We start from the raw sequence: 127,705 nt of genomic DNA, 5'->3' as shown, positions 1-127,705 counted from the left end.
CAAGGTATTTGCTAGATCGCCCACACTACCCGTAGCATTTACCACTGCTGGTATAATCACAGGTTTTAGTGAGGCAGGTGCTCCTCTGAGAAGCTGCCTTTTGATACTTGTCGTTACGGCTGCCGTGTCCGGACTGGATCCTGTAGTCAATGCATAAGCCATCCCCATCTGCCGCAGTGAATGAACACCCTCCTTCATTGTATGCCATTTTCTGAACGACAACACTGATTCGAAACCTTCATCACATGCTCTTGAAACTGCTGCACATAACCATTGATATAGCGTAGGTGCAATAGTATTTTGCCCATCAGGATCTCTGATATTTTGCAGCTGAGTGTATTCAAGTTGTACCAGATAAGCACTAGCTATAGGGCTTAATAATTTTTTTTCACTCATTAATATACGGATAGATGCAGCTCCACTATCCCAAGCTCACAAAAGCCATGCTAGTAAGCCTTCCCCGCTCTTCTGCTGATAGATCTCTGAAAATTCCCTTAACTCTTTCAGACTGTAGGTACACATGATCTGCACCCCCTCACCCGCTTGTTCCTGCTGCCTCTTCCTCTGTACGGGGGGCTGTGCTCCCACCACCTCCCTGCCTTCTAAAGCCAAATCAAACTCAACCTCGGAGTCTGAGAATTCACTCCAGATATTTCCATCCCATTCCTTGGGGTCCCACAAAGGTTTTGTGATGAGAGCATGAACTTGGGAAATCGAAATCTTACTCTTTCCGCATCTGTCCCTTTGTTTATTAGCAATATGCGCTACCAAGCACTCTACAGTACCTTGCAGCCTGTGGCACTGCTCTGCCTGAGTAGTAATCACTTCTTGCAGGATCGCCTCCACATCCCGGAAAGCCTGATTTCCTTTTCCGATTCTCTCACTTTACTCCGTAATGCGACAACTTCACGATCAAGAGCTCTAGGACCCGTAACCAATAACCACCGCAATCTCCCCGCAAACTGGCAAGAAGAGTCTGATGCCACTTTCCACGGCAACCCGCACATCACCGTTTCGATTGCCTGGGGAGTAACCGCCGCCCCATCATCCATCTCAGACCAGGCTTCTGGCAGAGCCCACGCAGCCAGGAAAGCGGCCACGGGGGCCCAGCGGTCAGTACTGGGCCACCCCAGAATACCGAGAGTCACTGTCATGGCCTCCTCAGGCCCTGACTCTTTTCCCAGCGAGGGCGTGGCTGCTGCTGGATCCTGCCAACTGCACAAAAACGTGTGAGCCAGCACAGGCAGGACACAGGGAATGACCACAAAACCACGGATGAAATGCAAAGAGAAAATTTAATTCTGTTACCTCGCCAACCGGGAGATCCCCCACGCAGCAGCCGGGCAGAGGCACACAAGAGGGGACGCAGGCTCCGCGGAGCTCAGGCCGTTCTAGAAGATGGCCAAACCTGCTCTTTTCCCTTGTTTATCATGGATTTGCACAAGGATAGCTTTCCACTCTGCTTTGATCTTTCCCACAGCAGGGCAGGAATCTCAAGCACGTCTGATAGGGTGCTTCTAAGACTTTCACAGGCCTCTGTTATCTAAACACAGAGGTTCTTCTTGTCAAACACACAAGGCTAAATAACAATTAGTGTGATATATGTGTTTTTCTACACCCCAGCTGCAAGTCACTGAAGCGTGTTTATAATCCTCCTTGCCAGCCTTCTGTTATTATTCCATATTGGTTGTTCATATATCACAACAAAAACATTTTGCCAACAGGAGGTAGGGAGGAGAGGAAAAAACTTGAGTACTCTGCAGACATGAAGGAAACAAATTGAATTTCACTTCCCAGTATCTTCTCAAAGTTATATACTGCTGAAAAGTGCAACTGAAGGCTAGCAGGAAAAACGTAGATATTTCCTCTTGTTTTCAGTGTTCCCAATTAGGCCCTATTTGACAAAATTTACTTTTCCGGGTAGCATCTCTCAGGACACCAAGTTCTTGAGAAATGCAAATCAAGATGTGCAGCTATTTATCTTACCAGTTTGTTCATAGAAAAGATGTTTAATACACGCTGACTTTTGTCCTAGGGCCACCTCTCTTCACAGATATTTAGAAGACCCAAACATTTGCAGGTGAAGAAAGCACAGTAAAATAGACTGTAGGCAACTGTCTTGCGAAGTGTGGGCTAACAGGGTGTCCTGGTTTGGGCACATGAGGTGTGTATCATCCAAAGAAGAAAAAGTCCGACAAACAAGAGTAACAACCAGAATGACTTTTGAGAAAGACAATTTTGGTTTATTGTCAAGATACCTTCTTCTCTCTTTTCTCATAAAGTATTTCAGATAACTTCTAACATGGATTAACAGTTTCTCTCCTAAGAGGTCACTACCATTTCCCAGACACTTGTGATAATTTGAGACAGAGCACGTTTGTGGCACGGAAAGTAATTTTTGAGATTCTTTGTTCCCAAAATCCAACCTGGGTCTGCAGAGGTTTTCACTTCATGCAAGAAACTCATCCCATGAATTAGATGACCAATTTGTTGCATAGTTAGTCCTGGGATTCAGAGCTGCACTTCAGAAAAAGCTTTTATTTTACACAAGCTTGCTTGCCTAGGGTTGTGCTTAACAGTCTAGAAATAAAGTAGTGCTGGTGATTTTTTAAACTCAGAGAAATAACTTGTCAACTGCTTTTCATGTCCCCACATACCACAATCTGCACTTCTGACAAATCTTGCAAAAAGCTGCATCAATAAATGGAGAAAAACAGTCTTATCAGTGTTCCATACTGGAATAAATAAAGGGCTACTCTCTTGAATATTACACTGAGGTACAACTTTTTCCTGTATACCGCATTGCAGAGACCTTTCTGTAGAATTTAAGTTTGGTTGATCCTGGATAACAGACTTGTGCCCTAGAAGATCGAGTGTGCTGTGGATGGGAATATGCCCCTATCACCTGGAATCACCAGTGGTTTGGTTTTGAATGTCATGCCCATGGCTTCCAAGTGGACATGAGCCACCCCAGAGCCACACATTGACTTCTGGGCGACTGCCCGACCTCTGCTCCCAGCCGCGTGCTCCCTCGTGTACACGTGTTTGTTGTCTTAAGAACTCCCTGCTGAAATGTACTTTTGCTTTGTATTAGGACTCTATAAAAAGGTAAATATATTAAAATCATTATCACTCCCTAGTTGTGACTGCTACATCATAACAAAATCCTGACTAAGGAGAGCAGGATGGGACAGTCTGTCAGACTCCACCAGGGCAGCTTCTTGAGTGGTGATGCTGCACTGGGCACTGAACGCTCCTGTCACCGTAATGCTCTTTCGCAGATTTTAAACTGGCCTAGAAATCAGTTTACTTTTTCCAAATGAAATTACTGATGAAGTTTCTAATACTCTTTTCACACCTGATTGCAGAAAAATGGACACAGAAATTCCTGCCTTCAAGAGCTTACAATGTATATTTGACTGACTTTTAACACAGACATTAGTTTACTACCGAGATGTACAAGAAGAACATGGGAGTTAAGCAGTTCTTAGATACTGCCACTGTGGGAACATTCTTCTTCAGATGGCAGATAGGACATTTTGTTCCCTATTCTTCTTCTTTGTTGCCAGATTTTATCTAATTGTTTTTGTAATTTATATCTCCCCCCCCGGCAATTAGTTTTTACCATCTAAAAAATAACTTATTTTTTACTGCTTTTTTGCAAGAGGCAGTGAATTTGCAGAAACTTCTGCAACCTATGTGTCCTGACAGATTTTTACTTTTTTATTGTACCTTCAGTAGCTAGAATTTCTGGTTTTATACCAAAGGCTAGTGAACAAACAGAGCAGCATACTACAGACAGAAGCAACTCATAAATTAGGATTGGGATCATGCTTTCTCTCTTCTGTATATACCTCCACACATACATTTGGATTTGCTATTAACAGACAATTTCCTACTAAAAATCAATGACATTTTGCATTAACCTTGTTGGGAGAAGAATTGATTTGCCCTTAAAAGGTTGCTTGCACGTTATGGGAAAGAATCTAACTGGAAAGAGCTAAATTTGCAACATAAAATGTACTCATTCTGCTGGGGAAGCACTATCAAGGCTTTTATCCAGACCTTCAGAATAACATATGACATGGCACTTCTTTATCAAACATCTCTATACTTTACTCTGTTGAGGGTTTATTAGTTCACACCAGTATGGCCAGACTCACAATCCAGTACTGAATACCTGCAAGATCTTATTGGTGCACTCTGATTAGAAGTAGGTTTCACCTCTTTAAACCAAGAAAATTATCACTTTTATGTTAGATTACTTTTCTAGTCTTAACCATGAAAAAACCTTCTGAAAGTTATTCAGAAAATAAAGTATACAGGAGGAACTCAGAAAGCTAATATATTGTCCTTTGCATATAATGTACTTTGAACATCATATAGCTAACATAATGTAATGAAGTTTTTAAATAAATAGATAAAATGATTACTCATTGCCACTGAAACTTTTTTAATGGTTTTGTTGTTAAGACCATCCTTTTAATCTTGTCTTATAGGAAAAAACAATGCATTGTTTTGAACCACTTAAATAAATGCACTGTAGCCACAGCTTTGTTGGAGCAGTGACTGCTGATAGAAATGGTTTTTCCAAAACTTTTTGGAATCAAAACCATACCTGACAAGGTATAGTTGCTTGCAGTATCCTGAAGAGATTATCCCTGTGCTGCATGCCCAAGTGTCCTCTCTTCAGCCCAAACACTGAAGGTTTAGCAAGTCCCCAGCATGCAGGTGTCTCCAGAGAACTGTAAGCCAGTCAGTGGGAATCACTGGACGCAGGGATGTTGGTAGAAATTTGGCAGGATCCACCTGAGCTTTAGTCTTCCTGATCCCATATTCTTACCAGATTTCAGACACAGCTTTTCTGGCACAGCTTTTTCCAAGCACAGCTTTTTTCAGGCACAGCTTTTTCCAAGAGTTGTGCTCCAGCCTGTAGCCACCTGCCAAGTGTTGCCTGACGTCTCCTAGAGCATCAATCGCTCCAGCCTATTACTGCTGCTCTAAGCTCAGAGAATTCTGCTCTTTTTCCTCTTCTATTTTTTTCCCCATGTTTGACTGACTTTGGCCTTCTATACGCTTAGAATTGCGAAGAAACACATAAGCTAAATCTTTTCTTTCCTCTTGCTGTGACTACCCCATTGGTCCTTTGCTGCCTTCTCTCTTCTGTACTTGCTGAAGCTACTTTTATCTTCACGAATCTGCATTAGCCTGCCTGCCTCATACCTTACTGTCCTTCTGTGCATTCGCTGTACTTTTCTTCTCAGTAATCTCCCTCCTCCACCTTTTCTGCCATTACTCTGTGCCTTCTTTCAGGCTGAGCCTTATGCAGGACCCAGCACCCCGTCACGGTTCCTCAAAACCCTGCATTCATCAAATCCACTTCTTTCCCAATTATTTTAACTGATTTCCAGTAACCTTCCAAACCTCCTTTCACCAAGCTATTGCTCCTTGCATAACCATCCTTCTTTTAAATTAAGATAATAAGTTCTCCTCTGTCCAGTACATAAACAGTGAAGGCTCATAAATGCCAAAGAACCTTATGGATGTAGTAATATAGTAACTGAAGGGCTCTAAGGGGGACTGAGGCTGTAAGTGGGAAGAACAAGCTTTGAACATGAACGAAGGAGGCATAGAATGAGTTAATACAGAGCAAAATTCAGAAGATTGAAGCTGAAAACCATTCCCAATAAAAGGAAAACTGGAAATTAATCTCACATCTAGCTTCAATGATTCTTGTTTTAGAGGCAAACTGTAAACCAACTGTAAACTCTGAACACACCCTGTGACAGTATGATTAAGCATCAGAATGACTGGAGTCTCCTTTTTCTCTTTAGCATGGCCAAAGCCTGCATATTTTTCGTCCTCTCCTACTGCTCTGGATGTCTTTAGCAGAGGTTTCCTAAACTTAACCCATACTTGTGACCATTGAAGCCAACATTGCAAACCCTCCCTATGGAGGAAGGTTATCATGGAAGAAAGGATCTTTGAAGTTGGATGCGCAACAGAAATTAAGTATGTACTTTTCCCAAGTAGCAAGTTGCACCAGGGGAGGTTTAAATTGGATATTAAGAAAAAGTTCTTCACGAAAAGGGTTGTGAAGCACTGGAACAGGCTGCCCAGGGAAGTGGTGCAGTCACCATCCCTGGAGGCGTTTAAAAGGCGTTTAGACGAGGTTCTTAGGGACATAGTTTAGTGCTAGAGTTGGTGAGGTTATGGTTGGACTCGATGATCCTGAGGGTCTTTTCCAACAGAAATGATTCTATGATTCTATGTTTTCCTTTGCATAATTATATACACACCAAAGTTGTTGCCAGTACAGAAAACACAGCCTAAAGGTGTCCTTTTCTGTAGTGGAAACTTGGGTCAAAGACTGCATTGCTGAAAAAACTGAGCTACTAACCAATTCTGCATGCTGCTACAGGAGATGGTGGCAGGGGGGAGATGACACAGTAACATCTCCATAAGAAAGTTACCTGAGTTGCCTAAATACCAATATAAGCTCTATTAAACATATTTCAGAACACGTATCTCACTACATCTTATACTGTGTAAAATGTAGTCATGTAGCAACATCAACAGGGCTACATAAACACTGCCTTCTGCACATTAGCCAAAACCTGAGCCTCAGCCCAAACTCACCTTACACCACAGGCGGGTTTTAGATGAGCATCAAGGCTCACTGTGGACACAGAAAAAATCCAGCCCCTGCTGCCTTTAAGTTTATCTCACCTACCTGCATTGACAAGATGGTGTGCATAGAAGCCAAGGCTTTCCAAAGCGTTCCCCATACAGCCCATAAAACTGAGGGGCACATCAGCTGGCCAGCGACAGGGACACGAGCTGGCCTGGCTTCCTCCTACAGGCGCTCCATGCAAAATGCTGCCGAGTCCTGCGGAAGTTGCAGGCCCCAGAACTGCAACTTTCTCCAATGCTTCAATTTTTCACATAGATGATTTCCCCATTGGTAAACAATAAAACAAAGCACAAATATTTTCCTGTCAGGGTGGTGGCATGAGGACTAGTTGGCCTTTACACACAGCTTTGAAAGGGAAAGGACCTGCTGTTCCATGTGATCAGCCCTGGGAGAGACACCAAAGCAAAACTCCCGAGATGTTCAGCAGCTGCAGAATGTTTTGCGCTCTCTCTTTGCAACAGTATGTAGTTCAGATCAATATTACTAATATCCGAAATTATCTACTTTATTCAATTAGGTTTTCATTTAATTTTTTAAAAATCCAATGGTTGCTTAAACATATTTAGCACACAAAAATGGTAAAGTTTGCTGTGCACCAGTCAATCCCACCTTTGCTGCAGTGAGTGCAGCTGGATTCACCTTCTCCCCTTTATTCCTCTTCTCACACATGCTGCTTATAATCTGGTTCTCCAAGAATTTTAGTTTTCTGGGACAGGTTGCAAGTAAGAGAGAAGTAGTAGAAACACTCACAAATGGCACTGGAAAAAGTTTAGGATTATTTCAATTTTGTTTAGTCTCAGCAATTGAGATGACAAAGTGGGATGGATATGTAAGTACCCTTTAGTTGTTTCTGAAGTGAATTAGTACATTTTTAATGAAAACTGGAGGTTAGTAGCTGGATGCATGGTTTATGGCATTCCGTGGGTTGCCATATGCTGCAGGACACATCTTTTGAAGGAGATTTTAATCAACTCAAAAGACAATATGGCAACTGGCAGCCTTTTTCTTTATTGAAGCAAAGTCACAGCATTTTCATCACTATTCCCCTCCTGTGACAGGAAGAGTTAAACAAAGGCCCCTGAAATTTACATTACTAACAAATAAAGGATTGAAGAAAGAGATTACAAGCATATTTCTCTAAAATAAATAATCTACAAAGAGTGCTTTTTCTTCTTAAAAGCAATCTAAAAATGTGTAAATCCTACGGTAGGGAGATCAAAAGATATTTTAACAACTTTCAATATTTACAAACAATACAAAAACTGCGCACGCCATCAAATGATGCAAAATTCTTCTTAAAAATTAAAAGCTTCATTCCTACTAAGAACCAAAAACTCCAGCCAATATTTCAGTTTTAATTAATGGTCTTCTTTACAATTGGAAAACCGTTAAATGTTTTTATTATCTGTAAAATATACAATAAAAATGAACCTCACTAAATTATTAAGGTTAAAAAAGAAGAGAAATACTGCAGGCAAATCAAAAAGGAAAGTAACTGTAACTTATTCTTTGGTAACCAAAAGTTAGCAAGTATCTGTATTTCAAGTGATGAAAAGTAATCATCTTCCCATTTTGACAAATGGAAGAAAGACTTCTGGCAAAACACAATTCCCAAGTTTCAATTTTGAAAGTCAGGCTCTACCTACAGCTCTGTAGTGCAAGTTCCCAAAGTCAAATTTTGCTTTCCAAGTCAGAAACGTTAACCCTTCCAAACTCCGGCAGTACTCTGCTTCGTTCCTGTCCCACTCTTCCGCTGTCTGCTCGCATCCTCTGCACACATCCGGTTGTTCCGGTTCGCTAAGGGGATACTCAAGGAAGCAATTCACTTGGAAAGGAGTGTTCCACCAAGCATACGTGTGTAGCTGCATAGCAGCTAATAGTGTGTTATAGAACTCAGCTCCCTTTTCCATGGCAATTACGTATTTCATTTTCCCTCAGGAAAATAAAAAAAAAGTACCTTGGACCAATTCATTACCTGGTGACCAAATTGTTTTAGCAGGACACGCTTCTTCAAACCCTGGGGCACACCCCAGTAATGAGCCATGTAACCCCAGGACCAACCCTACCACCTTCTCAGAGGTGATTGTGCCTCACTCAGCCTCTCTCTTCTTAACCAATGCACTACAACACAGCATCACCACATTGCTTTTGAAGTTTGTACCACAGGAGCCTTCCTGTTCCTCTTTCTCAGGCTTATTCCTCAATTTTGCTTGCACAATTGCAGTCTCAAGAAAAAAAGAAAAGCTTCACACCCCTACAGGCTCTGAGAAAACTCCCCCCCACAAGAAGACTTCTAAGGCTTTACACAAAAAAATGCAACTGTTAACTTCCTTTAAGCCACAGACCCCTCATTCAAAGCAAGTCCTCCCCACCCCAACCCCAACCATGCAGAACTATCATTGCTTTAGCATTTAAAGACACACATGCAGTTCATGGAATAAATGCTCAGCAAAGTAAACTTGTCCTGGTCTGGGCTTTCTTCTGGAATCTAGTCCTCTGTCATTTTCTAGACTAATCTCCAATGCCTTTTGTCACTGCCTTTTAACTTTCTTCAGCTGAAGGGCCTAGATACTTCCTTGAAATACCTGGTTGAGTCATTAAGTCTACACGGGTTGGATCCGAGGTCTCCCTGCAGCCTGCCTCCTCAGCATATGGAAAGTCATTCACGTCCATTTCATCACTGTTAAACATGTCAAGCTGCCCCTCTTGTTGCTCTTCCGAAGTCCTTCGGACCCTGCCCTCGGACTGTTCCACCGCTTCCCCATCTCCTTCGCTAATGACGGTCATGGGGCTGCTCTGGATGCGGTTGCGGACATTGTACTTGCTGCTGGCAGCAGAGGGGGGCGTTCGTGACCGGCCATAGCGAGTGCCAGAGAAGGACATGCTCCTGGGCATCAGGCCCTCGCTCTTGGCCCACTCTTCCTGGGCCCGCTTGCTCTTGCTGGGCGAGCAGCTGGCCGGGCTGTCGGGAAGGTCAGGGGAGCCATCTGTCTTTGGCCGGTGGAACCGCGGGTCCGTGTTCTTCAACATCTCTGCAGCGGACATGCGGGAACTGGTGTCGCCGCGGCTGCCTTTCTTCAGCAGCAGGGCTTTGAAGTTGTCGTTGCTGGTGCTGCTCTTGCGAACGCTTCTCTGAATGGATCCGGCTTGTTTGAGGGTAGCTAAGGTTGGGGAAGCACCGGTGGGAGTTACGGGGGGCGACGGAGAATGGTTGCGGGTACGGTCGTCTTCAGAATCTTTACGGCCAAGGACTTTCCTTTTGGATCTGAGTTTGAGGGGAAAAAAAAAAAGGACCAAGGGAAAAAATGAAACTTTTAACCTCTCCTAATTGAACTCAGCTTATGGGGATGACAATGCATTAAGCTAAAGCACAGAGAAGGATAAATGAAAAGTAATCTAAATCTAAAGCATGAGTAAGAACACCATCAAAACTGTACAGGCTCTAATGCAGGTATTGGAGGTATAAGCTAAGTTTATTGTTCTTTTTCTGTGAATCTGGAACAATGAAACCACTAAACCTGGCGACACTGATGTCCAAAACTCCTTAGTGAACTTAGTGAATAAGGTCTTCTGGAGTCAGTATTCAACTGCTAATACTAATGCATTATAAAGATTATATTAAGTGCTGTCTGTTAGTTTGGGGATTTGATTAAAAATATGTCATCTAGAGTATGTTGGGGTTTCTGGTTTCATTTGATGCTCTCTGGAGAATTAGAAGTGTAGCTTAGTGCACTTGCCTTTAGAAAAGTATATTGCAATGCACTGCTGCTGAAGTTAAGACAAAGTAATGTGGGCCACATGTAACCATTCTGGATGAAATGATTTGAAAAAAAAAAAAATCCCCTCCCCAATCCAAACATTAAATGAATAGTGAAAATTGAGTTTTCCAGTTTCTATTAAGATGCACAAAATTCACAGTTCTGTTGGTGCTCTGTTATTGCAACTCTTTGACTAAATGAAGGAGAGACCAACTTCCTGACATGAAAGTGATCTTTCCAAAGGAAAGCATGGCGTATTTTTAAATTTAAAGTGCAGGGCTAGCAACAACAACAACAACAAGAAATTAAGAAACAATCATGGGAACTGGGAATAAGTGGAAACTGGACTTCTATTGCCCCATTTTCACACTATCAGAAATCTTAAAGAAAGAAATGTATTACACGCCTGGTATCTGTAGCAAAGCTGTTTTGCTTCTTTGCCAGCTAAGCAAGAATTATTTCAAAAAGGTTGTACAAAGGCTAATTTTACATATGCTACTTTGGCAAAAGTTTAAAACAAGTCAGCAGACTTGTTACAAATACAAGATTATCATGCTGTAATTCCATATTAATTTTTATCGCGCATGTGTTCAATACAGACCACTCCCCTTGTAAAACAGGTTTCTACTTAATGTGGTCTTTAGCTGTACTTTCTTGAAGGCCTTGAGATTTTGCCAAGGCAAGCTCAAATGTCTTTATGCATTGTAGCCTACTGATAATAAAAAAAACAAGCAACAAACAGAAAACAAAGCAGCAGGATCTGTCAGCTGAGTAGGTGGCAGCAACAGACACTGCCGTAAACTCTGCCAAGACTTTGGAGTGATTCTGTCTCTCTTAAGTGGTGAAGTTTATGTAAATATCACTTATGACACCCCTCCCCAGCAGCTGTAACAGCTGCCATCTTCAGCTGCTGCTGCCTCCACCTGCCCTTCTGGAAGACAAATGTGATACCAACATCCATTCAGCCTGAGGGTGAATGGACATCAGAGACGGCGTAGGGATAAAACGACAGCTTCAGTAGTGGCAAACGTAAGAACCTTGTCTGGATTTAACTGTGTGTCAGTACCGTAGGCAGCAAGTAAAGCTGGTGCTTGGATCCTCTGTGAGTCTGTATGTGAGCACGTGTGCGCATTAGTTACAGCGAAACGACTTCCCTTCATTAGTGTTTTGGCTTCCTGTGGGTATCTATCTGCAATGCTGGGGTTGTACTGCTGCCAAAACCCAAATTAAATTCCAAATAAACAGAAAGCAAAATTCAATTGCAAAGATCTGCAGAGAAAGACTTAGCTATCCTGGCTTGAAGTAATGCAGTAGGACTGCGAATGCGGTGTGGAGCAGTCAGTTTGCTGTCAGCATCTAACCAGCTTTTCTCAGCATGTATGAATTATGGCAGAAACTTAAGAACCAAATTTGGTTTTGGTGGCTTTTCAGACAGAGACAGGGTACATATTCAAACAAATCTGTGACTTAAGGTTGTTCCTCCTGCCTTTAACGCACATACCACTAAATTTATTGTCTTACTCCAAAGCAACCATGTTCAAGGCGCCAATCACTGAAGTAATACCTTTTAGAAATAGGGGAGAGAGGGGGAATGGGAAACAAAACATTTTGTATTATTTAACAGCTAAGGAAGATAGTGGTTCAAGTCTAAAGCCAGCAAAAGCAAGGTCTTAATAACAAATGTGTCAAGCAGTTTTAACTATTAATGTGTCACATCCAGTTCCATTGTCCATTTCCCCATAAACTCCTGAATTACATGTAGGTGCACACACACAGAGATCCACTCTCCATCTGCATACATAACAGAGAAAGGCAACTGGCCAGAATATTTCATTCTAAAAACAGATTTGTCGCAGTCCCAGTGAGCATCATGCAACATGAATGCAACAACCATTTTTAGAAGAGCTCCTACAGGCCAAGTCCTAAGGGTAACCATAAATTACGAAAAGTCAGTATCACATATTTGTAATTTTTGTAACATCTGAAATAGAATAGTTTCGAAAATGAAAAAATAGCATTTGGATTCCAAGTGCTGCAGTCTCCCAGCCACATTCTCACAACAGGTTTTCCCATCCCTTAGTGCTCCTGATGCAGAACTCAGGCACAGCTGCGCAAACTGACTAAACACCTGGATAAACCTATATGGATGCTGTCAAGCACTTTCTGTGACCAGTTAAGAGATGAGGACCCTCTGAATTTTGAAGGAAAAGACAAAGCCACGAGATGGCACTACCACTACATTGGTTCTAGTCTAAAAGCAAGCTCAGTAGTTCAGAGAGTGGTAATGGTCTTCTGTGTGTACTGTTTAAATGGTGCACACGTTTCATACTGTGGTTTTAAGCTTTTGTTTTTTGTTTCTTTTTTTTTGTTTGTTTTTTTGACAACCTAACATGAACAGCACAAAAATCTAGTTGCCTATTCAGGATGATTTTGTTTTTAAGGGAAATGAATAATGTCAATAATAGAGCCATTATTGCACATTTCATTCATGAACCAGTTTGACACAAAACACCCGACCTCAGGCTGGATTATGGCAAACTATAATCCAGCGTTTGCCATATGTTTTGCCATATGACTGACATGTTGTGTTACTTGCCAGTTTCAGCCACGCTTGCCATGAAGCATTAGCGTTGAGCCTCTGTCCCAAACTGCACCATATAAGCAGCGAAGAGAGTAAAAAGAGATGGAGAAGAACGAGAATGAAAACAAAAAGATATACAGAAAAAGCAACAGTAGAGTTAATATGGCAGATTGAGAACAGTACAATAAATACTAGACGTAACTTGATATTTTAAGGGGCAGGATATTTATAATATCATCTACATTGACTTAATCTGGTAGCTTTTAGCTCAGAACGGGTTAAATATATTTTTTAAACAATAAAGCATAAGTTCTTTTCCTTATCTTTTTCATATAGAGCCTTAGTAAAAAGTTGCTAAATGTGTGCTTTCTGTTAAAGCAATGACTGTTATAATTGGGTGTTTTAGTAAAACAATGTTAAATTAATTTTTGAGAGAACTACCTGACCCGACAGTATGGGAAGGGCAATTTCAGCCATACCTGTGAATGGCTGCAAAAAGATCCTCAGTAGTCCTTGGTCTTGCTGGTGTTGCCACTCCGTCTGCCTCTTCCCCATAACTATTGCTCGGCAGGAATGAACTATTTGCTGTGTCCGATTCAAACACCTCCACTATGCAGAGAGAAGGAACAATACTGTCAGTTTGGCATGGGAACCTAACAGGCTTATAATCCTGAAACCAGCCCATGCTGCCACTAAGGCAAAGCATCTGAGAGATCAAGTGAGTGCACCCTTGTCTCTATCGTCATTTCAACACCACTTGCTCAGGAAACTGTGGTGCATGAAATGCCTGCGCTTGCACACACACAGAGGCAGGGAACAATGCTGAGAGAAAATCTGTATGGTTTCCACTAAAATGCAAAATCAAAATTAACAAAGGTAACCGTGTTTTCATAGTATGTTTTAATCCCAGCACAGTCAAACAAAGCATCATTATCTTTCCATGTCTGCAATAATGGGAAGTCAGAAAGGAATTCTAAGAAATCTCATAAATTATTAATCTGTTCCCTGTGAGTTTCTTTAGGCTTTTAGTTTTAACTATCACAAGAGGGTCTTTTCTCTGCAGAAGCCCACCTGAATGCTCGGATTGCTACCCTCACTCTCTAGCTTCTTTAAAATAGCTACTGCTGCATCTGAAGAGCAGTCAGAGAAAAGAGACTCACCACTTTCGTTCTCTTGAGATAGGTGCCCGTCAGCGTTACTGCCGCTGTCTTGGCTGCTGCCTGAACTGCTTCCTTCATCAAAAGCAGGCTGCTCCTCCTGCTTGGGTTCTTCTTGAACTGGTGATGCAGCAGGCTGCACCACAAAGGCATTAGCTCCCACTGTCTCAGAGAAGGTGAATCCGGCAGCTCCTCCCCCAGGAACCAGGCTGCCAGAGTCCATCTCGCTAGAACTGAGTCCATCTGTAAGACAATTTCTCGCCTCCTCACAGTGTGCAAGCACAGCGTCTCTCTTAGTTGGGCTTGATGTGCTTCTGGCAGTATCACTCGCTTCAGCTGTTTTTTCCACTCTGAGATCTAACTGTGGAGGTGGTACAACGAGGAACAGTTTGGGTTTCTTTGAAATAGGAGGTGGTTTCTTGCTTGGCAATACAACCTGAGTCTTGTTGGGAGATGCTGGTGACCCCTGAAGTGACATGCCAGAATGGAGGTCTTCGCTCTGCACTGAAGACTCAGGTGTGTCTTCAGCAGCTGTCCCCAATGAATTAGCTTCGGAAGGCTTGTTTAGACCTACAGCACTTGTAGGCTTTGGATCCCTGTCAAGTGCAGGTATGTTATCAGAGAGAATGAGCGGAGAACCCCGAGCCAGTGTCTGAACTGAATTTTTAAATGAAGTGCCTTGAGTTTTCATTTCCTCTTCACCTGAGCTGTTACTGAGTCTTAGCGAGAGAGATGGCTTTAGGGAAGTCTGTGATGCTGAATTCACAGTACTGTTTTCCTGAGAGATGGTTTCAGAAGCAGATTCAGGTGATGGTTCACCTTCTGTCACTTTTTTCACAGACCTCAGCTGCACCATTTGCAAAGCTTTGGTAGTTACTAAGGGCATCACAGGTCTCGATGCGTCTTGCTTGTTGAGCGGCTGTTTCACTGGAATGTAGCAAGACTCTTCCTGGTTACGTTTCTTAAAAGAATACTGTGGGTATATTGTTGCACCTTTTGTTAGTTTGGGATCAAGAGGTGGTGCTGGTGGTGGGACAGCTAAGGGAACAGCAGGAGGAGGAGGAACAGGGGAGGAGAACGAACTCATGGAGGCTGCTTGCGGAAACCATGGGACAGTCTGGGCAAAGCAAGAATTTACATCGGCTTCTGATGGAGGAGGGGGAAATGTAGGAGAGGCTGGCAATGGTGACAGATCCATGACTTCTGCTGGAGGAGGAGGAGGGGGAGGAGAAAGTCCAGGGCATTGTGGAGGAGGTGTTGGAAGAGGAGGTGGTGGAGGAGGTGAACCAGAATCCGGAGGAGAGCTCAGGGTGGGCTCCAATTTCTTCACACTTACACTCCCTTCAGTAGATGTATTTGAAGAAAGAGATGTGGAGGATGATGACATGGAGACTGAAGACAGGAGAGAAGATTTCCTTTCAGGCACTTTAGGCTTCAGCTTGGATTTCCCATTTCCTGATGATGCAGGTTTCAGAACTACAGGCACTGGAGTAAGCGCAGTGGGTGTATTGGACTGGCTGGAGTACCCACTTGATGGCGAGGTGACCCGGTGGGACTTCTCCGGAGAAGTGCTCTTTGGTTTGGCCAGTCCACTGGGCACTTGTGGCGCAGAAGCCCTTGAGCCATCACTGAAGTGGCTGATGCTGTAATCACTGAGAGCAGATGATGTACTGGCAGAATGGGTCACTGGGGATTTTACCTGGTCATCTCCCACCGCGGCATAGTCACTGTAGTAACCCCACTGGTCAGCATACTCCGACTTGATGCTACTTGTTTCGCTCTGAGAGGGAGTGACCGTGCAGATGGAGTAGAGGTTTGGAGCAGTGGTGGACATCATGCTGCTGCTGGCACTGACAGAGCTTTGGCTGCGGGAGCGCAGCACCCAGGGATCCTCATAATCGCTGCAGGGGCTCTGGGAAGGGGAGCTGCCATTTTTGCACTTGAGATTCAGCTGCAGGGAATGCTGGAGGGTGGCAATAAGGGTTTCATCAAGTACCTGTCCGTTGGACTGGGCTTTTTTCTTGGGCACCCTTCTGAGTGAGTCTGTTCTGGATGGTGGCAAAGGTGGCTTCTTTGCCTTTTTCAGAGAGATGTTTCTTGCAAGGGATTTGTCACCTTGACCTGACTGGTCATCCTGATGTTTCTTCTCCTTTCCTTCAAAGACATTTATCACGTTGTCTCTGGGGTTCCCAAAACCATTAGTACTATTGCATGGCATGTCTGACTTCAGTCCAGAGTCCATATGCATGGAACTGTAATAAACATCGTGGTCCACAGAATACAGAGAAGTAGAATCATCTCTGACTGAAGTCCTCTCCAGGCTGCTGCTGCTCAGGTTGCTACCGGGAGTGGCACAGTCTGGTGTGGTACAAACCGCCTTGTGTGAGGGAGTCTCACTGTTTTCTGCAGATTTGTACAGCCAGTGGTCCGTGCTGTTCACTGCTGCTTGTGCTCGCTCCCCCGAACAGCTGGATTCACTCCTACCATCGCTGTCCTGGGAAGGGTTTGGTAAAGCAAGATTGTTCCTACAGCTGTAGCTCATGCTCTGAGCCCCAGCCTCTGTGTTTCCAGGAGTGCTGAGAGAGACGGCAGAGTCACCAAGAGAAAGCATCATGACAGTATTAGATGGGATGGTATCTGAAGTCTGTGAGTGACGTGTGGAGCTGCTCTCGCTCCAGTTACCGCTCGATGAATGATGATCTTCTTTCCCACTGACTGCACTGCTGGCAACAGGATTGTCTCTTGGCTTTGGGTAGGCAGTGGAGCTGGTAATTTTGCTATCCAATGATCCAACACTCTGGGCAGTGTGAATAACGATAACTTCTGAGGAGGATGACAGTGTTGCGTTGGGTATGATGCTGGTTGAGTAGGTGGCATGAGGAGAGACCACGCATGCCGGGCTTGCGGACTTTTCGCCATCATAACTCCTCACCTCTTGAGACTTTGGCCTCGACATGGTCCCTGTCGTGGGATTATTCCTCAGATGCACAACACTATCATCCAGTTGCAATTTACTTATCTGGTGGGGTAAAGTGCCAGCGATGTCTTCTGCCTGCCTCGAGATGCTCTGTGTCTGCTCTAGGGACTGCAGAGACACTCTCGCGCCAGCCCGAGGCAAGCTGTGAAAACCCATGTCGCTGTTTTGGCGAGAAGGAAATATAACTGCAGCAGAATCACTCATCACTGACATGTTTCCAGATGAGCTGGAGAACTGAGACATCTGGGCAGCGATGCCTTGTCCCTTCTGCGCTCGTATTCTTCTCATTGAAGGGGGCACAACTTTCACGTCCTCCGTCTGGCAGCTGGTGTCCCTGGTTTCAGAGCGCTGCGCAGCGCCACGATAGCTGTCCAGTCTCCCTAGCGTGGAACAGTGATCCGGGACATACATCGAATGCCCTCGGAAATCACTTTGGCCAGGGCCAACTGCTGGAGTCAAAATAAAAGAATTATTCCTTGAAGCATAAATTCCCATTTATCTTCTTACTCATTTAAAAACAAAGAAACCCAGCAAACTGCTTGATCCCCATGCTCTTGAAGGTTACGCCTTTGGAAAAAGAATCTGCAACAATGGATTTTTGCACAGGCATTGTGTGTTTTCTGCATTTCTCTTCCCTTTTTCTTTATTACCAGGAACCTCCTGCTTACAGAATCGTCTGCGTTTCTGCTGCACATTCGACACGTGAAATCCTCTGTTTATGACATGGTAATAATTTCCATAGTAATCAGTTATGTCAGAAACCAAGTAGCACCGTTTGACTTCCAGTAGGCAAAGCAGCAGGAACAGACAAAAGCCTGAGATACGTGAAGTGTGTTCCCATGCTAATGCCTCATGCAATAAAGAAAAGGGGAAGGAAATCTGGAGACTAATGTGAATAATCATTTCTGCTTTTTAAAAGCGTTACACTTCAGAAAAAATATCTCAGGAGACACGGATAGCTCTCCAGGTCTTGCAATTCATCTGAAGGGAGGCTAACACAATGAAACATGCATTGTTTTACCACAAATAATACATATGCTATTAGAGCATTTACACATAGACATTACCCAGCACTGCAAAGAAAACTACTTACAACTACTTTCTATTTATCATAAAGGAAAAACTCCAAGAAATGGGGAGAAGAAACAGCTTATACTCATGGTTGTCTCATCCTCAGGACCACCAGGAAATAAAAAAGAACTGAACGTAATCATATACTGATATTAAAAAAAAAGTTGAGGACAATAGAAAAAACAGTTACAGTTCAAAATATAGTTATCACTGGGTCAGCAGAAAGGACTCTGGGGTTCTTTTAAATTTATGTTTTTATTGGTAGCTGCCTTTTAAAATCACAAACCAGAGCACTGCTTTAAAATTAGCCTGCGTAAGGCTGTTGCTTTTCAGTTCAGTTGCGTTACTGTATAAATAGCAGACACAAGAGGCGGGCGTGCTGCTGGAGACGCTCGTAAGGATGCTGCATGTGTCGCTGCTGGGGAAAATTGGTTATTTCAAGTCTCCGCCTTAAAGCTAGTCTCAGGAGCAATGAAGTAGCATTCCTGACAGGGCTGTTCTCCGTTCATATTTACTATATGGAACTGGATCAGGAGGATAGGTATTCTTATCATGCAGCTTTAAACACCACTTAAAGAACATTTAATTATCCTTATTCTTGGCAGGCAAAAGAGGCATTTAGGATAAGGAAAAGAGAGCTCTGAAAAGGCTACAGTGAAAGCAGCACACACAAAAAGATTGTTTACTTCTTTTCCCCAGGCACATAAGTAGTCTTTTAGCAGCTTGAAGCCTATTTAGCTTGCTTTGTGTAGATTCTCTTGCTCTGATGAAAACGTAGCCTCTTTCTGCCTCTGGTAGAGGTTTGCAGAAAAGCAAGATACTCGGATGCTGGCAAACATCTTGGATAATCTAATATGAGATACTGTCAGAACAGATGGACTACTGCAGCCAACCAAGAGAAGTATTTGCATATTCTGTATACAGTTATTAAGAACTGTACAGTAAGAAAGATAATTTCATTTTGCTTTCCATGCGTACTTTTTCTATAGAATCGGGTTAAGAGAGATAAAAACATCAAAGTAGAAATTATGAATGTTTCTGGAACCATGATATCACTGATAGCAACTGTTAGCCAATTAAAAAAAGCCGGTCATAAAAATCTGTGGACTAGGTTACATAAATAATGAAAGAGATGGGGTATTTTTCATGTTTCTACCACTTGGAAATACACACACACACCCCCAGCACATAGAAGACAGAGGATGGGGCTTGTGGAGAGTAAAGCTGTCAGCACTACAGTGAGTAACTAATACCATCACATACTGACCTGTGGCTGAGAGCGCCTCATTTCAGTATGCAATACATTGGTTTTCACAAAGGAAGCTAAATGCACTCCACAAGCAGCGTAATGCGCACGGACAGTTTATGCCTGTTTAAAACGTTACTGCTAGGGAAGGCAGACGGCAAAACAGGACAACACTGGACTTGTGAACCTCCTCCTTCGTCCTTCCAAACCCAGGAGTGTCAGAATGCATCACTGGGACATCCTGTTCATTGCAAATGCACAGCGATGCTTTAAAATGTCTGAAATACAAAATTAAACCCTGGCACTATATCTAAGCTTCTAAAAGAGAGAGGCCAAGGACCCTTCTTATGTCAATCCAAGCCAAGCTCTTTTCTGGCACGGGTGGCTGTACTGAAATGCCTTGGGGTGCAGCCTGTGCCCCATCCCTGGCAGCCCTGCCCAGCCGGATCCCGGGTGGCTGCTGGCCCAGGCCGTGGCGGTGCCGGAGCAGCAGGTTAACACCAGGGCAGAACCAATAACTGCCCTCAACGCTGTTGAGCATCAGTACTAACCCTGTGTTTGTTACTAGAAGAGATGTAGTTTAAGGTTCAGCCTGTTTTGCTCACAGAAACTGCTTAAGTTGATTCTACAGGACACTTTATTGCAGCCTTTCACTACTTAAAAGGACCGTATATGAAAGTGGGGGACAGACGTTTTAGAAGAGCGTTATGACAAGGGATATTGGTTTTAAACTAAAAGAGGGGAGCTTCAGGCTAGACATGAGGAAGAAATTTTTTACAATGAGGGTGGTGAAACACTGGCACAGATTGCCCAGAGAGGTGGTAGATGCCCCATCCCTGGACACATTCCAGGCCAGGCTGGACGGGGCTCTGAGCAACCTCATCTAGTTGAAGATGTCGCTGCTCATTGCAGGGGGTTGGACTAGATGACTGTTGAAGGTCCCTTCCAAACCAAACTATTCTAGGATTCTATGAACAGCAGTAAACCTTTATAACCTCAATACTGCAGGGATGCCCATCAGGGCAGGTCTTTGCACCAGCATGAGGCCGCTGGTAGTTAGAACAGTGCAGAGCCCAAATAAATACAGGGTTCACAGGGGGTAAGACAGCCCTGTCTCAGGAATATAAATTACAGGGCTACATCTTTCAGTCATTATATGGGATATGGTCAGAGAAGGGCTTTTTTACAGCTGTTGCTATTACAAGAATACAACTTTGAAGTTTTAAATATTTTTTTCTAGAAATGCAGCATATTCTGAAATTACTTCAGCTTTGTTTTTGGCGTTACATGTATGCACAATCTCATGCAAGGCCATAAGGATTTACTCGCCCTTTATAATACAGCAATTGCTCTTTTGACAGTTCAGTTTCCTGAAGAGGGAAACCAGAAATCTGCATGGAAAATAGTTAAAAAAAAAAAAACAAACAACCAAAGGAACATTTAGGATTCAGGTAATCTCTTAAAATGTTGAGGGTTTTAAGATTTTGGTGGAATTCAGAGGGAGGGAGTGATGAATATTGTGTCTGCAATTTCCAGGTACACTGTAAAACCCTCACTCGCTTCCAGAGTAATGCTAAAAGCAAGGGCTTTCAACAATTCTTAAAATCTAACTGCTTCTGTTGGTACTGCAGCTGGAAGATGAGCAATCCAATTCTAAGGGACAGCTCAGACCTTTAGTTGACCATTACACAGAAAATCCTATTGTCTCTCAAAAAACCTTCTAATTAAGTAACAGTCAGAAGTTACAAGATATTTCTGCAACATCAAAAATTCTGGAACTGAAACAGAGTTTTAAAGAATACCATCCACAAGTCCATCTAGTTGCAGGGGTGATGTCTGAGCAGACAGCAGCAAAAACTATTGCAGAACTGGACATCAGGTTACAGATGCTGAATGTTACGAAGTCAGAGGCAGCTGCAATTTGGTGGTATGATCTATGCAGCTGAAAGTAATTAATAATTATCTTGTCCGCATTTTATATAATCCTGTGTCCAGTAGCCCTGCGGCCAGTGCTATGTCCACCACAGGAGACCTGAATGTACACTTCTTCATTCTTTATTACCCTACTTCTTGCTATGCTGAAAATATCTCTCAGGGCAAATGCTCTTTCCTGATGCGTCCAGTGTAGATGCCAGCAGCAAGTAAAGAACACCTACCATCTGGAACAAGCGAAACACGCAACATATTTAACATCTCTTGCATGGAAGCACAGAGAAGAGGTTCAAACGCCTATCTTAGCTCCACACACTCTGTCCAAGACAGGCATATACAGGTTACACCAGTTTTCCCTGACTCTGGTCGTTACTGGTGTTGCTCATTAGAGACGACAGGGACTGAGACTGACTGCAAATTTGATGGAAAAAAGAAAGTTCCTGCATGTAATCCCTAGGGCCAGGTCCTAGCTACTAGAAGACCCCTTGTCTCACTGTGACTCTGGCTGATCTGGTGGCAACTTGCTGCAGAGAATCAGCAGAAAGGTCCCCTGCACTGACATGAGCAAAGAGAACTGAGGATTTGAGAGGATAAAAAGTATGTTGATATCACAAAGAACATGCTTGTTTCAACTAGTATATAGAAGTAATCTCTCTTCCCAAACCACTTCTGACTAATCATTTCTATTACAAGCACTTGTCTCTTGTGCCACAGGCACATTCCTAAGATTTGTTGCTTTCATCTTCTCACACCCTGCCCAGTAATCCTCATCCAAACCTGGTGACCTGGCCAAGTCACTGTGCAGGCACCACAACTTACAGTCTTACAAAAAACCTCAGAGATTCTTCATCTATTTTAGTCCAGTACTTAAAAAGCAAATTATTTTTAACAGACACTCAACAAGAAATGGACAAGTACATCAAGCTTATGGCAATATTAAGGAATTTTCACTGTGCTCCATGAAGCATTTGTAATCTCTCAGAGGGGACAAAATGAAGCAGAGAATCCTGCAATACTTCTCAGACCGACAGCTAAAAAACATCACAAACCCTTGGGTATATCACTGCCACCCTGCAAGGAAGAATTTTGATGAAAACAGAGGGAATTTAAATTTTCTCGATTTTGTTCATTTTGCTAACTGAACAGCCTCTGGTTAAGATTATATTCCTGGCATTGCTATCTTTCATTCTTGGATATGTGCGTGGCATTTTTTTAGGACCACTGGATATCTGGGACTCTTCTTACCTGTGGGACCTGTAACCTGAATGACTTCTAGTGTGCAAAGGACTAATTGGAAAAGAATATCAATGAAGAGGAGTCTTCAATAGAACAGCTGAGTTCCCAAATATCATAAGGACTTATGTGCACCCACGCTGCTGAGATGGAATGGTCTCCTCTAAGGCATGTCAAAGGTGAAGCTTCAACAGTCTCAAATGATACCTGAGACACTGGCTGGTAGCAACAGGGGGTCTGAGCTGTACCACAGGAAGGCAAATGAGTGACTGACCATTCAGATGTCAGTCATATCTATCCTGATGAACGACAGGAGGTCCTATAGGTGACAACTCATTGTGAGCTACTGAAAATGGGAGGCAGAGAAATAAGCTGAAGAAAAGCATCTGAGGTTATTCCGACCCTCTGAACTCTCTGGTTAGAAAGACAGAAAAAAAAGGTAGATGGGAGGGGAAAAAGAATCACAGAGCCACAAAGACCCTGAATTGCACCTTAAGGTGGAAAAAAAAAAAAAAGAAATAATTCAAGGAAAGTACATACAAAGCATGAAATTTGAATACTTTTTTTGAAAACCAAAAGAGGAGAGAAACTTTGTTTCATTAAAGAAAAGCAAAATGCCTGGCAGAAGAAGAAACTGAAAGGTAGAAAACCTGAAGATGTTTTCCTCTCCCCTGCTTTGCTGAGATATGTTTACTTCAAAGATAAACTGTGGTGGAACCGATACCCCACTCTGGAACTTGCTCCTCCTGCAAGAGAGGGAGGGAGTTCAGGTCACCAGAAGTTGTCCATCAGTGCCCTGGACTGCACCTGTGCAGAGCTCTGGAGAAACACTCACAACCAGGTATTTGGTACCCTCACAAAATTAAAGTTAGTCTGAGCCAGACCCTAGAGCACTGACACAGAGAAGGAACCATGGAAACATGAAGGCATTTTGCTGCCTTTATTTCATCTGAAGAGCTGGAATGTGTGAAGGAAGCTGAAGGTAACCAACAACCAAGACACGAGCAAGGCCTGCAACAGGTTCTCCCAGAATGCTGCTCACCTCTGCCAAACTTCTGTTTGGGAATCACAGTCTTGCCTGAGGGGAGAATACCAGTTTGCACATAAGGCACCATCTGAAGCTAGAAGTGATGGATAATGTCAACACAGAACAGAGAAACTGAGAGCACAAAAACTTGAAGGGAAACATCATCTCAAAGTTTCTTGTCTTGTCCTTTCTGCAGTTTTGATCTGACATTAGCTCCATTAAATACATATATAATATTTATGTTCTATAAGACAGTGAAAGTAATTCAGAGGTATGCAAATCTAATTTTTCCACTGCTGTGCTTGGCAGAGAGAGGAATGCTTTGCCTTCTCCTCTTACTTTGGTGTTGCTCTGCTGGATAGTACTGAAAAGCTCCTGCTATTCAGAAAATAACTGGAATCTCTAAACTGGGAGGCATCTCATATTCTTATTCTGTCTCAGAATCCCATCTATCCCATCACATTTTATTTAAGCAGCACTTTTTATGCAGAAGTTTCCAGGCTATGCAGAGAGACTGGTACATCGGGGGAAGACACCTGTGAAAACACAGCAGTATTATAACACTCAAAAGTAAGAATATTCGAAGATACTTTCTGCACAAGGCTTACTGGTGCAGGTAACGACTCCGTTCAATACGTTTGGCTAAATTCTGCAAGGGTACCATGGCTGCTGAGCTCAGGCCAATAATCAGTGCAGGCTTCTCTTCTGTTTGGTCCTTTTTGTTCCAAAGAAGCCAGGGGAGAACCCCAGCAGCTTGGCCCAGCAGAAGCTCTTCCAGGCTCTCTCGCAAGAAATGAAAATAGTTCAAGCTTGGTTGAAGCTTTGAGGTTCTCTCAAGTTTCTGCTTCCTTCTGAAGGATAAACAAGAGGTAACAAGAATCTGCTGTATGTGTTGGTTATTTAGCCTGCGCACAGCAACTTTGATGTACCAAGGGATTTTAATCTTTGTGTAAATATTGTAGCCATTCACAGCAATGCTTTAGGGGAGAAACAAAGAGATTTATTCAGCTGAAACCACAGGGAGAATGTCAATAGGCACAATGCAATTGCTTGATTTGGAGTTTAGTCCAGATCCTTGTTCCGATCAAATGAACTGTGGAATGTTTTAAAACAACTCGTTGTTTGTTTTGGGACAGTGTAAGAGAAATAGTCTACAGAAATATTTGGGGAGTGACAGAGGAGAAAAGGCAGAAAGTGAACTGAACAAGGATGGGGGAGACTTAATTTATTCCCAGCCTTGCCAGCGGCCTGGTGGGTGACTCCGGCAAAGTCACTTCACTGCGGCATGCCTGGCTTCCCCACCTATAAGATGAAGACACCGATAACTGTTCTCTTTTCAAGCGCACTTTGTTTCTAGTGATGGATAGCAACACGCTAACAGGATGGACGCTGCCATCGGAGAGCTTTCCTGGCTCACATTTTGCTGTCTGGCTGATATATAACGACCACGGAAGCAAGATGAAGCTCCTCAGGCAACTTCCACCGTAGGGCAGATGGCTGAAGCCCCACACGCCTGCCCGCTGTGGGCCAAGGAACCAGCCAGAGAGAGCTCTCACAGATATAATGCAGATATACTGCCAGCCCTGAAATTTCTGCAACTTAAAACAGGAGCCAAGGAAAACCTTCAAGCAGTGCAACATGAAGTGTGCTGAGCACAGAGATGAAAGACCAAAATCAAGGCCATAAAACCTGTCAACTTTAGCAAACAGATTGGCAATAGTCACAAGCTTCTTTTAAGATATTGATTGAAGATTTCTTTTTAAGATAGATGTCAACTGCATTCTCAGTTTTTTCCACCAGGTAAATTACAGCTCATGTTTTCAAGCATTAAACATGTCTGCAGTGGTCACAAATATAACCTTGAGCTTTTGGAAATGCTGCCAGCAGGAATCATTCTCCACACGTCCACCCAAGTACAGTTGTCACCTGTTTCAAAATCTACGTGCCTGAGAGAGCATCAGGACCCCAAAAAGTGACAAATTCTAGTGTGGCACAAAGTGTTCTGTTTCGCTCTGGTTTTCTCCACTATGTGCCCTTGAGGTGAGTCCTACATACATCAAAGATACCCTCTGTCAAAAACTATGACCTTGGTATACATATCATTTTCAGAATCATAGAATTACAGAATGTTAGGGATTGGAAGGGACCTCGAAAGATCATCTAGTCCAATCCCCCTGCCGGAGCAGGAACACCTAGATGAGGCTACACAGGAACGTGTCCAGGCGGGTTTTGAATGTCTCCAGAGTAGGAGACTCCACAACCCCCCGGGCAGCCTGTTCCACTGTTCTGTTACCCTCACTGAGAAGAAGTTTCTTCTCAAGTTTAAGTGGAACCTCTTATGTTCCAGTTTAAACCCATTACCTCTTGTCCTACCATTGTTTGTCACTGAGAAGAGCCTGCCTCCATCCTCATGACACTCACCCTTTGTATATTCGTAAACATTAATAAGGTCACCCCTCAGTCTCCTCTTCTCCAAACTAAAGAGACCCAGCTCCCTCAGTCTAGACTCAAGACCATTGTTAAGTGAAGTGCCCTGAAAATGACCAGTTTAAAGGATGTCCTGTATCAGTTTTGCATTGAAGCGGCACAAGGAGCAGAAGTCATTTCATCTCAGCTCTAGACAGAGCAAAGAGATGTAGTTTAAAATGGAAGAAGGGAATTAAAAAGGTATGCATCCTGAACAGATGAGAGAGGATGAGGGCTGTCCCCGCTGTTCCTCAAACCAGTTGTAAACATGGTATCTGAGGGATTAGCCTCAGAGACCTAAAGCAGGAGAAGGGAATCTTTTGATAAGAACAACTCAATATTAAGTTTTAATGTAGCTTTGTTTCCAGCTTTGATCTTTGTTTGGCTAGAACAAATCTATTTTATTCTATTTAACTCTCAAGCTTGTTTATAGTTGATTGCAAAGCTGACAAATGTGTTGTTCTCGCTCAGCAAATAACAAATTCAGATTTTGATCTCCAGGAGGACTCCAGGTCTGGAAAGAGTCTCCTGCCAGGTGGCATGGCCTACTATGGACAGTGAAGACGGAGGAAGGAAACCTCACTATAAGGAGTTCCCTACAGCAGGCACAAAACAGCATCCATCCCACAAGAAAAGATAGATAAAGGTACCTGACAGCTTTGGACAAATCTCAAAGCTGCAGTTCGAAATAAAACCATTACATGAGATCCAGAAGCAACAAAATTTAAAGCTGCCTAACTTTAGGTGTCCTAACAGGGTCAGGGCAATTGAATTATCTTTCTTGAGGTAGAAGATCCCCTTGGCAGGGCACTGTTTCATTATAGATGCTGAAGGAGCACAGTTCCACCCACAAACTGCTCTTCATGCACTTGTTCGTTTCTTGGCTTTGTCTACACCTGGCCCTCTAGCTCATTTCAAACCCATCCATCCAGACAAGCTACATATTTTTGATTCTGTTTCTGAAAAATCTAGACAAAGAACCAAGAACTGAAAACATAATTTAAAAAGGAAGGTAGTAAATGCAAGGTAGTCAAATTTACTGAAGCCATCAATATATCAGATGATTCCACATGTAAATCACCTAAAATTATGTTCTGCTAGACTACGTGAAAAGACATTCTTCCTGTACTGCAAAACAAACAGAGGGGGAGCATAATTTTATCTGTGAAATAATTGTTCAGGAAAAACTGAAACATCCCTTTTAAAAAATAAGTAAGAATGACCAGACTTAAATCAAAGAGTTCTACAAAAAGTGTCTGGTAAGTCTACCAAAATTTGCCATGCTTCAACAGCTTTGAATATCACGTGTGCTACTAACTGTGAAAGAGGACAGCCTGAGGTAGTGTAAATGTGACCAAGGATCCATTTTTCCTTTGCAGCATATGCAATAGCTGATGAGCTCATGTAAATTACTTCAAATCAAATAACACTGATACTTAAGGGGTTGCCAATCAGATTCAAACTAAACTGGAAAATATACAGGTTTTTCACTGCTGATGCAACTCTTGGCAGATTTGGGAAGGTATCCATGAATTGTTTTATTCCACTGAGTAATTATTTGCAAGCCAAAATGTGTGCCCACTTCAGTTTTGCTTCAGTGAACATCCTGGGGGAGCAGACGTAGACCAAATCTCCAGGAAAGCATTAAAGACCAGAAACCTTGTGTCCCTGCGGATTGAACTGTACCAGGACACCATTTTCCAAATACCCTGTTCCCTTCAACAGGTGGAAGCCAACAGATAAAAAGGTCCTAATTCCCCAATGTACAAGGTGGCAAGGAGGCACACACGTATTTGGAACTGTAATAGGCTATCAGACTGTATTGGTTTCATGAGCACTGGTAATGTTATTAGTCGAGTAATGACAAGCAGTGACAATGAACAGTGGATGGAATACAGTTCTGATGAGCCATACCTAGCTCCTTTTGTATGTTGTCAGGGATTCCTGTAATAGTCTTTCTCCTTTTGACTTTCTTCGGCCGTCTTACCACTGTGTCTGTGTAAATTAGAGACCGCCGAATGCTGGCTTGGCGGTCGAAATTCTCCCCTAATACATGGTAGAACAAGCAAAGCAACATTACTTCCAAGCACGCTGACATCATGCACTTTCTTCCACTAGTTTTGTTGTAGAAATGGAAAAAAAGGCATTAATAAATGATGTTAGCTTGTTCCTACAATGAAAGTTTGCACTGAAGAAAGATACTGCATATCGTCACAGTAAGGCTTTAGACACACATATCCACTACACAGTACTGCAGGTCTTAAAAGGAATTTTAGACTTCCCAAGCCCAGTTCAGATCTGGTGAGAGCAGCTCTAATTCCACAAGTGAAGAGAATCCTTACTTTAATTTGGCCCTTTTTGTTTGTCTTGGGTGGTTTTGTTGTTTTATTTTAAAGTAATGAGCTGCAGAAAAAGCAAATCTGTTCATGAAAATGAAAGATCACAATGGTTTATGCAGGAACAGACATTGCTATTGGCAACAGTTATTACAACATCTTTGCACAGCTCCATCATTAAATCACAAGACAGTTTTTTCATTTCAAGTTGCTTTGAACCTGTCAAATGCACCACATTTCTGATGGTGATCTTTTAACTTGAATACAAATAAGTACTATGGATCATGCAGAGATCAAACTCATCTTGTCGTCTCATAAATATTTCAGAGTGGAAGCTGTTTAAAATGGAAACTTTATAAATGATTATAAAAATATACAACAGCAAAAGCCAAAAAAATGTGTAAGTGCATGTTTCCAGACAAAGCCTTATAATGACCATGTGCTGTATCATAATGGGACCCAGAAGCACCACTATCATTAAGCAACTTTTCTTTAGGAATTCACTTTTGTTTAGAGGTTTATAATTTGGTCATTTTACTAGCAGCAAGATAAAACTGAGTTAATTCTCTGTCACTTCTAAAAATCTAACAACTACCCCCCATATCTCACAAGTAAGTTGCCTTTTTAGAAGTTAATGCATTTTAAAGCACTGCTTAATATCCCATTTAAAACTCGATATGCATGTAAGTTTTTTGCTTTGTACGCTTTTTTTTTTTGAAAATAGATGACCAAATTATTTACCTCTAAAAAGTGATTAATGCACAGTAACTAATACATCATAAATATTATCCCTGGCTGACTGCACATCAGTATGATGTGTGTCCTGCAAATAGCACAGAAAACCTCATTACCTCTGTAACAGGTAAAGATACAGTCATATATTAAAGTATAGCATGTGGACTTGTGAAAATGCAAGGAAAAAATGTAGCAGTTTCATTCACTGTCTTATAAGCATAAAGAGACTGACTCTTTTTGACCGAAGCCTTGTGCTGCCGTGAGCGGCACTTGTGCTAAGCAGAATCCTTCCTGCTACAAAAAAGTGCCAGTTTCACCCAAGTTTTGGAATGACTGAAGTCAGGGCAGATTAAGGGAGGAGGAAGCCCTTGGGATCTATAAAATTTAGAGCTATGGATCCCACCAGCTTAGTAGAATCCCTGAAACACTGAGACAGACTATCTACTGTTTGGAGCATCACCACTGTTAGAACATTAGGATCCTTATGGAGTCCTTCGGTAATCCTGCCATGGAGGATAGTAATAATAATTCTAGTCACATTCTAATAAATCCAAAGAATTTGAAGGAGAAAGTTTTGCATCTCTGAACGTATCTTTATCCATTCAAAGCCCAACAATTATGCCTGAGATGGTGACTTGCAAGGAAATTAAAATACAGCTTTAAATGCCCTGCAATAAAATGTAAATGGTAAGTGGAAGGTACAAACAAGGAAAGAGTCTTTTACATGAAGCCTCAGACAGCACAAACAGTGTGACCATGGGGAAATGTCACTGTGTCAGCTGACCCACAGTAACTTCTTCCCTTGAGCTACCTAAGAGCTAACTCAACCAATCCATCCTCCATGGCTTTTCATACACAAAGGCTTTTTCAAAGCCACTGTGCAAATTTAAGAATTTCAAAGTAGCAGCTTCAATGAATTCCAATAAGCAAAATCAGAACATCTCATTCTTTCTGTCCTCCTTCATTGTCACCTTTTTTTTTTCTTTTAATAAATATTGATGTTAACATTAAAACATATTTTGCAGATTTAAGGATACTTTTCTCCTTCTGTTACAGGTTTGTAACAAATCATTTAGGCATTCCTTATACATTTTACTCAGTTTTCCCTCATGCAGTTTACTCAGTTTCCTTGGATTCATTGAAAATATTTAAGTGTGTGCTTAAATCTCACTAGAGTCAGTCAAGGCAGACTCAAGCAAATGCTTAAATGTTTTGCAGGATCCAGCCTGGTGCTGATCACCTCCACCATCACCAGACTCCTCTATCTGGAAAGAAAGTTAGTTCCGGAAAACCCAGGAGAGCAGACACCATTATACATCTTTTAAACCCCAGGATATATGAAAGCAAAGACCGGCCACCACTGAAAATTCAGCCCAACCCCTTCCAGGCCAGAATAAGCTCAGCCCAGGCACCCCCTAAGACTGAATCTGCTTCCAAATCTGGATGTTTAGTCAGCAGCTTGTCAGCCTAATGCAATGCCCCTGCACCTTCAGGCTACCCAACAGATTTTTACTACGACTGTATTAGTTGCAATCTGTTCACTGAAGAGCCCTGAAAGCTGAACTCATGGAGCACTTATTGCACAGCCACGTGAGAGGCCATTGTAGCCAAATCATTACTAATGCACTGCTGAAAACGCTGGCAATCGCCAGCAGCCTCTTCAGAGGTTAACCTTTTATTTAATGCCAGGAGCAATAAAATGGAAGTTTTTCGACCTCACTTCTGGGAGAGTGAGAAAAAGAGCAAGCGAAGGAACAAGCCAAATCAAAACAAAAACCATCAATGGTTTGTTCCATGGTACGTTGAACAAACAGCACAGAATTTTTCATCGTTTTTTCCTGCCTTGTGCAGCAACATAAGGAGCTTCACAAAATAAAATCACTGGGCGTGTGGGAGGGCAGAGGAGGGGAGCAGATCGTGACTTTTTAAAGAGGAACAAGGACAGCAGCTTCTTTTGGTGTGTGGCTCCTAGTCTGTTACTTTCACAGTAGCAATATAATTATTCCAAGGGAAAGGGAACGGTGGATCCCAGAGACTAGTGTGCCTACTGCAACAGCAGTTTTCCTTTACTGCCCTCCCTTTCTATCCCTGTTTGTAAGGGAATAAGTGCTCAACAGCACACTCCAGAAAGGTGAGGTGTAGTATGTCCATTTTTATCAGAAAAGCTGAGAAGGTTTCCTACATCAGTCAAAGTATTCTGGTTGAAGTCACACGTGTAATTTATGCAAACACGGTCATGCTCCCAGTGACACAGAATTAAATTTGTGAGGGTTATTTGATCTCTTTTACTTTATTTTGCTTTCCATCTGTTTACTTCCCCCATACACTTTCAGTACCCATGGTCATTAAATTGAACAGCAGATTACTCTTTAAGTACACCCTGTTACTGCTGTTGCAATATCTAAGCCCTGCTCAATCTTATCGGTTATGTCAGATTATCCATTGTTCCAATAACTCGGCTCTCTGCACCTGCATCCTACATTCCCTACATAATGCCAACTGGCCTAGTAACGTTTCAGCATTACACTTGTTTTCCTTCTATTAATTATCCAGACCTAGAGTGTTCCTCATTTTCTGTTGTTTTCACATTATTTATTTCAAACATTTTCTGCTGTTTATTTAAGGAAACATGTCTTGTTGATTTCTCAGAGCTCTTTGATGTTTGTCACAGAAGTGCGGCTCCTACACTATCTAAATACTATTAAATGGTGTTATTTAAAATACTAGTTTATAACAATACACGTGAAAAAATTATTGGTAGCCACACTGGGAAAGGGAACAACTAATTTACTTTCAAAACAAAACCAAATATTGCAAGCTATTGATTGTAAGAGGGAGCATGGAGCCAGAGAGCGCCATATGGCGTTTGAAATAAATTGGATATTGAATATCATCCTGGTTTTGGCAGGCAAACGGTCAGTTATTTTAATGAACTAATAACAGACAATCTCGATATTGTGCAGAAAAAGAAGGATTATTAAATTGAAGAGATAATTTGATCTTTTGCAGAAATTCTGTTTACACACAACAAAGTATCTATTCAGCATTCGGCTTTAACATAATTTAACTTCCACAAAGCGGGAGCTCTGCACCTGTAAAGCCAAAAAGCACTTTCAAAATGAAGTGTTAATACACGGTTCATAACACGAAAACATGGACTATTGTCACATAAGTGGAATGTCTTACCACAGATCTTGCTCAAAGATGTAGCCCCATTAACTTTTGCTGTTCTTACCCTACTCTCCTTGACACCTAAACCTCTTGTTGCTGATATAAATAAGACCCTGGAGTTCTTTTCCTTTAATTTTGTAACATTTAGTCTTGGGAATACTGAAGTCCCCGATTACCTCCCTTACATAAAACTCCTAGAAGAAAATCCTGGAATATCATTAGCATTGCATGAAACATGATTTTCCATTACATATCTTCAGTGCGGTCTATAGCAAAACACTGCTATTCATCTACCCTCTTCTTGTATTACATGAATGCCTAATGCCACTTCAAGTCAACATTGTAGACTGTCTTCACTAATGATAATTTCGAGGGATTCTGAGGTTTTCTCATTAAGTTAGAGATGGACTATTAAACACAAAACACTGTGCAATAAGTAATTCAAAATTCATGCATCAAATATATCAGTGTCAAAATACTATACAGCTGTGTAGAACCCCTTTTATCCCTTCCCTCCCTCATCAGTGTAATGCAATTACTGAAATTAAAAGCCTACCAGTCACATTAATAGGAACCACATCTGTTTGGACTGCCTGTGCTTGTTGTCGCATTTTCTCTTCTGGTGTTGGCAGTGGGAGTGACTTGGTCCAGTTGGTTTGGGTGTTGATATCCGATAACTCATTTGGAACTGGAGTTTTAGGCCTTTTGATGGTAATAAGCTTTTCTTCTTCTGGGGAAGAGACGGGACACTACAAACAGAAATACATGAAACAATGTAAGTTTACTACCTAAAAAAAAAAGGTATTACTAAGTTATTGCCCCTGCAGCCAGTACGATTGCTTGTGGAGCAAAATACACTCTCACCAATGTCACACTTTGACCTATATATTAAAAACAAAAACAACCACACCACAAACTACGCAAAACAAAACACCTGGATTGTATTTATCTAGGACATCTGACCAGTCTAAGGAATATAAACCAATAAGAAAGAAAAGAGTGGTCTTGAGCAGAGCAAAGGACAGTTACTAATTATCTTACACATTGATCTTATCCCTAGAGTGATTAACCCCTCCAGTGCCCTATTAGGAAGATGAGAACTGAGCACTGCTTTGCTCCAGCTGCACTAGGTTGCAAGGATGTGTAAGGTCTCAGCAAGAAGCCTATTACGAAGAGAGATTTTGGGAGAGCTCAGTAAAAGAACCAGCTGATGCACTCTACAAATCCATCAGCCACGGGTCAGTGGGGTAGCAAGAGTAACTTTCCTTTGGCCTTGGGACAAATTCATGCCACGGTCAAGGGGTTCATTTTGCCTAATTTTTAAGGATGAAGCAGTTAATGTACAGTAGTCATCGAATGATCATTTAAAAAGTCATTCCTTACCAAAGTGGCAGATTTCACCTCCATGGTGGGTGTGCCACTTAAAAAACAAAACAAAAAAACCCCAAACAATGAAACAAAAAACTTTCTGCACCAGCAAAGAGGTTGCAACAGCTTGTGCAAATCCTTCCACCAAAGTTACAAGACAAAATAGCCATTTACTTTCAGGGAGCAAATTTGTCTTCATTACAAGGTCTTCACTTGCATGCCAGTAATGGCATAGAAAGACATAACGCAGCTTTTTACTGATAGGACAGTACCAGTCCACAGCAAACCCTGAGGACAGGCAGGCTTGGGGCACACAGAAGACATCACTAGGGCTTCTATTAATAGCAGGTGGTCACAAGCTCCAGGCAAAACCAGGAGAAGCAGCTCTCTCTTCCCCACTCCTGCCAGCAAGGCACCCTGGAGAATCACAGAAGCAGGAGAGGAAGAAAGACCTGGAGGAAAACCAACCTCTGACTCTCAGGAAAAATGAAGGAAAGAAAAAAAAAGGAGAAGAAAAACAGGGAAGAAGAGCTGTGTAGAGGCTCCAGCATGAGCAGAGATTTCTCTGCAGCCTCGGGACTCCTGGGGTGTTTGCTTGGGCTGCCTGACACCATGGACCTCCCCCTGTGCCACCAGACCAGAGATACAGCCCTCTCCCCCTTTGGAAAGCAGACCACTACCCAAAATAGGGGCTGGCAGTACCAGTTCACCGATTCTCCCAGTAGTTGCTCCCTCACTGCTGTACACAGGCATGGAAAGAAACATCAGAGCTATTGTAACAGATGGATTTTTAAAATTATTATTATACGCTTTCAGTGTAAGCGATCTGTTTTCTCTTGAAGTTGAGTGCTGTACAAAAGACATGCCCAGACACTGTGCCGCAACCACTGTTTATCGTTTCTGATTTTAATTTTCTTCCTGTTACCATGAGGAGTTCCCACTGTTTATAAATAAATAACCATTTATTTATTCTGTTATGCTTTGGCTCTACATCCTTTAGGACAGGGCCCAACATTTTATTTAATAAAAATAAAAGCAACTTCCAGGCAAAATGTGAAACAATCTTCAGGTAATAATAATAAAAAAGAAATTCTGGCAACAAAATTATTACTAATATCATGCTGAGGTTTGGAAGCACACTTCTTTGAGGAAATAATCCATTTCTGTCAGTCTTACATTTCTTTAGCAGGGAGGCTGCGGAGGGGATAGATGCTGCTCTGTAGGAAATGGCTCAGTGCTGTGAAAGCCCCAGTGATTCTTTCAATGCAAGCTTCCTGAAGGATACCAATATTTTGTCAGTCCTGCATTGTTTTTAAAAGGCTCCAAAACCACTTCTATAAAAATTGTATTGGGTTTGCATGGCAAGGTTTTGGTAGTGGGGGGGAGGGGGTAGAGAGGTGGCTCCTCTGAGAAGCTGCCAGAGCTTCCCCCATGTCTGACAGAGCCAATGCCAGATGGCTCCAAGATGGACCCACCGCTGTCCAAGGCCAAGCCCATCAGCGATGGTGGTAGCGCCTCTGAGATAACACAGAAAAAGCCCGCACAACACCAGCTGCAGTCAGGAGAGAGGAGTGAGAATATGTGAGACAGACAACTGCAGACACCCAGGTCAGTGAAGAAGGAGGGCAGGAGGTGTTCCAGGTTCTGGAGCGGAGAGTTCTCTGCAGCCCGTGCACGGTGCAGCCATGGGGAGGCCAGCTGTCCTCTGGCAGCCCAGGGAGGTTCACGGTGGAGCAGAGATCTACCTGCAGACTGGAGAGGACCCCACACCAGAGCAGGTGAATGCCCAAAAGAGGCTGTGAACCCCCTGCTGGAGCAGGCTCCTGGCATGACCTGTGCCCCCATGGAGAGAGGAGCCCAGCATGGAGCAGGTTTTCTGGCTGGACTTAGGACCCCGTAGGGAAACCATGCTGAAGAACTGCAGCCTGTGCAAAGGACTCATGTTGGAGAAGTTCATGGAGGGACCCCACACTGGAGCAGGGAAGACTGTAAGGAGGAAGGAGCACCATAGACAACACGTGAGATGAGACTGCAACCCCCACTCCTTGTCCCCCTGCGCCACTCAGGGGGAGAAGGTGGAGAATTTAGGAGTGAAGTTGAGCTTGAGAAGAAGGGAGGGGTAGGGAAAAGATGTTTTAAGATTTGGTTTTATTACTCTAGCCTAATTTGGCTGACAATAAATGAAATTAATTTCCCCAAGTCAAGTCTCTTTTACTCATGACATTAATGACTGACAGATCTCCCTGTCCTTATCTTGATCCACGAGCCTTTCATTATATTTTCTCTCCTCTGTCCAGCCAAGGAAGGGGGCAACAGAGTGGCTTTTGTGGGTACCTGGCATCCAACCAGGGTCAACAAAAACATAATGTGAACATTTATCTTTTTATGGGTACATGTACATACACTGTTTATACAGATATACAGTGCATGCACACATACTTATACGCACCTATACACAAGCACCTTCCCACCACAAATCACTCGAATGTATAAAAACTTTCATTAACTTAAGCAATTTGGGAGAGAAGTACCACTGCAGAAGGCAAAGCTGCCTCTAGGCCATGCTTCCCCCCAATCAGGTTTAAAAACAGATGAGAGAAGAGAAAGGATTTGTAGGGACCATGACACAGGGGTGACAGCCCAGTGATACAGCAGGCACGTGTGTGTGCATTTAAAGGAGTAATCAGAGACTGAGGCAGAGAAACATCGTTTTCCCCCTTCTACAAAGAGCTTTTCTCTGCCTGAATCAAGGCACGCTTCAAGCCTAGTTTTGCAGTTTGTGTGGGGTGAGGATGAGCTCCAGTGACCTTGGGATACTCTGCTTGGTTGACACTGTCAACATCAATATCTGTCACATTCAGACTGTACGGCAGTGCCAGGTCTCAGCTGTCATAGAACAGTCACCAGGGGCTACTCCAATATGTCAAGTGACAGAGATATTGGTTACAAAGCCACCCTTCCTTTCCAGGGAAATTACCCAAACCAAACAGAACCCTTCTTCTGTTACAGTATATAAACAGACAGAAAAACTGAAGAACTGAAGCATTTATTAGAAGGGAATCCTAATTTTAAAAAAAAAAAAAAGTGAGGCAGCAATCACAAATTTTGCAGAATTAAAAGTTGACAAAACGAGGGACAAAGGGAGGAAAACAGATTGAAACGAATCAGCCCAGGGAGCATGTAACAAATGAAAAGCAACTGAAAACCCAATTGTGCAGTTGAGGTCAAAGCCCTGTGTCAGAGTGATTTTCTGCCATAGGACAGTGGTGTGGGCATCTACAAAATAATCCAGTAAAAGAGTTGCGGGCAGTTTTGAGTGTAGGAAGAAATGTTCACACTTCATCTGCAGGGACACTTTCTGTTGTTGCTGGATGACCATGACTGTCTCTTCTTATATTCTTTCTTCCAAAGTGCTCTCAATGATCGTGGTATGTTTACTTGGGTTTTTGATGTGAAGATACTTTTAAAGGGCATAACAAAGCCGTACACAGCTTTATTGCACACAGAGGAAGGAAGACAGCAGGTCATCTTTCAGCTTTCTTCACACAGAAATTATGTCTAATTGGGATGAAAATAGGAATATACATTTTTTTAGCAAACATTCCCAGATTTACAAAACAACAATGAATTTCTGCTGTATAACAGGAATGTCTTCTCAAGTATGGTCTGTTGTATAAGAGACAGAACTGCACTAGGCAGTACTTAGAGATTATGTTATCTGCTAAGCAAGGCAGACCATAAACACTATGTTTATAATGGAATAGAAAGCACTGCATTTTTAAAGCATCTCTGTTTCATAATAACTTTATTGCTAGACCTAAATGGCCAAATTTCTGTGCAACGGGATGTTAGACTCATCTCCTCGGGAAAATTTGCTGGAATTCGTCCTTTTTAAGGGACCCGGGAAGAGGGAAAGATGGGATGTGAAATCAACACCCTTGGACCTTGCAGTGTTTCCATGAAAATGCATTAGGGGGGGACAACGCATGAACTTTCAAATGGGAGTTGAAATGAGGATCCAGGAAAGAAATGGCCTATAAATACACTATAGACAAGCTATATGGCTTAAGAAGCCAGAGCCTTGCTGTTGCCTTGTTGACATATTGTCCCCCAGCCTACTTAGTTGCTGAGATACAACAAAAGGGTTTCACTATCTCAGCACATTCATATTATTTGAGAGGTCTCAGATGACAAGTGAGTATATGCTGTGTATCTTGCCACACGCCCTGCCTAAATACCCTGTTCATTCTTATTCTTTTTATATTCCAGGGGTTTATACTACAATGTTTGAAAAAATACAGGACCTCCAGAAGGAAAGTTCAATCCATACACATTTTACCTTTCAGCAAATGAACTTCAACCTTCTTGTCATGTCTTTCACCTCATGGCCTATTGCAATCATATCTAAAATTGTAATTTCTCCAGAAAATAAAATTGAGGAAAAAAAAAAAAAAAAATCAGCATTGTGGACAGGAACCATACCAGTTCAGCTGTCTATTACTATTTGTCAAGATCCTATTTCTTCTCCAGCCTTTTACTAGGTTGGATGGCCCCACATGCCCTTTTACCCAATGCAAAGGAATCAAGACAAATAATAACAGAGAAAAACAAACAAACAAAACCCTCCCAAACTTTTAGCTTCTTGTCTTGATCAACTGAGAATGCCACTTTATGTGCCTGCTTCAACCTGCGGGGTTTCATACTGTGCTATGGGACACTGTCACATTGCAAATTTACATAAGATTACACTCAAGTCGAATTATTAATGTCTTGTTCTATTTGGTGCCCTCCAGACCAAGGTCCCCAAGTCTAGTTCCCCATTTTTTCACAGCGTATTCCCTTTTTATTACTTCTACACAGAGACCTTCAGTTGCATTAGCCTACTTTGTTATCCTACTAAATCCTTCACTTCATAGCCTTCACTGTCTCAGTAAGGAAGGGATTATTTTTTTTTGTTGTTGACAGAAATTACTGAACATCAAGCAAGTTATCACCTTAATCAGTGCTGCAGAAATGTTCCTTACTTGTTCCTCTACTCTGTTGCAATGGGATTAAAAATATGAGAAGAGCCGCACTCCATCAGATCAGAGCTTTAAAAGGCTACCTGGTATCTGCTTTATGATAAAGGCCCATCAATGACATACAGGTGAAATTAAATCAGAGGATGCATACAGTGGATACCTTCCCCTGAATATTTTCTCAGCACTGGATGGAGTCCTCATCCTGCCAAGATTTTACCCAGTTGCTTTCTGAACTCATGTAAAATTTCAGCATCCACAATTCTTGCAGGAATTGCACAGTGTGAGTATGTGGTGAGTGAAGAATTACCCTCATTTGTTTGGTCAAGTTGTTTCTATACTCACTTCCTCATGCTTTGACATTTTATGCTTTGACCTGCTGTTTCAACCCAGTAAACTGAGCAGCATTTTCAAAAAAAAGCGAAGCAGTATAAACTACATGCGCTGCTGGCAAGAGCAGCCCCATGCAGCCGCAGCAGAGGGGCAGGGAGGCCAGCTGAGGGCACCACCACCCAGCAAGACCTCTAGTTCTGCCAGAGCCTCAAGGATCTCAGCGTTCCCACCCCCACACGGGAATGCCCAATTTACTCAGACCCTCTTAACACTGAGCAGAATTTTGAATTAGGCCTCCTCAAGTCAATACAGTTAACGCATTTGTTTCCATTTAAGATACTGAACAGTCTCTTGCAGGTATTGAAGGGACAAGTAAGAATTTGGCTGAGTACAGTGGCAAAACCATACTTTTTTTTTTTACTCATGAATAAACAAAAGAAATGTTTTTGCACCTGAGGCTTAACAGACTGTCTCAAGGCAAAGTTCATAAACCAAATGACAGCACCTGGGGAAAAATACCATGACTTTTTGCCATACAAACATTTTTACAGATGAAATAAAGACATGATATAGTGCATGCCTGAGAGCCAGTACTCTCTGTAACTCACATTCATAATTAAAAAAAAAAAGTTACTCCAAATTAGTAAAGTGTGTTCTTGGCTAATTAAAACCCAATGAAGCATCCAATTAAATAAAAGACATTTTTCATTGGAGGAGGTGTTTCAAAGAATGCTAATGTTAATAGACAAAAAGCATAATGAGGAAAAATAAAAGAAACAAACCTGGCGTGACATTCCTCTGTTGAGTAGGTGTTTTTTTTTTCCTTTGTTTTTTTTAACCAGAAAACAGAAGCAGATAATGACTGAAGGCTAAGAGCAGGATAAGTTTGCACATATGCTAAATGCTACAAGTAACATCAAGCTGCAGACAGGGCAGCTGGATGGTCCCACTCGTGGGCAAGGTACCTTGTTGCTCCAGGGAACCAAGTTACAGCAGGCGCTAATGCAAGACTGAGAGATGCAGTCTAACAGACTAGACTGTTGAGCGAGACAAAAAGAAACAAAGAGAATGAGTGATAAAAAAGGAAAGAAAAAAGAATGAAAAACACACAGAAGACAAATACATTTAATATACACAACGTACACGTTTCAGAATATAAGGGGAAGCAAAGTTTGAAAATGACATCTCAATATATCTTTGAGCAATACTGAAGGACAGGAATAGCTCCCAAGATGTACAACCAACAGGGGTACGTAATAGACAAGCAAGGAGGACGGTGGTCACAGTACTGAAGTGTAAAATCCAGATAAACCAATTTAATCTCCAACAAACTCAATTAGGATCAGTACTACAGTGGAGCTTGGTCTGTGCTCCGTTAATGTAACCTGTAAGAATCAATGTTAAGAGTTAAAGGGTGGTTCCAAAAACTTCATATCAACTACTACTCAGAGACCTCAGCTTTCTGTGTTTTCTAATTTTGTTTACTTGTTTCTGAGTTGATCTAACTTGCCTCCTTCTTCCTAGCAGTTTTCCTTCAGAACAGCAAATGTTCTTCGTACCTCAGACATTTCCTAAGGCTCATGCTGAACCATGTGTTTTGTGGTATGAATAACACCCACCGGTGACAGACACCTCCAGAAAACATGAGAACGTTTGTGGAGGTCTCCTCTCGCCATCACCTACCCATGGCTTCACATCGCCTTGGTGTAGACAGACAAGTGGACTATCTGGCTACTTTTTTTTTAAAGCAGATTAAAAAGAGCAGGGAAAGATGGTTTCCTTTGTGAAATCACCATGCAGCAAAACATTGTTTTTCTGCAAGTTGGCGATTATGCCAACTTGGAAGCAAATTTCCGAAGAGTAAATAGCTATTCATCCATCTATCATTATTCTGCTCTTCTCAAGTTTCAACTACTAAGTACTGCACGTACAGAATTTAAATGTTGGGTTTTTTTCTTTGAATAGACAACAAAGCTACAAAGCTTTCATCTGGTAGTGAGGAGTTCACGTTTTTAATCACGGGATTTTGGTGACCCCAGTTCCATACTGTCACTGAAGAATTCTTCTGACAGCTGAAATATGACTTGCTCAAGGCATAAGATTTATTAGAATTACTCAGCACTTTATCAGTGGGATTATAATTCAAGTTCAGAGATCTGTTGTGGTAAGTGTTCATCTAAAAAAGAGTAAAATTTTAGGTCACTACAAAAAAAAACAATTAAACAAATATGCTGGTCAAATGACCCCACAAAACACTAAGTTGTATAACATGAAGGGAGAACCACACTACCTTATACAAGGGATTAAGGTCTTTCTAAGCTGCAAATAAGAGTGGCAGGGTTAAGGTTAATGTTTTGAGATAATCAGTAACATCCAAGACTGTCAATTTGACAACTATCTTTCTCCACAGCTCTGAATCATCCTTTCAGCTAAAAACACTTAAAGGAAACTATTCCGATTTGAAATGGGAGTGCTATTCTATACTTGAAGCATAATTAATTGCATTATTTTTTTTCAGAATACATAGTAATTTTAAGTAACATCTTATAGTAACACTCCAGAAAAAACATAACCAAGATAAGAATGACAGGCCTAAGACCTCTAAGAGGCCTCACCCATGCTTATATGCTCTAATTCAAATTGTTAAAAAAAGAAGTGTATTTATATTTATTAAATGTTACATTAGTTTCACATGTGCAGATGGTTGTCTGCTGCACAGCACTGGCTAAGACAAGTTGATAACATATATGTATGCATATATATGCAGTACACTAATAGCAAAAAACAACGTGTTAATACTTTCCCCAGTGGAAATCATAATTCCACTGATTTCAGTAGGGTTTTGCAAATTATCATTGTAATGCATTCCACAGTATGAATGTGCTTTACATTATCTGCTCACTGTCAGTACACACCACACACAGCTAAACAAGATGCTCTAATGTTCTGTGCCAATACATGGATAATGTAATCACCACCTGGATGAGAGCCTGTACATACTGCACAACACCTTTTATTATGTGATTTAAAGCCACAGAGTACAGAACTGAAAACACTGTACCCTCTGAAGTGAGTTCTTGGGATTTGCACACTTTGTATAGAGACAGAGTTTTTGGTCCATGCTACAGAAGCACATTAGTAATTATTAAAAGAAATCAGACTGCGTCACAATCAAGGATATCCTCTCACTCTCTAAGTAACCATTTGTGGCAAAGTATTCTGGAGTAGCTGTCTTGAAAATCCCAGGAGCTCCAGCATCTCAGGTTTGGACATCTTGCTGCCCACCAGCACTAATGTCTTAGCCCACAGCAATGAAGTCGGCCACAAATTCTCCTTCAGAGCTCACAGGCACAACAGCGTGAGGAGAGGGCAGGGGAACAAAATTTCTTTTGTTCTTTAGAACATTAATGCAACTTACTAGTTCTTTAATTGAAACGTATATAAATTGATGTATATAACAATACGTCCTCACAGCTTTCTTAGGACTTGTGCTCAACTGTCCCTTTGCTTTATTTGTTTAATTAATTTCTAGATTCTAAGCTAAGCATACATGAAGTTGAGATGTAGGCATGTAAACAGGAAAACCATGAAGCAAACTGAAAGAAAGCTGAGAGTGGGTTATCTTTTATTCTTCTGGATGCCTCTATGCAAACAGTTGTGATGCACTGGGACAAAGCCTCTACCTAATGAAACTGCATAACTGCCTGTATTAGCAATTCAAAGTGTGCACAGGTAGCTGTTACAATGGGAGTACGCTGATGGCTGGGTAACAGCTCTTCATGCTACTAGAATGTAAACATTTAACAGACTCAGAACAGCTACCCTTGCTTAGGGTCTTGCCTCCTGAACATTAAGTAACTCCTCCTGGCTTTCACACCTTTATTGTGCCAGTGGGACTTTATATAAATGCATGGGTAGAACTGGGATTTTTAAGAGACTGTGGAAGTCAGATTATCTAACATCCCTGTAATTCAAAGGAATATGCATCCTTATGATCTTCTAAAAACCCTACCTTACTTGAACAATGTTATGACAGGCCATTAAACCACACCAGGCATGTACCCTTTAAAGCACTCTGCCCCCCTACCATTACCTTTTGTTCAATTTCTTCATAATCATCCTGGTAACTTCCAGAGACTGCGCTGGAGGACGAGGAGAAGGTGGGGCCCTGTGAGTAATATTGTGAGCTCCGGTAGCCATCCCGCCGCAGCTTGTCACACTCTGCCGAAAGACAGAGAAAAGAGAAGATTAATTCATGACAAGAGCCATTACTGTTTACACTTCATGTACAATGGCACTTACAAAAAATACAGAATATTTTACCATGCATTAGCACCGTCTATCCAAAGACCAGAACTCAAAAGTGCATTCCTCATATTTGTATCTATACTTCCTCCTCCTTCACATATATCATATACATATGCCCACACATAGCGTGTATATACACATGGCTTTTATCTGTCGCAGGGGATGGCAAGAGCTTTGGAAAGAAGGGGAATATTATTTATTTATTTATTTATTTATTTGAGTGAGGCCTGGCTCAGTGTCTTGACAGATGGCAGCATCTTGCAGGATGGGAAATGGAAGCATGTGAGTAACACCAGGGGTCTCATTTGCCAGGCCGGTAGACATCCATTATGTGCCTTACACATGAAACGATGAAGTTGCTCGCAACTCAAGCACCATCTGCTATATAACTTTGGCACTGACCACTTGTCCTGTCTTCCTGCCTGTGGAAGAGACCATTTATTGTCGTTTCGGAGAGAGGAATGCAAACCCTGGGCATCTCAAAATATCATGTCACTGCAGAGCATGTGAGGCTTAATACTGAGGAGTATTCAAAGTTCAGAAGGAATTCAGAGAAAACATGCACCCTCACTCACAATGGCCAAAATCCCAGTCAGTATCGCATCCCCTCCACCCAAGTTTTCCACAATCATCTTCCCGCCTCCTAATTGATATTCAGTGTGATTGTGCTACAGAACAACAGACGCCAGAGCATAAGGAAAAATTAAATGTTCAAAATGCAGCAACCAGACCCATCAGAGCCCAGTCAAACTGTTAACGTTACATTTCCAGAGAAAGATATCTGAATCTGTGGAAAGATGAGGAAAGCAAAACTAAAATTAAGTGTTTTGTACATTTCTCTCTAAAGAACTGAAGTTTCTGCACAATACACAGGCATTATCATGACAGAAAGCACTTTTTTTCATCACTTATTGGAGAAAGTTTTTCTGTGATTGTATTATGTCTCGTTATCTTGATGTCTTTAATACCCCTTAAAATGGAGAACATGTAATGTTTATATTGAGGGCAAGGTTTTAGAGAGGCTTTTGCCTGGCACATGGTTAAGTGGAGTTACAACTTGCAACTCCAGCGTTAAGTTTCCTCTGCTATAGGCAGATGACCCTGAGACTGAGGCCTGGAGGGTTAACTGACCTAGAGCTCTGTGAGGATTTAATCAGTGTGGACTCCCCTGTATCTGCACATGCACATGGAGAACGCAAGCTCACAGTGTGACAACTCGCCATTTCCATCAGAGCCAGACATACGTCCTGGCCTACCATATGTTTCTATACTGGGTCAAAAAAGGGCAGTATGGTGCGAACCTGTCACTTCTGTCTCAGTTCAAAGACCAAGGGTGCTGCGGTGGGTTTGGAGATCCACACCAATTGCTATACCTCAGGAACAGAGGGTCGACAACCCCATTTACCTGTTTTGCACCTCTGAGCATGCGGGCACTGCACACATCTGGCAAACAGCTGCTGCATTTTAGGAGATGGGAGGGGGGGAGTGGTGAAAAATGACTGCCAGCAACCACAGTGAAACAACTTCCTCCACCACCCTTCCAAATCCAGCACTGCATCCAGCCAGATCAAGCACGTAACACTCAAAAACGTGAACACGCTGATGGGCTGTTTATTGGTTTGAGCTACAAATCAGCAGCGATAAGCAGGCTGAAGCGCAAGGACTTGCATCGACTTGTGGCGTGGGTTAACACACAAAGTTGTCAACTTAGACACTACAAGTTTTAGCTGCAGATCAGTGCTAATCACCACAAACAAACACAAATACAACATAAAGGGTACATAGGATTATTCTTGAGATAAGGACCAGGGTCCTGGCTGTCCATTTCTGTGACTGCTGGACATCAGATACCACAGCACACCCCAAAGGTGACAGGCTCTTATGGACCATGATAGATGCACCCTTTGATATTAACTGCTTGATCTTATTTATTCTCCTAACCAAGGAGATGAATAATGCACTTCATGAAGTGCAGAAGAGCTCCAAAAACTTAAGAACATCAACACTGAAAGTCTCAAGTCCCCTGCAAGTTCAACAAGTGGACTGACAATAAAAAAAATGGCAGTTTATCAAGCTTACAACCTCTGTTTGTCCACAAGACACGATCCATGTAACACCGGAAGCTATTGCAGGATAAGCCAGTTCTAGTTATTAAAAATCTTCTGTTTTAAGAATATGACAATACATTAGTGCTAGCTGAGACGGGGACACACATACTTTTGGGAGGACACAGCGGAAGGGCTGCCATTACCCACATTACCCAACATACAAAACCTTGTACAGCCTTTCCATATTTCTGCCTAAGAACAGCCAGGGCAAACCCCAGGAGACCACATCAAGCGGGACACAAACACCTGTTCCTGAGGATGGCCCTGCTAGTTCAATTCTGCAGCACATGCAGACCAAGCTCATGGTCATAATCTTGCATTTTTCTGATCTGAACCGTGCAAGAATACTATTGTGCTCCAGAAGAACCGGTTTTGTTTACACCAAAACTGGCTGTTTGCCTGGGAGGACCAGGATGTTGGCACTGCCTTGGGCCGCACTGGGTCATGCCATGGCATAAATGCTGGAAATACCTCCCCTTCATCCCGCAACTGCTGCTGGGGCTGAGTGCACTGGGGTGCTGCTCGTCATCATTTGCTGCCCTGCAAGTGCTTTCCTGGCTAGGTAAAACCAGACATTAGTCCTTGTCTTAATTCTATGCTAGAGATACAATGAATTTCAAAACCTCTTCTGTATCATAAATGTTTCTCTATAAATGACTGGAGTCAGATCACATTAGAATATGATTTATCCCCACTCCTGTGGTAAAAGTTAAAACTTTCCTAGAGAAGGAAATTTTGCCTGAGGTTGAGTTTTGCTGTTCACAGGGTCGTTTTAGTTAAGCATGAAGAAAGCGCGTTGGAAATGTGGTCAAAGAACTTTTAACAACCCCCTCATCATTTCCACAGTTATTAGAGCAGGGCAGATATGATGTTTCAGGAGATGCACGACACAAAAATATGTGTAAAAGTTGTCAATGTCTGATACCATTACGTGCAGGAGGGTGCCAAATACCCAACCACTCACATGTCTGCTCAGCATTTCATGACCACAGGATTAGTTAAATCCTGGCATCAGAGAGAAGCGTGTTGGGGATGTGTTTCTCACTGACAGCAGGTGAGGACATCACTCTTCTCTGCTTGCTTCCCTCCCACTAAATGAGCAGAGGAACACACAGGTATCAGCAGCACCCCGCCAAGAGCGAGGGTTCAACTCAGCCAGCTGCGATTCTGCACCAGAGTTTTGAGCCACAAGCACTGAATTCAGCACTGCTGTGATGAACTCTTACAGCCCCTGTGACAGGCAGTCGGGCCAAGAGTATGAAAATACCCCCGAGGCCTCTCAGCCTAGATCTCCTCTTCATTTTATACAAGGAACTCACACGTAATTGCTTTTGACCCTGAGCTGGCAACACACAGTAGCAAGTCTCACATGATTTACCGCTTTTCCAACAACTTGAAACCATATTCTTACATGATAATTTGAGCACCAAATCACCCGACTGAACAGAAGGCACAGCGCTGATACCTCAGTAATTCGTCTGACATGGTATTACTGCAGAAAACCAGGATTAACATTTACCTTGTCTGGGTTTGCTGGGAGAGGACTGGGTGCATTGGCTCCTTCCCTCAAACCAACTTTAGTACCTGCAGAGCTTCCTAACACCAAACCTAGCTGCAGTATACTGAAAGATCATATGAAGGAAAGTGCATCACTCCACCAGCAGAACTGGTCAGAAGGAGACGGATTCATGGTCATTTTCAGAAGTTTTCCATCTTTTTTTTTTTTTTTTGTTAATGGTAAGTGAATTGCGTAAGACCAGGTGTCATTTTTCATGGGCTTCTTCATAAACCTGTTCTTTTACCTGCTGGGGTCGGGGAGCCCCATACTGACCTCTCTAGAGGAAGAAAGGCTCCAGGTGCTGAGTGATTTTCAGGGCTGGATCCCACCTGAGCCTGGGATGTGTCCCCAAGGTGCGGCCCCAGCAGCACCTCAGAGCCACAGCTTTCTGCCACGGCTCTGGACCAGCCCTCCACGCCTCAGCCTGAACCTGCAGCCATCACTCACTAAATTAGCCCTAACGAGATTACTCGTATAAGTAAACACTGCTCACGTGACTAGTGCAGGATCAAGCCTTAAGCTCTGTAGCTGTCCACATCCACACGTACACCCTCAGACACACTCTCACAAGCATGTATTAAAGAGTTTAATATTTAAAAAATCCACTTTTCTGCATTTCTAAGAATTTATTAGTAACCAGTAAAGACCCTGGCTGAAGAATTAAACTACCATGATATTCACAAGTATAAACTTAGAAACTTGGCATCAAGGTTATTCAGACATCTAAATAGATGAGACTATTTGCTTGGCATGACTAGCCAGCCCACCCAGTGGGTCAAGCAATAAAAGACAGAAAGATAATGTCCCTGAAACATCTAAATTTGCCTTGTATCTAAGAACAGCACCTGAAACTTGAGACCACTTGCTAAAACCTGAAGAGAAAATGCCAGTCGGACTAGAAGCAGCTTCCCAGAGGAGCAGATGTGCTGCCCAAAGTCACCGAAACAGAACCTCCCTGGTGCAGAGGGAGAAAGGGGAAAGACCAGCACACACTTCTCTTCCCTCTGCACCATCCCCTGTTGTCTCCTCATCAGCAAGAAGGGACAAGCAACAAGCTGACAGCTGCATCTGCATGCTTGAAAAATTATCTCCGCTAAAGTCAGGGTGACTTCTTGGCAGAGCCTTTCATGTTGTAACTTGTATTTTGTAGAGTGGGAATTTTTCTTCTTCCTTTTTTTTTTGGTACTAGGGAAAAGCTATTAACTGCAACAGTCAGCTAAACTGTCAACCACAGAAATAACTATGCTGACTAGTATATTAAAACACATTCATCCATTCACTGCACATATCACTGTATCACTTGAAAACTACTCCCTGGGGTCAGAATTTTTTAATTTTTTCTTTTTTTAATCTTTAAAGATTACAGCCACTGCCCTTTTCTGCAAATACCCACAAACCATTTTCTTCCCTAGGTCACAATTACAAACACTAGCTTAGAAGTAGTTTTTCCAAATTTCACCTAAAGCCAGACAGACTGTAGTACAATATATATTTGTCTTGTGAAAGCAAACTTTTAAAAATTACCTATTACTTTATAGGTCACAGTGCTCTTTAACAATCGCTATATATATCACTGTTTCTTGTTTTAGAAGAACCTTCTGTTTCAAAACTGAAAAATAACTGCATATCATTTTGATTTACTACATGCACATTTTGAATTTGTTTTTCCAGTTGAGCTGAGACAACTAAGACCTTGTAGGCTGGTGACAGACAGGCACGGGTGTCATAAGACCTGGATTCCCCACCCAGCATTGCTGCATCCAAGCAAATCACTTCAGGTTAGATCCGGTCAAGAACTTTACACCTACAGACAGGCAAGACACCATCTAAATTTCACATATGTGTCTCCTAAATTAATTGTCCAATTGGGTATCTACACTCTGCCTGCAGCAGACAGGTATATAGTGAGGCACCTGCAGGTAAAGCCAACTAATGGGGAATCTGAGGAGCCTTAACTCTCCTCCTTGACCTGTGAGTAACAACCAGCTCCAGGTCCAATGCTGCAGGCATCCCCCTCACGAGAGGCAGAATGTAACAGGTATTTCAACATCTCTTCTTCCAAGGATTATGTGTTTTTTATCCAACAGTTGCTTAAAATAAAGTACTGGAAGTTAAGGAAGTATTTTTCTTGTATATAGGAATTAACATTCTTCAAGGATGGGGTGAGCACAGGCTAAACCTCCAACTTTCTAGCAGCGTGCTCTAAACACTAAGCAAAAAAGTTCCCACCTGAAATGTTAACAGCCACGGGTAGGTTTTGTGTGGGACTGGTCACACTAGTGTGGACTGAGATGCTCTGATGACATCTCCCAAATTGGGACCTCTCCAAGGGCATGGCTACCTCTCCGCCTGCTTGCAGTGCTGTAGGAAGGTGTAGTTAAGACCACCGTAACTCTGGACTACACGGTTAACTGGGGAACTTCAGGGAGGTAACTTTTCAAGATGAAGAGCTTGTTGAGAATGATTATGCCTAGGACCATAATTAAAACAGATGCCCTAGTTCAAAGGTCTCTTTGGTTAGTAAAGCTAAATGAAACTACTGCCTTTCGCTCTGTGCCTCTTTATGAATCCCTCATTTGTAAACTGGGGATAAGAATGCACAGCTCTCTTTGTGTGGATGAAATAACCTGTATAAAAGCAGAGCTGTACAAAGCCAATCTTGTTTGCGACAAATATTTCATGCTAAATATGACTTTAAAAAAAAGCAGCTCAATTTAATTCCAACGCAGCAGCTATTTTTGTCCCTGGATCTAAATATGAGGTAGATAGCTTGCCTCTACCACTCTATATTCCTCCAAAAATTCATGCAGCTTGGATCAAATCCCATTTCCCTTAAACGTATAAATCCCCATATCATCTGCAGAACTTGACTATCACAGGGAACGCTTCTATATCAAAGCTTTAAAATATGTTGTAAAGCCACAGCAATGATGCACTTGTGTAACAACTGAACTGTAACCAATGCTGACTGCAAAGCAAGTTCATGAACTTCAGCTGTGATATATCCGCTGCGCTGTTTTGTTCAGACTCAGGTTTTAATGGGCCAAAAATTGCAACAGATGTACCACGGCAGCCCAGCTGAAAAAACTTCTGCTTAACAGCTCAATATAGATGCTTTGACTAATACCAGCCTTTGCCAATCCAGCTACCTTCCCTATTATTTCCCTCTCTTCCCCCTAAATGCAATTTTATACTGCTATTTCTAGGTCTTTATTTTTATCAATACATATAGAAAAATGTAAGATGAGACTGGAGACAGTGAACGCTGGTACCCAACACACTTCTTCCACAAACAAGTGCCATATGAAATGGCAAGTTTTTGCCCACCAGCAAAACCTAATCATTTACTGCAAGGCCTTCCTATCTGATGAGTAACAAGAAAGGTCTATCAGACTCTTAAAACACTATTATGTGTGTTTCCTCTCTTGAATAAGCAGCCAATCCCAGCCACACAGATGCTCATGGAGTTTCCCAGAAACAAAGATGTCTTGGGCTCCACAGGATGAAGGTAACCCTAAACAGAGGGTTGTCCCACTCAGTGATGGAGAAGTCTGTTGAATGGACACTTCAAAGAAATCTTACTGAAAGTGACCCAAAGTATTTCACAGAATCACAGAATGTTAGACATTGGAAGGGACCTCAAAAGATCATCCAGTTCAATCCCCATGCCGGAGCAGGAACACTTAGATGAGGTTACACAGGAATGTATCCAAGTGGCTTTTGAATGTCTCCAGAGTAGGAGACTCCACACGCCCCCTGGGCAGCCTGTTCCAGTGTTCTGTTACCCTCACTGAGAAGAAGTTTCTTCCCAAATTTAAGTGGAACCTCTTGTGTTCCAGTTTGAATCCATTACCCCTTGTTCTATCATTGGTTGTCACCGAGAAGAGCCTGGCTTCATCCTCATGACACTCACCCTTTATATATGTGTAAACATTAATAAGGTCACCCCTCAGTCTCCTCTTCTCCAAACTAAAGAGACCCAGCTCCCTCAGCCTTTCCTCATAAGGGAGGTGCTCCACTCCCTTAATCATCTTTGTTGCTCTGCGCTGGACTCTCTCCAGCAGTTCCCTGTCCTTCTTGAACTGAGGGGCCAAGAACTGGACATAATATTCCAGATGTGGTCTCACCAGGGCGGAGTAGAGGGGGAGGAGAACTTCTCTGGACCTACTAACCACCCCCCTTCTAATACACCCCAGGATGCCACTGGTCTTCCTGGCCACAAGGGCACAATGCTGGCTCATGGTCATCCTGCTGTCCACCAGGACCCCCAGGTCCCTTTCCTCTACGCTGCTCTCTAACAGGTCATTCCCCAACCTATACTTATTCTGTCAGGTCTGTTTGCTTCGAAGTATTAGCACTCTCTGTCTCCTTGGGAAGGGTGTCCTGATGTGGTAACTGGATGCCCAGCTGGACTGGGAAGCCCACCTTTCCAGGTCAGATTCTCCAAGATGCTTCAGGGCTCAGCTGTACAGATGCTTGCACAAGGATGAGGCAAGAAAAAGCAACGTTGAAGTAAAGCAAGTTTGCAGTTAGACTTATTTTTAAGGGTCCAAATCAGAGAGAAGTCTTTAAGAAGGATCCAAACTAAAAGGAACTCTGAAATGCAAAAATACCTTTAACAGGGTTAAGTCAATGCAAACACATTGATCATTCCTTTCTTTCTTTTCTTGAAGCTTTTAAAAAACATTTAATCCCACCCTTAATTCCCCAGGTAATCTGGATTATTTAGCTATACAGAAAACCTTTTTAATGGCACCAAAATGCAAGAGCCATTACAAATTATATTTGTTAACAAGCTGTCACTGGGGAGTGCTCAAAATAATTAACACTGTTTGTCTTGAATTAATTTAAATTTCTGCAAGAGTGCTATACGACTACATTTAGTGGTGACAAGATGTCTTAAATTTAACGGTTTCTTTGCTTCCTTTTGCATGTTTGATGCTGGCATCAAAAGAATTCTCCCTGCTTTTTCTCTAGTGTTTTTATGGATATTTGTTGTTTCTTAGACAACTGAACACAGCTAATATAAAAATATGAAGGGTGTACTTATTGATTTTTCTCCTAGGACACTTAATATTAAACTCAAAGCTATCTAAAATGCTGCAAACAAGCATGTATAACACCACAATTGAAGAGAGGAAGGAGGAAGAAAAGCAAAAAGGGAAACAACCAAAGGTCTGATATTCTTTGTGATGGAAATTGCTTCACCTGAAACAACTACAATGCAGACAGTAAGAGTTCAAATTTCTTCCCTCTGCTAAAGGAACAGGTCTGAAATGGGGTGAAGTTTGATAATTTTTCGGCTAAATCTTCCTGCTGATTCTGACTTGTATCATAAAACATTAAGAACACATTCATCTAGTTTAAGAAAAAAATAAGTACCATTAGTATTATTTTGAAACAAATTTTCACCTTCTTTTAACCTTTTCAGCTGGAACTGCTTTCACTTATCACCTGTATCGTGCAATCAACCTACATATAACCACCATGTATGTTTTTACACTCAGCGCTACACTGTATAACTAAACCTAAAAATAGGGAACCAAAATGCTTCTGAGCATCTCAATTTTTCAGCACAAAAGCAGCTTTCAAACACATGCAGTGTAGACTCACGGTCAAATTCTGCTTAGTTTCACTAGAATATTTGCTTTTTAAAACTCCTTATTAGAAAGGGCAGTTGGAATATGGAACTTGTCCAAAACCATCAACAGATGCACTGCGAATTAATTCAGGAAGAGTAAAATGGGCAGGATACATGGGCAGAACCTCTGGTACTAACTTGACTATTGAAACTACAATAATGAGAAATAAGTTGATGTATATTTTCTGATTTTACAGCTCCAAGGCCTTTCCGGAACATATGGTCTACTCCTAGCCTTTAATGGTCTTTTGCTTCATTAAGGTTTCCAGTTGGTAGGGAGCTCACATCTTGACATCCCTCTGAACCTGAACCAGATCTATTGTTAATATGAAGCAGTTCCCCCCTATTTTGCAGCTCTTTAATGATACATAAGATTATTTTAAGTCCATAATCTTCTCAGCAGGATTACTGACTAGTGGGGCTGACCCTAATATTGCTCATCTGAACAGTGATCTGGCAGATGCAATGAGAAAACAAAGGCTAAACACGTACCTGTCTGGAGGGTCTTGCAGCAAGACATAATAGAGGCTTTATGAGTAACTACTTAAATCCGGTTTTATTTGACAATGCTAACCAGATGTCTTCTGGAAAACAAATCAAGTGTTTCAATCACTGCTGCTTAAATACATTCCTTGAATTTGGCCAACAAAGCTAAACAGAAGCTACAGTCAGCCAAATCCAGCTCTTCTGAAGATGAGATAATAACTGAATCATCGCAGACATTGGAACAATGAGCCCCATATTATGTACATAGCTTGAATCAACACAATAACCCTGGGGGAAAAGAGACACAAAGTACAGAGAGTTGTGCGGGAAGTCTCCGCAGCCCTAGTCTGAAAAGCAGGATGAAAGTCAGTGTATGGAGTGTTCCCACTGTTAACAGGTACACCTTCCTCAGTACGTATCTGACACCTTGTTATCCACCGGGAAGGTGTCCATATTACTTTAGGTTTTCCTTTTAGGACACTGGACCAACACCTCTGAACACACTGCTAATGGTGCAAACCTGTCCAGAAGGCAGATAGGCACGCTTAAGACATGCTCCAAGCAGTTAAGCAAAGCAACACTACAACAGTGCTGTTCCTTCTGCCCATCTTCATGCTTCATGCCTTATTCCTTGTCATTTTTAGATTACAGTACAGTTAGCAAAATGAGGATTAGTCTCAATTTACTTTTCTTATCCAAATATTTACATCATTGCTACTGCTGTTGTATCAGTGCTCCTGGCTGAAGACCAGAATACTTTAGGGACTTCTTCAGACAAAAGTCCTTTAAACATGACCACGCTGCAGAAAAAGAAAACAGATCTGCCAGCGCACTGTGTCAGGGACAGGGGCTGTTTTGTGGTGCTACCCTCTGGACTCTGGTTGAACATCAAACTCAAACTCTTGACTTCATGGACTGAAAAAGCTGCAGGAAACCCTGCAGTATGTGGCACTTGCCCCTTCAGCACAGATAATAGCCTGCCTTAAAAAAAAAACAACAATGCCACTCTGAACAACATTAAACTCACAGCTCTGCTTCTGTCCAGAGCAGACTCAGGGCTGCGCCAGCCACTCAGTAGCCATTGGCAATGTGAGACTAAACAAGTCAAGCAGCCCTTCAGCCTTGGAGCAGAGCACCCACTGCAAGGGGGCAGGATTGATTTGAGGATCCTGACACCATGCAGAGCCTGCTGCCCATCCACCACCTTCTTCACCCATTTCAACAACTCCCTGGGAAGAAACAGTGATGTGGAGCACAGGGTCATGCAAGACTCCTCCAGGGTCAATATTGTTTCCACCTGATGGTCTGTGTGCTGACAAACACCTTTTTTAAGGTGACTATGAAAACACACGGATGAGGCCACTGCAGACAGACTCTTGGGAAAGACCAGTCACAGCAGCTTGGCCCTGAGAGTAAGGAAACAGGCACCTTGGATGGAACATGTTTGACATCCAATGTGTCACCCTATCTGTCACCCCAAGGTCCCGTCTGCTTCCCCAAAGAATGGGAGAGTCTGTTTTACCCAGTGCAAACAAAACATGTAAAATAATGGGATCTACCACCACAACCAAAGAACTGCAGCATTTTGTAAACATTTAAGTCATATTGCAATGGTACCCTGACTCTGAAGTGCAGCTGAATTTGCTCTTCTGCTCAAGTCACCAGATTAAGCCACTGAGAGCTCTAATTTAAACTGTAGTAATGCAGCCGGGTTAAATGTGTTCAAGCCACTGATTTAGTCAATGACAGCTTCCAATTTTAATAAAAGTGATAAAGCCACTTCAGTGATATAAAAGTGATAAAGACACTTCAGGTCTACTGTGCATAACAAACTTCTTGGGTGTTTTATTTTCTAATTCAGATTACCTGAAAATATTGCTTTTTAAAACTGCAGGTGGCACTTAAGCACCTGCATGCCTAAAGAAGGATAAATAACTTTACCTCAGTGTCCTGGTTTTGGGGTTAATTTTCTTCCTAGTAGCTGGTACAGTGCTGTGTTTTGGATTTAGTATGAGAATAATGATGACAACACGCTGATGTTTTAGTTACTGCTAAGCAGTCAAGGACTGTTCAGCTTCTCATACTGGCCTGCCAATGAGAAGGTGGGGAGTGCATGAAAGGTTGGAAGGAGACACAGTTGGGACAGCTGACCAGAGGGATATTCCACACCATATGATGTCATGCTCAGTATAAAAACTGGGGGAAGAAGACGGAAGGGGGGGACATTCAGAGTGGTGGTGTTTGTGTTCTTAGGAGACTGTTACACATGATGGAGCCCGGCTTTCCTAGAGATGCTGAACACCTGCCTGCCCATGGGAAGCAGTGAATGAATCCCTTGTTTTGCTTTCCTTCTATGTGTGCTTTTTGCTTTACCTATTAAACTGCCTTTATCTCAGCCCATGAGTTTTCTCACTTCTGCTCTTCTGACTCCCCCATCCCACGGTGGTGGGCAGGAGTAAGCGAAAAGCTGTGTGGGGCTTAGTTGCCAGCTGGGGTTAAACCACAACACTCAGTTATGAACACATTTGAATGCAAGATATCACCATTTACACTTGAAAGTAACTTTGTAAAGGAAAAGCATAGTATTTTCCCTTGATTACAAAAGGGTAAAAATCTAGTTCATAGGTACAAAAATTTAAAAATCTCCCCATGCAACATCTACTATGATGCTATATCCACTTCCACAGTGCAATAAGCAGTGGACATTTTAATATATAATGTACAAAGTAAAATAATAATTGCGTAAAACATAAAGAAGAATCTCCTCCTCCTCCAAACACAACCCTGTTTCCCGTAAAGGCCCATAGAGCATGCAGAGATGGCCAGGCAGAGTATTTGTTTTCTCTCAAGACAGGTTAGATATCATACATTTTAATATATCTACCCCTAACGTTTTACTCTTAAATAAATTTAAGAATAAGCAGCGATAACAGCTTTTCTGCTCCTGAAGTGGTGCTTAAAAAGTTTATTCCAGACAAAAGACAAGCTTCCTATCTATTTCACTAGATATTTCTAGCTAGACCCATGCTGTCAAAAATTTGCTGAGCTGTTGAAATTGTACCAGAAAAAATAGGTTTGACTTTGCATTATCTTAAAAGCTAACCAGCATTTTTTCATCTGGTTAGTATTAAACGTGTGAAAACACCTTGTCAGAAAGGAATTACTTGGAATTACTTTGAAAGATTTTATACACTCAATACAGGTGGCTTAAATGACTATTGTGCTCTACATGTGAATTACTACTTGTTACCTACGTTTTATCCTTACTTTTCCATTCACTGGTGAGGGAATTAATGCAATAACAAATTAACAGTCTGCAATCAAGTTGCTATGTATCAGCAATGCCAGACCTCATAATCTGAACAAGAACACGGCTGGAAAACTTTCAAACGTGTTTCAAGGGTCTGCACTGTAGCTACTAGTTTAGTCCTCAGGACCACATTATCAGGTTCGAGGGGACCACTAAAGGTTCTCTCTTCCTTCCCAACCTCCTCTAAAGGTAGAATTAAATATACACAAACAACTTCCAAGCAGTGGTTTCTCTCATCTATTCTTAAAAATCTCCAATGACTTCATTGCCCCAAAAATTTATTTCAGCGCTTCAGTATCTTTACTGCAAGGAAGATTACCCTATTATCAAACCTAAGTATTTCGCCACTGCCGCACATGTGCACTACTTCATCTCCGACTTAACCACAAAGTAAAAATCAGTTTTGCTTTTGTACTACTCCCTTCCAGTTTCTGCAACACTTTCTGGAGAGCAGGGGGATCCATCCCACTGTTGCTTGCACAGAGTAGGATGCGCCTCGTCATCCAACATTGTTCGCTCCCCACCACCCAGGCAGCACATCAGGTCACATACAGCTGCTCCACTGCCCAACGCTTCAGCTCCACCAATGCATTTGAAACACCAAAAAGATGCCAAGATGAAAGTTTCATCATGGCGCGAAGAAACGCAGAACTAAAGCTTCCATGATAGCCCAGTGGTGTTTCTCACGAGACTGCTTTTCCTCAAGGTCTTCTATGCTGTAATCACGTAGCACCAAATTTACTTCCTACCCATTAAGAAGCTTTGGAAAACTCTGTCTTTTCTAAAGCAGCAGGTGGAAAAGCAGTTCATCAGTTGTAACAATTACGTCACAATTTCAACAGCATTTTTACACTGAACGAAACCCAGCTCTGGCTACAGAACTTTTAACTCAACCCTCCAAATGTGATCAGAAGGATCAGCGTCTTCCTCATTTCACAGAGCTGGTTGAAGCAACAGCAAAGTAAAACCAATAAAACTTCAGTCAGTGCATCTCTTACTACTCAGAGCCCCTACAGGCAAGAATAAAATTACTGGAAACAGTGTTAAATTAATGCTTGTTCGCTACTTGGGACAGATACAAGCCACAGCAAGGAGCTGTTTTAGAACTGCTCTTAGGGAATAAACATGGCCCAGGGAAAGAGCTTGAAATAAAATAAATAGATAAATAAATGAAGGAGCTGAGTTTTGTTGACTATGTCAGCAACCTGAGGTCTGGTGGAGGCATCACAGGTTCTTCTGTCTCTCGGTTACTACCCTGAAAGCATGAAACTGAAATTAATTTCACTACCAAGGAGTCCTACATCATGCACACAAACGGCTAACTGGTAAGTTGTAATAGTACTGGATAGGTTTTGTTTTATAAAGGGCAGCAGCTCCAGATAAAAATCCCAGCAGACTGAAGTAACTTCAGATGTGTAAGCTGAGGGAAGCAGCATGTATTACTTAGTTTCACACTAATATGTTAGATATCAATGTATTGAAATAGAAGATGAACTGCAGTAGATACATTTCTGATAAAACACAAGAAAATCAGAGCAGCATTTTGACCTGTGCAATTTTATTTTATAGTAGTCTCAAACAGCAGAAAAATAGAAGAATGAGTAGTTAATGTTTACAAAAAGCTAGCCACGAGCAGTATTCTTTTTAATCTGAAGCAGGTAAATGTTTTTTTCTTTTCTAAAGAACCAGTAAGTGTGCCTGCAAGGGAACAGTAAATATTTCAAGGCTAAAGGGCTGAACAAATGCATTAATCCAATAATAAGTATAGAGGACACCCAGGCTATCTGCTGAGCCATGCGTGAGCAAGTAACAGTGGCTGTCAAGACTCCCTATTAAATGATAACAAAAGGCACGTAGTAAGAGACAGTGAAAATCAATGAACTGGAGAAATGGCAAGAGAAATAAAATACAGCAGCCAAACAGTTCTCTATTCAGAGGTACGAAATGAAGTTTTCCTGCGCGTTTAAAAAGCCGAAATGTCATGTTAAACAAAAATTACAATGTTCTTTTAAATCAGTTTAACTCTGAAAGGTATCAAGTACCTGCATTTCCTGCTGGAACAAAAAGAGACCTGGAATGACTGGCTCTTTGCAGGGTAACCCCCTTTGTTAAACAGCCAATGTAAAGAAAAATCTAGGTTAACCTTTTCCAGAACACACACATTAAACGGTAATTTCAAACTTTGCTTCTGGCCTGGGGACAGATGTTCTGCAGTCCTCCCCACTGGCTGCCTGCTGCTGTACTCACCGCTGCACTAACATGACACAACGTGTCCCATGCCAGACTGTATGGGTGCACTCACAGTGAAGGTACTAAGGGTAAAAACTGGTCCTTCAAAATGCACTGCAGCCTTCTGCGAGAAAGCACTTCCACATTTCCCTTGTCTGCCCCCAGCACCTTTTCCGACCTCTCACAAGTAGCCATGTCCCTGGAAATGACACTATACAAACAACAAATCACCAAATGAAACACCTGTGTTGTGGTTCTTACACTAAAGTATAAATGGAATAACTCAGGAATTACTGAAGTTGAAGGTACCATTTTGGAAACACTCCAAAGACTAAATGGAAATGGCCAAAAGACACCAGGCTTTCCCCTTTTCCATTCTAGAGTGCTCTATACCAAGTAACAGATTTCCTTGTCTCTTGAGAGTGAAAACATTTTTCCCCATCTCTACTTTTGAATGGGTAAACCCCACTCAATGTTCCTAATGTGCTGCAGGCAGAAAAACAAACAAGTCTCTTCTGAAGTCTGCAATTCTGTTACATTTGCAAAGATTGTGGTAAAAACTACTGTCCCTTTGGAACACATCAGTGTCTGCAGCAACATCTTACCTCTCAGTACTGACTTGAGGTTCAACTTGGCTTGTCGGTGCAGGTCCTCCACACAAGGTGGCCTTGAGGAGGGCAGGAAGACATTTTCCTGCTGGTGCCACGGAGCAGTGTAGTGCACAGTCCATCTACTCTCTTCATCTAGGTTGGAAACAGCTGCAGAGAGAGACAATAATAAGAAAATTAAATGCTATTGTAGATAGCTGTATCATGAAACCCAACAGTTTGCCACTGCAGCCCCATCAAAGCGCTCTCTAGAACCCCACTTCTATGACAACTAAAAACTCCCCCCTCATTTCTACTCTAAATTTGTTCTCCTGTTCTCCTTTCTCTCTTATCATATTTATACCTCCTGTTGTATTTACTGTAAACTTGCAACCCTCTTTTCGCCCTTCTAGCTCCCAGTCTTCACAAAGGAGATCAGTTTCCTAGTCCCCTGATCCCACCAGGCACCCTGTGGTGCCAGAGAGCCTCCTCCTGCCCAAGGGTGACCCTGGGAATATGACAGTTGCCACGAGAGATTACGACAGGTAAAATATCGGGAAATAACTTTCTCCAACCTCGCCTGCTCAAACCAGGAACAAAAATTCCAGTGGAGCCAACAGTGGAGCTACTTTCCATTGCTGTGAGTGGAAAGTGTATTTAGACAACAGCAGCTCCCTAGTTAAACACTGCTCAGAGCACAACAGAACCAAAGAGAGATTGCTCTTGGCCACCTCTTCTCAGCCAATACACACGTGAAAATAAAATACTGACATTGCTCAAGTTCAAAGTTCCCTACAGACAGTCGAGTGATGAATCAGCCAAAGCACATATTGCTAAGATTTGTTTATCATTTATGCTTCCCCAGAGACAGCCATTACCTTTTGTTTAAAGTTTGTCATCAATAAAAACTTTTACAGTTGAATGGCCTTATCCCTCCACCCTATAATAATAGGAAAAGGGCAGCTGGGGGTCATATTTTATGATCCCCTAGGCGCCCCTTGTCCTTCAGCCAGCATACCATACATCCTTGCTTTTAGCTCTCCAAAGCAGGAAAAGCCGCTCCAGCTGTGCTGCCTCCCCAGCACCTGCCCTGCCCGCTGGCCCCGCAGCCAGCCCCGCATCTTCCCTCGCCCTCCTCGCTGCCCACAGCATCACTTTGTCAAGCTGGTCTGACGCCTCTGTGGTAGCAGAGGAGGTGTGTAAGCAAACTGAAGGCAACAGCCTTCTGTCACCTGAAAAATGACTCTTTCCCTAACACCATCGTGCATCTGCCAGGATCATTTTGGATGGAAATAATCAGTACTTGTAAAAAAAATTGAGCTATGCCTTTCACTTCAAAACATATCTACAGCCCAATGCTCAATGCCTGTTTTGTCCTAAAAGGACTTACGGTGCGGATGGGGGTGGATGGGGGTCCGTAACTGCCTTTCCCCTTTTTTTTTAAGATTATCATCAGATTTTGAAAAAGGCTTTTGAAGACTTTCAACTGGTCTTTTTTCATCTCTGAGGTGGTTTGGTCCTGCATCCCCCCCCTTCTCACAGACATATTGGCTGCAACATGGCAGACACGCATTCAGTCTGTGCCTGCTTTTCCTGTCCTTGCTAACTAGAGGTCAAAAATAAATCACTACAAACTGACAAGCCACCACCTACCTGGTTACAGCATCAATCATCCCGATATTATAGAAAAAGCCATAGGTATATTCAACGACCTGCCCGAAAAGCATCCCTCATCATCTCCTGGCTGAGCAGGTGGGCGGGGAGGGGGAGGAAGGCTGGAGGAGGAAGAGGAGGAGGGCAACACCAGCCTCCAGCACACCACCCGGCTGCAGTCTCGCCATAACAAAATTAAAGTTCAGAACAATGGCCATCAAAACCAGCTGACAGAAGTGTTGTGCCTATTGGAAAATGACTCTCTCCAGCGCCATTTGTCTATCTTCATGAATCAAATGGGGAGTCGTGAATTTCAAAGCCATGCTGAACGCAGAGCATCTTTTAAAAATACACCTTGGCTCAGAACAAGCCTTACAGCTACCAGCCCATAGCCAGACATGGCTCAGCAGCTGCACAAGCAGAGGTAGGTGTCTGACAGATGCTGGGAGGATGGCCCAGCACATGGCAGGACACCGTTGCCCCACTGCAGGTGACACCAGCACACTGAGCCATGTCACATCGAGAAGTTTGGCTCCTTCAAAACCTCTGAGACAAAGGACTTAAAAACCACCACAGTATCCCAAAGCAGAGGTCCTAGAACAGGAGTGTCAAACTCGTTTTCGCCGGGGGCCACATCAGCCTCGCGGTCGCCTTCAAAGGGCCGAATGTAATTTTAGGACTCTACAAATGGGGACTATATACATGTGGGAGTAGTTACACTTGACACCCCTGTCCTAGAACGCTTCATGAGGCTGCCTCCGCACATCAGAAAATATCCAACAGAGAACGAGATAAACTTAAAAGGAGCTGTCAGGAGAGCAGAAGGAAAGCCGAAGGGAGCTGCACTTTTCTTGCAGGACCCGCTGCCTCCCGAAACAACAACGAGCACGCACAACTACTTACTCTTTCTCTTGAAAAGTTTCATGAGAGATTTAAGCTTTGTGTTGATGAAAACCACCATTTTCAAGGTGTTGAATTGCGATCCTGAAGTTTAAATCCCATAAAAAGGAGGAGCTGCAGAAAGGTTACTGTCTTCCAGAGTTAGCCCGTTCTACACACCAAATTTTTCTTCTCCAGGCTTCTCCCCTCCGCCTTTCTTTCCTGAAATCACAACTTTAAATCTGCCTAGGTCTTCCTGATGCTCACAGTTCTTTAGTCTGAATTTCTCCTCCTCACACGTAACCTTGTGGACTGAAAACAGCCACTTTCAACAGCAAAATAGGAGGGGGGGGGGGGGAAGTTAATTGTTATTCACGTTCGCACGGGGCCAAAAATGAGGCTTTCTTGCTGCCCGTGCAAGTACTCAGTTCTTCTTCTCCTCCCTTCCTTCGCTCTCCCAAGTTCGGCTGCTCCAGGAAGCCCGAGTGTGCAGGTGATTCCCTCCTCCCATGGCTCCAGCGGCTGTGCCGGAGCGGAGGGCGCTGCCGGCACCTTCCCCGCCCTTTGCACCTCCCCGGTGCCCGCGGGAGGCGGGCGGGGGGCAGCCCCCGCAACCCCCCCTCCCCCGGCGCTGCCCTGCAGCCTGCTGCCAGTTGCAAATGAGAGTTGCATTTTCGTGCAAATCAGGATGCCCTGCTTTCCCACCGCTCCCACCCTTCCCCTTCCCCCTCCCCCCCCCCCCTTTTTGTTTTTAACCCTCTTGCTCCCCCTTTATTAAGGACCCCCGACGCAGCCTCCGCTCTGCATTGCTCTACCCTTCCAGATTCGCTGCTCCCCCCGTAGTCATTGCCATTGCCTGGGACATCAGCCCACTAATTTTACATATCGAATTTCATTCAGCAACACTCCTAATTTATTCTCATTAGCGTCATCTCAGACCAGATACATGGAAAACAAAATCGAGTTATTCCTGGCTAATAGAGAACCTGTTATTCATCAAATGAAACTTGTGCGTAGAGAGAGATTAAATAGCCCAGCTTTTTAAGATGTGCATTATATCCTCATGCCTTAAAAAAAATATATCTGTACAGAGGTCCACAGCCATCCTTCCTGCAGTTTTGCAGGATTTGATGCTAAGCATCAAATGAATGTGCTCAGCAGGGCATGCCCTTCACACAGTGTTCAGGCTCAAGAAGCAAGCCCTCCTTGACAAAGAAAGCTTAGAAAACCCCCTCGGGTTAACAATGAAAAGGATTTTTTCCTCAGGAAAAAAAAGACATGCCAGCAGCAGGGGGTTCAGACTGACCCCAAAGCTGCAGCAGGACCCAGCCTCTGGAGAGCAGCATGGAAAACACGGGTGCTCCACAGGAACTTCAAGTTTCATCAAGCGCCCCAGTCTCAGCACCACATAGAACCGACCACAAACAAAGTGCCTCCATCATTGTCTGAACACCCTGTTATCAGCGTTTCATCAATATTTGCCAAACCCAGAGATTTTAGAATTATGATATGGGTTTGACACAAAATTTGCCATTAGCAGCAGGTCTCTGGTCCAAGAGACTTTTTGACTTGCTCAAGGGACAGAAAACCATGGTGCCGTGGCAGCAATGGCAGGGAAGACACCTCTACTTTTACACTAATTTCCATCAAGCACCTTACGCACAAAGTAAACCTGGCATCCAACTCTGCTAACAAGGTAACTATTTAGTGGTTTTGTCGTTGCTTTTTTTTGTTTTGTGGTTTGTTTTTTTTTTTTAATCACATACACAATAATACCCCTGTTCAGAATTTGCTATCACCCATACATCATTAAAACCACTTGCTGCACACAGTCTGGAGGTGAGTGCAGAATGACTCCACTTCTAAGTCCAGCAGCGCTGCGATCTGAGAGCAAACCCAGAAGGTGGTAACTCCTTCTTTAGTGTGGTGGTGATCTTTTTGAGGACATAGCAAGTGGCTCCCTAAGTGCGGAGGGAAGCTACTGTGCAATTGCACAGGGGAAGGTGACAGTCTGAAGCTAGCATGTGAGGGAGACTGGGCTACTGGAAGCGAGACAGATTGCAGTCTGCAAGCCCTGGGAAGCAAGACTTTGTTCCCTTTTCATGGCCAAGCCCCTGTCTATCAACATGATCTTGGGTACTTTGGTCGGCTCAGGGAACCCCTCCCTGTTCCACCTGGGCTGCAATGTGTGCCAAGTCCAGTGCTGCTCTTTGTTATGGGATCCTCAGCTTACCCTGAAGCATTTCTCCTGACTCAGTTCTTGATCACTGTCCTCAAGCCTTGATCTCCAGTATGGAGGCAGCTATTCAAACCCAGTAACAAACAATGCATAAAGTGATATCTGCCTTTCATCCTCACCCCTCTTCGCTTCCACCTTCCCTCAGGTCATGCTGATAGAGGTCGAACATCAAAAATGGCTACTCAGTCTCTCAGACTCTGCATTAGGTCAAAAACAACCAAACACTCTTCCCACTTGAGACAAATCCATTGGCTTCCATGAAATCCAGCTTGCTGTCTCAATCCAGCTTTTTTAAAGGGCTTTTCCTGTCACAAGAAACTGTCACAATTGTCTCCTAACAGAAGTTCTCTTAGAGCTGAAAGCATGAAAGTGTGCTTCTCCACAGCCTGCCTCTCTACATTGAGAAGGAGAAGATGGGGCAGTTTGAGAAAATTCATATTATAGTCACTATGCAAACAGATAAAGGCCTTCAGCCTCCAATGTTGCCAATCCAGCAGACAAACCCACAAAAAACCCCACCAAACAACAACAAAACCACCTAAAATTACCCTGATAGAAAAAAATTAAAAGTCTGTTAAAGCTCGATAAACCCAGCATGAACAGTAGGTGTGTACAGCATGATATCAGTTCTTTAAAAGCAAATGACTCAGAGATGGGTGGCGGACTAAGGAGACCTTGCTCTGTGGCACACTTCCTACTTGACCTGGAAAAGTTAATATTAACCCACTGTCTCCATTCCCACATCCTTACAAGTGGGGATCACACTCACCTGCCACTCCACAAAGACACTATCGCAAGGAATACAGAAAATATGGAGATTTTCAGCAAATGCTAATTCTCACTTTATGCTGGGTGGGATTGTTAACTTAGATTGCAAAATTTAGCCCAGAAGAAACTCCTTCCTAACTTTGAAGCAAATAAAATGAGACGCACAAGATGCAGTGCCAGTGTGCTCAAAATCATGAATGTATATCACACTCATTAGCAAAACTGTGCCACTTTTTAGTTCACACTATAATAGTTTTTAATCCTCGAGTGGTTAAACTGATTTTAATTTCTAGTAGAGGCCATGTACACCCAGAAGAGCAGTGAACAGGACTGGCTGCTTGTGCATGGCGTGCCTGCAGTGCTGCGGCCATTCATTCCTTCACTCCTCTCCCTGCTCTCTCCCCTCTTAGAGGGGCTTTCCAGCTGACCTGCTCCGCGACAGCCATCTGGGACAGCCACCCCTACACATTCACGGCAACATAAAACATCAGCGTCTATGAAACAATGTGGAAATATTCAGCTTCCAGGGAAATATTTCAAGCCAGACGCTGGGGGAGGGGGGTTGTCCTGCCCAGTCCCCATTCACAACCCAATGCCCTGAACCTTGCACCAGCACACAAGGTGCATTGAAGAAGTTGAGGCTTTATAAAAAGGCAAATGTTGCAAAGGGACATACTTGGGTTGTCCATAACCACAGCCAGAGCAGCTGCCCAGCAGCAGTCCCGATGGCAGCTGTCTGTCAGGGACACTAACAAATTGGTGAGAATCAACTGCTATCCTTCCTACTGCCGCTCATCAGCCTATGCACGCATGCTGTATGAAATTTAGAAAGTACTAAGTTTAAAAAAAACCAAACCCCAGAAAAAAACACAGGAAGTTAAAGCAATCCACTCCTCCTCCCTCCCACAAATGAAGAAAAATTTTACCACCTATTTTCATGAAGAAAAGGTAAACCCAACACACATATCAGGTTTATGAAATAAATGATGCATCAAACTACTAACATGTACCACCATCTCTAAACCTAAACTTTCAGCTGTAAGCCTTAGCAGCTTTATTCAAACAATGGAAGAATCCTCCATTAAACAACCGTATGGCATTGATGACATTTTAAGAAGAAGGAAGTAAAACAATAGCACTGAGCTGGGAACTGCACTGGAAGAGCTCTTCTGTTCATTAAGCAAAAGGGTAAGTAGAAATGTTAGCGAGCAGATGCACTAAAAACAATTAAATCAATGCCTTTGCTTTTTACGGCCATGTCAGTCACTCGCTCGAAATAAGTTTCCACTGCGGCACCACCCAGCCGCTCGCATGGGGACGCGTGGGGAAGGAGCTGTTGGAAGGCAGCTGTTTCCAGCATGTCTGCAGGACTGGGTCTGTGTAGGACATGCTCAGGATTACTCCCTGACACCCCCATAACCCAGCCATCAAGCAGCCATGGTATCTGGAGGAAAGCAACCCTGAGACTGACCCCCGAGCAGCCCTCCTCAGGCTGTGCAGAGGCACCCAGGCATCTGCAGGGCAAGCCTGAACCCCGGGAGGGCTGTAAACCCCTTCTGCAGGCCACAAGGCTCCTGCCTGCCTCACAGCAACACCACCCTGCCCTGAAAGCTGCACTTCTAGGCAAGACTTCCGTCATTAAGAAACATCAAGCACCTGAGATAAGAATGTCTCAAGTGCTTTTAAAAGTCAGTGTCCAAGTTTTATGCCAGTTCTGGCCACCCTCAGCCCATGCTGTCAGACACTTGCTGGTGCTTAAATGGAGTCAAAGCCACCCCTGCAAACCACAGGAGTCAATAATTTATGTTCAGAAGGGATTTCTCCCTCCCTCCAGAGCCAGTCCTGGCTGGCCTTCTCCCCTCATCTTTCAGGAGAACAAAAGTGCTCCTCCACAAAGGCGGTCCCAGCCAGCACCCCAACCAGCTGCCCTCCCGTCTCCAGCCCGGCAGGCTCACAATGGCCTCTTTCAGGGCAACCTCGGCCTCGCTGAAGCACGATACTTCCCCAGCTACTGAGAAATTACAATTCATTAAACCTGGGATCAGGAGGAAGAGCAGGAGGAGACTGCACAGGGGAGAGGGAACAAAGGAGGAGAAGTGTTTTATCCCTAAGCCACCGCCACAAGAAGCCAAGAAGGACCCACACCCCAGCGAACGGGCAGGGGAACCCGAGCAGGGATTGCTTTAGGGGGGGTACCCCGGGAGCACTCTCCTTTACCCGGGCTCTAAGGGATTATGGATGGAGGCTCTGGGAAAGGGGCTGCCTGGTGGGGACAGGGGGAAGAGGGAGGAAGATGAGAAGGAGAAGCAGCACAACCTCAGCCAGAGAGGGCAGAAAAGCAGCAGACTGATTGATCTGATGATCCTATTTAGGTCAGAGCACAATAAAGCTAATTCATTCCTTTGACAATTCAAAACATCTTTCCACAGGATCCTCTATCATGCAAACACATCACCAGAGAGAAAAGGGAGCATTTGGGCAGGGCTGCCTGCAGACAAAGCAGCAGTTTCTTTTGGTTAGAGCATTTCCCCACACACTGCAACTGCAGGCAGAGGAATAGAAACATTTAATGAATGTGCAATTCTGTCTCATGGTTTTGTTTTAAATTGCAGGGCACAACCCTTTTTCCTTCAGCCATTCCTGAACCGCAGCTAAGGAAACCTCAGCTCCCAGAAGGGTACTTTTCTCTCTCCCTAGGAAGATCCTTTTAAAATTCCACCGGGATAGATTCTCATTTTAAATTCCAAATTCACCTCAATGCTCGTATGCTACAATTTATCCTGAAGAACTGATCAAAAATGGCTACAATAAATAAGTCTTTACAAAATCTCGACTCTTATTTGCCCTGATAATGCACCATAGAGAAGATGCTTCTCTTCTGAATTAGTGATGGAAAAAATACCAGGCAGACAAGTGTACATAAGTCTTTTCATTGATGCAGCCTGCAGTATTGGGAGTGAAACCAGCAACACCAGACTGAAAAAATGCCATTTCTGAACTTCTGTCCCCAACCGTCTCCCCATTCAGCCTGTAATTCCATCTTTGACAGCTGTGCACTTGTGGATCCACACTAATACCCAACAGACATCTTCCACTAATCTCAGTCTGCATTCTCCTTACAGATGTCCTGAAGGGGACACGCTATCCACTTATTTCACTTATTTAAAGGTCACAGAAAGAATCTTCATCTCCCCACCCCACATCGCTGTTTGGAATACTGTAATTTATATATGGATTATCCTGTTATAAGGAGTTGGCAGTTCTTCTTTTCTTCTTTCTGCTGACTGTCTTAATAAACTCAAGATGAGTCACATCTAAACTCAGACACATCCTCTCTTAAAATTAGGCCAGTATGTCCTCTAGTTTCTTAAGTACTTTTCAACCTATAAATGAAAAAAAATTAAGATCCTTGGAAAACACCAACCTCCATTGATTGTGTAACTGCTCACGCCAAACTCAAGCACCAAGTGTTTGCTGACTGTCTCACACAGCAACTTGAAATAACAGTTTTGTTTCTTAGTTAGAAACTCTAAAAAACTCCTCCTGAAAAGACTATTTGCACAACAGAACACTAAAATGGTAAGTAAAAGCTAAGGTTCACAAATAATAAATGGACTGGAGGAGTTGTGACTAAAGCCCTAATTTTTTTTACAAAACCTGAAAACCTGGGTACAAACTGCCCTGTTATTGTTATTAATGATAAACAAACAAGCAACCCAAACCTCACAACCTGCTGTGGTCATTAACCGCTCAATAGCTGTGTTTCTTTGGATCGCTAGCAAAACGCACCTAACAGTTTAAATGAGCTACTGTTAAAAAAGTGCCTCATGACCAAACATCCTCAGAAAACACCAGTGAGCCCATCAGCTGTCATGACTTTTAATATCGTGGGAATGGTTTCAATAAATAAGTATGTGGGGGCATTAAGCAAACAACAGGCATCACCATCTACTTCAAACCAGAAAAGGACAAAAAATGGAGAATCTCCCCTCCCCTCCCCTCCTCTCCAGTTTCCTTTTCCTTTTCCATTTCCTGTCAGAAAAGGAAAGAAGATCCCTACTTTTTTCTACAGGATCCCTACTACAGATACCTACAATTTTTCTTGCTGTAGAAAGAGTAGTTATTCCCTTCTGTGGCTGGAGAACTTCAGAAAACTGAACACGATGAAGTTGCAACACGACAAGAGGCTTACTATACACCATTTTAATGAAAGACACAGTATTTAATAGCAAAAATGTCTCTTTTGGTATCCTTGCTTTCCCCACTTAGCACAAAATATAAACTGCAGAAAAGTTCTTATTTTGTTGAAGGAATTGGAGTAAAAGTTGGAAAAGTTGGAGGAGGAGTATAAATTTAAAACTTGAGACAGTTGATGCTAGTTTCTCCCAGTACTTTCACTATTTATATGTGAAACCTTCCATCACACCCACTTCAGTTCCAAACAGATCACACACTCCATAGCCTGACATCACATCCCCAGAGTAACCTTCTTCCAGTGGTGAACTCTCACTTGAAGTCAACTGAATCATAGAATGGTTTGGGTTGGAAGGGACCTTAAAAGATCATCCATCTAGTTCCAAGCCCCCTGCCATGGGCAGGGACACCTTCCACTAGAACGGGTTGCTCAAAGCCCCATCCAACCCGGCCTTGAACACTCCCAGGGATGGGGCATCCACAGCTTCTCTGGGCAGCCTGTTCCAGTGCCTCACCACATACACAGTGAAGAATTTCTTCCTTATATCTAATTAAATTTACCTTCTTTCAGTTTAAAGCCATTACCACTTGTCCTGTCACTACATGCACTTGTAAAAAGTCCCTCTCCAGCTCAAAATGCAAGCATGCATCCACAATTTAGATCAACAGCAAGCACTAAAACTGCCAATGTATTTTTGAAAGAGCTCCTAAATATAACGCCTTGCCAATAGGAGATACACTGTGACTCAAAGATTTACAACACTTGATCAAAGAGTGGAGACACCACACAAAGAATACAGAGGCAATTATGCAGAGCCTAAAAATAAATTTCTGTGCAGAAATACCACAGGTTTTCCAGCCCAGAAAATAAGCTTGCAACGATCAACCATCCTGCCCAGCTCGGTCATTCCTGAAACATCTCAATAGCTGTTACTAAGACAACAGTAAGGCAAAGAAATATCAGTAGTTAACTACAACTAAGCAAACGACCCTGTCATCTCAAGATAGTTTGTAAAACTACTGTGTATCTCAGTGGCTGCATTTTTAAACTACACACAATGATCCAAATTCAACTTTGGGTTACAGATTTGTCCAGACAACTGCTAATTAATGGCAGCTTGTGCTATCGCAGAACTGGAATGGGACAGCACTTTACATAGCAAGTTATTGAGAGCAGAGGAGGAGCCCAATTTAAAGAGTCTGGAAGAGTCAGGTTGGAAACTCCTAGAGCAGGGAGGACCCCTGGAGTAGAAGATGTAATTTGAATGTAAAGAAGGAGGTTTGAGATTAATAACATGGTCAGTGTGAATAACATTTACACACTCAGGAAAACAAAACAATAAAACCACAGCTATATTTTTGAAAAAATATTCTGCATGAAAAGCCTCCTCTTTTTTCCCACCTTTATGGATAATGATACAAGCAGTTCCAGACTTTGGCATCCTTTAAGGACACTGCAATGCAGCACTAAACAAACTTCAATCCCAGTCCACTTGAGTTTGACAGAAGCATCGCCTAACAGGATCCCTGCTTTGCCACTATGCCAGGAATTGTCTAAATTGATGCACACCAAAACTCAATCTATATTTTTGTTTTTAAACCATGGCTGGTTTGAAGAATACAGTTGAAACTACAATCATCAACAGTATCTGACACATCCCACAATGTCTAATATTCTGTACAGAGCATACACTCAGCTCCAGGAATAAAGAAATTAAAACACTGTGTTCTTATAGGCTTTGAAAATATTTCTTTTCATGTCACAGAAATTAAGGTCTTGCTCCTCTTCAGATTTATTAAGCCTAGTAGGACAAGGTTAGCAACACGCACAAGAAAAAAAACGTGAGCTCACCTTCAGCTACTGGACATAAAAGAGGGTATTTTTCTCTGATGCCATTAATTATTTAACTTAACATTGCTACCACCATCTGCTTGGGGACCTGCTCACACCCACCAAACAGCAGCCCACTGTCCCTGGTCTAGCTCTGACATTGTGTTTGTGGCAAATGTCCGACAAACACAAGAAGGGCCAGGCTGATTAAAAATGGGTGCTGAGAACAACCATGAGGGATCATTCAGTCAGCAGAGGTGGCAAATTTGCTTTGGAGTTGCTATCCAGCTACAAGTTTAATTAGCCCTCCCAGGGTTCATGAAACTGCAGATACAAATGTGCTCCGCAGCCCTTCTGTGTAAAACTTCACTCTTCTTAAACTCCTTGTCAAAGCACCCAAAGGACAGCAGACAAAGAAATGAAAGCACTGAAAACAGAGGAAAAGTTGTCCTATGGTCACCACGGCTCAGGTCAGCAATGAGATGGATGTGGGGATGAGACCTTCAGGATGAGCAGCACGTGGCTGCTGACTCCTCTCAGAGCAGGTAGCTGAGCTCTCCCACAGAAAAGGCATCACACTTGGACAATTTGCCTTTCGGCCACAATATTTACAAGCTTTGCTCTCCTCTCCGGAAGCCTGGTCTCCAACAACACCTGCTCATGCTCAGCTGATGGGGACAAGCCCCCACTAGTAACCCAGGCAGCTGCCAGCACATCGAAAAACAGTTTCCAAACAAAAGCCAGGAGCTGCAGCCCAACAGCCACAAGCAAGGCTTAGGGGAATTCAGCTTTTAAATTAGTAATAGTCAGGCCGCAGCCTGCCTGCCTGCGCACAGAAGACATGGGGAGGCTCATTAAGTACCTTCTGCTGTGACTGGAGCAGCAGCACCGTGGGGTTTCACATTTATTCTCTTCCAATGACTCCAGGTCAGAACTGGTCGGCTCACAAGTCAGGCACTGTTGCTGTAACTGCTGTAGCGGCAGGCACTGCTTGCAATCCAAAATTCAAGCTGTGTCTTTCCAATAATGCATCATCCCTATAATCCAGGTCCCACTGCGGTGTATTACAGCACCAATTGAGACGTAATTGTGATGAGCTACTTAAAGCATTTCTCTGATGAAAAAAATCCAAGAAAACAACCCCTCTGCCCCAATTTCTGCTTTGACAAAAGAATGTCACGGTTACTGTTTTGCACCCCGCATGCTTAGAATAGATTAGATCCAATCTACTTTCCAACTGCTTATTGTATTTTAGCTGTGCAATCCTTGTGCCTACTTTTGTGCCTTCTAATAGTCTGAAACATGTATTTTAAATAATACGTTAAATAAAACAAAGGCTACGCCTCCTGGCCCTTTTTTTTTTCTCTAATAATCTATTTCTCCCAATCCCAGCTCTTCTGAGACATTTAGGAAATGCAAGCAAAATGCCATCTGTTGGCAATGAGAATAAGCTTTTAATGTTGAAATACTCACTTTAGAAAACCCAGGCAGGCAGATTTAATCGACTGACAAGACTGAGTTCTCTAAATCATTGCATATTCCAGGTCCAGTCCTCTGCTTCATATAATTAGACATATTTCCATTTGATCTGCCATTAACTCCTTGCTTCCTTTCTAAGAATGCAATGAGCTGCCTTTGGGTCTTCCTCCTGCCAAACCTGCCACCCCTTCATCAGCCTAAAAATTCCAGCACCAGGCTTTCACTCATCTTAAGAGGTGTGAAGGGAAGGAGAGAGGAAATATACTCAAGGCAGAGACCTTGGGTGGGGTTTTTTTGGTCTTGTTCCAGTCAGCATCCTTTGCACATATCATATCATATATCATATAATATCATTTGTCCCTGCAGAGGCTGCCCAGAGGCAGGAGACAGGCGCCCCACCTAAGGAGGTGCTCTGCTGACTGTAATAATGTCAGTCTGGGGGTGACATGAGAGAAGGTGCTCCCCTAACCTGCTGCCCATAAGAACCGCCCCACGGCTGCTGAGAGCAGCTGCTGCCTTCACATAGCAGGAAAATTAAAAAAAAAAGAAAAAAAGAACTTGAGGACAGCTTTCTAAAGTCTCAGGAAGAGCGTAATTCAACATCCTACACAGTAATCTCATGCTTGATACATGCAGCAGCCAGGCCACTACCATTTGCTGTAGGTATTTCACAGTAGCTAACCCACCTGTATCAAGGTTTTTATTTTTTTACTCTTAAGAAGCCCAGTTCTGCTCAAGACTTAAGACTGTTAGCTAAAAACACTACATACTTCCAGCAAAATTGCATAAAGTATAAAAATCACCAAGTTTTGTACTCCTTTTGGCTCTTCCAGCCTTACAATTCCAGGCAGCGCGGGTGCATCCTTTGGCACAGCACAAAAAGGAGCGGCCACGTGCCAGCCAGGCTGCCTTCTGCAAATTACCAAACTAATTCCGTACCCACTTGCACAGTAGTACTTTCACCAACACGCAGTCATCAAGCAAGACATAGTCCTTTCTAGACCAGGTCCTCTTACTTTTAAATACAATTATTTAGCATTGGGGAAAAAAAAACAAACAAAGCACAAATTCCTTCTAAAAATGGGGTCGCATCAGCAAGGTTCAGGCACTCTATTATTTTGAAATTTGTCCTCTGAAGACAGGACTCTGCCAGTTCATCTTCTCTTTTCCACCACTAAGTAGCCATCACTCCACTCCAGTATCTCCCATATGGTTAACATGAATGTGGCAATTAATATGCAATTAATAAAATGGTGTGATCAACTGCTTTTGTTCACAGCAGCAGCTGCTCTGCATGTTAGAGCATAATTAGGCAAATTAAGATGTACTGCTTTTGTTTGTGGATGAACTGACAGCATCACTCATGCTTAAATGTCACTAAGCCTATTGGCGTTTGGGATTATTTTAAACATGTCTTTTTTTATTAACACTACAAGGTATCAATAAGCCAGATTTATACACTGCCAGCTGCAATGCCAGGGAAGCACAAGTTTGCTTTACCTCCAGGACATTTGCACAAGCCAACCGACAGCTAAGGAGAGAAGTGATGTATTTAGAGAATGAGCATGCTTTTACTTAAAGTATCACAGTCCGTAGTATAGACAGAGTGGCTGTGGACTGGGGAAAAAAAAACAGAGTTGATCTAGAACTGTGTCCAAGCACAGGTTTGAAAATCTTAAGGATCAAGCAGTGTACGCAATTTTTGATGATCTGTCATCGGATGAGGGCAGGAAAACAATAAAGTTCTAGAAATCTGTTGTAATCTATCAGACTTCTAATACGATTTGCTTTAAAACATGTTAGTCTGGCCTATGCAGGAGCCATAAGGAGGAACAGTGTTTTCAGGGACAGTCCTGAGGTCTTCGGCAGCTGAGAGCAGGAGCAAAACCCCTGTGCCCGGGCAGGACACAGGACCAGGGTCTGCAGCACCAGGTCCAAGCACAGGCAGGACAGGGGGCCAGGGACTGCAACACCAGCTCCAAGCACAGCAAACCTACACAACCCAGACCCACTATCAGGCAGAGGCCCCGGGACGGGTGGCAGCAATGTCCCGCCAGCCTGGTCCCCCCCCGGTCTTGCTAGATGAGCTGCACCTGAGAGCCAGGACCCCTTTGCCTGTGTGGGGTCCCCAAACGGGAGCCCATGTCCCCTGCAGAGGCTGTATGATGTTTTCCAATTGTTCCTCCCCAGCAATACACTACACAGCCCATATTGCTCCTTCTGAGCACAACATGCCCACCATGTAAATGGCAACACACTGTTTTAACCATTGCATTACCAGCTACCATGGGATCTGCAAAAGCAGCACAGTAGGTGACCTACATTCAACTGTGGGCGAGCACACACCATATACAAAACACTGAACATGATACTTCATAAAACAAAGTATTTGTAAGGCAACACAACATCACGCCTTTCCAGGGGCTCGTTCTTGAAACTTCTGGCTTCCCAACAGTGTGAGAAAAACCAAGGGAAAGGACATCATGTGAGGAGTCATCAGCAGAGGAAAAATAAGGGAGCGGTGAGGAAGCCTTTGAAGATTTTCACATTTAGTAGCAGTTAACAAGACAAGTCACCAAGAGGATTTCTGCAGGAGGAGCACTGCAAACGTACCAAAGTCCGCAGAAGCCTTCTACCACCACAACCAGGCACAGGCACACAACCTGCCTCAGGAGATGGGTGCAAGTCGCCAATCTGCAGAGTCCTGAAAAACAGGCTCCAGAAGGGACAATACAAATATCTGCCTTGTTGATCAGAGAATTTGCTTCTCTACTTCCCTCAGCACAAGAAGATGCACTACAGCTATAAAACCTGGTTACCTTTTATCACTTCATCTCAAAGTGCTGGCCTGGAGGAGAGTGGGACACAGTAAGAAACATGGCATAGTAAAATGGATTTTGATAATGCTTCCATAATCCATTTCTGATTGCTAGTGTGACTCCATTAGCCAGGCTGATAAAGGCATCCCTTAAAATGCTTGTGCCCTTTCTGTGGAGTTTCACGTTCTCGTCATCGTGTTTCAGCTTTAATCTGATTTGAGTATAATTTTCTTATAGTACTCCAAACCAATTCTTGGCTACAGTGCACTAGATAAAGCAACTCCCGGTAAGATCTGCAAACATACTGTACCCACCATGCATAAATCTCAGGAGTTTTAATCCAATTATGCACTGAAGAGCCCACTCAGCCTACTGCTAACCACCATCCTCAACCACAAGCTTTGCAATCTCACCTGTTTCACATGTGGATTTGGCCTTTTGTTGTTCCACCTCCTTAATTACAGCAGATGCTCCCTGCTCCATTTGCCAAAAACACTACACAAAAGATGTCTCTGAACACTCTATTTTTTCAGACTCCTCTAGACACACTTGAGTGACATTAATGAGCTCTACACCAAAACCTCCCTGCCTCACCCTTGTGCTCCTGAGTGCCACACATGGCTTCTTGTCTGCTTGCATGTAGAGAGGAATGCACGAAACATCCAGCACCAGCATCTCCTTGCAACAGCAAGCACGATTTCACACTGAGCAGCGAGCAGCCAGGCTAGGAAGGAGTTTTCTTTTCAGCAAGACAACACAGCAAGGCCTTCACACTCACGATTCTCCTCTGAAGTGTTTTACAGCATCCCAACATTAGTCTCTTTTTACCTAGCCTATTCTGAGTTCTTCATCCCTCCCTTCATCCACAACGCTCTTGTGTCTGACTCTCAAAGGGCTTATGAACCATACGGCAACTGCACAGGACACCAAGAGATGGACCTTCCCATGCCTAGCCAGAAGACAACAGGCAGTGAGGGTTGTTCACTATGGTACACGCAGGGAACATGCAACAGGATGAGCTGAAAATGCAAGACACATACTGAAATGCCCAGCAGAAGACTAATTACTTATCTAGGACCTGAAGAAATTTTATACAAACGGACACGTTCCTTTGCAAGGTTTCAGTGGCTTGTTTTGGCCAAATGAACAAAACTTCCAAGAAGACTCAGGCATAAGATAAACCCTTGCTAGAAAAGGGGAATAAACTTTTTTTTTTCCCCCAAGCATATAATAAAAATTATATTCAAATTACTTTCCCTTTTGAAAACAAATCAGTTCCCAGCTTTATCTGATGCAATCCGATACGTCAGGTGTTATGGTACGAGCTGGATGCAGCAGATGAAGCCGGGAGCGAGGATGGCCCATCACTCGCATGAGGCTCTGTCAGCAGCCGTCCCGGCCATTCACCGCCACAGACTGAGCCCTTCTGTCACTCGAGGCACGAAGGGCCACAAAGGCTTGCTCAGTGCTCCGCACGGCCTGGGATCTGCAGAGATGGAACTCGATTCAGTCTTTGTTTCACACTGCTGAATCAGAAGGCAAAGGATGAATCTTCCCGAGTTGCAAGGATTCTGGCTTTTTTTTTTCTGTTGTTTTTTATAACATTCTTTAATTGGGAAATTTAAATCTCATTGTTATCAAAAGAGAAACCTGGAAAAAAATAGCCATAGCAAACACTGAACAATAAAATACCCAACTTGGTTCAGAACATCCCATTAATTTACAGATTTAGTTATTATTCTTTCTAATTTTATCTTTTTCACAAAACACGTATCGCACAGAAGGGTCTCAGCTTAACAGATAAGACAGAGCTGTTGTCCTTAGAAAGGGTAATGAATTAAATAGAAGAAAGCATTCTTTCATGAGCTAGCAGGCAACAAAACACTGAGAAAAAAATCCCAATAACTGAAGCTACTGTTTAACAAACATTAGAAGTAAGCTGACACTGCCGTTGGCTCCCACCGATATCTGTAAAAGAAAGAAAAAACCTCCAAAATCCTCATCAAAACTTTATCATCACAAAAAGCTGACAGACACCACAGTTTAGCCAGTTTAACAACATCCCACGTCTTTAAACTTTGCAAATTTGGTAAAATATTAAAAGGCGGTAGGAATCACAAGAAGCAGGCGATGCTCTAAGTTAGAGAAGGTGACGGACTCCCATGGCAGCAGTCGCTGCCAACTGGCTCCAATTTATCAGGTGCTTAAACCAAACCAGGCTCTTTGTATTTCTGCCAAAACTGCTCAGTAGAAGACCTCAGCTTAACTTCACTGCAGGAAAACCAACTACCAAACACTCAGCACCACCGGAGCTTATCTGTAATTGCAAATGAACACGTGATGGTCCCTCTGCCACTGTAATACCATTTTTCTTGCAGACAGGCAGGCTGTTAAAGGATGTATTGCTGAACTTTGGCTGATTTCAGTCCTACGCTGCCAATTTACAATCAACCTGGCAGTGAAGAACAGCAGAGAAACAGCATCACAGATGCTGAAATGAGGCTGAGCTGCTAATACAGAACCTCCGCTTCACAATATCCCTAATTAAAGTTTTATCAGAACAATTGCTACAGCTCAAAAAAAACTAAAACCCTAACATGGTAATTTGATTATCACAGCCACCACATCACACCACAAATATTGTAAATATTGAGTATTTTGCAGCAGAGATGCAGGAGTGCTGGGGACTCCTGCTGCAGACCACTGAGAGCCCCTCAGCAAGGATGCTCCCCCCAGCCTGCGAGAACGTTCAATAATGTGACTGTATTATGTTTTCAAACAAGCCTAACGCTACCGGGGGCATTTTTTACGGAGTACATCAGCACTGTGAAACCTCTCAAAGCGCAGTTCTCATGATGCTCGATAAGGACCCCAAAGGGAGGCCTTTTATCAGCAGAGATAAAGCTCAGCCAATAATCCCCTGCTGTGCTCTGCAGTTATCACTTGACCTGGTCCCAGAAAGCATTTCCACTCTTAAACACTTTTGTTCCTTAAAATAAACATTAACAGACTGTAAAAGCAATGCAGCCTATCTCAAAGAGAAATAGTACCTGTCCCACAAATAACACTTTTAACTGATGGCTTAATTACATTACCATTCTTGTGTTTCCAGGGACTGGAATGAGTAAGAAGGAAAGGGAAAGGGAGGCAGTGGGGCAGAGCTGGTGTCCCATGTGTACGGTGGTGGGACACCACCACTGAAGCACAAGTGGTTCTAGGAAAGGTCTGGGCAGAAAGCAGGTTAACTCGTTTTTGCCATTCACCGTTTCAAGGATTCAACATTAAATATTGAAACTTCAATGATTTGTAATTCAAAAAGAACAAATAAAATGCATGGGGTCATACCAGACATCAGTGAAAACTAACATAATGGAACCGACAATAAACTTGGTCTGAAACATGTAAAAGTTTATTGTTAAGGACCAGAAATGTATAAAAAGCTTCAGTAGATCACAAGTCAAGCAATTCAATTGCTTACACAAGTGCTGTATTATAAATCAAATTTACACACATGCACACAAATTTTAAAATATTAAACAGAATCACATAGTGCTCTCTTAGTTAGGAATATGCTGAAGCAACAATAAAAAATGAATGCACTTGAACAGGGAGGAGTAGATGCAGATGCTCCCACTGCGTATATAGGAATTGTATCACGCCATTCAGCCACGTGAAAGTTTCCCAGTTTCTTCTTTACACACGTATTTACATGACTTAAATTCAGAGGTTTTCATCCAAGAAAAAACTGGACAGTGCCTTGAAGTGACTCGGCTACTTAAAAACAAAAATAATCAACAAAAAATCCCTGTGTTTCAGTTTCCAAACTTTTTAAATGCAAAGATTTAAGATCATCAGCACGTATTTACTGTCTCTTTCTAATACCGTAGTAACATAAATAGTCTTTAAAGTACTGGTCCGTTTGCCATTCTTCTGTCCTTACCTCCTCAAAAGCTTTATAATTTAAATTCAAGTGCATTTTAGAAAGGGGGGCATAGAGGATGGACACCTTTCCCTGCAGACAGCACAGAGAAAGAGGCGGCAGGGGTTTCCAAGTGCCCTACCTGTGCTCCTCAGCCCTATTTCCACTCCCCAGAGAAAAAGCAGGTTCACACAGAACAGTGACTGCTCCCGATGACCTCTGAAAGTTATTGTCATGTCTTCGTAAGAACAAACTAACCTGTCACCCAGCAAGAGAGAGACAAAATCACCCCCCCTAGGTGGGCACAGAGGGGCCAAGTCCTCCTCCCTGAGAGCATCTCTGGAGCTGCTCCCTGACACCTCTGGGCAGCCACAAGCACCTGCAGAGTTTCCCCAGGTCCTGCAGTACAGAGGCTATAGAATTTTACATCAAGAAAGCATTTTCATTTTCCCCTCTGAATGAACCAGAATTGACCTGGTGCTCTAAAATACAAAAATTCAGCAGATGAGGTGGATTTTTCTTTCCCTGCATTTTAAGAAATTGCTTCCTCTTGAAAAAGGTCTGAAATACCCCTGTGGTAAATCACACTCCTCCTACAGGAAGGAACATCAAACAAAGCTTCCTTAGCACTAGATGGTAAACACTGCAGTACAGAAAACAGAAACACACTTGGTTTCACTAATCAGTGTTAGCACCGTGGGGCTAGACAGTGATTTTTCAATTGCTGGCAATAACTAGCTATTGTCAGATGATCAGCATGAGACTAATGAGGAAAAGAAAAATCAATACATTTACAAATATATTCATTTACTGTTTTTTTTTTTTTTTTTAAAGGCCTGGTGCAAGAGAGCCAGCCAGCTGGATTTTGCAGGATAAGCTTTCTTTGTCTTGTGAAATTTCTCCCCCATCGCCCTTAAATACACTTTTTTGACCAGCCATTCCACAAACAGCTGGGTGCCTTTGCTTAGGTGGTCAGAAAAAAAAGAAAGGCAAGCAATAAGGCTAAAACCAAAACAGCTGAACATTACCATTGTCTGTCCTGTGCTCTCCGTTTCCCATCTGTATTTGCCAGTGAAACTTGAAGCTATACAGATTAAAAAAGGAGAGAGTCATCACAATTCAGGAATTCTTTCTTCTCAGGTTCAGAGGGAAAATAACCTTAGACCTAGGGTTATTCAAGAGCAGATTTTTTTAAACAATAAGTACTCATCTACTGCATTAAACATCTTTGAGTCTGTTAAACCTCTTTCTTATTTTTCCTGGCCTTTTCATCCACTGATTGTTTCTATGGCTTTCAATTAGAGTGCCACGTCAAAAGCTTCACTCATCTAAAACAATCATTTTGCTGAAAAGAAGCATTATTGAACAGAAAGCAAGTGCTCAAGACCTCTTGAACATAGACGTATCACATGCACAACAGTGTCATCCTGTATCAGCTTAGCAGTCCCATCAGATACAATATTTATGGACAGTCTCCTGAAGTGGAAAAGTATTCTTTCCCTAAGAAAATTGTTCCCAATTCCTCCGTCCTCCAAAAGAATAAGTGAAATAAGAGTATTTTCGTTGTTTATAAATATGTTTTACTTATTTCCCCAATAATGACAACACGAAGCAAAATGACCAAAACAACTGATCTTACTTGGCCAGAATGAGTTGTCGTCTTTGCTCAGCAACTTTTTCTTGATGCGCCCGGGCAGCCTGGAGTGCGTGTTTCCCATTCTGCCGGAATACAGGGGGATAAGTTCCTCCTCGTCCTCCTCATCGTTGCAGCTGGGCTGCCACTTGCTCCTGCCGAGGCAGCCGACCATGGGGTCGGCGGGCAGGCAGTGCACATAGGCGATCATTGTGAGATGCTGCTCCCAAGGATGTCCCTGCTGTCCCCAATGGCCAGGCTGGAGCCGAAGGGAGTGGCCTGCTCATCACCCTTGAACGGACGCATTCAAGTAACTGCAGAGGAACAGATTTTCTCCTCCTCTGCAATTAGGCAAGCTAAGCTATTCCGTTATGCTGAGAACTGTTTCAAACATGATTCTGTTAGGTCTTCAAAAAAAGGAAAATTAAAAAAAAAAAAAAAATAAATAAATCAACCACCTGGTTAAGCAGCCCCAAGCAGGAAAATGGGGGCTGCAGAGGGTTGTGAAACCCAGTCATCTGCCACAGATTTCAGACTTCTCCCTTCCTGCTTCCACTCCAGTCTGGTGCTTCTCTTAAGCCTTATCCCAGATTATTCACCGCCCTCTGAACAACAGGTACTATGGCCACACGCAGATGGCCATATCCCAGAAGCTTATTTAAAGCTAACTTACCATAATCACTGTGACACTGATGGCAGGAATCTGCCAAGCACATTTACTTTCTTCTAGAGTGCAAAAGCAGTAAAGATATACAGACTCAAGAAAAGAGAGCCAAGTGTCATGATTTCACTACTTGGAAACACCCTTTTCAAAGTCAGAATCATAATGATCGTCAGCCTAAGGAAGGTACTGTCCAGGTTAGGCTACAACCAGATTGATGCTGAATACAAAGCACAAGAGTTATCAGTTTGCACTCGGTTTGTCCTGAATAAATATATAAATCCTCACAATGCCTCTTGAGGGTAGGCATTATTCCTATTTAAAGGCGAAGACCTAGTCTCAAAGGGATTTAGTAACCTGCCCACAGAGTGGAAAAGCCAGGATTAGAGTTGAGGTATTCTCAGTTCTTCAACCTCAACCTCAACCACAAGCCCTTAGTCCATGGCACCTCTCCCAAATACTGCACTACTAAGCAAGTTCCCATGCTGGTAACTGTGTTAACCCTCATCTCAGACCCCGTATGCTGTTCTTCTCTGGGATCCACGAAACATGTCCTTGCTGGGCTTTGGAACTGGCTGCAACAGCATAGCCCGATTGGGGCAGCAAGAAAAACAGCACATAGGAAACACACATCCTGTGTGAACAGCTGTCTTCAGCTTTTTAAACTTTTTAAAGTTTGCTTTTTACTTTATATTGTTTGAAAGGTAACATACTTGTTTTTAAAAATGAGAAAATATCAAAACATTAAAGTACAATAAAGGTCAATTCTTATTCTGCTTCCTTAAATCTTCTCCAGAAATGCTTCAGTCGCAACATATTCACTGTTCTCTATATAGGAGCACAACAGTGTCAGGTAAGCATTTATACATTTAGAAAAGGCTTTATCTGCTGTTTGGTTGATATCTAGCCTAAAACTCTGGACATAAAATATCACTGTTTAAAAAAAATAAGATCATATGGGATGCACACCTCCCGTTTCTCCCCACAGCACACACACATCCTGCTGCCTGGTGCTGCTGCATCAGCAGCCGCAGCCCCGAGCAGGCTGCACACACCAGCTGCCCGCAGGCACCGCACCAGGGCGGCATCGGCATTCAAACATGCAAAACACAAAGTACTACCTAGCATAAACTGTCTGAGACGCTGACTCAACACTGCTGGCAACGTGCAGAAAGTTAGGAAGAAACTGGCTTGGTTTTGTGTGTGGTTTTTTGTTTGGTTTTGTTTTTGTTCAGCATCCTGTTGGCTTAACACAGCAACCCAAGCAAATAGCTTTCACTACATAGTGTTTTATACACACCTCGCATGGCTGAATCTCAGAAAACTTGCAAATAGATGAAAATGGGCCTTAGAATGAAAAGTTACGTTGTGTAACTTTAATAAATAGGGATGAAACAAGCCCTGTCCCCAATTCTAGATTTTTTGATAATTTCAAGTATCTGCAAAAATACGGATGGAATTGGGAAAAGGTGCCAAAAACATGGGCACCTGGGCAATAGCTGTCGGCACCGCTGGCTCATAGAGGAGAAACTCATTGGCATAAACTGAAAGCTGGCAACTGGGTATTTCAAGCAAATACATAGTTTACAGAGCCAAGCACATTTACTCATCAGACTGTGAGAAAGACAAACTGTGATTAATGCCAGCCGAGTTCAACTCACTCATCAACCATGCTGATATTCTTGTGTCCATCAGAATAAATGAATGTCTAGACAGTCCTCCTGGGTGGGATGAAGCTCTGACAGTGCTGTCAGTGAACCAGTTCATAAGGAGGCACCATTAACACCTCCCTAAGGGGACAGTATCTCTTTTAACCACTTGTCTAGCCACTGAACCTGCCGTCTCACCCTTTGGATTCCTTGCAATTATTAGGGACCCAGGAAGATTCAGTCCCATAGATGTGATGCACAAAGCTTCTGAGCACCAACAGGCTATTGATAAAAGAGTGCACTGGGGTGTGTAGTTATTTCTCCCGCAGACAGGAACGGTATCTTTTAGCAGACAAGAATACAGCTGCATTTCTGTTACGCTTTTTATTTTAACAACTCAAAATCATGTTTTCAAATCTTATTTCAAAAGGGTATCAGCTGATGTTTGCATGCAGTCCTTGTATATCTCTATGCAATCACATTACTTGACATAAAAGTTAAGTGTAGATCTACACATCAAACCAGTATCATCAGGTAACATGCAGTGCAAACATAGGAGCAAGAAGGTAGGGTATACAGACAAAATGCAGTGTTCAGCAGATTCAGATGTTCCCAAACACTTAACAAGATGACACAGGATAACATGTTGGCCTGGAGTCCCCATGACATTTATCATGCCCTTCTCTAGGCTACAGACATACCCAATTAGCCGTGTTTCCAATGCGTACTCACGAAGGCTGATGCACAATAATGGGATCAAGGCCGAAATCCAGTTTAATAAGCATATTCACCATATGGTAGGCATTAATGTCCCTACAAATTTTTTACTTGAAGAATAAATCTGTTCTTCCCTGAAGCCTGGAAGACTTTGGTAACATATATGGTAAAGGATTTGGTGATGGTTATGGTCTCAGCTGTTAGCAAATGCAAAACCATAAAGAGTTAGGAAGAGGATGTACTATTTCATGTGATAAAGACATTGTGCACATTGCCTCTTCTTCTTCTAGTCTCCCACCAAAAATCCTATTAAAAGACACTATTATTTTATACTGTGTCTATATGGAGCAATAATCTAAGTTTGATAAGGACAAAAATTCAGCTGAAATCATACCACGAAAAGTTCTGATTAAATTTCACTTATCCTACTGCAGCTGTAGTGCTGTTTTATTATTAAAAATACACAAAAGTGAGGCTGTTCATTGTCCCCAGCCTTGAGCTATCATTTATATAAAGATTTATTCCTTTACTATTCTTTTTCACGCTTTTTAAAAATTGAACTATTAGTAATGCAGGTATGAATGTTCTGAGCAGACTGTTAAACATGCATATTCATCTTTATCAGCATATTTAATACTTGCAAAACCACCTCTTTACAGTCAGACTCAATTAGGGAGACCACGAATAATTAAGGAGAAAATGATTACATTATACTGGAAACAACATTTGGTCTAAAGGAAAAAGATCGTTAAGAGTTTGACAGACTCCCAAAACTGTGACTAACTCAGGAATTACAAGAAACAAAATTAAAAAAACCCAACCAACTAAAACATTAGCCCTTTCATTAGACAAGCATAAACGCTCCTGAGCTCTAAGAACAGCAATGATACCAATGACTTATCACACGTAGGAGTTTTAAAAGCACATAGGATATACCAAATGGGAACTCAGGGAATTTTGGAATCACAGAGTTTGGTCATGTCAGTTCTACTCTGTTATTAAGATAATCTTTATAAATATGCTCCACAAGAAATTGTATAATCAGTCTTTATGTACAACTAGTAGATCCTCTGGATAAAACTAAAATGGTGAAACACACAATGTAGTAAAGTAACAGCACTCTTATGAACACCACACGCAACAAAAATATCAAATGAAGTAATTTCTGATGCAAGCCCAACAGCCACATTGGAAATTAAAGAGAGATTGCAGAAATCCACAGGGATAAACTTTGCCCTAATTAGGCAGCGATTCTATTTTTAGCAGTGATGGGTTGATGTATTCTGGGATTTTTGGCTGATCAGCTGGAGGTTTTAAATTGTACTTAAATAGCTACTTTTAAAACAAACAAGAAAATAAATTACTTATACATTAAACATATTTCATCTGAGCCACATAGCATTAACTAAAGCCTTAAAATAACACTCTTGGACAGAAAGTACCCTCCCTTTACCCATGGACCACTTGCGACTCAGCAAGAATGCAGACACACCCCCCCAGCATCCTCAACACCCTCAGGAGCCGGCAATGGCCACAACCGACACGGTATGTCCCGCTCTTCTGGTCCACATCAGCACCTTCCCTCTTTCTTGTGCATCAATTTAGCGTGTCTGAAATCCTAACTCATGGTTCTTTAAACACGCATACAGCTGACAAAAGCTAAATAATTTCAAAACGAAGGGAAAACCACCCTCGAGGTATTGTAATTTGCTTTTTAACTCAATATGGATCTTTCAAACAGGAAGCGAGCAGGAGGCATCAGCTTTATGGCGTTTAAAGGAAGCCCAGCGTTTGAAGCTCCAGTACAATACCGGCAGACACCGGGGCGCAGGGGAGATGAAAGGGACCCGGGTGGGGTGGCAGGCACTGCTGCCAGGATGCACACAAAGCCTCATGATGTTCCAAAAATCTCTCCTCACGTGGCCATCTTCACATTCCCCAGCATTAGCTCTATCTCCCACTACTTCCACGGATATATTTTTATCATATGCGTGCAGCCACATAGCATTCATCAAGCTTTTAACTTTTTTTTTAAAGGACATAAGTAATAAGGAATGTGTGGCTAAAAGAGCTCAAATGGCATGACAGCTAAAAGCAGTCCAAGCAATCAAATACTCTTCATAAAAAGCTACAGCAAGTGTTGCTGGCAACTCTGGGCCTGACAAACTGGATGCAAACCCCCAAATGCAAAGGCATTTGGCTAATTTAATTCTTGGTGCCCGAACAGCCAACCCTAGCTGCAAAGGGTCGTCCCTAGGGAAACCTCAGTCCTCTGCCAGGACACTGAATCTGCAAACCCATTGATACAGCAGGCACCCATAAAACTTTAACACAACAAAAAACAACAAGAAAAAATTTGAAGTAAAAGGAAACTATAAGAATGTGAAGAATCATCTGGAACAGCCTCCCCACTGTCTCCCTGCTGCACCAACTCTAAATAAACCCATTATTCTCTCTTTTATATCTTAATTTCATTTTTCCTTTGCTGTTATGTAAAGCTCTCCATAATTATTTTTAATCCAGCAATAACTTTGACATATAGCACATATGTAAGGCACTAGAGGAGATAAACACACTTTGCATTACACTATTGACAGTCCCTGGGCACTTAAAAATACACTTCTGTGTTCTAATTATTCATCTGTACTTTCCATTAGGAAGCTTTTTAAGCGCAACAAGCAATGTCATATGTTTGATATTAACTCTTATTTCACTGCTTTGCAATATATCAATGACAAAGCAGATAAAGCCACCTGGATAAGCAGCAGGTAACTTGGAAAAGCCCTTCTGGGCCTGTCTGTTTTAGCTCTGTGGCCATACAAAAAGCAAGATGAAGTATTTTGTTTGGTGCATTCTGTGAACCAGACAGCCTTCAGGAAAAGGGGTGATGGACATTTGGGACAGAAGACAGGGCCCTTAGCAAGACAAACGCAGTTAGACAATTGTTCTAATGAGGAGCTATTGCTGCTGGTGGTAGAAACAGAAGCTATTTTTGTTGCTTTGCTCCAGCAGCTGGGTCCCACGCATCTGCTGATCCTTCTGAAAACATGGAGCAAAACACGATGCTGCCAAAAGCCGGGGGAGAAGGTTTCTAGTCTGGAGCCAGCACCAGTAACACCAGAACACCCACATGCTTGGAGAGCAAGGCAGTCACATCTCTGTCGGCTTATCTTACAACTCGCATTAAATGACAACCCAGAGTTGCGGTAGGATTACTTGTTTCAGGTCTGCTCATTAATCTTATTACCATGGTAACAGGAAGAGAAAGAAGTCGTTTCACCACTATTTCCTCTCACAGTTCGCTTATGGATTTAAAAGCCCAAAGAGGGAAGCACCTTTCCAACACAAAGCAGCAGCGACCTCACTGCGACCCAAGCAGCTCTCTGGAGGAGTCCACACGCAGTGAGATTCTCAACACAAAACCAAAGCAACTTACAGTACTCGACAAAAGCCACTGTCAGAAAGCAGCCTTCAGTCAGAAGGGTATGGCATTCTACTCCTCCTCCTCCCGGAGGAGATGCTCTGCTGAGGCTGCCTGTCACTCATGTCCACGGTCACCACTGTCAAAAACGCAGTGCCACCTCCTGGACACGCTTGTTCCCAGGAAGGCCTGCTTTGGCCAGGTGCATAATGGACGGCCAAGAGGCTTCCATGCTTAAATCAACAAAAAATATTAAAACAATTCAAATCCATATTGATAGAGTTTATGATTTTTAGTGGGCACTCCTAAAAAAGTTTCATTTTTACACAGAGCACTTCAATGAGTGCCCTATAAAACTCACTAACAGAGTGTCGTTTCACTGTAAAGGAAATCTGAGATGTTAGAATTTGAACTGATCTGTTGGCCACGCATTTTAGACAGAAACCACTAGGTAATACCCAGCCCAGCAAGGTCAAGACTTTCCACTTTGCAGGGCACAACATTCAACATTGAAGAGCATCATTCAGCCCCTACCAGACAGGGGCAATCCCTCACTCTTTTTTGGACCATAGAGCAGCAGTTAATACATTAAAAAGTAATGCAACAATATTTAAAAAAAAAAAAAAGAAAGAAGAAAGAGCAAGAATGACAAACCTAATTGTTATAAAAAGAAGAAATTCAACAGTTGTGCTTTCACTTTGTAGCCTGAAAGGGTCTTCCTTCCACGTATTTCAGCTGCACAGTAGTTCAGCTCAGGGATGCTCCTTTTGGCACGACCCTGGTCACCTCCATGCCCTGTGACACTGGTTTGCATTGCAGGATGAAGAACCTGACAACTACTCCAAGCTACAGATCCCTCTGCTGTTATGCTACTTACCAGTGTAAACACAGCTTCTCATAGTCATTGCTATGCGCTTAAGATAGTTCTAGTATTTTTAAATGCACAACCAATGAAAAAAAGTAACCTTGTCACACACTTCCACCAGCAGCCTAAGGAAAGGCTATACCTCAGCAAACAGAAGTAAGCGGAAAAAACTAAACCAATACTTTATATCAAGATCAGCACATTAACCTGAAGTGGTTCGGTAGAAAATTTTTAAGCTTAAGTGTCACATTTGCTAGAAAATCATATTTATGCAAGGTAAGCCAGTCAGCACTAACTTCTTAGGATTATGCATGAAGACAGCCCACCTACTTTATAACAGGTCACATAAAAGCTTTTCAAAAATAATAAGTACAAGCCTTACATTTACAGATCACAGCAGAGGAATGCATCAAATTCCATTACAACAAGTAATGACAAAAATACGCACCTATTGTCATGGACAAGATTAAGCTAATGAGGTGCAGCACAGGATAGTTCCAACTATGTGCACCTGGTTTGCGTGGGGAAGGGCACCTATCCACAGGGAGCTGCACAAATGATGGCTCCTGGTTGCCAGCAACTACAAAAACCTCATTGTGGTCTTGAATTCAACCGAGATGTGAAACTGGGACAACAAAAAGCAAACCTGACCAGCTAAGGGCATTCAGACAGTGGAAAGCTTTTCTCCAATTTAACACAAATCTCCCTGCAAATTAAGCCTTCAGGCAAGAGTGTCTGAGTGGTTGACCTTAATAATGAAGGGAGGAAAAACTTGGGTTTTCCTCATTACTTTAGCATTACGCTTTTTTATCCCACATAAGCGTGTTAAAGATGCAGCAATTTTATTAAGGCTAAAAGATGAACAAATAATCCAAGACTTTTGAACTGAGGTGTAGAAAGCGTGTTCCCCTCCTAAAAAGCAGGCTCTGCTGTTGCTGAAGATGCCTTTGCTTCAGCACCGCAAGTATTAGTCCTTGTCTTCATCACGGGATGTGGCTAAAATTCCCATTTTATCTTTCTGTTTCCAACAATTATTGATGGGTTTAAATTAAAACGAGGATGGATTAAAAATCAGAAACCAAAAGGGGCCAGGATGCCATGCTGTAAAGAGCAGATTTCCAACAGGTCTCTGGATTAGGAGGATTTACAGGCCAAGAAGGATGTTATAACAAGCAGCTTAATGTGAGACATGGTGGTATCTCATTATGTATGTAACTACAATGACTCACAGGAAAAGAACAAGCAAAAATTGAAGGGTGTCAAGAAGCCCCTGTGAGAGCAGGAAATCTCTAAAATAAAACTTCTAAGGAGACTGCAGCACACCCAGTGCTAGAAGAGGACACTGCTGCAGAACAAAACTAAGAGAAACTTCAGAAGCTGCAACTACATATTTAAAGGGATGATTCTTCTTGGTCTTCACAGGAGGACCAACAGAAGCACTTAACCATGGGATGACTACAACATACACACAGTACAAATGCAATCCTGTCCCCAAGATGCCACATAGCCCGATGGCCCTCTGTCACAAACTCCCCTTACCAGCTACAGAAATTTTGACTTAAGCTCTCCCCAAACTTATCAAGAACCATCTTAAAAACACTCCTTTGTCCACATTATCCTGTTTGGAAGTCTGCTCCACAACTTCCCTCCTCGGATGGTTTGGGACCTTTTAATGTCTGACTTCAATTAATTCACAATACACCCATAACCATTCATCTTGTGCCAATACTCTCCTTGGACTTCAACAGGTTTCCTCCCTCCTTGTGGTATTTACCTCCCAAGCTACCAGCTAGACTAAATAAACCATACTTTTGTAATCCCTCTGCATATGACCAGCAATTAAGTTTAAAATACTTTAAAGTCTGAAGGTCCAGATAAGTTACACAAGAGCTTCAAATGCCAGAAACATTTTCTGATTTCTTTTTTTTTAATATAGATAGAAAAAAAGTGGGAGGCTGTAGATGACTGGAGTCCAACAACACCGGGATACCATCAAAAAAAGATCCCTGGGCTAATTATAGACTGGTTTGCCAGCCATTAACTACAAGCAAGATCACAGCTGTGACAGGACTCTGAATAAAAGAATTAATAAAAATTCCATCTCTTAATAGCAGGCAATGTGTTTTCACAGAGAACAGGTCTTCCATTTGACAAAGGTTTATGGCACTTCCCCAAAAGTAACAACAGCCTTCTGCACAAATGCTGTTGGAGGAGGGAAAAGCCAATGTAGAAGAGTTACAAGCACAGACAGCACAAATCTGGTAATGCAATACTTAAACAATGTGAAATCATTACTATGCTTAAACCACTGCAAAACATATGAAGATATTTATAGGTTTCAAGTATGTGCATGCTGTTTCAAAGACCACTTCGACATGAAATTCTTTCAATGCTTATGAATCCAATCAGCTGTGGGTGCTACTTTTTTCATCTGTTTTAATATTCGCTAGCCTGCACGCTTCTGCTGTTTAAAATTAAGTGCTGGCTTCTTGTGGCAATTTGACATAAATTCACTGCCCCTACTACTGCTTTGCACAGCAATCACCATCTGCATTGTACTCCCAGCCCTCCAGACGATGGAAGTGGGTTAACAGATACTGTTTAAAAGCAAACATTAGCAGGTCAAGGAAAACAGCAGACGAACTTTCTACCTAAGATTCATTTACCAACAGGTCCTCTTCAGGATTGCAGTGCTGTGTGAACTGTGCAAACAGCTCCTGTTGCAATCTGCAGTAAAGAACTAGATGTGGCACAGAAAGGTAGAATGTGCATTAAATGCTCTTGTGAAAGTAAAATTAGAGTCTAAGGAAAAGCTGTGTGTTAATTATACAGTTGTGACAGTAGATGAGTCAATTTTCAGAGTCTTAAAGACTGAACACCACCACCTGAGTAAACTAATGGACTACAAGCATCAAGTATTTTTGTCTGTGTGTATTTATACTGGACTGTGTTTGAAAAGCACAAGCTGAATTCAAATATGGAAAGCTAGACACATACAGACGTCTTTCCTGACCTCCACATTTTCAGTCATCAGCTAAAGATTTACTGAAGGAGAGGTTCAGTAGTAACTGATTTCACAGCTGAATCTACATGACTTGCTTTGTCACCATGCCACTTGAGGACGAAAGCCCCACGTGCCCTGGGAAAGGCTGGCATACCTGCCAGGAGAGATTTTTATCTATTGCCTGATTATGCTCACCCTGCTTCACCCACTGCCATTGGCCTTCTTAAAAATTTAACGGAAAAAATAGGGCCCCACACCCTGTTCTATGACCAAAACCAGCAAAGCAAAACCACAGCAAACAATAGCCATTCATTTTGCAGGTTCTGTGCCTGTGCCATTTGGTGGCCTCCTCGGAAGCAGTCACATGAAACAGCTCCAAGGGGTGAAACAACATGCGTAACACAATGTGGTGAACAAACTGAACAAATGTACGTGCGGGCAATTTTTGAACTGCAGAAACAAGAGCTGGGGTACGTCACCCTCCCCGGTCGGTCGGCATGGCAGAAGCACCCTCTGGGGTCTCCATCTGCCCCTTCTGCTGCAAAGAGAGCCAAAGGCAAGTGGGGGAGGCAGTGCACGCATGGCCGTGGCTCTGCCACCCAGGTGCTCTGATGCTTTTGGAAATCACTTTGCTTTTGTATACAATACCCTCCTTCCATTATATTTCCTTCCAATGTGTTTAGATTGCAAATCCACACAAGCAGAAAGAGTGTGTTACTTGTTGCCCAAATACAATATTATGCAACAGGACCATAACCATAGGTGAAGCAGCTGAATGTTACTTATGATAAAATAATAGAAGTACATGGGAATGTTGGAACATTTTGGAGCATCTGGCTAACTCCAGCGACAATGCTATTGTCCAAACCTATAATCTTCCTTTCGTTGTGTTCAATTTCACCCCATACCTCCAGGAACAGCCAAAAGTGATTCCCATCCAGGGCCACCCAGCAGAGCGAGGCCTGTGCCAGGGGCTGTCAGCCATGCTCGGCCAAGGGCCTTCTCACCCCTGTGCCTCTCCTTCTTTTAGCATGAGCTCATAAACTTGTCATTTAACCAACAAAACCTTCAAACTTCAAGCAGTCTTAAACACTAAAATCTCTTTATTAAGTAAAAACTGATTTTTTCCCCATTGCATGTGAATGCAGGGTGTTTGAGAGAGCGAGTGACAGACCCCAGCTGCAGCCGAGATGAACCAGGCAGCCATTCCCTTGAGTGGGGATAGGAAAATCGGTGGCAAAAGAGACTGGAAAAAGCACAGCAGAAAGAGTAACACCATAAAACAGAGGAGAAATGAAGAAAAATAGCAGATCTCTTCTGAGAAGTAGACTTTTTTTAAAAAAATTCAGTCATATGCTTGATACTTGATTCTCATTTGTTTGTACTAATTCTGCATTTGTTCAAACTGCTTGTATATTTCGAAGAACTGCAGATAAGAAATGTCCCCAAACTTACACACCCTATTAAAATAATGTATATGACATAAAAAAAACAACTACAAAAAGAATGGGTATGACTCATGAGTCCCATTGTGATTACACACAACTCTGAGACAGAAATAAAAAAATTGAAATTAAGTCAGAGGAACAAATGCCACACAATCAATCTTAAGCTTTAACTAAACTTATTGAATTCTGCCAGGAATCTTCACTTTTACAGACTCCTTCATTTAGTTTACTATACATCCCTCATTTTGGCCTGCTGTTATATACACAGAAAAGTAACACTTTAAACAGAAAGAAAAAAAAAAGGTAACTTGTACAAATTTTTGCTTGCCCAGTTCAACTTGGAAATTGCATTTGTTTAAAGACATCAGAGAAAAATCTGTTTCTGATTTCAAACATTGGATATTTTATGAGAACATTGCCAAGAAAGGAATCTAAGGAATGTCCTCACACGCACAGAACACATGAGACAACTGGTGAGCAGCCCTGTGATCTTTTACAAAAAACAAATAAAAAAATCTGCATTTCTACCATGAAACCCTTCTCCAGGGAGCAAGCAGCACATGCCTGGGATTTTTCATGGATAGCTTCTATCATAACTTCTTGCTATTATTAGTATAAAAGACTTCCCTCTCAAATCCACAGCTGTAAGACAAGCAAGGGTGGAAAATACTTCCCGAGTGCAGGCAAGCAGCAAAAGCACATGCTCCCTTCACAGCGTTTCTTGGCACTATTCTCCTTCTACAAAAACTATGCAGGAAAGAGAAACTCCAGGCAAATATGACAGAAACATGAGCTCATTTTTCAGTACGTGCCAATGAACTGGCTCCTCACCCATAAGAACATGTATTTAAATCTTCTGTTTGTACCTCTTTCGTCCAAAACATCGCCTCTGCTGCAGGAACCCCATTTCGATCAAACACCCCTGCACCCCGTGTTTCACACAGTGGGGGTCACCTCAAGGGCCATGCAGAAGAACCGAGCACTGCCCAGTTCAGTCCGTACTCAAACCTGGGACTAATACACCTGATCAAGACTTTTTGCCAGATCAGACCAAGAACACACCACAGGAGATGGTGGCCAGAGTGGCATCTAAACTTCATCACTTCTTCCTGAGCCCTCACAGCTGAAAACAACCTGCATCTGAAAGGCAAAGGTGCTGTGCAGTTTCCGAGACACACAAATCCTCCTCCCTATAGAGACTACCATCAAGTTGGTGTAAGGACTAGTGTGTAACAACTTAACTCCTTTGCATGTTAAGGTTGACAAACAAACAAACAACAACAAAATCAATTATAATGCTCCAGCTTATTACTTCAGGATCATAATTTTCAGTGTATAATAACGTAATGCACAATAACTGTTGCTCCTCAAGGTAGGGAGAAGCCTACTACAAACAAACAAAACGGTGCAGAGCACAGTGACAGAGAAAACAGCATGTAAGTGCATGAAAACAGTAAAAAAATTCAAATATGACAATCAAAATATATTGCTACACAACAAATCTATCCACTGCTTTGAAGCATAAGCCCTAAAATGGGTCTTTATGTATTGTAACTAGCAACTTCTGTTTTTCAGAAATAAAACCTGAAAGTTTCAACACTTTTTTCCATACATTCAACTTAAGATTCATTAAAAAGCAAGTGTAATTCAATTTTATTATGCAATACAAAAATATTTTGGTTTTGTACAAACTCTTTTGCTGCACGTATCACATCTCTGAAAACTTTACACCTTTCTTAATTTTCCAGATGATCTAGATTCCAGAAGCCCCAGTCTTCTAAGCTGCCTTCTTACCCAACTCACTTGAAAACATTTTACCTATTATACTCTTCATTGAAACAACAACTTCTACCTTGTATCTTGAAGTTAATGATTTCAAAAAAATTTCATCTTTCATTGTTTCTAAATTCCAGTGATCTGTGAATTGAAAACCTCTTGTGCAGGTGAAAAATGTAAACAGTGTGTGTTTTTTGACTTGCACACAGGAACATTCAATTTATGATACACCACTGCATAGCAAATTGTGTTGTACAATTCATCAGTGTTTTCTCTAGAAACACTGGTTCACTACTCAGAAATCTGCAGGAAAGGAACATTTTTTATGCCTTTTTGAATTTATGGTTGGCAACCGTACCAAGATCCTTAGCGGAGACTTTGCATAAATAGATGTCATTAGTAGAATAAAAGCAGTCGATGTTTCGAATCAACCTGAAAATAAGAATATTCTGAGCAAGCATTTATAAGCACTTGAGTATTTAACTTAATTGCTATTCTCTTCTACGGAAGGTATGTTTTTTACAACTTCTAAGACCTTCCTTACAACAGCTCTCTGGTGTCACCTTTCAACAACTGCACTTCAGTAAGAAGAGTAGCAGTAACATCAACTGTTTATAAAAACAGAAATACGAATGTTCAATAAAAAAAGTTAGCTTTTTCTAGTCTTTCAGTTTCAGAATCACGTTCTTAAGAAGTCCAGTTAAAAAGATCGAATAAAAATATCTCTTTGACTATAAAACCTTATTGTCCCGGCGGCTCCGCACCACCTCTGAGTGAGAGAGCAGCCCGAGTTTCCACCAAGCACCTGCAACCCCGAAGCACCACCAATTCGCTGCCCCTCTCCGGGCGCCCCGTGACATCCCACCCAGTTAAGGTAAACCAACTTCTGGTGCAGCACCACCAGTAAAGATGCTCTACACAACAACCCACCCCAGAAGCTCCCGCGATGCGATGCAAAGCACCCCTTTGGAGGCTCCTCAGCCCCGCCGCGCACCCTGAGCCAGCCCGGCCTTTTGTCCTCCCCGCGGGATTCACGCCGGGCAGCGCTGTCCTGTTCGCAGGAACAAAAGGCACAACACATCCCTGCGCTCCCTCATCAACGCACTCAGCAGATTATTTTGTTTTTCTTTAAGGATTACATTTCAATTCTAAAAACCCCTCTTTCCACCAGCCGAAAAGATCCAGCCGGAAGCGGCCGCAGCGGCTTTTTTTCCCGGCGCGGCACCCTCACCTTTCAGGCAGAACATCCCGCAGCCGTCCCGGGCAGCGGCCAGGCGGGGCGTGGCGGTGCCTGCGGCCGCGGCAGCCCCGCGGGGCCCGGCCCAGCCGCTCCCCGGCCCGGCCCAGCCCGCGGAGCGGGGCCCGGCGCTGCCCCCACGGCCCCCGGGCCGCCCAATCCGCTGGGGTCTGGGGCGCAGCGCCGGCACCTCCCCATCGCTCACCTCCCCTCTCGGCCCAAAACACAAGGCGGGGAAATGAAATGCCACTTACAACGCGGACTGCCGGTCACCTTATGAGTGCCCCAGCTGTCCCCGGCCCGAAGGCAATTGTTTTAGCTCATCTGTCAGCATTTTCCACCGCTGTGGGTTCAGCTTATGGGCATCAGTTGGGCAGAGCTGGAGAAATACATCGCTTTAATCCCACTCAACTGTTCGTTATGAATTACTACCTCTGCTCTTTGTGATTTTTTTAAAAAAATCTTTTGTTCTCAAATATGTGCCTGCTCTCTCTCCAGAAAGTGCTTTGCTTGCACAGTTTTCTATTTCATCTATACACCTAGGCTTAATTAATAAAAATCTTTCAAGTGTATCTCAACAGTCAACCTAGAGACGGCTCATCTTTACCTGACTACTGGCTAGAGACAGAACAACCCTCCACCCAAATTTCTGTACAAAGAAAAGTAACAGTTGGGGAAATCTAAACAAGACATCAGACCATGCTGCACCTTAAATGACTTCTCATTTTAAGATGAAACTATAGTTTCTCAAGTTAGAGCCAGCATGTATTAGCATCTCAGTTCTGGGGGTACTAAATGTCCACAACACACCAGTCACTCTCCACAGTCCAGGGGGGAAAATGTGGGTTTTTTTCAATAGAATCATGTCTCCAGGGATGGGGCATCTACCAGCTCTCTGGGCAACTGTGCCAGTGTTTCACCACACTCACTGCAAAAAATTTCTTTGTCATGTCTAGCCTCCTTTAGTTTAAAACCATTACCCTTTGTCCTATTGCAACAGGACCAACTAAAAAGTCTGTCCCCATCTTTCTTATAAGCCTCCTTTAGATACTGAAAGGCAATAACAGGGTCTCTCCAGAGCCTTCTCTTCTCCAGGCTGAACAACCACAACTCCCTCAGCCTGTCCTCATAGCAGAGGTGTTCCAGCCCTCTGATCAACTTGGTGGCTTCCTCTGGGCCCTCTCCAACATGTCCATGTCTTCCCTGTACTGAGGGCTCCAGAGCTGGATGCAGGACTCCAGGTGGGCTCTCACCAGAGCGGAGTAGAGGGGCAGAATCCCCTCCCTTGACCTGCTGGCCATGCTGCTTTTGATGCAGCCTTCTGGGCTGTGAGCACACATTGCCAGCTCATGTCCAGCTTTTCATCCACGAAGAATAATAAATATTCCTTGCTGTGCAGCTAAAGACTGCTTTCCCAGCTCAACACCAGAGATTATGCTGCTAAAAAGATTTCTTACATACATCCTGTTTCAGCTGAGGAGGCCTTCAGGGACAGAAGTGCACAACCTTGTAAGCATTTTATTTTTATAAGGATCACAAAGAGCTACCACCAGCAATGTACTTACTGGGGACTTACTGGTCTAAATGCAGCTGTGTTTGTTGACTAACTTTTACAGGCCCTGGCCTTGTACAGCAAAGAAATACAAGAACCAGGGAGAAAGGTAAGGGTAAGGGTAACCTACCTTGCTGAATGACAAAGAATTGCAACTGTCTCCAAATGCATGAGATGTCCTAAAACCTCCATGTAAAGCCAAATTAAAATAAAGAACACACACAAGTGCATGTTATCTTGGGGTGGAGCTCCAGAAAAAAAAGGTCCAGATACCTTGCAAATGGAAGTTTAGACTCCAGATGAAGCAACACTGATGAGACGCTAAGTGCCATTAGCCATGCTTAGATCTTAAAGTATCACATTTCAAGTATCTGTCATCATGTAAGAAAAGTTACTTCATTTTAGAGTGGGCAAAGAGCAGGCTGCTGTGGCAGAAAAGTGGAGATATTATAGTGGAGTAGCTTAAAATCCAGAAACAGTGTTTATATAGTTTAGCCTGCCTTTTCTCTTTTAAATCCTGATAGAAAGGGTACAAGCTGTCCTTATGCTCTGAGAAGCAAAGGGCCCTCTCCCCTTAATTCCATTTTCTGGTGCTCCAGGCATGCACACGCTGTTTCCTCCCATAACTCTTCAGAGGGCTCCAGGAATAAACATTTCATGGAGGCAAAACAAACAAAAACATATTGTAGTTGGAGGAAGGTTACTTGGATACCAGAAGGATTTTAAGGTCCAATCTTGTTAAATCTACTCATTAATTACCTGGAAGGGGAAGTAAGCAGCGCATCAGTGACAGTCACCAGGGACGGAGAGCAGCTGCAAACACACCACTGGGGACTGAGAAACAGCAAGACAGATTCTAGGGGAATCACAAACACAAGTAGAAAAACACAAAAAGAGACAAAACCAGCAGTCAATTCTGCACATAGGCAGCAGGGAAAATGTCAATAAAACAAAGAAGAGGAAGCCAACTACGGAACAATAATATTGTCTGAGAAATTAGACACAGCTTAGAGGCAACACAGCATTAAAGTGCTGAAAAGTCAGAAATTGCTCTGGGCTGTAACACCAGCGACACGTACCACTCTGGGAGGGTCGGCGCCAATGTCCCTTCTTCAGGGGACACCCTCTGTCCTGTTTACTGGCTCCCTCTCCCACCCTCACCAGTAGAGCAGAGGAGCCTGAACGGCATCCCCACCTTCCTGATGCCCCTTGGGAAAGAGGGAATGCTAAAGTAAAATAAATAAAATAAAATAAAATAAAATAAAATAAAATAAAATAAAATAAAATAAAATAAAATAAAATAATTTCACACAGGGGAGCAGAATTACCAAACCCTGGATAGCCATGAGGCAGTCCAGCATCTATTTCCACCTCTTTTTTAGTGTGTCAAGACTCTGTGAGTGCCCCGAAGACACATGCACAGCTTTATAAGCAGCAAAACTAAGGAGTGCTGGTATCCCACCTCAAAGGTGGTGCAACTCGCTGCTCAGGAAGGCAGGAGGTCCAAGTGGTGTTCTTCTCTTGCCTGGTTATTTGCAGCAACTAGACAGGTGCCTGGACCCTCTCTTGCAGCTGTGACACTTTGCAGGATGTCACACCTGGTCCTGACTCCAAGACCCATCAGGGAACTGGTTCTCCAACTCTCTATGTCTCATTTTGCTGTCTGTGACAGCAAAGAACCAGGTTTCCCCATTGTAGTGGGGTGAACTCTATGGAAATAACATGGAAATATCTTCCAACAGTCAAATTGCAAAGTATATATATATATACATATATATATATATTACAAAGCAATATATGTCGAGATGCATACAAAGAGGCAGCTACAAGTGTGAAGTGGTGCCTCCAGGAACATATTCCCCCCACTTCTATCCCATCACGGGAGACGCAGAAGACATGATGGCAACCACCATTGCCACCTCTCATGGAGGTGCTGCTCCTACTGCCTGGATGCTCAGTAGACTGGCTCCATAGAGGAGATCACGACAGACATGGAGAATTATGCATGTATATCCATATTTAATAAGGACTGGCCATGGTCTTTTAAATAACAGCCAGGAATTTTGACACACCAGATCATGTCTTTCGTTGTTACTCTCAAGTCACTGAAATTTCTGACGGCTCTCTGAGAACAGCTAGAAGAAATACATCCGTATCATTTTTCCCTTGTTGAAAACGTAACATCACTAGTGGCATTTCTCTTAGCTGCCCTAACCTTGAAATGCAACCAGATGGAGGGAAATACATTTAGGAAAAAATATGTATATACTTGCACCATTTTTTGACACTAAAGATTGTATTATTAAAATGAGCATGGAAGAAAATGCAGCTGAGACCTGCCCAACTCACAGAAAAACTATGAGGGTTTAGGCTGTTTCTCTGTTGCTTCACAGCAAAATGCATCTTGATTTGCCTGCCAGCAAGCAGGACTGTTGGGACGTTAATTAAATCCTTTTCCATTGAGAACCAAAGCGATCTGCAGAGACGTATGTTTCTGATACCCTGGATGGGTGCCAACTATCAAAAGAGATTTTTTTTTCTCCAAGGCCTGAATCATTCTGACATGTTTCCCTTTCAAACTGTACATAAAACACATACACATTAAAAACAAAACAAAACACAACAACACCAACCCACCCTGAAAAGTATCCGAAGAAAACAGCTGGAGTAAAAAATAAAATTTTCAACTTGAAGTTTGTCACAACCCAACACGGTTTAGTCTGCAGTTGGCTCAAGCAGTAAGGAAAGCCAGACCCAGAGCCTACCAGGCACTGTGGTCCCACTGGTGATAAGAGGAGGGAGATAAAGAGAGGTCAGGTCAGCCCCAAGCGTATCTTTAAAGGAGCAGCATCGGCTCTGAAACTGAGCACCGGCTGGAAAGATATTAACCATTATTTTGATAAGGAAAACCAAATATTCTTGTAACTCCAAAACAAGAGAAAGTAGTTTGCTATTATCTCTTGCAGTTGATAGCATGCATTATACTACCCTTTCCTCTTGAGGAATTTATCACTGAGTAAGGTGGAGTTTCCTCATACAGTGAAGAAGGAAAGAAATATTTAAAAAAATATTATAGAAGATGAAATTCATTTGGGGAAGGTCACAGCAGACATAGTGAAACAAACAATTTACTCATATGATCAGGCTGGAAGTACATCCTTTAAAGCTGAATCCACCACGAATAACTAGAATAAGCCCCTGATTAATTCAAATACCTAAAATTGATAAATATTCACCATAGCAGGAGGTAAAAGGATGTGTCCTGTCTTGCAAAAAGTAATGCAGGTAGGTGAACTGTGGTGAATGGATCTTCTCAAATTATCAGTGAAACAACTAGTAATAGAGCTACTTACACACTCCCAGATTCGCAGTTACACGGCCTTGCTGTACCTTTCAAGACTGGCATGAGAAACAGAATTTTCCAAATATTCAAAGGTAGAAGAAAATTGAATTTTAAGCACTTTTAAGCAACAAGGATGAACAGAACCAATCTAAATATCAGAAAATGTTGCTTATAATTAAAACTGACTTCTAAAAACCTTCCAATGAAACCTCTGAAACCATTTGAAAGTGTCTTCCTAGAGAATTAAACATAAAGCACTGACCTGTTACTTGAAGAAGGGACATAGTTCCACTTTAGTCACATGTAAATTCAGGAGTCAAAGTAAAATCCTTTATTTATGTGCCTGGTTTTGGTTTTGTTTGTTTGTTTGTTTTTAATCAAAAGATGGTTTTCAGTGAGACAACTTTATTTCTATTCCTACTCCAGCTATAGCTATACTGAGGAGTTTTCAATTAGATACTACATGCAGCATTTGTGAAATTGTGTTATGGTTTCTGCCTATTACATACAAAATGTTCTCCTGCAATTAATCCACTAATGTCTGCAGGTGTAAAATGCTTGGCAATAAAATTGATAAAATAAATGGGTTTAGGAATAGGCTGTCTTCTGCCTTAAGTGAGGAAGAAAACAAATACAATGAAGTCATTAATTAGTTCACCTTATCTTTTGTTTGTCTTACTCTTCAGACAAAGGGCATAGAAAGGGCAAAATCTTTTTAAGAGCTGCAGCAGGTCAAGAAAGGAATCTGTAACCAACTTCTCCAAATTCATTCAGGAATTTCTTTGCAGAAGAAGCCAAACAAAGAGGGCATTCCTGGTTGTGCGGGGAGGACCGAAGTATATAGAGGCTTACCGCATGACAAGGAGAAAACTAATTATACCAAAATAGTGACTGACTGTCCTAAAACTAAAGAGAGATTAGGGCAGAAATTCTGAAGAAAAAGTCTGGAAAAACAACAGGCAATCCAGCAATTTCAGTCCACTGCTAAAAGACCTGCTCCTAAATTAAAATAAATAAATAAATAAATTGTTTTGCAAGGGTTGTGTGCCAAATTATCTTTGATTAATGGATGCAATAGGGCTTTATCAATAATGTTTACTGTTAAAACAAAAAAGCCTCTCATGGGCACTTTCAGTTGTCTAGTCACCTGTGCACCACTCCAGAAAAGGCTGCAGGTGTACCACAGGTTGACATGGGCTCACTTCTTCCGACTGACACCGTCAGTTTTTCACTAGCCCTGCTAAGAACAAGCCACTGAGGAATGTTCTGAGGCCGCCTTTGGGTAACCGGGAATATCAAAATCACAGGCGTCAGGAAGGACACCTGAATTACCCCGTTATCACCCTGGCATCCAAACACAACTGGACCGTTACACATCGTCCTAAAAGGAGGAGAAAAGAACTGGTTGTTTCCAGAAATATGCACAATTACAGAACATTGTCACCAAATACAGAATAACAGTCTTTTATCAAAACGCTCCTCAGTGCTGACACACATCAGACAGACACAAAGAAACAAATAGAAAAATCAGTTTGTCTTCTGAGCTAAGGGGTACAACCGTGCAGGCACATTGTCAGTACTAGCTGGGAGCCTTCTTCATTCACATCATCAAAATGCTTACTTAACGGACCAGAAATAAATACCGAAATACTGAGCTAAACCCAGCAGTACTTAAAGCAGTTCTCTTTTGATTTAAAGTGATGTGCCAAAATACACCCAAGTCCTTCAAAATAAATTACAAGAATTGGCACTTGGGCATTCGCTGTCCTTGGGTACCAAACTGAACCAGCACATCCATCTGTAACGGCATGCAGAGCAGGCTAAACCAGAGGTTTGTAGGTTATTACAGCTTCAGCCGTGTGTTGCAACGGGAAATATTCCTGAATCCATCTGTTCCAGCTCTTTCCTCACTACAAACCCAAGCCAGCCCCCAAGGCATCCTCTACCATCATCCCTGGGGAAGAAACGTGATTGCTTCTTCACTGAGGCTCCAGCATGCGTGTGTGAAGTGTCAGCACAGAGCAGGGACAACAAAATGAGTTATTTCTCATCTGACCTGATTAATTTAATAGATTTGCTGCCTTTCCCACAGTCCCACCTGAATCACAATCTGCCAGAGACAGTGGAGGAGCTACAGTCTCATCAGTGTTAGGTCCAGCTCCCCATTGTAGCCAGCGGCACCCCGGTGAGGGAGCTGAGTGCTGGGGGTCTCCTCCCTTTGCAAAAGCAGGTCAAGTTGGCTACAAGTCAAAAGTCTAATTTCATACCTGGTTCTGCCACTGCGTGTCACAGTGACCTCACTTTCATACAGAAATGAAAATGCCTTATTTATTATATGCATTACTCAAGGTTAATGAAATTCAGCTAATAACTCCTGGATGAAAGTTTCCATGTAAGTGCACAGTGCACTGTAATCAGTCACCCTTATTCATCATTTCTTTAGCAGTCTTGACTACAAGGGAGAAAAACAGATACAAAAGACTCCATGAAAATTACAAGCAAGTACAAACAAATTTCAGTTTCTAAAAGGCAACGGCCTCCACTATTCATTAGTTTCTATACCTATTTCAGACATTGAAATTAGGCATGGATGACAGAACTGAAATTAAGAGCTTAGTTTTTTTTCCGTAGGTCCATTTAATTAATATTGTCACCAGCGAGGTGCCTACAAGAGTGTAATTCAGAGTATTAAGCCAAATAGGTAAACCGTGAGCATCCGTGGTGCATTAGGAAGCAAACACCTGCATGTGCAAAATGAAACAAAGCCCCAGGGAAGTAAGAAAATTCACAAATGCAAGCAATCAAAAGGAAACAGAGGCAGCAGGTGGCAGGAGCGGCTGTGATGGGACCCAACCAAGGGGGACGTGCTGCCTGTAGCCAGGCGTGTGGTACCCGGGGGCAGGTGCCGTTCCTGGGGGATGCAGTGAGGAAGCCAAACCAGGTCTCCCTCCAGCAGCCGTACCATCAAACCTGACCTGCCAGCTGGCACACACAGCTTCTTGTATGAGGGTTAGTGGACATGGCCCACAGTTCATGTAAGAAGAGAGGAGTCACGCCTCTGCCTTTCCCCTCCCTTCCAATACACATGCACACAAATGCACGTGCACTTTTATGGACCTATGTTACCTTGGAGAAACTGTGATCGGGGAAAACTTCTATTTAACACCTCCGTGAGCTACTCTCAAGCAAACTGCAGCCCTCTGAATCCCTCTGCTTCAGTGTTTGATTTGACAACTTCTGAGCAGCTTTACCAAAAGCCGCCTATACACTTCATGCATCTTTTCGTTTTGAATGAATGGGCAAGTGATACACAAGATGCAAAGCTTTTAATTCACAGCTCCTAACTGCCTTCAGTACACTGCAAGTTCATGGAGACTCAATGTCCAGGGAGATAAAGTGCCAAGCAGAAGCTGCCATGCCATCCATAAGTGAAGCTCCAGAAGGAGCAGAGGGTGTACATATTAATTACCTTTCCTCAAGATGGAAAATAAACCAATATACATGATGAAAATACACCTTGTGTAGATACTATAAGCAGCTAAGACTTGTATTTTAACAGACCACTTTAGCTCAGGCTTTGGAAGAACAAGCTACACATAAGGTTACAATGGAGTTTCCATTTCCATTCCCCAGAAAAAAGAAAAATACAAGAAGGGGTTTTGAACTACAAGTGGGAAAGAGACGCTAGTAGATAAATTAATAGGTAAATGTCAGGAAAAAAACCAACCAACCAACCAAAACAGGTGGATGGGAAAACTAGAGTTTAATTTATTTATTTTTATTGAGACTCCACAGCTAAAAGACAAAAAGAAAATGTATTTCACAGTTTAATTTACAAACTGTAACTTCCACCCTTTTAAATAGTTTCAAATATTGTAATAGAAGTTAAATACACTCTTGGAAAATTAATTAACTTCAGTCATTAAACCACATTCTTAACCTTTAACTTCGCTTTCTTTTCATTTGTAATGGAGATTGGAGAAAAACAAGTAGCTGTAATATTTGCAACGTCCTGCCAGAGTGGTGAGCTATGACCACACCACAGACAAAGGTTCCCTCAGTTTTACGGGACAATTCACGAAACAGTTGGCTAACAACCTCAGGGAAACAGAAATTTTCCTGTATTCTTTTCCTTGATGAGCAGTGCGTAGGAAAGCACACAGAGCGCGTTGTTGCAGCTCAAAAAGTGCATACAATGTCTCGCTGGAAAGCATCCAGTCTGCTTTATAAAATACAACCAGCTAAGAGTAAAATGTGAAAGTCAGGAGACATCAGTTCTGACCCTCTACTGAGGGGGAAACAGTGGCCCCAAGTTTTCAGCCTAAGGATTAGCTGGACTCCGGAGGGAATAAGCAGTATCCTGGGAACAAGAAAAAGTATATAAAGTGTATAAAAGTATATAGAAGTGTCTACAACATGAAATATAACTTGAAACCATCCATAAAGGTCAAAACGATACCCTCTCAAGGAAAACCACAGCACGCTGTGCATTTCTTCATTGCTGCAAAGAAGCAAGCGAAGGACACACAGTTCTGTGAAGAGCACTGCTCCAGCTACAGTGCTAATCCAAACATCAAGTAAAGCTAAACTGCAAGACAAATTGGGCTGCAATGTCCTTGTAACTTTGGAAACACACCGTTGCATTTCCCAAGACTGTGGTCTCCTATAGCGACCAGTCAAGAAAACTTCCTGGAGCTACTCTGCAAGTGACATTCAAGGTGTGCTACAGAAGGTAGAAGCAGCCAGGGTCTCACTTCACAGCAGCTCACAGCTGCCCAGATGGAACCAGCATCTGCCTGGGGAGCAGGGTTCTCCAACACCAGGGGTTAACTTCTCCTTTGTCTAACAAAAGCACGAGTCTGGGACAGCAGCTCTAATACATTGATTCCCCACTGTAATCCTGTGCGCGTTTTCCCTTCACCTCCTTCATCACAGCAAAAAAATTCCACAATCCCCTGAAAGAATAAAACCCTTAAACACAGTAAACTTACATTAGTAAGAGGTTATGGCTCTTGGAGCAGACAGCATATAGACAGTGAAACCAGCCACAACTGTAAAAAAAAAAATCTACTTGGAAATGTCCTTTAGCACAGACAGCAATTCTCCAGTTGTGGCTTCCCAGAGAGGAACCCGCACACTGGGAGAGCAGCCGGCAAAGAGGGAAGGACTGCAGCAAATGTTTAAGGTCATAGCAAGTTATTTTATCTTCTATTTTCACCTGGAAGGAGGAAATTTAGCAAGGATTCTACAGAACAAATAGCAACGATGGCTGGATACTGGTTTTTTTTAAAATAAAGAAAAACTAGAGATCTGGGTTTGAACAAATAATTCTGTGATACATATGAACATTCCTTACTTAAACTTCGTTTCTGTAACTTAGCAATATTTGTTTGGAATACCCACTTTGAGATATGCATCTAAGGTAGTACTTACCAGAAGACATGGGAAAGAAGGCAAAGTTTTGATTAAATTTGCATTTATGTACAAGCATACAAAAGTTACTACTTCAAGTTGTAGTTAAATGCAGGATCCTCAACCGTCTCCAGCTGTTTTTTTGCCAGCATTAAAAGTTTCAATTGCCACAGTATATCATGAAAGTTTTACAGAACCCTCTGCTGTGCCACAATACAAACAAGCTAAGACAAACAGTACATGCCTCAGTAATTTCAGTAGTACCTCTGCTCCCAGCTGAGGACTGCCTCCATAAAAGCACAACATCCAACAGTTTCAACCACAAATGTTAAGATGCAAACTTGACCATATAGGCGACTTGTTATGAATGCATCTAACTATATCCCATTTTATCTTTGCATACAGAACCTACAACATGTCAAAGGAAAAGGTACGGCAAGACAGAAAAATCGCCTTTGTTATCAAATACTTCATTATTTTTTCCACTTAAATATTTATTTTTGTATGTGTGCTTATATATACGAAATTACGTGTCTATGAAACATTTATTTCTTTTTTAAAAAGTCTTCCACAAAAAGGTATATAAAACACAAAATATTTGTTTTGGAGTTATTCCAGTCTCTTACATACAAGCTTTTTGAGGTTTCCATAAATTATTGTTTATGGACTTGCCCAAAGCTTCAAGAATCCTTTTCACAGACACACACACTCCAACGCTCCAATCCATCACGTATTACTGCTTCTACAAATGCTAACAGCACCCTTGGGTTTATGGGCCCTTATCTCTGTAGTATCTGACATGAGTTTTCCACACCTTGAACACAAGAGTTTGTGCAAAAACATACGGGGAAAAAAAAAAAAAAAAAAGCCCTGTTAAATGATTCCACATTAGAATAGCAACAGCAAGTCTGGATTCAGTAATCTTGCTCATGGGGACTTACTAGTTCTTGGAATTCTTAACCTCTCATTACTACAAAAAACATGATTACTGCTCTGTCCCTGAAACCCCCTCATGAACTGTGTTCGTGTCTTAAAAAAAACTGGATTTAAAAATTCATCTGGACTTCAGAAAAAGACTGAGCTGATGCTACAGTTAGACTGCGTCGTACTTGCAAATTCCTACACTGAGTTTCTACAGGAAGCACTGAAACGACAAGCTCCTTGGTATTAAAAAAAAAAAAGGTCTTGAGTCCCGACTCTGCCTCTGGAATGTGAAGAAGTGTCATATGTTTAAACAGACCACAGGTAGTATAGGCATAGCTAAACAACATAATTTTTACTGATATAGTAAGGAAATACCAATATTGCTACTGTGACAGAATAAATTAATTGTTCAGTTTGTAGAGACTTAACCCCTTGGTAAGCATGATGTTATGCAGTGGGTGGTTAGGAAATTAATGGACAGCTTTGGTAAGAGTTGTCATCAAGATGTCACGATTATCTCTATCGGACTTGCCAGGAACACAGGAAAGGCTGAGCCCACAAGTAGTTACTTATTAATTTAAAGGACTTTAAGCATTAAAACAGAGTTTCATGTTTAGACTGTTTTTGCAAGGAAAAAATGGGCATTCCACACACTTTTATATTAAAGACCAAGACTTGGCCAGCAGACAGCAGAAAGCCAGTGGCTGCCACCTTTTGAACTGGTTTTGATCAGTCTTTAAAAGACCACAGTTATCTGAGAAACGAGGTTTCTCTGACTAATGACTCCAAATAAGTTTTCCAGGTAGTACAGCCTGCAGTAAAAAGCAGCCAAGGCTGTTGACTTTCTCTGGATGCAGAAAGGCTGGAAGGCGACCAAGTGAAATGGAAGCGGTGGGTACAAAAATTACAGCAATAAGTGGGGACAGCAGCTATGGGGAGAGGGGGAAAACCTCCTCCTCGGGTAGCAGCATCACTTGATGCATTGCCACCTGTGGCCAGACCTCACTGCTAATGGTGTTTCTCCAACAACTGGCCAGAAGGTCACTGTTGGAAGGAATTAACAGGAGAAAGGATGTCGCTAGCTCTGGAGAAACATCTTCCCTTTCTCTGCATCCCTGCCAGCCTGGTGGGGAGATCAGCAAGACCAGCTGTAAAGGCAGCACTGCTCAGAGCTGCTGTCACAAGCTCTCCTTTTCCAGCCCCCAAAACTGAAGGAAGAAAGGGAAGGGAAGGAGAAGAGGGGGAAGGGAAAGAAAAAAAGAGTAAGCAAAACTCAGCAAGATATTCTGATGTTGAAATGTGACTCATCTCCTTTTCTGCAAAGTCAAAGTAAATATGATGAGGTCTGTACCATAAACTGACTTGTGTTATCTCAATTCAAAGTTAACTTGCCATGTTATACTCATGGTAAACAACACAGGCCCACGCGGATCACTGTGACATATTTCCACGTGTCAGAAACCCTTCACAACACACACAAGCACCTTTGCTTCAGTTTCAAGTAATAACTCTGTCAGGTTTATTTTTTAAAGGAAAAAATGCTCTGAACTTCAGTCTGAAAACCCCTGGGCATCCCTTGGCAAAGGTGCCAGGGTGCCACTGCCCTGACACCCCGCGCTGAGCTGCATGGCGCACAGTCGGCTCCAGCGGCTCTGTCCGTAACAGACTGGATGAATCCAGATCGACTCTGGCCATGCTGGCCTGTCTTCTCCTCTTGGAGCTACCTCTGGGACCACCGGTGACAGAAAGAGAACAGAAAAAGGACATTCAGAGCGTGTGTAGGGAATAAAAAAATATATAATTTCACCCACACACACACTCCAGAATAAAGGAAACTTCTGAACTACAATTTCAGATCAAAGAAGCGAAACACGGGGGTTACAGTGTGCTCTCACTTCAAAAGTCCTTCAGCTGACTGGGGAGGAAGAGGGCTGAGCAAGAAATGTTTCAAACAACAAACTTTTATTTTACTATCAACATTTACCGTCTCCTTTAGTAACTGCTTTATCCAGTGTGAAGCCTCATCGGTGCAGCCAGTTCCAAAACGCTCTGCACTACTCTGTACCTTTTAAAAATGAAGAGTAAAGCAGCAGCCCCCAACTTGACTTGCACACAAACAGAGCTCAGCGATGCAAGACATCAGGGTGTGCCCTGAGTTTGTAGTTACCATTTACTTTTTGTTTTTCTTGTTCATTTTAAACGGGCAAAACCGACCAATCTCACTGCTCGCTACTGTTTGCGAGTTCCCGTTTGCAGCCAATGCAGATTAGCCACTTTGCTGCTGAAATACCACGCAACACATGCTGCCTGGTGCCTGTCACCTAGCAGCCTGGTGGGAATGCAACATGAGACGGGAAGAGCAATGAAGCAGCAAAAGAATAAAAGGTTCAAAAAGACAGGAAAAGAAACAGCTCTGAAAGAAAAACAACAATTCCTTCACTTCCAGTTTCTGTTAACGCTCCTGCCTTTACATGTACAGGTAGGTGAAGAAAAAGGTATAAGGAGAGCCTGTGATTTGTCATTTTTACCAGTTTACCTGAGGAAGAACTGGAGGCAAAATTATTTTGAGAAATGAAATTTTAATAGTTTTACTGCTAATTTAAAGTAAGCAGTCTGGTTTTCTATATAAAACTAGTCATCCTTCCAGTCTTCTGTACATCCTGTTTTTTTCTAGTCTGCATTAATTTTAAGTGATGTGGTTAATTCGAGCACCAAAGACAATATTGTTTTGAGCCCTTGAAGGCTGGCAAGCAGTAACACAATGGTCCAATGGAGCGAGCTAATTTGAGAACACAAGTATTCGTTTATCACACGTTTTGCCTTTGGACACAAACCCAAGATGACGACTCAGCCAGGTAGCGATACTCAAAGTGCTCCAACACCGTGCAAACCTGACTTGCAGCCCTGGGTGAAACACTTGCAGCCGTGACCAGTTTTTCCTGCCCGGTATATAACCCAGACTCCCTCCTGCCCCAGCATCCCCCAGCAGTTTGTCAGCTCCCTCCAAGCAGAGGGTCCTGGTCAGACAGAAGTGCACAGTTAGATCTATGATCCAGGCAGACTTTACAAGTCAAGTCGAATCATACCCTGCAAAGGGGAAATAAGCCCTGCACAACCTATACCTCCCTCCACCTTCCTTTCAAAAATGATGTATTGTCATCTCCCCTATAGGCAGGCAGGGAGGCTTTCATAGCTTGCTGCCCAATTACGGGAGGAATTCTGCCCTCCCCCTCCAGCCTATACAATAGACTCTTTATGTAAATCACTCAGAAAAATTAATACACCGTTAATCCATCAGTAAAGCTTCCTTTCCCATCTCTGCCTCGTGGTGCGAGCACGGGCTAAGGAAAGCAGTATGAGAAATTTAATGGAAGCTACATAGCAACCAGCAGCAGGGCTGCGTGGTTCTTCTCACCCACAGCACGTAGGATCCCACAGGCGCTACAAGCGTATCTGACATCGCTGTGCAATATCAACATGCCAGCAACCAAAAGTGAAAATTAGCCGTCACCTGCAAATGCAAACTCCCTTTGTAGTAGTTTTCCAGCAGCAAAAGGGGTTAAAAAACAATCTTCAGAGCACAGATTAAAATCATTTCCTAGCGTGCTAGTAGCAACGCACAAGTGTATACATCCTGCGCTAGTGTTCCTGCAACAAACCATTTACTCAAGCCACAACTTATTCTGACTCAGAATTTAAATTCTGGTCAAATAACTACTAACTGCTCCCAGAAATGAAAAGAAATAAAAATCCCTTTGAACTTCAAATGTCCCTGAAGTGCTTGTCTGCTCTTATAAAGGTGACCTTAGAGCAGAACTGAGTCAACCTTACACTTTCCATTAACAAACTAGTGCTTTGCCAGCACTAGAGAAATTACAACCAAATCACTTCATCAAGTGTTTTTAACCACACACACTTTTGCTGACCAGCCAGTAAATGCACTGATAATGGTAGCTCACCATCTCTGAGAAGCAAAGTTCTGAAATTTATTTTGATTTATGGTAAATATGAGGTATACTTAAATAGCTACCTGAAAAACTCCACTCAAAAAGAAAAAAAAAAATACTCCAGGTCTGAGTATTTCAAGGGTTCTTTCAGAGCTGCCTATCTTGCATCGTAGATCTCCTTCCTCTGTGGAGCAATTCCCATCACCATTCCATCGTCTCATTTTATTTTGCATCTGGGAGCTCTTCCCAAATTGCCCTCATAAAACAAAATACACTTAAAATTTTCCAGCAGGACCATGAGGCAATTATCCAAAAGCCATCCAGTCTGTTACAAGCAGAGTTTTAAACGGCTTGTGGTACCACAGAGAGAGGAGAGATTCCTGCAGCACCTGCCCAAAGGATCTGCCACGAGCAACTACTGGCCACAAGAAGCATCAACAAGACTTCCCTACACACAACACAGTCAGTACCTCTGTGTTGCCCAGAGGGGAAATTAAAGGTTTTCCCAGCTGATTACTATCAGATTTTACAGTTCTAACCCGAGAAAAACTTGGCAATGTGGTGCTGCACCTAGGCTTGTGTGCTGCCCCCCTCCTCTTCTTCCTCCTCCTCCTCTCCCACCTGTGGCTCCCAGCTGGAGCAGGATCCCAGCAGGGACCAGGGGCTGGCACGGCACCAGAAATCACAAAGGTTAAAGAGAAAGCAAGTCACCTTTTCTCTGCTGGCTCCTGTAGGTCCAGTTCTCATCATCCTCATCTACCTGCTGCACGCACATGGAGGAGAGTTCACCATCGCTGCGAAACAATCTCTTTGTCTGCCTTGACAAGGAGGAGAAATTGATCCAGCTTACAGCACGCGAGAGGGAGCCTGGGTTTTGTTTGAGTTTGAAAGATCTTGAGACACACTCCTTTTTCATTTTCTTTTAAGCCAGCTACTAGCCTCAGTTCCAAACAGACCTTTCTGAAATTGTTCCTGTCCCTTCTCTCCCAGTGGTTTTCGTGGAGGGCTAAACAATTTCAATAAGACTTCTGTCCAGGTTTCTTCTGGCTGCATTTAAGCCAGCACCACCATGGAGGTAGGTCACCGTGCCAGCGCAGCTCCCCTGAAGCTGTTTTGATACAGCACTTAGGGAGCTGCCAAAGAAAACAAAGGGAAGAAAAGCAGCAGAAAGTGGCACCTTGCAGCAGCTCAGAGAAGCACGTAACGGCTGAGCAGAACACAGCGCTAAGGCACGCGTTTTCCCCATTCTCTACTCAACAGCAAAAACTGTAGCTCCACTGTTCTCCCTGACATCGGTCCCCAGGATCGCGCACACGATTCAGTCCCCTCTTCTGGCTCATCAAAAACACCCCACGGCGGGGAAAGAGCAGGCAGAGATCACACCCCAGCGTGGCACAGCTCAGGAGGGACGATGGATGGACCAGGCTTCTGCCTCCTCATTGTGGCTGCCCTGCTGTCCCCCAGTGAAACGCCTGGTGCAGGAGCTCCAGGAAGGCTCTCTCCTAACAATAACACAGACTGCGTAGCTATCGCTTAGGATTAGAGTGAAATACGATAGGCTCGCTCTCCTAAAAGCACGACCGCAGAAGCAAAACTCCTCCTTTCCTCAGCCAGTTTGGTGGCAGCGCAAACTTCTGAACCCTGTGTGCAGAAATAGAAAAGCACTTGTGTACCTCTGTGGACTCAGAGAGGAAAAATAAAATTCTGGAGCTTGTCAATGCCACAAGCATCCTGAACAGAGTTTGCTGCAAACATTAAGTGCCCCTGTACCTGGTGGTACATTAAAAAACCAAAATATAACAAACAAACAGTGCAAAAACACAAACAAAATCTGTTCATGAGGAGACATTTTTAGTGACCAGATTCCTACTGGTTTCACTCCCAGCTGTGCTATGTTCTGCCACCTTCTCTTTAACATAGCAGCTGGAAAAAGCATTCCATGGTGTGAAGGTTTGTAAAAGGTCAGGCACTACTGAAAGCTGCCACAATGCCTGTCACTTGCCCTGCATGCCAACAGTAGTGCTGCTTCCAGGAGGGGTAAGGCAAAGGCAGCGTTTTAAAGCAGACAGAAACTGGCAATACCAAGGCATCCCAATATCCGTGGTTTTTGACGGGATTTATCACCAAGATGCAAGGTGACAAAAAACACACGTTTGTATCTTGCAGCAAAAGAATAGACTTGAATGTATGAGATATCCAACAGAACCAGCTCAGTGAATCCTCAAGGAGATGCCTGTAGCGAGGAATCCAGGGGACAAAAAAAAAGTGCCACCGATCTGAAGAATAACCATTGATGCCTTAACGTCTTAACGGCTGCAGATGATGTTAGCAAAAGGAAAAGCAGCTTAAGTAAACAAGGGTACAGTATTTCAGCTCCCAAGCTGCCAGTCAGATTTGCACTATTGCAGAACACACCCCAACCCCCTGGCAGATGCTCTCGCAGCCCTCTGGATTCTGCCGCACAGCCTCTTCAAAACCATTGAAAACAAAGGCTCCAGCTTTTTCTCAAACTTATGGTTCTCTGACTCATAATAAGAGGATAAGGTTTAACCCACTGACTGGGAGGCAAAAAGCTAAGTACTGTATCGGATTACCCTATGAATCAACTAGGTGCACCAAAGTGACCTTTGGCTCCTACTAAGACAGCACAATGGGTTGGCCAACTGTCTTCTGTAAATAATTTAATAGGCTGCATTTAAATTGAGCTCGCCCAGCGAGGTAATGCCTATGTAGATACACAGGTCTTCCAGCACTTGCCAAACTCAGCAGTGGTGTGGTGGTGCTGGGGAGGGGGGTTAGGAGGGTACATGAATGGGAGCACACACTGCTAACTTTTGCTTTTTTTCACTATGCCATCAAGTCCTTCTGTTTTGGAAGTTTCTGTCTTAAAAAGACACCACCTCCCATTCCTGATGAGACAAGAGACTTGGGTATGGTTTGGGAGTTTTGTTTTTATTCTTTAGACTGTTTGCTTAAAAGATTTTGAGAATGTTGGTTGACACAACATAGAGTCCCAAACAGCAGAATATCCATTTTGGGGCAGTCCCTGTTTAAATAGGTAGGATTTAATGTAAAAAATCAAAGATGATGCTTGAAGTCAACCTAATGTTTCTTTTGAGAAAGAGCAAACATTTGGAACTGCCAGAACCACAAAATACAGAGAACTGTAAACTACCACAGCTATTATTGGCTGAAGTATACAGAGCCAGATGTATAAAAACCCTGGTAGGAACTGCGGAATCAGAGTCATCTTTTCTACACTCCTTAGAAACAAAAGATTAGAGAAAGCAATCCTTTCAGGTTAACCCAAAATGCCAGGGTAAAATCCCACAGACCTGTCCAAAGTGTTGGCAGCAATTTGTTTTTAGGAGTTTTCCTGACCTGTCTGGATCTTTGCCGTTGTATCGTGGTGCTTAGTCAGAACTTGATGATGCAAGGATGAAAACATTGCCATGGGTGACTGACCATACCATTTCCACTGCTACTGTAAATACAAAGTGGTACAATGCTTTGTGTCCAGTTCAGTATTATAGTTCCTTGCAGGAAAAGGTCCAATAGGATACTGTCATTACCACGGAATGTTTTTTTTTGTAGGTGACAGCTTAACATCAGCATATATTGGTGCATATGTGGATCAAAAGTGAATTTCCCAAGATCAAGAGAGAATAGCAATTACCGTTTGAAAAACAATACATATTGAGGCATTAATGACAACGGCATTGCAAGTTGATCCACACTTTAATCAGTAGCCAAATGCAAGGCTAAGGAGTTGGAAATTTTAGCATCTGACACACAGGATTAATTTTGTAAAACACTCTACAAAGCCATTTAAGAGAAACAAGGTATGCTTCTAATAAGCTTAGGTAATTTTCCAACCTGACTATTTTCTCCCTTATGAAGTCGGCATACAAGTAAATAGGCTTAATATTCTCCAGGTTACACATGTAAAGATTAAGGCATTATTTCTGGTTCATCTCGGTTGAAACAAAATAAAACATGAAGGAATCACAGAAGAAGAAACCCAGGGTTTGAAGTAGAAAACTAAATTGCTTCCCCCTCCCAGCCCGTTTTTAAAAATTATTTTTAGAGGTGAACAAGAGCAACTATGCATAGCCTCAAAAGCCATCAGGATTTTTAACATCTATCACAACTTGATGGTCAAAGAATGTTCTAAAAGTTGTTAGGCAAACACACATACATGGCTCACAGCCACTGAGTTTCCGTAGAGCCAGCAAAAAAAAAATAATAAACAAATCTTAAAAAATTGTTGACCGGAAAAGGTTTCGGTTCAGTGTAAAAAACCCAACAAAACAGAAAGAAAAGAAACAACTGCCAAACCCCGCAGATGTGCTCTGGTTTTGGTTGGGCTGTGGTTTTTGGCACAATTCACATGTTAGTTTAATTCCTACATTTCCTAGTCTGTCATTTCTGATGACTCAAGCAGACAGTAACGCGGGTGATTCACAAGAACATCTCCAGCCACCCAGAGGACATCTCTCTCTCAGGCTTCCTGGGTGTTTTCCTTCAGGTGGTAACAACTCATCACCAGCTGGTTGTAAAGCTGTTCGGATTAAGCGCAGTCAAAAGCCCACTGAAAACGATTGCCAGCAGACTCAGTGCTTTGCTACACAGTTGTCATGGTGCACAGCAGTCCCAAGGGACCCTCCAGCCCAGACACTGGCCCCACCCCGCTGGATCCTCCACATGTGGTCACCCCCCCCAGTGGCACTCATCACCTCTGGGCACAGATGGGTGGGAAATTCTGTAGCTCGTGAACCTGACTTCCATCAGAGGTCTTTACCTACAGCATACCTGTTCTTAGAGGTATCCTATACAATGCTCGCAAACCTGTAAAGTAATCCATATTCCTGCATGTCTACTTACAGCAAAGCAGCTACAGAGTGTTCTGGTATTATGACAGAGTCTGAAACTTGCAGTTAAGATCAAGTCCCTTTTTGTGCTGAGCACATGGGGAGAGAAACTTTTTCCCTTCCAATGTGAATGAAGCTGAGAGGGGGAAATCATAGTAAAAGGATCAAAAATGAAGTTACTTGCCCAAGATCACAGTGAGGATAAGCAGCACAGCTAAGAAAAGAAAGTAGGTCTCCTGGCTACTAGCCTCACGACCTACTTAAGTAGGCCCCTTCTCACACAAAAAGGAATGCCTATTAATTGCTTCTGTCATAATCATTACGGGGTCTTTGAATGCTCTAATTACAAATTAAAATTTCCTTTCTGTTCTGTTACCTATTTTATCTGTTGTGGTCTGGGGTTTTTTTTGGTCAACTTAAAAACACACCATACTATAAATGAGCACCTAAAAGAGAATTCTGCACTGTAGGACTGCTTGAAGCATCCCATCCACATTTCCAACTTTATTAGGTCCATAGGAAAACAAACAAACAAACAAAACCAGACTGCAGACAACCATCGAGGATAAACAGTTTTGGGGCAGGTCTATGTGATGCACCTGCCACCAGCCTCCCTCTCTTCAACTTCTGTACCCCAGAAGGATTCACTGCATCTAGGCAGTCTATATATGATGCAATAGCTGCACGTATCTTGGTAAAGAAATTTTGTAAAATGAGGGGGGCAGTTTCTACATAGCGGTAGGCTACCTGGGCCTGGTTCTCCCCCAACACCACCCTCACATGGGGGTAACTCCCGCCCAGCCAAACCAAACCGCTTGTACTGAGAGAGAGGAACTGTGCAAGGAACACAAATGAGGCGCTCGCGTAACTTGGTTGTTAGCAAAAAAGTAGGATATTTCTAAGAGGGATTAACAACCATATTTCTCTAAAATAGTTTGATGCCAAAGGAGCAGGCAAGGTAACTGCCCATAAGATGCCTACATGCTTCAGCCAGGCGTACAAAGACATCCACACGCTTTTCGGTGTGTTAATAAGTATAATTCCAGAACTGATGGAAACCCCAAATTGCAGAGAAGATCTGCGTTCAAGTACGCAAGGCGTACTTGCTGGGTGAGAGTATGATGGATATTCTGAGGGATACAGGAGGAAAGGGCTCAAACCACATTAAGTTTCAACCTTGTCCGTACACAGCTGAGTTTCACCTCGTAGCTGCCAATAACTGTTTTCCAAATAAAGCAGTTTAGATTTATCGGTAAAATAACTTCTGTTCTCTCACCACACAGGTTCCGACGTGAAGTTCTATGTCACCGTGCAACCCCAGGGGGTGAGTAACAGGCCCTTGATGAATTCAGGCACCTTGCCACTGTTTAGGGCCGGCAGGGGGCAGCAGGGATCCAGGCGCCCGCCGAGGGGTGACAGGGTTAGCGACACAGGCAGTGTGACACACCTGTGATTCAGAATCTAGCCATCTGCATACAGAAAGCTGTTATTATCTCTGCTAAAAATGTTTTCAACAATTTTAGTGGGTGTTTTCTTGGTTTTTGATTTTGCTTTTGACTTGGGCATGACACCTAACTAAGACGGTTCTGCTAAAAGCTCCCATTAACTGTGCCTGCTGCCTGGGTTCCTGCACAATCCTCCCGAGCTGTGGGGCTCTGCTTCCATAACACAAAATAATTTTTAAAACAAATCTCTTAACCACAGGGTCACCCGCTCTCCAAAGTGGATGCTGGCCCAGGGAAGCACTCCACTCACAATGCATCCCCAACACCAACGCATCCCCAGTGTGGATCATCTGTGAAGACCAACTAAGTATCTAATTTTGAGGAAGGAGTAAGTTTTCTGTCTTCTGATTTTACTTTTTTTTTTTTCCCCAGCCACTCATCTGTTCATTGAATCACCAAAAGTTATCAATAACAGTTCTGAACAACACCAGATGTCACTATAATGTCTGGGAGAGAAACTCGAATGGCACTACCCAAGTCAGCAGCATCCAGTGCCTCGGTACCCCTGCTCTGCACTGACCCAGCTCCACCTGGCACCACCAGCTTCCAAACTGCTGTCCCAGCTGGCATGAAGGATGCTCCAAATCAAACTACCCCTTGTGTCTCACCAGGCGGCTCCTACTTCCCAGGAAAGCTGTGTGCTTTCTAATACCCTATCTTTACATCTTATATATATTCCTCTCTGCTCTTGAACACACTCTGCAATGAACTCATGGGTTTAAACAAATTCTGACTCTGTAAATGCAACTTGTATTGCTTTCATCTAAATTGTAAGACAAGTTTACTCTCTCCTACTACTTTACTCAGCACATGCTATGTTCATTTGAGAAGGGGCTCAAATCACTCTTAATACCTGAATATGCACATGAAACTTTGCAACACATCAGTTACATTAGGAATATAGAAATACGAGATTTTGGTGAAGCACAAGAAATTTCTACTGGATCGTCAAAAGCTTCCTGTGGAAATGCTGACAGCTGTACTAAAAACAACTGGAAGCCAGTTAAAAACAAACTGTATAAAAAACATTTATTAACATGTAATTGAGGACCATTGTGCCAGCAGGAGAGTACTCTAGACAACTAAATAAATGTCTATTTCCCGCTTCTCTGATTAAGAGGATACCAGGGAAGCTACACAGGGGATATGGCTGTTTGCTTTGAGGTGGAAGCCCTCTGCTGGTTAACATAAACTAATTAACGCACTAATCTGAATGTTTTTGTAGATAACAGAACCACAAAGAACAAGAAAGGAGAGAGTGGCTGATAAAGCAGCAGAGAAGAATCGTCAGTAGTCTCAGAAATCCTCATTCTTCATCTTATTTACTACACCCATAAATGCAAAAGGTGCTGGTTTTGTTTTCTTTTTTTTCTTGTTTGTATTTACGCACTCTTTGACTTACAAAATTTGCAATTTGATAAATCTTACTAGGTATTTGCAATAATCAAATGCTAAAAAGGAGCTTTAGAACTCAGTGAGATACTTGGGCAAACCTCACCATTCCAACACCAAAAACATAGTTCATGTTTGTTATAAACAGGTCTCACTGTTTCACATGCAAAACACAGGAAACTATTTCTTCCTAGAGATATGAATGCTCTTTGCATACAATTTTTTGTCTTGAGTCCTGTATCTCTAAAACATATTTCAAAGTTACTTCACAGCCAAAACCAGCAAAATGGTTTGACCTTACTGACATTGTACATAGATCTCTGCTAGGAACCAGGCTTAAAATGTACCATTTCCGTAAACTGCGCACAAATACCAAACTTCAGAAGGAAGACAGAAGGCTCGCTTTTGCCTGTGTGTGCACAGGTATAGGATTGCTGTTGAACTTTTCTCATTCATTTCTAAGTTTGCATGCCTGCTTAGCCTGATCCGTGGTAAGCACAGAGGAGTGTGTTGCAACCCCGGACAAAATTTGTAAATGAAACCCAGCCCTGCCACGCCTGGAGGAATGCTGCAATCTCCTCTCTTCCTCACAACAGGCTCTAGGTTAAAAGAAACTCATTTCTAGGCGGAGGATGAGCACAAGGAATGTTGCTGACACACAGAGAGTGAGGAAGAAAACAGAGTTTGTGGCTTCGTTACTATCCTATGTAGTTATATTTAATCCTCATTAAAACAGCCACCCTGTTAAAAGCTTGATAAAAATGCAAAAGAAAACTAAACTTCTAAAATAATTAACATATGGCATATGTATGTGTATGTGCTCTCTATACGGAGGGCCTGCACATGTGTTCACTCCATATGTACAAATTCGCATATTCAGCAGGAGCACCAACTGTGACCAATGTCAAAATTCTTCTTCCCCTTCCCCCCCTGCAATTTCCCCTTCTGCCCTATACAGCCCTGAAATTAACCCTGATTCATTTTCTGCAACCCTGAAATTTTTTAACATTTTTGCCTACCAATAGCAGTTTCTAGGTGGAAAAATACCCAAGAGTATGAAAGCATAATATGCAGGGCCAGTCTTGCAGAGTCCATGGTCCCCTCAGCAGATCCTATACAAAACATTTGATACATAGGGAAAGGTTCCTGTCCATCAGCTGGCAAAACAAGGTGAGGACAGAAGGGAAAACGAAAGCCTAAATAATCCTCAGTCGAAGACAGGATAAGTAAGGATATTCACGCTAACAGCAGGAATAATCTGAACCTGCCTCTCAACCACTGGCATGTGAAATAATCAGCCTCAACAGAACAGCTGTTCAGTTGGCAATTAAAAAAAACAAAAGTGTCAATTTTAAAATCGTTGCTCTTTACTCACAGCACAGAGAAAACCAAATCAAGGCTTTGCAATCTTCTGTAATTTGCACCATGGCTTCTTGTTTACATATCTGAAGAAAGCTCGTATTCTGGCATACCATTTACTTTGTGAAATACAGGGTGGGAGGGGTGGACAGTGAAAGAGAAATCACATATTATTGAAATTACAGGTGTAAAAAAATGTTTGTTCATCAGATACTTATCTGTTGAGAGCCCAGTGAAATGTCTCCCACAATACTAACACCCCAAATCAACTTCTCCCAAGGAAGAAGGAGTTTAGAAAGCAGCCTCACCGACATCTCACAGCCAATGCCAACCTCCAATCACTATTTCAGGTGGTTTCATCAAGAAAAAGAAGATTCATACCTTGATAGCAATTTTTAAATGAAGTTGCTCTGACATTTCACTGTAACTAAATTACAGGCCCAGGCTTCACCTAGGGCTTTTTCCTGCCCACAAGACAATCTGCTTGAAATAGCCTGAAAGCAACCCTAAGCTCCTCATCACGCAGGTTTTTTGAAGCCTTCCTCTTCAGATGCTTGGAAACCGAATATCAATCCTGATGCATCATTAACTCCCAAACACCTCCTCCAGCATGACTTCTCTTGTGGCCAGTGCCAAAATCCTGCTCCTATCTACAGAGTTGGGTTTTTTTCCCTTCTTTTTACTAAATGAAGTAAAGCAACTGGCACAACTCGCAGCCCATGTGCCACATCCAGTATTTCACAACGTCTTTCACCTTCTCCCTGGCAGAAACAAGGAACATGGCTCGAGCTCGGTCCCGGAGCTTGCACACTTAGGTATGAAGAAGTGGGGCAGCAGGAGATCTCCACAAGAACAGGCCCAGGTCCCAGGGCAGCGCACCACCACAGCAATACGTCTTTTACATCTTCCAGGAGGTGAGGGGTGAGGAAAACAAGTAGGACCCAAAATGGAAGATAACCCCTTCTCTGGCTAGTAGACATAAAAGGAAATGTCAAACTACTGTAAATAAAACACATCCCCAAAATAAAATATTCAACTTATGCTTTAAATGATAGATTTTTATTGTAAAGAAATCAAAATGAAGGCTTAACTGCTGTGTTTTTCACCTAGTTCTGCCTGTAAAGTCAAGCCACATTCATCAACATGAACCCTATTACATTAAACTCAAATGGAAAACAAATGACATTGAGAAGAGATACTTATTATTTAACTTGCAATAAACATTCCTTATTTACAGGCATCTGGCAAATTGCCATCAGTAGAAACAGATGCCATACGGATATTTCTAAAGAAATGCAAGTACAGACATATGGGATTACATAGAAAATAAATTGATGCAGAAATAGTTATTATCTAAGCATGTGCTTTATCGCATACCACATTCCTGTTATGCAACCAAGTTTATTAACCTGGAGGAGTCCACTGACAAATAAGGAGAACGTTTCATATGTATTTATTCATCAAATAAAAATAACAATGGTTTCTAGATGGGAACTACCACCTTCTTTTGATTCACATGCCTCCCCCATGCTGCTTGTTCTAAACTCATCAAGTGGTCAAGATTATCAAGATTGCTTAAAGAGCAAATATTTCTCTCTGGTACTTTTTTCCCTGAAATAGCAAAGTGGATAACACGTTGGCTTTCTCAGCCAGCTTTGGCATAGAGGTAATGCCATATTCTGTGGTTAAATGCTGGCTCTTCTTGCTCCAAGGCACTGTGAGTCATCTCTGCTTTCCACACTGGTGTCTTCCAAACAATTCTGGGTAAAACTGTGCTAGTTCATTCTCACCAAAGACATTGTATGAGAGTACAATTACACAGAAGGGATCACATATTAAACAAGTTTTTTTAAAGCATTCCATTAAAAAATGTGCAAGGCAAATATCGCAGCAACTATTAATCAAGTCTAAAAAAAAAATAAACCTAACTTCATGAAAGATGCCTTGGCATTTGTTGCCATTTAGAGTTTTCCTTCAAGTACGAGCATGGCCACAGCAGGATTTGCTCCTCTCATCCAATGGCACTCTTTCTGCAGCTTCGACAAACAGATGTGAGGAGACACTTTCTATCTTTACTTGCAGACAATATTGTTTTTTCATTACGACAAAGTGTTACTGAGCTTGGCAGCAGAAACCACCCACCTTCAGGAACTCTCAGTGTAGTTAATATTCCTCTGCTTAACAAAAGATGCTTTGGTCTCAGGCCGTTTCTACAGGCTGTTGTTACAGCACTTCACCCAACTGACCTCCATTTATGAAGAGCTGCTTGGTTACCAGATCCTGAGTTATTCTCTGTTTAGCTTAGGGCCAGCAAAAGGCAACAGACTGGCAGTTCTAAAAAACACTCAATGGGGGGAAAAAAAAAGAAAGGAAAAAAAAAAGAAAAAAAAATCACATCTTGTCTATTGGCTAAAATATATGGTACCTGCAGCATCCTTCAGTGATGAATGGGCCGTCTTAAAGGACACTATTTAGTTGTCAAGTTAGTATCCTGCATGGTTTCTCTTTTTAAGAAAAATAAAATAAACGAGAGAAAAAAGTACCATTTTATAGACACTTAAAAAACAACTAAGCAAATAGACAAAGCAGCTCCTTTATGGCTTCCAAATCCTGGGCTGCTCTAGGGGTCACTGCAAGTATCTTGTGAAAACAAAACAAAACAACTTATGACAGCCCCCAGGAGGGGGCTCGCAGCCCGCCCTCCTAGGTCGTCAATGGGATCTACCCTCTGGTGGGGTCATTACAAAATACCTTTTCTTTGGCTCTCAAGCAAAGCCAGAAAATAAAGTTTTGCCTTTCCCTGCCCTATGCGTGCTTGTTCTTGTGCTGCAACCACGGCCTTTCTGAAAGGCTGGGATTTAATGTAAATCACTGCAGCAAGCCAACGGACAGCCCCAAAGCAGCTGTGTCAGCACAGCCGAAGGAGAAGGGTAGACACGAGCGCTGAAAGAATGGGAATTTCTTCAGAAGCAGAGCATGTCAGGTTAACCAGCTGTACCTGCAACACTACATCTGTCTAGGGCTTCCTACAAACTCTCCAATTCACTTCTGGACAATTCAGGGTATTGATAAGGAAAAGAAAGTTAGTGCACAGTGTTTTCCTGGATCCCTGTTAAACTTGTACCTCCAAAAAAACCCCCTTTGATTTTCAGACAGAAGAACTTTTCTTCATGGGAAAATGTGTTTGCAGGGGTGGGGTGGTTTGTGGGAGCCTTTTTTTTTTTTTTTTAATAGTGCTTTATTTTAACTACATGTGGGAAAAAGATGCCTGAAATCCTTGGAAGTTTTCAACACAGGAAAAAATACTAAAGAAGCTCCATAGTGGGGTGAGGTCACAGTTGAGCTAAGAAAGCAATGAGAATACTTATGTGAACTATGTCACAAAAAAAATTCAAAACACATTATAAAAATGTGTGGAAAAGTCATTGCCACAGCACAAAAGGGTTATGGCATCCAAGACCACAGGAAGTTCATTACTGGATTACTGGATGCAGAATTTTGGTTTGTTTTTTGGGGTTTTTTTTAGGTTTAGCAATCAGTTTTTCTGTGTTGGAAGTGCTCTCCTGGGCTGAGAAGGTTTCATTATATCCAAAACCATCTCAGCAACCAGCCAAGACAGGGATCAAGAGAGGGAAACACTGTTATGTTGTCCCCAATTCAGGAGAGGACGAAGCCAAGGTAAATAATTGAAAGAGAGCCGTCTTCCGAAGTAAACTTTTATTTTAGTTCATGGGTTATTTCTACATTGTCAGCCAACAATAGACATGCCAATTTGTTAGGGCAGCCTGTTGAAATTAAGTGGAAATGTATTTCCACCTTAATTCCAGGGAACTTTATTTCCTTTACAATTTTTTAACTCCAGGAACTCTTGGCAAAGTTGTTGCCTGCTGCTTGGATTTCAACACCTTTTTTTTTTTTTTTAAATGGAAACCTTCACCTTCAGACCTTACTGCAGAAAGCCACTACAGAACAGAAAATACTAATTTCTGCGCTGGAGTGACAAGCATGGAGAGGACAAAAATAATAATAATAAAAAAAGGACAAGTCATTAATGTGAGCGGAGGGCAGGATGGGCATCCCTGGCCCTTCAGCCCTGATGGAAAAGAGATGTCACTGCCTTATGGCTGAGGTGAGGACATAAGCTCATTCCTTGTCTAAAACACAGACATGCACACCCCTCTTCTCAGAAAAACAGCTCAAGATGCAGCCTGAAATACCCTCCTTGCCCTCAGCTGCAGGTCCACTGGGCAGACACTCGCCCTTTAGGCACTACCAGCAAGTTTTAAGCTTTGAGAGGGCTGTTGCCTTTGCATCTCTTCAGCAGAGGTTCATCTGCAGTTGTCCTACAGGTTCTGCCTGTAAAACTGGGTCTGCTGTCTCCCTGCAGGGACGCTGGCCTCCTTCCTACCTGCTCTCCTCATCCCACAGCCTCTCCATAACGACTGCTGTCTTCTCCTGCAATGATCACTCTTAGTCAGAGCCAGACACTGACACAGGAAAAAATATCTTTAACCTCATCAAACATTTTCTACAGTATCATTCCATCTCCATACGCAGCTTCCCAGGATAGCGCAAGTGGAAAACTAAGCCAAGGAAAGCAAGGTGGCACAGAGCAACCACACTGCTGCTCTCATGGGTCAGGGGGAAACACCATGCATGGACACCCATTTTCCCCCACCTTTCACAGCGCTGCTAATTTCTGCAAAATCCAGGGTGAATCATGTTTATGTTGCTTCTTCCCACATCCCATTTCCTGGGAGTCATATATCTGGGCCAGAGTCTCATCTTTCATCTTCAAAGAAAAGAGAAAATTTCTAAACTTAATTTGAGGGATGGGGGAAATTCAAACAACCTAAACATCATAAAAGCTCAAACCTCAAATCCTTTTTGTTTTCACATTTCGTGATTTTTTGGGAGGTAAGCTCAAGATCCTGTGTGCTTTGGTCAAACACACTTCTACAGGTGGGAAGATGTCAGCCAAATTCTCCTTACTGGAAGCAGTTACACTGCAGGAATGCAGTTAAAGCAAGATAAGGGATGTATTCCTGGGGAGGGTGCTGAATACTTGCATATGATAATTTTAATGTCACTCCTGTCAAGGTAATGCCCCATCAGGGTAGAAGCAAGAAAAACACAGGCTTTTCATTACTGGATAATTGGGTGCACACCCTTAGCAGTGAAAGCAGTTTACTAAGTAATTGCTCACCACCAAGTAGCCAGAGCAAGAACAGTAACAAAAACGTTTCGAGATCCCAAGTGTCAGAAGAGAAGCAAGAACTCAAAAAGCAACGATACGAAAATAAGAAGTTTTCTACATGGTAAAGACTTTAGCCAGTACAAATCAATAACACATGGTCTCCTCTCACAAAACACACAGCCAAACATAAGCACAAGTGACTAAAGTTATTTTGCTCAAAAGCTAATTAATGAAACTTTAAATTCTTGCCCTACAATGCTAATTTTATTCAAAGATTTTATTGAAAATTCTGGTATTTATTCAACTCCCATCATTGATTACACTCAGATTTTAATAAAATTTAAAACAAAAACTGAACAACTTTATCTTTAAAGGCTCTAATTCTGAAAAGGGTAACTTAAAAGCAAGCAACACCTGAGATGACCAGAATGGGATCAACACTAGAATTTCCACCTCCCTCCCGTTCTTTGCTAGCTCTGTGTAAACCAAGTCTCTTTCTGAATCACCCGAAGCTGGGTGTGTATAAAGGTGAGCAAGCAGATCTGGATGGATGCCTCCACCTAGCTATCAATTACTGTCAGAAGATTTATACATCACCTATTTTCCGCCTCTCCTGTTTAATTTCTCCTGAATCAGTCATGAAGTTAGAACAAACCAACAGGACTGAAAATTCAGTCATGCCACCTACCGAAGCCAGTTCACCAATAAATAAGCTTACCAATTTTTATATTGCACGGTGTGAAAGATTAAACTGCAAGTTCCAACAGTTTGCAGATCAGCTTCCAAAAAAAAAAGCTGCTTTTATTCTCAGAAAAATCAAGAATGGACCAAATTAACATTTAACACTTTGTATCTAAAGATGAAGCATGCCTGTCTAATTTAACCAACCGACCTATTTCTACCATAGACTGACATTTTCTTCTCTTGCTCTTTCTTAGATGAAACTATAATAAGCCAATATATTATGATGAGCGGTGAGAAAGAAGCAGCATTAATGACTGACTAGATAAACCAGAGTATACTGACAAAATTTTTATTGAAAATGCAGGAACTAAGCCATCAGTTGCTAGGTCTGCCTTGAGAACAAGAGTGGTCAACTCAAAATGACTTATTCTGTTTTTATGATTAAACAAAGTGACAGCTAGCAAGAGATATGTAATGCAGAAGAGTCAGTTACTCAAAATGAATCATACTACTTTGGAACTAAATGGTGGTTTAGAGCTAGAACTAAATAACAGTCTAGAACATTTACAACAAATGACGTGTGCTTCTGCCATGCAAATGAAGACAGGGATGAGAGTGCTGAACGACACTGGAACTTACTAATGGGGATTTGAAAGGAAAAAAAAAGATAATCAGCAGAATGAGAGCTGATGTTTCCATCACGAGGACGGAGATGACCCTCTGCCTACAGCAAAGAAGCCACAATTCGGGGGTGAAAGAGAGGAGTATTTCCTTTGCCCACATAAGGCCTCTGACCTAAAGCTTCTTCACCTTCAAAGATTCAAAGATTTTACAAGTATGGGGCACTTGGACATGGGTTGGTTTGGGTTTTTGTTTTGTTGCTGTTTTGGGTTGTGGTGGGGTTTTTTTGTTTGGTTTGGGTTTTGTTTTGGATTTTTTTTTTTGGGGTGTGTTGGAGTTTTTTTGAGAACTCAACACAGCGTTCTTCTTATGATATAAAATGCAAAATTTCTTTCATTTTATTGATCCCTTTCATTGCTCTGAAAAACAAATATTGTGTAAAGAGACACAAGCTATGCACTACTGTAAATCAGCTGGTCCATAGCTGACGCAGTCTGCTACAGCTACCATCTCCACTATATTTATGTTACTGCTTAATTCCTCCTTTTTCTCGATTTATGGCATATCTTAATCATCAACACAAAAAGACCAAAATAGGGTCCTGGTCATTTGATGGGACATTCCCAGGAAATTTGGGGGTAATATTAAAGAACAGGAACTTTGGCAAACAAGAGAAAATACATACAAGGGAAAATAAACTCCATTTAGTAGGATTATATAGTCAAACTGAAAAATGATTTTTTGATCTGATCTATGGCTTGTTGGCCCTCTGTTAAAGCAGACACACATATGTTGAATATCTGTTTAAAAACAGAACACATTCACTAAAGCATAGTGGAGCTAGAAAACTATTTGTAACTGAGACCATAAAAGGGAGAAACCTACGGAATGTGTTATGTTCATCTAGCAAAGCTGTTCTCTAGCAATCAGCAGATTCAGGCAGCATATATCAATCCTGCTCTTAGACACAACAGAGCCTAGTCTGGAATACGAGAGTAAACTAAGACAAACCATTAGAAAGCTCTCCAGAGATTTCATCTCCCCCCCATCCCGCCGCCCTTATTTTTTTTGTGGCATCAGACACTGCTGGCAGGAAATCCTGATAGCAAGAAAAATCATGTGTTCAAAGTTTACTGCTCTGACTTCCTAGTAAGAGGATGAAATCAAAACACCTCCCTACAATTTGCACTTAAAATAAGAAAAAAAATAAAGAAAGAAAAAATTAAAGAAGGAAAGGAAAACATCAACAGAGGTTGTCATCATAGTGAAAAAACATGTCTGGAAACAATTAGCAACTCAAAAAAAGGAGGAGGAGGAAGAGTAATAAAAAAATACTTAAAATAGTAAGTATTGAAGTAATGAATTTTTATGACTAG

The 127,705-nt window shown here is 42.4% G+C and overlaps 1 protein-coding gene across 3 annotated transcripts; it reads right to left on the bottom strand.

The window, feature by feature from the left end:
- Positions 1-7,683: 7,683 nt before the first annotated feature.
- Positions 7,684-112,030, bottom strand: NHSL1 (NHS like 1). 3 transcript variants are annotated; one of them, XM_082048376.1, is made up of 8 exons: positions 111,412-112,030; positions 59,349-59,501; positions 43,197-43,324; positions 32,941-33,133; positions 28,057-28,188; positions 14,194-17,616; positions 13,513-13,642; positions 7,684-9,959 (listed from the first exon to the last, which is right to left on the bottom strand). In XM_082048376.1, the coding sequence occupies exons 1-8, from the start codon at positions 111,614-111,616 to the stop codon at positions 9,236-9,238; spliced, it is 5,088 nt and encodes a 1,695-aa protein (XP_081904502.1). In that variant the 5' UTR covers positions 111,617-112,030; the 3' UTR covers positions 7,684-9,235. The 3 variants fall into 3 exon arrangements, with proteins under 3 accessions (XP_081904502.1, XP_081904503.1, XP_081904504.1); XM_082048377.1 differs by having other exon boundaries at positions 14,194-17,613; XM_082048378.1 differs by lacking the exon at positions 28,057-28,188.
- Between the last annotated feature and the right edge of the window lie 15,675 nt (positions 112,031-127,705).

The sequence above is a fragment of the Streptopelia decaocto genome (assembly GCF_964273445.1).
Source record: "Streptopelia decaocto genome assembly, chromosome: 3".
Taxonomy (NCBI): Eukaryota; Metazoa; Chordata; class Aves; order Columbiformes; family Columbidae; genus Streptopelia; species Streptopelia decaocto.
Note: the sequence above shows the minus strand (reverse complement) of the source record. Positions and strands in the feature narration are given on the sequence as shown.

Bases quoted from the DNA above. Each gene is read 5' to 3' on its own strand.
- NHSL1 (XM_082048376.1), bottom strand. From the start codon at position 111,616: ATGAAAAAGGAGTGTGTCTCAAGATCTTTCAAACTCAAACAAAACCCA. The intron at 28,189-32,940 runs GTAGGCTTTTAA...ACCATGTATTAG, and splicing joins GGTTCCTATTAATGTGACTG to GGGAGAATTTCGACCGCCAA. The intron at 13,643-14,193 runs GTGAGTCTCTTT...CTCTCTGCATAG, and splicing joins ATCTCAAGAGAACGAAAGTG to TGGAGGTGTTTGAATCGGAC.